The 112352-nt window shown below is 42.6% G+C and overlaps 8 protein-coding genes across 11 annotated transcripts; 3 read left to right on the top strand and 5 right to left on the bottom strand.

The window, feature by feature from the left end:
* Positions 1–4799: 4799 nt before the first annotated feature.
* On the bottom strand, positions 4800–18965 carry wdr59 (WD repeat domain 59). 3 transcript variants are annotated; one of them, XM_036535182.1, is made up of 27 exons: positions 18684–18965; positions 17262–17311; positions 16805–16940; positions 16339–16424; positions 16090–16170; positions 15897–15934; positions 15656–15744; positions 15283–15399; positions 15086–15163; positions 14770–14926; positions 14428–14507; positions 14088–14226; positions 13565–13689; positions 13149–13313; positions 12722–12817; positions 12189–12345; positions 11920–11989; positions 11606–11759; positions 11157–11210; positions 9998–10131; positions 9653–9734; positions 9328–9440; positions 9078–9228; positions 6818–6902; positions 6550–6673; positions 6004–6146; positions 4800–5494 (listed from the first exon to the last, which is right to left on the bottom strand). In XM_036535182.1, exons 1-27 carry the CDS (start codon positions 18735–18737, stop codon positions 5259–5261), a joined length of 2994 nt encoding a protein of 997 aa, XP_036391075.1. In that variant the 5' UTR covers positions 18738–18965; the 3' UTR covers positions 4800–5258. The 3 variants fall into 3 exon arrangements, with proteins under 3 accessions (XP_036391075.1, XP_036391076.1, XP_036391074.1); XM_036535183.1 differs by having other exon boundaries at positions 6550–6670; XM_036535181.1 differs by lacking the exon at positions 11157–11210.
* A 35-nt stretch (positions 18966–19000) lies between these two features.
* Positions 19001–23031, top strand: nob1 (NIN1 (RPN12) binding protein 1 homolog). Its single transcript, XM_036535185.1, has 9 exons — positions 19001–19273; positions 19653–19785; positions 19947–20080; positions 20158–20229; positions 20543–20686; positions 21400–21720; positions 21882–21979; positions 22177–22321; positions 22618–23031. Exons 1-9 carry the CDS (start codon positions 19205–19207, stop codon positions 22885–22887), a joined length of 1386 nt encoding a protein of 461 aa, XP_036391078.1. The 5' UTR covers positions 19001–19204; the 3' UTR covers positions 22888–23031.
* Positions 23032–24318: 1287 nt separating this feature from the next.
* cog8 (component of oligomeric golgi complex 8) lies at positions 24319–27040 on the bottom strand. Its single transcript, XM_036535437.1, has 5 exons — positions 26698–27040; positions 26271–26478; positions 25156–25974; positions 24833–25001; positions 24319–24663 (listed from the first exon to the last, which is right to left on the bottom strand). The coding sequence occupies exons 1-5, from the start codon at positions 27024–27026 to the stop codon at positions 24335–24337; spliced, it is 1854 nt and encodes a 617-aa protein (XP_036391330.1). The 5' UTR covers positions 27027–27040; the 3' UTR covers positions 24319–24334.
* Positions 27041–27520: 480 nt separating this feature from the next.
* Positions 27521–29080, top strand: nip7 (NIP7 nucleolar pre-rRNA processing protein). The gene is made up of 5 exons (XM_036535708.1): positions 27521–27753; positions 27960–28046; positions 28297–28435; positions 28639–28779; positions 28909–29080. The coding sequence occupies exons 1-5, from the start codon at positions 27698–27700 to the stop codon at positions 29026–29028; spliced, it is 543 nt and encodes a 180-aa protein (XP_036391601.1). The 5' UTR covers positions 27521–27697; the 3' UTR covers positions 29029–29080.
* A 695-nt stretch (positions 29081–29775) lies between these two features.
* On the bottom strand, positions 29776–31898 carry tmed6 (transmembrane p24 trafficking protein 6). The gene is made up of 4 exons (XM_036535598.1): positions 31689–31898; positions 30653–30779; positions 30287–30438; positions 29776–29997 (listed from the first exon to the last, which is right to left on the bottom strand). Exons 1-4 carry the CDS (start codon positions 31896–31898, stop codon positions 29776–29778), a joined length of 711 nt encoding a protein of 236 aa, XP_036391491.1.
* A 2380-nt stretch (positions 31899–34278) lies between these two features.
* Positions 34279–62886, bottom strand: zdhhc7 (zinc finger DHHC-type palmitoyltransferase 7). Its single transcript, XM_036535538.1, has 8 exons — positions 62747–62886; positions 56711–56800; positions 47607–47915; positions 45870–45994; positions 44645–44741; positions 42256–42337; positions 41491–41621; positions 34279–37832 (listed from the first exon to the last, which is right to left on the bottom strand). Exons 3-8 carry the CDS (start codon positions 47907–47909, stop codon positions 37653–37655), a joined length of 918 nt encoding a protein of 305 aa, XP_036391431.1. The 5' UTR covers positions 47910–47915; positions 56711–56800; positions 62747–62886; the 3' UTR covers positions 34279–37652.
* A 3625-nt stretch (positions 62887–66511) lies between these two features.
* ankrd27 (ankyrin repeat domain 27 (VPS9 domain)) lies at positions 66512–103621 on the bottom strand. 2 transcript variants are annotated; one of them, XM_036535635.1, is made up of 29 exons: positions 103526–103621; positions 95254–95376; positions 90473–90583; positions 89235–89391; positions 88894–89048; positions 87493–87552; positions 87333–87386; positions 86357–86422; positions 86194–86270; positions 85749–85870; positions 84504–84582; positions 84265–84397; positions 82277–82369; positions 81421–81545; positions 80406–80488; positions 80161–80276; positions 79951–80043; positions 79394–79591; positions 79016–79075; positions 78295–78435; positions 76817–76861; positions 74772–74891; positions 73401–73598; positions 72321–72440; positions 72009–72182; positions 69845–69941; positions 69320–69398; positions 68657–68729; positions 66512–68211 (listed from the first exon to the last, which is right to left on the bottom strand). In XM_036535635.1, exons 2-29 carry the CDS (start codon positions 95353–95355, stop codon positions 67834–67836), a joined length of 3309 nt encoding a protein of 1102 aa, XP_036391528.1. In that variant the 5' UTR covers positions 95356–95376; positions 103526–103621; the 3' UTR covers positions 66512–67833. The 2 variants fall into 2 exon arrangements, with proteins under 2 accessions (XP_036391528.1, XP_036391529.1); XM_036535636.1 differs by having other exon boundaries at positions 73401–73595.
* A 534-nt stretch (positions 103622–104155) lies between these two features.
* LOC118782439 (regulator of G-protein signaling 9-binding protein) lies at positions 104156–105636 on the top strand. Its single transcript, XM_036535796.1, has one exon. It carries the CDS (start codon positions 104567–104569, stop codon positions 105293–105295), a length of 729 nt encoding a protein of 242 aa, XP_036391689.1. The 5' UTR covers positions 104156–104566; the 3' UTR covers positions 105296–105636.
* The last annotated feature ends 6716 nt before the right edge of the window (positions 105637–112352 follow it).

The following is a 112352-nucleotide window of genomic DNA, read 5'->3' as shown; positions in this document are numbered from 1 at the left end:
ATTTAAAAGCACAATTTAAAAAGCACAGCAATTTACGACAGCACTGATGGGCGGGGGGGGGGGGGGGGGGGGGGCAGCAATTGTGTGCTGGGTCAGTCCAGGTAGAGTCTGAAGAGGTGCGTCTTCAGGCCCCGTCTGAAGGACTGGGGTGAGGGAGCTGTCCGTAGCGAGACCGGGAGTTCGTTCCACCACTGGGGAGCGATGTAGGCGAAACGCCGATGTCTGGCAGAACGAGCACCTCCTGCCTTGACCATGCAGGGAGCAAGGCGTCCAGTTGCTGCTGAGCGTAGGGGTCGGGCAGGTGTGTAGGGCTGGATGAGGTCTTGGAGGTAGGCAGGGGCTGTCCTGTTGACTGCAGAGAAGGCGAGGGTCAGGGTCTTGAATCTGATCCTGGCAGCGACAGGAAGCCAGTGGAGGGATTTCAGCAGGGGAGTAACATGGGAGAATTTGGGGAGGTTGAAGATCAGTCGGGCAGCTGCATTCTGGATGAGCTGGAGAGGGTGGGTGGTGCATGCTGGGAGGCCTGCAAGGAGAGCGTTGCAGTAGTCCAGTCGAGGGAGAACTGTGGCCTGGATAAGGAGCTGCGTCGCGTATGTGGTTAGGAACGGGCGAATCCTCCTGATGTTGTGGAGGAGGAATCGGCAGGTCCGTGACGTGCGAGCAATGTACTCCTTGAAGTCCAGGTTACTGTCGAGGGTGATGCCCAAGCTCTTTGCTGTCCGAGAGGATGGTATTGTGGTGCCATCGAAGGTGATGGAAAGGTCATGCAGGGGGGAAGGGCCGGCTGGGATGAAGAGGAGATCCGTTTTACTGAGGTTCAGCTTCAGGTGGTGGGATGTCATCCATTTGGAGATGTCAGCCAGGCATGCAGAGATTCTTTCGTTGACCTGGGGGGTAGAGGGAGGGAAAGAGAAAAAGAGTTGGATGTCGTCAGCATAGCAGTGATAGGAGAAACCATGCGATTTGATAACTGAGCCAAGAGAGTTAATATAAATTGAGAAGAGTAGGGGTCCCAGTACTGAACCCTGTGGGACTCCTGTAGTGAGGGGGGTGGGTGCAGAGGTGGAGCCTTTCCAGTAGATCTGGGAAGATCTACCAGTCAGGTAGGACGTGAACCAGGAGCGAGGAGGAACGAGGAGGCGGGGCGCAGCGCCGCGGGATACTTGCGTCAGGAGAGAGAGCGGAAGAGGAGGGGGTGGGGGGGAACCGAGACGCAGGCGATCCAGGCTCTACACGCCCAGTGCGCCGCACGTAACACCCCCACCCATAAGAACAAACTTGCCCCGCAAGCAAATAGAGCACACCAAGTCAGGGCTCCGCACTAAAGAAACGCATTATGTTCGAGACAACGCGTCCGCCAAAACGTTCTCGCAACCCTTTTTGTAGCGGATCTCGAGTCTGGTGCTTACGGTCAGGCATCCGAATTACATAGTCCGAGTTTACGGTCCACCACATAAATTTGCTGTTTGAAGGTGTATCGTATTAGTTGCCCTATAGGCTGTAATTGTACAAATGTGATAGTACTGTGTCCTCAAACAGACCTTGCTCTCAGCTGAGAACTGTCTCATAGTGGAACTGTACACATCCTGTCCCCGTACTGTCGCTATACTTACTGTATGCACTTTTGTAAGTCGCTTTGGATAAAAGCTTCTGCTAAATAAATAAATGTTAATGTATAAGGGCCAGAAAACGGGCTTGCAAAGCCGAACCAGGGATTGGCAACAATACCAGCACTCGATCCGCAGGGCCGAAACACCGTGGCACCGCTCTCTGGTCGTAGCGAGCTTTCATGGCTGCCTGCGACGAGGACAAGGATTTATTAGCGTAGGCGCAGGCAGAGTGAAGCCGCTCCCTAAACTCGCTAACGTAGTCCAGTATGTTGGACGTGGGCTTCGAGGTGTCACCCAACAGTTGTTCTTTGAGGATCTTAAGAGGACCTCTTACTGTATGCCCAAATACTAATTCAGCGGGGCTAAACCCTAGAGATTCCTGCATGGTTTCCTGAACAGCAAACAACACAAACAGGATGCCAGTGTCCCACTCTTTTTCATGTTCTACGCAGTACGCCCGTAGCATGGACTTCAGGGTCTGATGAAACCGCTCTAAAGCTCCCTGTGACTTTGGATGATACGCACTCGAAACCTTATGGTTGACGGAGAGCGTTTGCATAACCTGCGCAAACACCTAGGACAAAAAGTTCGTGCCTTGATCAGTTTGCACTGTCTTAGGCAAGCCAGAGGTAGAGAAGAACTGCATAACTACGACGGGGGCCATAATCTTACGGAGAGGAAAAGCCTCAGGGTATCGGGTAGCAGCACACATTACTGTCAACAAGTACTGATTACTGGACTTGGTTTTAGGTAGGGGGCCCACGCAATCAACCAACACCCGCTCGAATGGTTCTCCTATCACCGGTATAGGGTATAGCGGTGCAGGGGTAATAGTCTGATTCGGTTTTCCCACAACCTGGCAAACAGGGCAGGTTCTACAGTAGGCAACCACCGCAGTGTTGTAGCATACGGCGGTAAGTCGTAGTCACTCCTAAGTGTCCCGCAAGAGGGTGATCATGCGCTAACTGTAGCACATACTGTCGGTACTCTGCCGGTACCACAATCTGAAAAACAATGTTCCACCGTGAGTCATCAGATACGGGGACCACCTGCGCATAAGTAACCCCTTCTCCACAAAATAAGCACTCGGTCTGCCCCGGATAGACTCAGTCTCCCCAGCCGCAGACAGACACGAAGCGAGAGAAGGATCAGCACGTTGGGACGCTAGGAGCTGCTCACGGGTGACCGGCAGCTTAAACCCTTCGTCCCCTCTGGTATCGGACTCGGCATTGACTGGACGTTTCGTTGCGGAGTCCGCAACTGGTGATGCCGCCGAAGCTGTGTCTTGGTCAGAGGAGGCGAGAAATGAATCGGACAGATCCACAGCGTCTCCATACCTACACAGGCAGGAAACACGGAAGGAAATGATCACAACAATACATTAGTCCACGGCGGGGGAGGCAGCAGGAGTGGACTGCGCAACAGGAGCCGCGGCAATCTTCATTGCCTCTAGCTTGAGCTGCCGTATCTTAATCTCCTTCTCTACCTCCAAATCCATCCGGCGAACCTCTAGCCGCCAGTTAAGCTCCGCTTGGAGGGCATGCTTCTTTTCCTCCGGTTTGTGCTGCAGACGCGCCAAACGCACTCGTAGCCGAGGATCGCATCCACCGGACAGGGAGCCTTCTCTCTCGGACACAGTGGACACGAAGGGTGGCAGCGTAACTTTGGCCTCGGCCTCCGCAGCAGCCCCAGTCTGCACTACTCCCCAAACCTCAGACTTCCCAGCTGCGGGAACATCTCCCACAGCAGGCGTACCCAGCACAAACACTCCCCGCTCCACCAGACCTTCAAACACAGCCAGCTTAATGACTTTCTTCAGTGCCTGCCTCCCAACCACGATGCCAAAATGCTCCGCCAGCAACAAGAGGTCATCCTTCTGACACGCATCCAGCCGTTCCACAGTAGGGTTACTAAGGAACTCCCCAACGCTAAACTGGGCCATTGCTCCCCCTACTACACACCGTCCACAAGACCCAAACACAGAAAAAACAAGGAGACACAAACAGTCCCAGAAAAAAAATATCCCGGACCAGCCCCCAATTTATGTTACGTCCCAGATGGGTAATGGCATCCGGGGTATGTATGCGGGACGCAACACAAAAGGAAATAACCAGTCCCCGCTGTCTTGGACAGTGCAGGGGGGCTAAGAAAGCACAGACGCGGGAGCACGGGGGTAGCAATGTAGGGGAGCATGATATATTTACAGTATTTACAAGACGATATACAATGGGGGCTCGTCCGGGATATTGAACCTGGGAAAGAAAGCATGACATCATGTTTTTTTATAATGCCTGCATAGTGTTGCTGCTGACCATGCTTAGCATCATAGTGCATATAGTTATAGCAACTATCCCGTCTCCATATGTTGATCTTGTTCTGAAAATTGAAAAACAGCAATGATTTGTGGGTAGGCCAGCTCTCAGTGTCCAGTTAGTCTGAGACATACACAGTCGATCACAGTTGCCGTGAGTCTGAAAAACACAAACTAAAACTGCAGCGAGTACAGTGGCCTTTGTAATAAAAGAGCTGAATGCTGTAATAAGAGTCTGAACTACAGGTGAGTACATATAAGGCTTGAAAAGGATGAGTCAGCTGTATCCATTGGACTGAATGACAACTGTACTATGGTTCACTTGCAATTTTATCATTATCATCTTTAATGTGGTGACTGTGTACCTTGGATCTGCGCCAGGATTTTAGAAATCTGATCATTATTCTTCTTGAACCACTTAATGCCGAATGGAGCAAAGCTCATCCACAGGTTTTCACTTCTTTACACTGTATTGGTAGAACTTTCAGCTGTCTACAGGAGCTCATTTCCCATCTTTATCTCAGCTGTGTGATGCGGGACCTTCCTGTTTTTCTTCTTCCCTGTGGGTTTCACTATGACAAACCCTGGAACATGGCTTCTGTATGAGATGACCTGGCCAGGTGCTTTGTATGTCCTTTTTTTAGGTCTCCTTGGTCTTAACCTGCTTTCCCCAACAGGTTTGAAAAATACCTCTCACTGTTTTTCAGAATCCACATGCATGTTGGGGAAGATAACCATATAAAAAGAGATGTCATGGAAGCGATGTTTGATTTTTTTCTGTAGTTATTTCTGATATACATTGTATTTTTTCCATAACACACTCAGCTCTATAAAAGAGATGCATTAATCAAATGAATTTATTTCTTTACATATGGCACACTATGTATACAATTTTGTCTGTTCACATTGAATTCAATTTTCATAAAAATAACAAATACAAAGAGGAAGCATTAGTCCTTAAAAAGATTCTCTTACTCAATAACTGAACATTACTGATGGAAGTAGTAGGCTATTCTCCCATTATACTAGATGATTCTTCCAGGATAATGGTGTCAATTTTACTTCAAGTCTTCATGTAAAGGCCTAGCAGAAAGGCTCCTTATCAAGACAAACTGCATTCATTAACAAATAAAACACAAATGGAAGATGGAAAAAAATAAATAGGTAAGCTTTTTTCCCCTTGACTCATGGTCTATCACCTGTAAGTGAGGGAAAATGTCAGAAAGATACAACCTTGAAGTGCTCTCCTTCACATGTAACATTCATTACCTCCAAGTGAAGACTTATGCCTAGGTTAAGTGTCAGGATATCAGCTCTATCCTAGAATACTGCACTGATCAGAACGTGCTTTGCAGGAGGCAGTGGCAGCCACAGCCAGCTGGGCACACCTCCTGGGCACGGAACCACTCCATCATGTGGCTGGTGTGCCCGCCGTGGCCACAGCTCAAGCAGAAGTTGGAAGAGCCACGCACAGCCACATGGCAGATGGCACACTGGAAGGTGAGGCGCTTGCACACAGCGCACTGAGTTCCCCGCACTTCACTACGGCAGTGACTGCAATACACTCCGAACTCTGTGGAAAAAAGAGGCAGGCGGCAAGTAAACACACAGCTGAGTCAAGATAGGAATTTGCTGGGAGAAAAATACGGTAAATACATACAACCATTGTATCAAATAATCAGTTCATCACAAAGTATAATATTAACCAGTATCCATGGATCCATTTTAAGGTCTGCATTTTGAAAATACTGACTTATACTCAGTTATGTAGCCCAGCGTTTCTCAAACCTCTCCTGGAGGACCCCTTGTCCTGCATGTTTTAAATCTCTCCATGGTCCAACACAGCTGATTCAAATGATCAACTTGCTAGGAACTCCTGAAGCTGCTTAATAACAAACTGATCATTTAAACCTCTCCTCCAGGAGAGGTTTGAGAAACACTGATGTAGCCTACTAAAGTCAATTTTCAGCAATTATGAAAAAGCTCCCTTCAGAAGAGATATCTTTGTGAGAGAGGAATCTAATTCCCAGTGTTTCCAATATAACAACTTGCTCTGATAGCAGAGCAAACTATATGGCTTACCAACACCCTTGTGTGGCTCTGGAGGACAGGAGGCAAACTTCAGCACCTCAGCCCGCTTCTCTCGCAGCCCCCAGCGGTGCAAAATCTCACCGTAGCACTTCTTAAAGTCATCGAACTGCAGGATATTTGCAGGGTCAAGCAGCCTGGAATCAATACCCACGAGACATCATGAGACATGAGAGTTAGGGCAGCAGCAGGGAGAAAAGAGAGTGACAATGAGATGAGGAGGAGCAGCCACTCTTTAACCAAGTTTCAAATGGAAGGTAGCAGTCTCTTACCTACAGAACATGGAAGGTTTGCCCCTTTTTAATGCTCTGACCTCTACAGCAAGCTCCTGTTTTGTGCAAACCTCCAGTACAGTTTTTATATGGACTCATGGAAATAACAGTAATTCCCATTGGGAAGTGCCAGGTTAATTTAGTTTAAGAGGCAGATGCAGGAACTTTTAATCACTTGAAAACTTGTTTAAAGATTATTTACCACCAGAATCTGCTGGATTGTTATTTCTTTCAAGGACTTCAAAGTATATGACAAGGACAATATTACCGTTTATTCATGTCATGCTGCTCCTTCTCCCGCTCTCGGGGGTCTGTGTATACTTGGTTTCCATAGCGGTAATCATCTGGAGAAGACTCTCCCCAGGGGGCATTGTGGTCAGGGTCCCGACCTACTGACACATCCAGAAGAGAAAGGAATCCAAGTTTCAATTGGTCGCTTAAGTGGGAAATATATTTTATTCATATATGTGTATATTTAGTTATATATATGCATCCCCTTGTCTAAGCAGTTAATGTTCAGACAAGCCTTTTCTTACCAATGCTCCAGGCAGTTGTGTTTGCTCCGGAGTCTGAGGTGCTGGAACAGGAGCCAGACGTGACGGAACCAGAGGTGTAGCTGGGCTGAGATGGGGGTGAAATGAGAGAAATGTAAAAGGCAGTGAGGGAAAAGAGCAAGTCCACACTGAAAGTCCACACTTTTTTTTATTAACTTTGGTCCAAGGACAGTGCTATACATCTCATCAACATATGACTGGTAGGATTCGGAATACACCCACATCTCACACCTCACACCTACACTGATGGGTTTGTTTATCTTTTGTTTCTTTGAGTTGGCATGCACTGCTCATGTTATTACACAGCAAGACAGACCCACCCTCTCAAGTGAAAAAATGGGGCCTTCCACCAAGACAGGAAAGGAGAAAGTGTGCTACTATGTTTTGGGATGCCTTTTGGTTCTGATGAATTAGAGTGCATTTGGGAACAAGGCCATTCGGAAACAGAGTGGGTGCTGAACCCAGCTGCATGTCGTTTGAGAACTTGTCAGGTTAAAGTGGCCTCGCAGTGGGTAAGGCAAGCCCAGCTGCACCTCTCCTACCTTCTTCATACAGACACTATGTGTTAATGTGCTGTAATTTCTTGCTTTTTTTTTTAAATCCATGAGATTGGCCAAGAAGCCCATGCTGGCTCCAGCTACCAGGTGCAGTCCCATGTGTCAGACTGGTGAGTCACCTGTTTGAGTGGGGGGGGGGGGGGGTCCTGTCTTCGGAGACGTACCATTTTTCTTTTGGGCTTTTTCCAAATTTGCATTGCACATATGTTGGTATTATGAGGCATGGCAATTTATTGAATCCTATGTATGTATATATATATATATATATATATATACACACAATATACAATATAAGTGCGTTGTTACAGCACTGTTGGCCTAAAATTACAAGAGTAATTACTCTTTCAAGTCAAATTAATACAGCTAAAATATTAACATTCATTTTCTAACATTACTATTAAACAATCAAATAACAACCAATCAAAAAGTAGTCACAAAAATTAATTTAAATTTACAATGCATGTAAATATTCACACAGCTCAGATGAAAACAGAATTCAATAGAAAAACTGTAATATTCATTAACAATACTACTGAGAAGCTGTTAAGGTCATATGACTGAAGGATAACCATGATGACGGTGCCTAACTTTTAACAGGACGTTCTCTGTTAGTCTTTCTGGGTAACCATGGAAATGCCCGCTAACTAATTTAGTTCATTTACATCGCCGGCTAGCTTGGCTAGCTATGGACATTCTGAATACAATAAAATGATTCATTGTTGTTACTGTCATTGTGAGAAAGACGACTGAGAAGGTTCTGTGTCTGAAGTATATATAAAATGTATACATACAGAACATCACAGAACAATCTCTGTAGTGCAGAGTAGTTCATTTTACACTACCAGGCGCTAGCTTGCAATCTACAGTAATTTAGCCAAATGGCTATTAGCTAGCTAACGTAGCCAATGCTAGCTAGACTCCAGGCAGTTATTTAATTAACTATATGTGAAGGCAATTGTTGGAAAATGAATGAGTGTTTATTGTTTTTTTTATAAAGAAAACGAGTGACATATTTTCTTATATGTTGTAACTAGCAAACTAAGATAACTGATGGAATTATTCCTGTCAGAGCTAGCCAGTGTTTCCATGCCTAAACTACACTGGAGCGCCATCTACTGGCCTTGGCTCTTGCCATAGATAATTTATGATAATTTATAATTTAATTATTGCAGGGACTGCAGATGAATAAAGTTCTTTACCCCTAAAGTTTTTAGGGGTGCCTTATTTGCAGATCCCACACATACAACACACATGAAGGCTAGGACTTTTACCTCTACAACCAGCTCACTGGTTATGTTCCCAAGGTTGTATAGAGTCCTGGTACACACAGTGAGGTAAGGGTCTTAAAATGATAAAACTATAAATCACACTAAGTCATGCTGTCATTCTTTGTTAGGGCTAAGACGGTCATCAGCAATGAAGTCAAGTTAAAGTGTTTGGAAGATCTTTAAATTTTATCACCTGAGTCACACTTTATATTTTTCTTGTAAAACTAGCTATAGTCTAGTTAAAATGAACCTGGAGGGTCTTCTTTTGGCCTTACTGGTGCAGCAATGCTTACGGTGTTAAAAGGAAACTGGCATGAAAAGCTGTGATGAAATCTACAGCCAGAGAGCCACATGTGGTAGAGGACATGCTGAGGTTGGTGGTGTGGATAGACAAGAACGAGAGCAGTGAGCACTTACAAAGCGAGAGTGGTGTGGGGTGAAGACAGTGGATCGGTGAGGGTGGTGTCCGAACAGAGAGAAATAGTCCTGGGGGCTGCACTGGGCCTCAAAAATGCTGCACAACATGGCTAACGTCTGAATGTCACTCATCTTACTGTAGTGATCCAGCCTAGGAAAAAGCAGAGTGTTCAGAATGGAGACATGGTCAGAGTGCAAAAATGTTTCCTTATTAGATCTCTGAAAAAAGTGGTGAAGAACCTGTACTCACAGTGTCTCCAGAAGGTGTCTACCAAAAGGGTGTCTGGCCCAGGGAGTGCCAGCGTCAGGGTCAGAGTTGGGGCTCAGGTCGCAGCCTGTGGCAGCAGAAGCCAATGCCCATACCTACAGGGAAAACGGCAATATTTGCATAAACTACCTGAAATGTGGAACCGGTTGAACCAACAGTGGCATTCTGAGTGAGACTGTGGTCCATGTCCATGTGAATTACTGCATGAATGGTACCCCTTGCTGTGTGGTGACCAAATGTATGTAAGGCAGCCATCTGCAAGTCAGCTGAGGCAGACAGGCTGTGTTTGGTCTGTGTCTGTGACTACCTTGGCCAAGTCCCTGCGGCCCACAGCGAGTGCTGCGGTTGCGTTTCTTTGACACGTGTCCTGGATGTCATTCACATTCAGGCTGAAACAAGGAAAGAAGCTTGAGAGGCAAACACACAATCTCCACAAAACTAAAGGCTTGACATCACCTAAAAATGAACTGCAACCCATTCTTCACTTCAGGACACCTGAAATATAGTCTTCTGTTTTTCCTAGCTGAGAAAACAAAAATAGTGGCTGTAGCCACGATACTAAAGGAACAGTACTGTGAACAGTGATGTATGGTCTGGTATTATCTAATATGGACCAGAAAATGTATCAAAAGCTTTGGTGAAAGGCACGCACATGTAGGTCTCCCCCAGAATTTTGTGAACAGGCAGCAGGCAGGAGATCTCCTGGATGATCACTTTGCCTGCCAGCTTGATCGGCCGGTTACTGGAGTCACTTCCTTCACGCTTGCCCTTCCAGCGACGCGATTTCTGATGTAGACACAGGAAGCAGAAAGAAAAACCAAAGGTACAGCAGTCCATCAATTTTGCATCAGACTTTAATTTCTTTGACAACTTGGAACCAATATTGGGTCTGAGCAAAAAAAGCACACAATTTTCAGCCTTCAGCAATATCTTTCACTAATGCCTTGTCTCCTACAAGTAACAAAAGAGAAATGAGATTTGAAACACAGTAAACAAAAAAGATCTGACTGATTACAAACTTTCATTGAATGATGGGAAAAAGCAGTTGGCAAACAGCCTTTTTCTGTCAAAAGAATCTGTACTGTACTGTTATGGGAACCATATTACCATAGCTTCATCTCTCTGAAACATAGGGACAAGGCATTTTGATCAGACATAAAAGGATAGTACAACTGTCCTTGATCTGAGCAATTCTGAAAGCTATTTGGTACTACATTGACATGGGAGGTTTTAACAGACAATCACCAGTTACTGGAAGGCATCCCCATTACCTTGCCGGCATACAGTAACTGAGAAGCTCATATCAAGGAACAGAGAGCTGAGAAAGGAGCAGCCTGATCATTCTGCAGAGAGGGGTGTCTGAAATGCATTACTCAGCTCTTCCTGATTAAAAGGGAAGACTGCCCTGTGGGCAAGTCAGTACGTGGCCTCTGTTGAATTCAAGGTATGACACTGAATAATAGAAGTACAACCTGCCACCATCATTTATTGCTTTTCCCAGTTTTTAGGTTAAGCACAGGTTGTTAAAAATGTTAAAATAACACGGGCAAAAAATGGGATTGTTAAAAATGTTAAAATAACAAGGGCAAAAAATGGGATATAAGTGATCACAGACATTTGTGATAAATGATAAAGTGCTACAATGTTGTATCTGAACATTGAGAGATTTGTGCATGCTCAATGCATCCATCAGTAAGGTTTAGTGGAAGGCAGAGAGCAGCTGGAGCAGTAGGTGCGTTAGAAGGCAGTGCTGCACTACACTGCAGACAGCTCAGGTGGGTGAGAGGTGAGGAGGAGAGGGGACTTGGTACCGGGCAGTCGTGAATGGTCTGAACGGACCAGCGGCGGGAGCCAGACAGTGGATGCTTCCGATTGGAAGAGAACAGACCACAGCAACGAGTGGGGGGAGACCCACACCCCGAACACAAAGAGAGAGAGCCGGTACAGAGCCACAACAGAAGCGTGGGGGCAGCACAGAAAACAGGCACAAAAAAGCAACACAAGTTAATACATAAAGGAAGTAACTGACCACAAGATCACAAGGCCCATCAAGCACTGAAATAAAACTTCCATACACATAGGTCAGGATAGACATGCACAACACTGAGCTCATCTATCAATAACAACAAAAGAAGATTATCATCTTCTTCTATGTAAAAAAAAAACTGAAACTACACAGAGAAATGAAGGAGGAAAAAAGTATATCATGACAAAGGTCGTGCTAAGCCCAAGTCCCTCCCCCACCCTGTCCCAGTCCTACCCGCTCCTTGTAGTAGAAGGAGGAGATGGAAACTTGCTCCTTGTCTGTGCGTGTGGGGCTGCCGCTGTACAGCCGGAGAGTGCTCTGAGACTCACTGCGCATCTTCATTGGGGTCATCACCCCACTGTGGTAGGCAGACAGTGCTGAGAGCGACCTGAAGGGATGCAGGGGTCATTTCACACACCCAGCTGACATACAAGCACAGTTATCATGCACAGAGATGCAAGGTTTTAGGAGTGAAGGATGTGTAAAGTGAGTATCATTCATAAAGGTTATGACTGGTACATGGTGTTGTGTGGGACAGCCAGATTTACCTGGGAGTAGGCTCAGTAGGGGAAACGGAGCGATGCATGGTGACGGGCCGGGTGAAATACACCAGGCAGCCTATAGATCACCAACACAAGCACTCATCACTAAGCATCAAGAGCAAACTCTCACAGCAATGCCCTGCTGGCAAGCAGAGGCTTCCCTTATTCTGTCATTGTTGGTGGTTGGTGATTTTCATCAATTCATGTGAAGAAACAACCACTGAATATAAGTTTTTGCCAAGTCCCATAACTGGGTGTTGCTGATATGAACTCACCAGTCCCACAAAACCGCGCTCCTGAGGTGCGTGGGAAGGGGATGTTGGCGTCCTGGTAAGAGCCGTATGTGTTGGTGACACGGGGGAAGGCTGGCAGAGTTGGAGTCACTGGGTTTGATAAAACGTAAGGACTGGCAGCAGCACTGTCCTCCTGAGTCTGTGCATGACAGATACAAGGAGGGGAGATTCAGTGATAATTCATACAGGGCTATCTGAAAGGAGGAGCTAGTAAATTAAGACACTAAGGTGAAGGAAGAAGTGGAGTAGAGTCTAGATGGATGCAAATGTGAGTGTCAAGTGTTTGTGTGTGTGTGTGTGTGTGTGTGTACCAGAAGTGACTCTGTGTGCAGAAGGTGACAAGGTGAATGTGCGTGTGTGTACGTACCTGAGGTGAATGTATGCAAAGGAGGAGAATGTGTGTGTGTGTGTGCGTGTATGTGTGTGTGTGATGTGCAATGAGGAGGAGAATGTGCGTGTGTGTAGTAGAGGTGAGCATGTTTGCAGGTAAATGTACAAAACATGCAGGCCTTCACCATGCAGGACTCCAGACAGGACACCAGCTGCCTCACACATGGCTCCAGACAGTTCTGATTCCTTTTCACTTTCTGCAGAGATGTGTCAGTCAGGATCTGAAACACAGTAACAGATTTACCATACTGACCTACAAATCAATATGCTGTCATACAGAAACCCAGTCAACACACACAAAGGCAATTATGTGAAAATGCTAAATTAATATCAGCAAAATGTCAGTTAGAAAGTTGTATTCTTTCCACTTCTGGCTCTACAGTTTCTTACAGTGACATGACTGGAAAGTGTCTATTAAGATAGGGGAAAAGTTCATTTGATCAAAAGCCTTCACACAGTAAAAGTCTACAGAAGATCAAAAAATGTGTAACATTTTCTGAAAGTGTTTTTTAGTTATACACTGTGCATGTCTTCTGCATTACTGGTCTTTACCTTCTGAATCTTGGTCTTCATGGAGGACTGGATGGTGGTAGGGCTAACAAACTGGAAGGAGGGTGCGGCATTGTTGGGGTACTGTGCTGGGAACTTGACCACTAGCCGGACCCGGTTGGTACCACAGTGAGCGGACACAAAACAACTTCGGTTCACAGCATCCATCTGTACACAGAATTCCCCATCAGTCCAACACACTCCATTACCAGAATGATGCAAAGACAGTCATAGCACACAGTACTTTCCTAGTTTAACATATGTTTCAGCTACATGTTAAGATCATTTTGAGATACCAAAAAGTCCAGTAATCTTTATCAAAAGAGACTGTTTTCAACAAGCATCAAACATGTCCCTTGCTGTTCATAAAACAGGATGAAGGTTTCTGAGTGACACAGAACAGGGACCACGAGGCTCACCTCAACATTAACATTGCGGATCTGCAGGTTGACCAAGGAGAACTCCTGCTGCAAGGTCTGGGGGAGACCTGTAGGCTCCTGTTTGCTGCTGGAAATCAGGCCAGACTGTTGGTCTTCTTGTTGATCTGTGACAGAAGGAAACAAACTAGTCAGCAGCAAAGCTCAGTGCACGTGTGAGTACAGGGCTGGAGATGCAGCACCAGGACAGAAGGGGAGATCTTCCTCTTTACCTAGCCATAATAACTTATGGAGAAAAGCAGATGCAGGCATAATGCAGTTTTAGCTGGAAAAGAAATCCACAGGGCTCTCGTATATTGAAGGTGATCATGGCACTTTACCGCCTGTCAAGGACAGGAAGCTGAACACAGTATTTACAGTCTGGCATTCTGAATAGCAACAGTCATTACCATCCGGTGTTTCAGGATCACTCCTGATAACACAATCACTACTACTTTTTCCTCAGTCAACAACATCTTACATTCTCTTTTTCACTTCTGTCACTCCACAACCACCTGCTTCTCACCTTCGGGGTCTTCCGCAGTGAATCCTGGGGCCTGCTGGGGTTCCGGGTCTTGGGAGTGCAGGGTCTTCTCTGAATCTGGGGTCAGGGTCATCCCCTCTATCAGCTCTTCCACCCCCTCCACAATGTCATTGGCACATAGCTTCAAGACACATTGAGTGACTGATTACTACTGCGCAAACACAGACCCGATAGAAAGGTTGCTTACAAAACATTCAGTCACATTATTATATGCAATATCAGTTCCAACAGTGTTAATTTTAGACAGCCCTGATGAATAGACTCTTAATAAATCAAACGTCTCAACTGAAAAGTACAAATATATTGTCCACATAGAGCTTGCCTTCTGTAGCTGTGGATCCACACGCCATATTCTCAGTGTCTGATCCCTGGACCAGGTAACCAGTTGGTAGTCCTTGGAACCTAAATGAAAGAGCACCAGCTAGAGCACCAGCTGCCCATGAGAGCGGCCACATGCAATGAAAGATTTTTAGATACCGTGGACAACCAAGTTTCAGTTTATAACGTGTTTCCATCTGTGAGCTGAGCTGTATACCAATGGCACAAAATAAGTTTATGTTTTCCACAACTGGTTGTCTGCACTGAATGCTACCTCACAGCGTTAAGTGGAGGAACACGGAGCATGGCCTAAGAAGGCCTCTTGCTTTGTGAGGGTGGGACTGACCCTCCTTCTGCCGGCGCCACTGGAACTCCAGCACAACGTCGTCGTGGCCCACGAAGGCATGGACTGGATTGTTGAGGTCCAGGGCACTCCAAAGCAGCAGGGAGTTCTCTCGCCGCAACTGGGGTACCATGACTGTCACCAGTCCATTGGAGAAGGGCTGCAGGAGAGATGAGCACAGAATAACTCTGGCATATTTACACGATCTCTACATAGCAAGCTAGTGCACCACACACAGTCTCATGTAAAGAGATGCCCTGTGTGAGGAACATAACCCAGCATCTAGATGTTAAACATACTGCTGTTGGAAGAAACTCACAGTGTATCGTGCCTTCCACACTGGGACCTGGCAGGACAGAATGTTCAGGTATTTCCGTGGTTGTCTGTAGTCCCAGAACTGCACAGACAGATGAACAGCTGATGCATTGCAACAATAAAATACAAACAAGCAGTAAAAAAGTGCACTAAAGCAATGCAAATTTAAGCTAATGATTCAGGGTACATGTGCGTGCTCACCCGCACTGAGTTGTCCTGGCTGGAAGTAGCCAGGATGAACTCATTGTCAGGATGCCAGTCCAGGCCATGTATTTTAGACAGATGCGCTGCCACATATTCCACAGCTGTGTTGGGTTTCTGAGCACAGAATGACAATACATCAAAGACACACAACTCTGAGCATTTTCTGGAATGTACAAATTTTGAACATCTAGGTGCTTAAAGAAAAGCCAAGTCTTTACTTTTGTTTGTTTTCATCAGTGAAGCACTTTCTGAACCATGGCTACTGGAACAATGGCTCATAGTGGGACATTATAAGTTGACACTATTCTGGCTAACATGCAGATAATTAAGCTCAGCTGTGGAAAGAGACAGATCCCCAGGCCCTGCTCACCCTCTTGTCCCAGATGCGCACATCTCCATCATGACTGGAGGCCAGACAATATTGGTTTCGCTTGTTCCACTTCACCTGGGAGGCCCCCGCTTTACACCATAGGATAGCAGTACAGAGAGAGGGAGAGAAAAAGAAGAAAGGAGAGAGAGATAGGGGAAACGAGAAAGGCACAGAGGAAATGTGAGTCCGAGGGAGAGCGTATTACCATAAGATTCATAAACAGAGAAATACAATCACTCACCCACAGCAGACAGGGCAACTGTAGGCTTCCGTGTATCTCTGAAAAGACAGATTGAATTGAGTTGCTTTCTTATCTGTATCATAACTCTGTAGATGTGGAGAAAAGTCTTATATCATTCAAATATATAACAGATTAATGAATATTTTTAAATAAATATTTTTCCCCTCAGTAGTTTCTTAGTGGCAATTGTTACCTGGTATCCCAGATATAAATGTATGTGTCTACAGAGCTGGTGACAAGAAACTCTGGCTCAAACCAGGACCAGTCCAAGTCACTGTGTGGTAAAAGAAATGAAAAAGCACCTTAAAAGGATGACACTTGAGTCAGCAGATTATTATTTTCTTACGTTAAAACTTTACAGTTTGTATTTTATCTTGTGAAGCCCCTCAATTTGATAGCAAACAGTTAAACCTGTGGCTTTGTTCAGATGATCCTGCATTACCTGATGACCCGTGTGTGCCCTTGCAGGGACGTGTGAATCTCCCCGGCACCGTCACACCACTTGTACAGGTCCACACGCTGGTTACTCTAGAGAGACAACAACAACTGCTCAAACACAGCTCTGCTGAAAGCTTTCAGCTGCCTTGCTAGCCCTGCTTATCAGTGTTCTTGCAGGCCTGGAATTATGTAAGATTGACTAAACAAAGCATGATGTATGATTGATATGTGTAACTGCTGCTTTCTCAGTTAATGCTGCTAGACACCATAGAAGCACAATACATGTATCCAGATTACACATACAGCAGTCTGTAAATAACACTACTTCAGCCTGTATTATTGTGTAGTGGGATGTACTTTGTTTCTTTTTTTCTCCTCAAATAGATGTTTTCCCAAATGATACATTACAAATGTGTTCTTCCTGATGGAACCCACTATACATATTTTCTTACTGTTTCCCAGAAACTCACAGAGGCAGCAAAGAGGTAAGCCCCTGACTCATGGGGGTTCCACTGCACTGTCCCCACATCCCACTTGCTCTGGCGCCCTATCTTCCGGGGGGCCTCCGAGGGGGTTTCAAGGTTCACTACATACAAAAAGCGCCGCCTAGAACACATGAAACACCAATAAAATGCTATAAGCCTAGGTTGGTCAAATTTCTTTTTAACCAAATGCCTGTCACACTCTACAAAAGTCTAAATCCTTAACCTCACTATGTACAACCCTGATCTATGGTTACTTACTTAACTGTATTTACTGTTTTTTGTATTGTGTCTAGTGTGGTAGTTTTCTGAGCCAAATCATACAATAATAATAAAAACAATAAACTCTACGGCAAAAGAATTGATACTGCAATAAACAGTGACACACCACAGCTCTGGCAATTAAAAAAAAAATTACAAGATGGTGTTGAATTGCACAGCTCACCCAGAGAGAACAGCATGGCGGCCAAGGCAGTCCACAGACATCGCGGTGGCCTGCAGAACAGATGGTGTTTACAAACAGAACAAAGATCATATCATGATCTGGTCTTCATAGTCCACATTTCAGTGGGTTATCTAACCTGAACAATTGTACTGCATCCAAAGGTATTTTGTCAGGTAAGAGTTCTCATTCTCAACAGTTCTCTATTCTCACTGAAGCTTATGGATTGCTGTGAACTTCCAACATCCTAAGCCATGGAAAAATAATGGTACCTCTTTTATAGTATGTTATGCATGGATGTCTTCCCTCCCCTCAACATTAAAAATCAAGAACTTTTTTTTAAATTTATTAATGGCAGCTATATAGAACACATGAACCATTTCACCAATAACTTCATGATCCCCAAAAAGAGACCACCAGAGAGGCCAGGTACAGGCAAGACAGACCCTTCCTTCTCACAGAGCTCCCTGGCCCCTGAGAGTGCAGAATTCAACAGCTTCCAGTTCTGGAGGAATCCTCTGCCCAGTATAGAGGCTGACTTGCTGGAGCTACTGGTGAGCAGGACTGGACCTACTGTAGGCCAGTATTCAATACCAGGGGCATTTATTTTTGCTCAAACCACCTTTTTGCAAAATTGCCAAAAATGTCACCTTGGTCTTGTGTTTGTCATTAATTGGTCTAATAAGCCATTTCTGTACAAGAGTTGTTTTAAGGCTATGCATGTGCTAAACAGAGGAAAGCATTGTACATCAGCGATGTGGAGTAGAATCACATTTCTCAAGTTCAATTCTTACTTTACACATAAGATGAATTTAGTCACAAACTAAGGCTGCTAAAGTTATTACCTTGCCAGTTAGCATATTTTATAAACAGTACTGTTTGCTATAAAACTTTGGAGGCATGAACAGCATGTTGTGAAATACAACAATTCAACAACAATGATACCTGTTACACAACTCCATGCTAATCTGTGTTTTAGCTGTCCTGGAAATGATTACTTAGCAGGAGATGTTCAGTTGTGATTGGAGATGGTTTTGACTAGCTAGCTTGAGTCCTAACCACAGTGTTTGTGCAGTAGCATTACATTACATTAGATTATCACCTTGCAGTTTCTCTTATCCAGAGTAACTTTCTCTGGTTTAATTTTTTACATGTTATCCATTTATACCACTGAACATTTACGGAGGCAATTTAGGGTTAAGTACATTGCCGAAGGGTGCACCTTACCACTATGCTGCCAGCTGCCATCTGACTTCTGTACTTGCTAAAGAGCAAGAACAGCGTACCTAGCGTTCATGGCATTTCTCGCAAATAGCTCCTCGAACTTTTCCTCAACTTTCCCCGGATAGGTTTATTTTCACGCAAGGCGCATAAGATGTCACTAAACATTTCATCACACTTCCCCCCCACTTGCCCCATGAGTACCTGAGAATCTCTGAACTCCACCACAACATTCTCACTGCTCCAGCGGGCCGCCATCTTCAATCCACCGGAACAACAACAAGGTGACGTCGTCACCAAGAAACGCGACCCTAACAAATATACACACAACACAGTTTTATAAATACTCGATCATACGCCCAGATACATTCATGTATAACTTCGAAGCAACATTTAAATACAGAAAGTTCAGACACAATGGTTAACATACGGAGCTCGTAACCTGTTTACAGCCACCGTGAAATTACGTAGACATGACGCTCACTACCAGAGACACACCTCTTAAAACATAAATTAAGTGATTAATTAATTAACGATCTATCCAAGTGTCGTTCATTCGCATTTGATGCAAGATGTTAAAAACGATGGCCAAGGGTACTGAATCCCATTAAGTCACAAAAATGCCGTTACTGAATGTTAACACTAAACCAGCGCGATGAACTGGGAGGCTACGATCATTTACATTCATTCTCTCTGATTGGGTCGGGTCAGAGACGTGTTCAAAGATGGCTGCTACCATGGTGGAACATGTTGTTGCTGATGCTGGAGCCTTTTTGAAAAAGGCACCATTGCAGGTAGGATTTCGAGGGGCAAGCTAATCTTATTATGTGTTTAAACATATATTTTAAGGAATAATGTTAGTTTCAATGTTTGCGGCACTTTGCCGCGTGTCTCCTTCTACGGACCAAGAGCAGCGCCATGCTGCCACATGATACTTGAATTCTCGTTGAGTAAACGTTCTGTTGCTGATTAAACATTAAAAATATTTCCCTTATTTGATGTTACTTTCTTAGAAATACAGTAAATTTAGATTTACCTTCTGCTAACTACAGAAATAACTGCGTAGTGTAATCGTACCAAACTTGCTAGCTAGTTTAGCAGCTTATTCAGTATGATTCTACAGTTGCCAGCTCAGTGGCTCGTTACATGTGCTTTAACTTTACTTATTTTCAGGAATTTGGAAAGAATATATACACCGTGAAGGAGGTTGTGGATGAAATCCGGGACAAACAGACAAGGAGGAGTCTAGCATTTCTACCGTTTAAGCTCAATTTCAAGGAGCCCTTCCCAGAGCACGTACGATTTGGTGGGTGATTTGCAATTGTATCTAGTTAAATAAAAGTGACACAAATGAAGTCACAACAAAGTCCGTTTTATTTTACAAAGTAAATAAATCTATTGAGTTTTAACTGTACACATTAACAAAGCATCGAACAGTCCGTTTTTATATTTCTGTGCTTCTTACAGTGACTGAGTTCTCCAAAAAGACAGGAGACTACCCCAGCCTGTCAGCCACAGACATAAAGGTCTTGGCTTTAACTTATCAGCTGGAAACAGAAAATGTGGGAACTGGTCACCTAAAGAAAGAGCCTGAGGTTAAAGTAAGGAAACATCAAATGCAGAATTGTATTTTGAACACAAGGATACTGTTTTTAAACTCCAATTTCCTTGATCCCAGGTCAACATTTGTAGCACACAGCGACATCCTGAGGCCCCAGTCAACGTTGCTGGGTTCCACCTGCCAACAAAGGTGAATCAGACACTACCCAGTAACTGACAAATAGTTCAGTTTGTTTGTATAGATATTTTAATACTTTAAATCTTAATAGGTTAGTCTCAGTAAGGACTAATGTCAGACACAATGTTGTGATGAGGACTGAAGCTCTCGTCTTTGTTTCTCAGAAGTATCAACTGTCACATTATCAGTAGTATTCCTTATGGTTATAGATGCATATAGAAAGACATAGAAATCTAATTATTCTGAATGTTGAATCTCCTTCTTTGAGCGCTCTAATGTGTGAACCATTTCGCCAGTATCACTTTACTTCCTGATCCCAAAAAAGAAACCACCAGAGAGGCCAGGTACAGGCAAGACAGACCCTTCCTTCTCACAGAGCTCCCTGGCCCCTGAGAGTGCAGAATTCAACAGCTTCCAGTTCTGGAGGAATCCTCTGCCCAGTATAGAGGCTGACTTGCTGGAACTATTGGTGAGCAGGACTTGACCTACTGTAGGCCAGTATTCAATACCAGGGGTTTCCCTGTCTGTCTAATCACTAGGTGGCTTATTTAGCCATTTATTTTTGCTCAAACCATCTTTTTGCAAAATTGTCAAAAATGCAACCTTGGTCTTGTGATTGTCATTAATTGGTCTAATAAGCCATTTCTGTACAAGAGTTGTTTTAAGGCTATGCATGTGCCTAAACAGAGGAATGCTGTGTACATCAGAGATTGCGCCCCAGGAGTAGAATCAAATTTCTCAAGTTTAATTCTTACTTTACACAGAAGCTGAACGTAGTGACATACTAAGGCTTCTAAAGTTATTACCTTGCCAGTTAGCATATTGTATACACAGTATTGTTTGCTGTAAAACTTTGGAGGCACAAACAGCATGTTGTGAAATACAACAATTCAACAGTGTTGCTTGTTACCTGTACAGGTTTCTATCATTGTACATCAGCCTGATAAAAACAGTCACCATGTCCTTGGTGCCCTTGGTGTTTGTAGAAAATTTTGTTTACAAAATTTGGTGGGTTGCCCTGCCATTTCGAGTTATATTGCCAGCCCCAACTGACTACCTAGTACACCATCTCCAAACCCAGTCATTCCCTCTGACCACTATTTTCTGAGAAAAACAAATGGTAAAACCAACTTGAAGAGTAAAAGTGCACTTCACCTGCATGACTGTATGGTTTATCCACAGAATGCAGAAACAGTCTCAACAACAGATAGTCCTGGTGAAGTGGCTGAAAAGCTACAGTCAGTTTGCCTCTCCATTGAGGGGAAAGATGGATCTTCTCAGCCAGCCAGAGACTCATGTGAGGATGGCAGTGCCTCAGATGAAGAGACAGGAGAGGAAGAAGAGGATGATGATGATGATGATGATGATGATGAAGATGAAGATGATGATGGTGGTGGCTGGATCACTCCCAGTAACATCAAACAGGTTCAGCTTGATGTGGGTAATTGGGAGTCTCCTGCCAATGTCAAAGTGGGCTGCCTGACCACAGACTTTGCTATGCAGGTATGACTGAAACCTTGGTACTGTATTACCTTTATTTATTCTTGGAGGGGGTGGGGGCAGAATTCTTCTCTATTTTGGCTGTCACTATACTGAAACAAATGCCCAAGGAAAATGTTTGCAGATGGTTGATTACATTAATATTACTCTTGTCTTTCTGACAGAATGTACTGATTCAGATAGGACTCCATGTCCTCTCGGTGAATGGAATGCTCATCAAGCAATCCAGGAACTATATTCTGCGTTGCCATGCCTGTTTTAAGTAAGTGCATTTGATGAGCAGCAGAGAATCACATGGACATCTCCAACCACCGTTTTAAATATTGGTGTCAATACTGTATTTAAAATGTAGCCAACATTTTTAAACAGGAAAGTGCTCAAGTCAAAAGCTTAAAATTTTTATATCTTTTGAATCCCTTTGCTGAAAAGGTGCTGTGTCTTTCCATCCCTTCATTTCAGGACCACTACAAACATGACCAAAGTGTTTTGCCCAAACTGTGGGAACAAGACACTGAAGAAGATCGCAGTGACCGTCAAAGAGGATGGCAGCCTGCAGATGCATTTCTCCAAGAACCCCAAAGTGCTGAACCCCAAAGGGATGAGGGTCAGTGACGGAAATGGGCAGAGACACATAGCAACCAACCAGCTACTTTTTGCATGCTATATGCAACTATGTTTGAAAGAAAGATGCTTGCTGACCCATTTTTAAGCCAAATTCTCAGGCATAACTCAAAAACCTATCTATGCACATTGACTGACCATGCTATTTGTGTACAATACATGTTATATAATACTCAGAACTGTTTGCCATTACACTATATTTAAACACATTTTTTGTCTTGATGTTCTGAGGCTATGATGGTGATGGCATTAAATGTGAAAAATGTGTTCCCATGGCAGTTCACCTTGCCCAAGCCACAGGGGGGCAAACATGGCAACAACCCGCACCTGGTGGAGGATCAGAGGTTCCCTCAGCAGCGACTGTCACGCAAAGCCAGACAGAAGACCGATGTCTTTAATCCAGACTACATCGCTGGCGGGTCTCCCTTTGTAGAGAATGACATCTACAGCAAAGCTGCCAGCTTGCAGTTGCGGGATACCCACATCGGTGGGGGCAGACGCCGTGCCAATCCCAACGCTGCCCGCAAGAAGTTTGTCAAGAGAAAATGAACCTCCATGCCGTGTTAGTGGATTCAGGTTACAGCCACATCAGTTGTGTAAGGAGTATATGAAACAGACAGGGATCATGAGGCAAGCACAATTTGCTATAAGCTCCAGTAAGACGCACTGATATGCAACTAACCTGAGGCTATATCCATGGAAATGTCATATATATATATATATATATATACCGACAATACTGGTATAGTAAAACGATCAACTATATTTTAAAGAGTTTAAAAAATACCAGGTTCTCTACAGGAAACCTATATCATCAAGTGCTTTTGGACAATATTTAAAGCTGCACGCTACTATACCTGCCCTCTGGAACCAAATCCTTTTGCAACCCCATATTAAAATTTGTTGAAGCAGCATTTTCTCATTGTGTCATAATTAAAGCATTACATTGGTTGTTCATCTATGTACAAGGGGTCCTCTGCAGGTCTGGAACATAAGGAAAAAAACATATAAAGAATATTTATATAAGGAAACCATTTGTGATTCCATACCAGTGCTACTCCCCAGATACTCCTTCAATAAGAATTCAGCATTTTTATTACTCTAGGATGGAAGTAACATGACTAGATTTATGGTTCTGTAGCAAATTAGTTGTATGGTGTAACCTAGGGCTTCTCAATGGGTCCACTTTGAGCTATAAAGCCCCCCCCCCTTTATATTCACATTCTGAATATCTAATGCAGCAAACAAGTTTAGCCATACCAGAAGAAGAAAAAGTGTCTAAATTTAGAAAACTTGAATTAAGAAAAAAAAATCATAAATCATAAAATAATGTGGGCCAAAGGGTATTGGTCCTAGCACACAACTCACAAACAACTTTCCATCAGAGCTGAGATCTCTTTTCAAGTTGCACATTTCCTTCAAAGACTTGAAGTCTAAGCTGCAAAAAACTCAACTGTATATTAATGGGAAATGTGCAAGAACCCTGTGTATGAATCCTTAATCATTTATAATTTATTCTCAAAATCATATTTGCACACACTGTTTGAGAATGAAGTAGCATACCTGTAAGTTGCTAGTGAACATTCACAACAGCACACCTTTACTTTTGGCATAGTGACTTAGAACTGAAAATATTTTTATTGATTAAATAAGATATTGCCCATGTTAACAGACACATAAATTATGACCCTAGACTTAATACAGCCCATGATTTAGTTACTGATTAGCAGACATCTGGTATAGTTGTCTTGACAATGGAGTTTTGAGAAGAGGTTTGAAAAAATACAATGAAGTCAAACACAAATCAAAGCAAAGTATTCAAGGCTTGACAGAAAACATGATAAACTGTAAAAAAGGTTTTGGATGAGAGTTCACATAGATTCCATAAAATAAAATCTTACTTGATGAGACCCCACTACCAACATATAATTTGTTACAGGAAATTCAAAAAATGTGAAGCCTCCCTTGAGCCAAACCCTCCACAAAGAAACAGCCCTCATTCTGAACTAGTGTTTACAGTCTGCGGTGATGTATCAGCCTCGTCCCCTTTGACCTCATCCTGGGGTGCTGTTCCTGCTCCTGTTCCTTTGTCCCCACTGGAGGGAGGAGCCAGAGGGGTCTCTAAGAGTTCCTTTTTTGGTAACGGCTCAGGTTCAAGTCCGACCGAGGGGTCGCTGGCTATAAGGCTCATCAGCTGAGCACTGGGATCCGCCTGTGGGTGGACTGTCTCCCTCTTGGGTAGCACAAAGTCCAGAGGCTCCAGCACTACATTCACATCAATGCAGCCCAGGCTCCCATACTTGTGGACTTGTGTTGGAGGAACACCTGGACAAACAATATGTCATCAGAATATCACATGCAGAAGACATGCCTATGTATAAAAAAGGATTATAGTACTACAAGTTATAAATACACATTGTTCACTGTGTTAACTTATCATACCATACCAAGAGTCAAATATATGCGTGCTAAGCATTGTGGTAAGAGTATTTACCCAGTATGACTGCGAGCTGAGCGGGGGGGAAGAGGACCTGCAGGCAGCGGTTAAGGAAAGGCACCATGTCCTCAGCGAAGGTGCAGCTGAACTGGACAAATAGTTCCCGCTCCCGGCTGCTAAACGCAGTCTCTTCAGCTCTGTGGAATGCTAGGATGAGCTTAGTCACCTGCAGGCAGAGGAACAAAGTCCTCAGCACCAGCAGGATAAATGCAGCATCACAGTGTTTACATAATATCCCCACAGGATCATATCACTGCATTACACAGTCACATTTACTGTCTTCCACACTAACAGTAATCATACCAGAAAACTTCCATTACCTTCATGAGGGCATCTTCCAGGCATTTGGCAACATCCTGGGCCAGGGCAATTGGGCAGCACAGCCGCAGGTCATTGAAGGCAGTCAGGATGTTGTTGAGGAAACAGGCTAGTGGGGGAAAGTCCAGGAGTGACATGGGGGGCTGGAGAGAGCCAGGCTGGGTGCTGGGTGCCACAGGCGGGAGGGTGCTGCCCAGCATGGTGGGAAGAGAGATGAGTGTGAAAAGATTCATGTCCTCCTGGAACTTGTCTACAGCTTCCTGTACTGCAGTGTGGAAAGTGGCCAAAGCAACCCGCTGGAACATGGGGGCCAGCTGTCCACGGAAGTCTGCCCCCACACGACTGAAAGACAGGCCAAAGTACATACACTGCCCCAGCAGGGAGTCCAGGCGGCCACCCACCCCACACTGCAGGTCTCTGTCTAGAGTCTCCAAGAACTCTGCCACCTTCTGTACCACCCAGCCATGGAAGATAGCGCTTTCATTCACAGTCTGTCCCCCAGGGGGAAGCAGGGGGTCCTCATCTGAGAAAATGGCACGGTACTGGGTGATCACATCAAACAGGTGCACCCGGCAGGCCTCGATGGTCTTGGTGATGTGGAGGTAGGGATCATCCTCCGGGATGGCAGCTAAGATTGAGCGCAGCCAGCTTCCCCGTGCCTGCAGGAACTTCACCCGCAGCTCAGCCTCCGTGAACACGTCCATTCTCCGCAGGTAGCCAATCACACGCAGGCATACTGGCAGCTGGGCATTGCTGCGAAGCTGCTGAAGCAGTTGGTTCAGCATGAGCTGTGCAGACTGGCGCACTTCATGTATGATACCCTGCAGGTGTAAGATACTGCAGGTCATATTCAGCGAACATATTCTATACCATGCCATACTTCAGACAATTTTGTTATTGCCATTACCACAGAGACAGGATGTTATTAGGATCATAAACTTCCAAACACTTCCGAACGTGACTTTTAACCGACACTTTACATTTTTAGCCAGTTACATTATATATTTAGTTATATTTAACCATTCTTTCATAGTCAACCTGTTATACCGTTCACATTTACGTGTGTCCACACCCCTTTGACAAAAGCTTTACAGGCTGGTTGCGGACGTAATATTACCTGGATGACAGGTATGGAGGAGTGCTTCTTCTCCAGCCTCTTGACGTAGGCTGCTAGCTCTAAAGCCTCTTCGTAGTAGCCGTTGCGGACACAGGTGTCCATGAGCTGGGGAATCTCCAGAATCTCCAGGATTTCGGTGTGGCGATTCAGCGTCAGGCTGTTCATGCGCCGACTGACGCCAATGTCCTCTGCCTTCTTCACAAAACCCCTGGAACGATCATTATGTTGGAACGATCATTACTGAAGACCAATAACACATGGCATTCTGGCCATACAGCTACAGGACACAGTCTCGTCTGTAGCTTGCTAGCGCGCCAACTTAACCATTGCACTTAGAACATAGCTAACCAGCAAGCTGCACACTATACACTTACTAAGTATCGGTAACTACGCAGTCTTGTAAGTGAAAAAGTTGTTATGCACGAACCTGCATTTTTCCCCGAAGCTAGGCAACTTGTCAAGTAATTTAGAAACGCTGCTCTCAACACGACCGAAATCTCGATATATCTCCTCAGTGCAGTCTGCTGTGCGGATGAAGGTTTTGTAGTTGGAGAAGGCCAGCTCCCGAGTCTGTTGCTGTATCTGAGCCCGCTCCTCCGCTAACTTCTCCGGCTCCCGATTCAGCTTCTCCACGCCATACGAGCTGAGTTCTGTCAAATAAGCTGCAAAGTCTGGGTTGTCTCTCCAATTGTCAGGGAAGCTGTCCTTGAAAATTGAAGCAAGAATGCTCTCATCTTCCACGTCCACCGCTGCCATCTTTGCTGTAAACACTCCTCCCGACGACAAGAACTGACGTGGAACAGGAAGTAGGTTGTAATGAGGACAGGCGACTGTTTCTGGCATGTTTAACCGGGCCGCTTGGCGAATCGAGTTCAAGTCGGAAGCAGAGGTCTTGCCCAAATATCAGGCAATTCCATTCAATCTAATGTAAAAAAAAAAAAAACACAATCTACATCCAAAATACACATTCATATTTTGATCCCTTTTAGTATAACATCATAATATTTCTTAGCAATATCAGAATATGAAAATATTTTTTTCATTCGCATGAATGGGAGAATGGCAATTACACTGGGAAAAATCTATTTTAGCTGAATGTTTAATATTGCTGTCAGACTACTAGAAATTTACAATTTCATTGGTTACCAATGTACCTTGTACAATTTACATTGGTTTTAATGGGAGGGTCCAACGTTTGGAGTGACATGCGCAGCGCAGACTTCCTCCGCTTTCTTTCTGGGCTTCAATTTCCGTGACACTGCCACATGGACGAGTTTCCTTTTCCTGCGCAGATCTTCCGCGTCGCTAGCTTGCAAAACACGTGTAGTCTTGAATACGGGGAGCTGCCGCTACCGTAGTGAACGAGATATAACTTACACGTATCTAACTTGCCGATTAATCCACACAAATTGTTTACATTTCACAAAATGCGGCCGTTAACAGACGATGAAACGAAGACCATGTTCGAAAAACTCTCAAAATAGTAAGTAGCTATTAATGATGGAATATGCATTGAACCTTATTCAACCTTATTCCACGGGGTGCTGTGGATAAGGTTGTTAGCAAACGAAATAGATGTAACAATAAATTTGTTCTTGTAATTTTGTAATTGTATTATTAATTGCACCGCTGAGCGCTAGCAACCTTTAAACACATATGTGATGACGAACATTACTTTGAATTTTACAGTATTGGAGAAAATATTAAGTTGTTGGTGGATCGGCCAGATGGGACGTACTGCTTCAGACTTCACAATGACCGTGTGTACTACATAAGGTAAGTAACACCGAGAGGCTGCAGTTTTCTTCTTTACTTAAGATAGCTAATTAGTTACCTGTCTATCAAGCCGCGTAAAACTGGAGGCCACTTACTGCTGTCTTGAGATTTACCTGGTGCAACATTCTCTATATCCTGTTGGCATATCAACTACCATTCACTGTGTGGTTTTTGCTGATGACTGAAAAACATGAAACATGATGAGTAGTTTCCCCTCCCCCCCCCCCCCCCCCCCCCATTTTTCCATCAGTGAGAGAATTTTGAAGCTGGCCACAAATATTTCTCGGGAGAAGCTGGTTTCTGTGGGTACATGTTTCGGAAAATTTACCAAGACTCAGAAGTTCCGCCTGCACATCACAGCACTGGACTATTTAGCTCCATATGCCAAGGTGAAGACCCTGAATGTCATGATGATGAATGACATAAATGATTTTAGATGTGTGCCCATGTGACAACTTGTACTTTTACAACTGAGAACCAATTAATGTGCTTCTGTATTTACAACCTCCTGTTAAAAATGCACATTTGAAATTTATGATGAGTTATAAACTGGACATTTATGATGCACCTATTTCTGAATGTGTGAATTCAGTTCAAGGTTTGGGTGAAGCCTGGAGCAGAACAGTCATTCCTGTATGGGAACCATGTTCTAAAGTCAGGTCTGGGCCGGATCACAGAGAACACAGTGCAGTACCAGGGTGTGGTGGTGTACTCCATGGCAGATGTACCCTTGGTAAGAGCCTCTCTCTCTTCACACACTGGCTGGCTATTGCTTTACATCAGCTGCTTTCCTTTGAGCATGTGTCAGTATGGTCTTTTTGTCAGTATTTACCTTTCCTAACCATCTCCTCTTTACCTGCAGGGTTTTGGAGTGGCTGCAAAATCCACGCAGGAGTGCCGCAGAGTGGACCCGATGTCCATTGTTGTGTTCCACCAAGCAGATATTGGGGAGTACATTCGGAGTGAAGACACTCTTACTTAAAGCTGAGCTGATTAAGACAGACTACTCCATCAATTGCCGCTGGGGGGGGGGGGGGGGGGGGGGGTCCGGTACTGTAATACTTACTTATTGGACAAGTGAACAAAGACTGTTCAGAGGGTCTTTTTCAGCAAGGAAACCTGAATAAGCAGGGCTGAAGACTAACAGCTTTCGCACTGTCCCCACCGTCTCCTGTCATGCTGATTCAGGGCATGACTGTTGACTCCTTGTACATCAAAACAGACATTTATAGAATGTTCCCTGAGATGAAATAAACTATGTTTTACAAACCAGATCCTTTTTCACTCTTGAAAACAGACCACCCGTGGTGCTTCTTTTGTTGGATAATATGCTTTATTGATGTTTGGGACATTGACTAAGTAATAGATAAATCAAAATGTATATTTACATTGCTAATTCAGAGAAGACATATCAAGTTAAAATTTAGAAGAATCTAGCTTCCATTCAGGTGATGGATTTTTATATTAATTATTAAAGTTAAATGTGCTATGTCAATGTTAATGCCCATCTGGCACTAATGTTTGCAGATTTAATGTTTAATGAAAATAATGTTGAATCGTCAAACTGTGTGCCAGGCAGGAAAGCCTACAGAAACTATGGACTCTCAGAAACTGGGTTTTCTAACTGTTCTGTAGAATTGCAGACTGTGAGAATCCTGTTTCCTTTTATGTCACGAGGAACCACAGTAGATACAGGTAGGATTGTCACATTAGGCCCCAGGAGGGCGGCTTAACAACGTGGTTTGTTGGTCTGTGTGTTGAAGAGCTTCTTGAGGAAGAACAGCTGTAGGTAGCCAGCTGTGATGATTACCACACTCTGAGCAGCAGACCACCAGTTCACATAATTGTAGTTGGAGAGAAGCAGATAATGGTCTGCACCTTTTCTCATGCGTGCAAAGTTGTAGTGCCGCCACATGTGGAAGATGTGACCCTGTAGTTTGTTGACACTGCCCTGCAAAGCAAGAGTGTTTCTTGATAGTTTATTGAAGAAATGTTGAGATGACATAGGCTGCCTCAAATCAGGGAAATTACCTGGCCAAGAGGCTACAAGACAGACATGCGGCACCACATGACAGAAAAACAGTTTTGTTTTTTTTTCAACATATGTGCAGTTTTTTTGTTAAGGCTAAACTGATCTCTTTACTGAAGTTGCTGTATAGAGTAATGAAAAAGGAACAATAAATGCTGGAAGTTTGTATGGGGATACTAGCGTCTTCTCTCAGAAGAGAAGCACCTCCTACCTCAATGGTGGACAGAGTATCGTTCAAGTATTTCCTCTCCTCTTTATTTTTCTGGACCTCCTCAAAGCCCTCATAGTACACTCCAAAGTTAAGAAAGACTTGCATGCCGCCAAAACGGTTGTGGAAGTTGCTCAAACACATCTGGTAAAAACCTGGATTCAGGAAGTTAAATACAGAATATTTTAATGTTGTAAATAGGAGTTTAAAAGGAATAATTAAGAGTTCAGCATACTGCTGTGTGCTTTGTGGGCACTACTGTAAATCAAATCTGATTAATACATGTAAGATAAAGAAATAGAACACAAGGACACAAGGTTCAACACTACTTCTACCACTCATGACATCAGCATGGTGCCAGCAGCTCACCTGTCTCCTCTGTCTCAAAGTTGATGTGACCCTTAGTGTCCTCTTCAACAGCCATTAGGAGCCCACGTGGAGAGCTGACAGTGACTGTCAGCTGCCTGTCATTGGTCATGCCTGTCACCCACTGGACCTGCACATAAATAACAGTGATCATTAGTGTCATCCACATCTAACCTGGAGTGTACGTAAATGCAAATGCAAGTCAAACTACCTGAGAATATATTAAGCTATTTTAAACCAGCCCTAAATGTTCCCATCCACAAGCATCACATTCTCCTCCTCTCAAAAGTTAAAGTCATGGAAAATATATTGTGTTGATTGGATAATAATGTAGAATTTACACAGAGTGAACTTGGACAAGTGATCACCCTACAAAGAATTTCAACATTTAAACAGAAAAACATGTTGGTTTGAATGAAAATGCTTTAATTTAGTAATGCGTTCACAGGATTTTTTGAAATATAAAGAGGTACAAAAGGTACTGTTTGAACAACACTATTTAATGGAAGGTCAAATCATATGTCACCAGAAAATTGCCAACTTCTGATAAGATCAAGGAGAGCCAGGTCACACATTTACACTGCTATGTGACTATAAGGCATATACTGTTTCTTGAACACAGTTAGGCTATCTTTATTCCATTGTCTGTTTAACCATATGAAAAGACACTTGTACATATGATTTTTAATTGTAATCTGAATCTCCCTCTATTATGTATATTATTCAAAATTCAGACCATTCACACATATATTTCACATAAGAGTGATTCAAACTTCTCTCTCAAAAAAAAAACTAACAACTGACAAAACAAGCTGTTAACCAGGTTTTGCAACAATATTCCAAGTGTTTTAACAACTGTCCAAAAACTAACAAATTACACACATTTATTTACAGCAAGTTCATTGGGAAAACCTTTGCATGTGGAGTGATGTAGAGTAAAGCAGAATTACTGTCTGTCTTGGCACAGCTCGACAAAACAAATAGTAAAGACAAACGAGGATCTTGACATCACACGTTGAAGAGATGCACAGTCACTCACCATGTAGGTCAAGTAGAAGCGCCCACTTTGGTGTGCAAAGTGCCAGAGGCAGTCCCTCCTAGAGGCAGGCAGCACAATGGCAAAGTCATACTGATCAAGTCCCCGGAACAGGTCCTGGCCCCCAAGGTCAACGTGGGGCTCTGTCTTCTGCCCCTGGCTCCACTTCCCTAGGAGAAACAACAGCAACGAGCAACACAGTGCACCTCGCATGGTCCGTGTTCACATACACATAGACACTATGTTGGGAGAGCAGAGGAGAGCAGACCTGGGCTCCCATTAAGGACTATGTGTTGAGATCTGGGAAATGATTAACTTAGGCCACACCAACCTTCCATTTGAAACGCGACTCCACTTGCCTGATAACAACTAATTATAATCTGTATTATCTTTTCAGTGTTAAAATTCAAAATGGACTGCTTGTGACCTGGAAAACATGGAAAGCATATAAAAAGTATTGTGCCAGTAGTGTAACGATATCAATGTGTTATTTTTCCAAAAACATACTATATAGCCCTTTCCCCCCTCCCTTCAGTATGATATCTCAAATATTTGTAAATTAACAGCTCTGCTCCAAAATGTTTATGCCAAAATTAATAGTAACCTCACAGCTGTTGTCACAATTAAAGACTATAGCCAGCTGAAACTGATGACGAGTTGTGCTTTATCTTATTGTATAAAACGAATAGCACAGAAATATCTAATCTTGAAACAATACAGCCCAAAATGTCTCACACAGACACTTCACACACTCTGATCAAGAATCACATACTGATGATTGTGCTGAGACCAGATTGCAATAGTTTATAATCCACAGCAGTGATATTTACCCCTGCCACATTTGTGAATTGAGTAGGGGATGGTCTGCTGAGGCTGAAGACAGGCACAAACGTGAAAGGAAAAGTAATTAGCATGTGGCTTGTCCTGGCCTCTCATGGCTCCTTTCAGAATGGCTGGAACAGGCTGTCTCTTGTGGACTGCTAGACAGGACTTGTGTTGCCCACCAAGGAGTACATCTTTCGTTGTCAGGATTTGTTTACTTTCACATCACAGAGCAACACAGCAATTACAAATGCTGCTAAGAAGGCCCTAGTCTGACAAAGAAATGCTTGTTTTTCACCAGTAGCTCCTCGAAATGGAGTTCCACATACCCATGGAGGCACATTATTGCTTCGAGTTACTTCAGCTTGGAGTTTTTATGTACAAGATGTACAACTGTGCAAGACGCCAATGGTCTCACTGGTTTGGTGACTCTCTGGGTTGCCGTGAGGTGGAAGGAATGAGAAAGAAGCTATAGATGAGACACAACCAATGAGGTTTGATCTATCACAAATACTGTACTTACCTGACTATTGGCAAAGCACTTTTTGAAAACCAGAATGGACTTCATTTTCTTTGTTGATCAATAAGAATATATGAGAGGTATGTCTGTGCCAGAGGTCGCTTCCACTTTTACTGGAATCTTATCAAAGACTGTAGAAATATTTTTCTTACCCTTCTACACCTTGCTGGATAGTTACAGTTATGTTCAACTGATGTAAATGCATACCAAACACAAAACATGAGCACTTACATCATCTTCATCTGGCAGTTATCCTAAAAAGATCATCAGGCCAAGGCCCTTATTCAACCAAATAATAGTGGTACCAATATGCACAGTAAGAAAATAGAATTTTCTCGCCCTATTCTCCAATTCAGTTTTGCTGACAGTAAATATAAATTTGAAGTCAGTCTGTGCAAAACAGCACCATTTTGCTTCGAAACATCTCAGTCAAATAAGCTAAAACATAGGACTTATGATACTTTCTTACTGAAACACAAACTGAAAAACTGACATCATGCAAACATTGGATGTGATCATTTCTACTGGCATAAAACATATGTAGGAAAATCATTTGTCAAATCAGCCCAACTTTGATAAATACTATACAGTATATGTAGTTTACGCCTTTAAACCTCATGCAAAGATTAGATGTTAAAGAAAGACCTTATTCAATGGATGACAACAGACACACAGCACTTTTAAAATGATATATTTTGAATTTTTAATGGCCAAGAGACCACAGATGCTTCATGATCTTAGAATACTGAGAAGGCTAAAACAAGTAATGTAAAAAAATGGAGAGATATATTTATAGCACAGTTTCAGAATCACAGCTATTCTACTCACCTTGTAATACCTTTTGTTGAGATTTATGTTTTAGTATAATATGGAAAGTATGTGATGTAAGTTGATGTAACACAGACAAATAAACAGCATACTTTAAAAATGGACAACCAGACATACAGTTGGTCAACTTCTGGCTTTTACTGTAGCTTCTGTCCTCCTGCATTATCTTGGTGAAAACACTAACAAGTAAGTGCAGTTATTTCTCCCTGCATGGATAATTAATGAAACAGTAGAGACAGAACTCACTGGTTCATTTAAGCATCACATATGCATACACAAATGTAAAGAATAAGAAATTCTGCCATGCAGTGTCTGCCATGCAAGCATTTTAAAATGGTTAAATCTCCAAAAAATAATGTTATGTGATATTGGAACTCTTAGGAACCAAGGTCAATCAGTTACTTTCTCTTCTCTATGTTCCGCTCAAGATGAAGAGAAAAAAAAAATGTAGTACACACAAAAGGCCAGTGGGGACGCAAAGACCAGCTTTCCTTTGCTGCATCTCTTTGCAGAGACATTTCATGGATACCAGATGCTGCTTCATGAAGACTAAAAATATGACATCCCTGTTATGTTAAAATCCAAGTAAACTAAAAACCTACAGTATGAGCTCATCCCCATGACTTTGCCCAAGGACTGAATACACTTCACACAAAGGTTACAGCTGTATCATTTCATAGAGGTAGAGACAGATTACCAACGACTTACAAAAAGATAAGAAAATCATCTAAAGGCAACACAGTGAGATAATCTCTAATGGTTTAATTCCCACAGCCTAGTGCGTCCAATTTCTTGATATTGGTGCAATGGTTGTGAAGCCTGGCAAGAGTGTTAATCTAGGGCAATACAGAGCAATACAGCACATTGACAGCAGTGGTAAGGTCCATGTTGTGTCTTGAAAGATGCAGGAGATGAAACCTCTCACTATCCATTCTTTTAAACCTTACAACTTTATTATGCAAAAGAACTACACATTAGAAAGACCATTTATAACACAGATATTTCATTTAAAAAAAATCTTCCAGTAATTCATATACTGTAGATAACGGATGTAACCTGCGTATGCTTTCCAGTTACAAAGCTTGATGTGTTGTATACATTGGTTATGTCATTATCAGGCAAATCTCATGGTTCTGCTCTGATTAATACACGTCCAGTTTGGCTCACATATGTTCACATATGTCCTGGCCTGTAAGAGTTTAATAATTCTTCCTGACATGGTTCAATGATCTGTTGTGAAGACAATAAACACAATTAGTTATATATCTATCTATGGATATAGATATAGATAATCTATATCTCTCAAAGAGCACTGTGCCTTTATCCTGCATTGAGGGCCTTCTTACTCTGGGGATATCAGCACCCTCTGACACAAAACGTTTTACAGCAATGCAAAGAACAGTGAAAGAGGAGACATAGAGTGAGTCAATACTTTTTTGTTTGTTAAGTGGAAAGCATATTAGGTTTTGTGTTCATAACATGATTGTATACATTGTGACAATTTCCCTGCATTTTTAACTACCATTGACAAGATTTCATAACATGCCATACATTCTCATTACAGTATTCAAATAAAAGGCCAGTTTCTTCTGATACATTCCCATGGAGATCCACCCTGTCCACCTTCTGATAGTAAAAGTTTTATTTTTATCCAAATAACCTAAAATAAATGAAAGAAAGAGTTCCAATATTTCAGTAATTGCAGTGCTTCATATGAGAAATGGAGATTTGTTCAAAGGCTATGCTATTAATGCGACTGAATGATTGTATCATTTCATAAAGTGATTTAGGCATCTATTTACTGAAAGACTGGCTACAAGTTTGGCATCGACAGCTCACGTTTCTTCAAAATAAACTGCATGCTCACATATTTTGAGGGACTTACAAGTTAGGTTTTAAATGTTTGGCCATAATTAGAATGGTGCAGGCAATGAACCCACCAGCTGCAAACTGTAGGCTAAAATCAGTGAAACAGAAGCAAAGAGTCAGACATCCCTTCTACCTGTTGTGAGATGAAAGTTCAAAGGGGAAAGGAGGCTGAGCTCAACATAAAGGGAATGGGAGAGTACAGAGCTTGCCACCCTTTGAGGCTGTTGGTGGGATTAGACTGGAACGATAATGTATTATTCGACACAGCTTCCCACAATGCTTTGGTTAGAAATGAGCCAATGCAACTGACTCTAGCAGACAATGTGTCTCAGACAGACACATTTCAATGGGAATGAGACACAGAAAACATCTCCCACATCCATACCTGTCAATGAAAGCTGGTCACATTGGATGCCATTAAGCATTGATGTACAAACTCAGATGGCACACAATGTGATTGAATTTACCGATCAAAACAAGCTCTATCTGCCTGAGGGGCCCCTATTGGCTAACAACATATCCCTCTCATGTCACCTTCCTGTAGAGCTGTCACAGACAGCACAAAGAGCTTGCTGTGAGAGATCTCATTCTGCTTCAATGGGCTGGGAGGGGCTTTTGTGCACCATTTCTTGAGCGTTTGTTTTTGACAACAATGTGGTAATTTTCCCACTTAAAGATTCCGGGCAGAGGACTTTCTCCGTCTGCGTAACTGGTGATCACCGGTTTGCCAAATGTTTGCATGATAAAACAAATGTCCTGTATTCAGCTGATCCTATTAGCAAGCCTTGAATTAAGTACACAGGACAGCCAAAGAGTCCTAGGAACCCCAGTCACTGTGTTCCTAAATTGAAACTGACTCCAACACTCCCATTTTTCAGAACTGGTCACCAGCCCTACTGCAGGTTGGTACCTCAGTCTCTACAACCCTGTGATATTGTCATGAGGATACTGTGAGAAGACAGCCAAAGGCAACCAAAAATCTGTTCTCTCCCCACTGCCTACCTGACTCCCCCAAAGTAAAGGTATGCAGGTATGGTATATACATCAGTCAGATAAAAAAAACACAATTAAGCAGGATGGTACAACAAAAATCAAGATTTCTTTTTCCCCAAAATACACCGCCATCATAGGTGATAATTTAAAGTGATTCTCCAGCAATAATGTTCTAAAAACTACTCTCCTTCACAGAGACTATCATGATATGGGAAACAGAAAAAAACAATAAAAAACAGCATCTTTAACAGCAGTTTCCTCTGGGGGGCTTGTAGTGGTTAGTCCATTCCTTTTTCCTGCAGGTCCCATGGTGAGACTGAGAGGGGCTGCCCTGCACTCTCACACAGCCCTGCTGCCACTCCTCCACACACTGCTGGTGTTGGTAGACAGAGCAGACCCAGAACTGATGTGAAAACTCAATGGATCTTGACGTCAAGGGGAATAAAAAGTGGGAGGAGCTAGCTCTCTGTTCTCCACAGTTTCTTTGTTCTTCCCTTGACGAGTGATGCCCCTTCTCCCACCTTGATTTAAATAAAAAGGCTTGATGTAGTGTTTAATGCCATATGCCTTTTACACTTCCACATCCGCTCTTCTGAGTCTCTGATGAGTACTTCCTTGTTCCTTTCCTTGTTCCGTTCCATACTGTCGGCTTATTTAAAAAGCAAAACACAAAAAAAGTTTACAGCGTAAGAGAATGTGTATTAATATGTGTGAATATATACGTATATATTAATGTATACACCTGGAGGTACTGCAATACGTGCAGGCTGGCTTGTGCCAGACAAGGGCAGTCCCAGCTGAACATTCAACTGACAGCCACCCCCCGCCCCCCAGAGCATGCACCAGATGCCTGTCACTGGAGTGAGAGTGTGCGGGTGTGTTTGGGGAGGCAGCGGACTGGCGTGCCGCAGCGTTAGAAGAAGGATGGAACTCCATCAGACGGAGAACTCGGGCCCGCCCCTGCGTGTGCGTGTCATCAGTAGGCGCCGCAGACGCAGTCCAGCGAAGGGGTTGATCCATAGCAAGGAGGGCTGGCCACCGAACACGGTCTTCATCCCCTCCCAGCGCACACGGCGCTCCCATGTAGGCTTCTCATTCTTCAGCCGCTCGATCTCCTGCCAGAACAGACACATAGCCAGGTTCACACATGTTCCAAAATTATCATCACCTGCTGCTGGTCTCTACTGCATTTGGGACATCTAAATGTGAGCAAAACTGCATGCATGGATATTATCTAATTCTTACAATTTCCACATTTTAAAACTGCTGGTACGTAGTTAATATTTATCTCCCTTATGAAATTATGTCATGGTGAACTTTGCTATTTAATAACGCTCAACAAAAGCATATTCAGATGTAGCACAGTTTCTACACCAGGGGGCGCCGGACTCAATTGGAAGGTTATAGGATTCTGGCTTGTGTAATGACAAGTTGTTTAAATTTGTCCTGAGTAAATCTTATGAAGAAATTACAGCCATAAGGACCAATTGCAATCCTTACATGTTTTTCAAGCATCTGAAGATTTGCTTCATCACACAAATATTGCTGATGCTGTCAATGGCTACTATAGTATTTATATTCGTAAAGTCTAAGTTGTATTAACATGGATGTAAGTCTTTCAAGTATGATAATTTGTTATATTCAGTGTAACAAAAACTATTTAATTGTCAAATTTATTGAGCCAAATGGGCAGCACAACATAGCCAAATGAGCAGCGTGGCATGCCAAAATGGACAGCCCCAACACACCATAAGTGCCTGAACTGTTAATACAAAAAATTAAAAATAATAATAATCGAAAAAAAACAACCACTAAAGAACAATCTCCTTTTCCACCTTCATCGAGCGTGACAAACACTTGTTCACATAAGGAGGAGAAAAGGGTTTTTCTGCAGCACAATTATCCCTGGAGCTCTGCCCTCTCAGCGGCTTTCACCTCCGCCCTTCTGTCAGACACAGGGCCATCCCCACGGCGACGCAGGCAGACACGCTCTGGCTGACCCGAGTGGCCGGGCTGGTGGCACCAAGCCAGCCCTGCAGTGTCCCTCCTTAGGCTACACGCTGCCCGCCCCCAGTCCCACAGGAAATGCCCACTGCTGGGTGTGCTTACAAGTACGGACCGTGAATTCCTAACACAGCGGCAGGAGGAACCTGGGAGGCGTCACTGATTGCCTCCACCTCATATGCAACGCTGCTCGTGGTACAGATTTATTTTAATATATAAATTCCAATTAAGCGTGATTGCATTGATGGTTTATTTCCTTGCCTATCCTCAAACATGTTACTATTATTTAAGCTTGAGCAGCTGCTCCTATTTAGATTCATAAGCACAAGATTCAGCAAGAAATATATGTGGTGAAACAACACCATGACAAAACAGAGAGCAGCAAATTGCCAAATTGGGCCTTTGGATGACACTATGACCTATATTAGCAATTTTCTCTGCAAATGCCCACACAAAAAGGTCTGACCTTGAGATTACATTCAAATGCGTCCTTTGTTTTAAATTAATTTGTTTTGAAGCAGAGCCACAGTGGAAAGGAACAACACATTTCAACAGTTTTTTATCGGTTTTTCATATGGCTGTGCCATCGAACATCCACTAACAAGCCTGTTGATTTTTTTATTTGAATGATTAATACAATGAACATAAAAACTAATTTGTGAGTTCCGGCACAGATTACTCTGGGATACATATTAACATCATTGAAGTTCATCATTGGGTTCATGAGTGAAACCCAGCGGCTGTCTCTCATCTACGGTTTCCTTGTGGCACCGGACTGTCTGCTGTTAGACTGTATGTGCAGCAGTCCATTCAGACTCATCCTAACCTTTCTCTTTTGAACTGAAGCTTAACAGTCAATGTCTGCAACAGCGGAAGGGTGAAACCCTGCATCTAGAACAGTTAGAATGACTCATGCCTACGTGGTATACAGGCACTACTCGCCATCAACTCTCCAGCCTATTTACTATGCAGCATGGCTCAGCAAATTACCTGCATTGGCTTCTTACAGCTTCTCCTCCAAACACAGTATCTATTTCACCTGCATAGTGTGTGTTTAACAGGCCACTTACTCTTAAATCAGACACACACGTCAACTGGCAGCCTATCAGTGTATTTGACAACGTGTCTTTCAAGTGTTCCTACAATATAAGATTCCATCATTTGACAGTGTTTGCTACACTAAGTATGGCTTTCTCAAAATTTTGGAAATTAGGTGCATATTTCTAAGATGAGCTTTTGAACTTAAGCCTGATTGTTTCACTTCCTAGTTAGCTACCTTAAGATCTCTATCATGCAAAGGGCTTAAGAGAGAGTGGAGAGGACTGAACGATGATTCCCCACAGTACCATAGACAAGTGAGAAAGTACTGGCATAAAAGAATCAGGTCATCTTAATCCGGGAAATATCAGCATTTTCTTTACACAGATTAGTGTGCCACTTGAACATAAAAATAATAGAACAGATTCATTACTACTGCTTTTGGAGGCTGTGATGGGGTAGGATCTTTTTGCGTAGCCATGTATAACGGGGTCAGAATGCAAGTGAGAGCATTTTAGAACATCTATCTAATAATAACTAATGATATACAAGTAAGGCACGGCCACAATGTGAGCTTTGATGGATTAGTGAAAAAAGAAATGAGATGGCAATTTTTCCTTTTTGAGAGGTGCTCTTTAGGTGGGGCAAGCACAACTTTGTCTTGCTCTTTGTCAGATGCAGCACAGTTTTTCCTGTTTTTGTAGGTCAGGTGGCAGGCTATCAGACTTTAGAAAGCTACTAATTTACTCCTAGTCAAGTTGGTATGAGTCAAAGTAGCTGAACAGGTAGAAGCTAGATGAATTTACAGCCTAGCTAGCAAGCTACTGTTTCAGTTTTAGCCAAACTGTTGGGAGCCAGCGTTGCTGAAATGGCTGAAGTTTCATAGCTTTACTATCATATGAAATTATCAAGTTTCATAGCTTTACTATCTATATATGCAAATTGCAGCCACTACACATGTTCTTGTCCCATTTTTCAGATAAAAATCCTACATGTTCTTGACTTTCTTTAGTGTCCTCCTTCTGCCCTCTCTCAGTATCACTGAATGTGGCTATGTTTGCTATATCATCACATTACAGGCATATTTCTTCCAGTTAGCATCTATTTTCTGCATTGCATTTGCAATTATGAATTGTAATATTGAATAAAGTAAAACATTAATGTAGGATTTCCAAAGGTCTATGCCAGATAGTCTTTTTTAAAGATAAACTAAAAAACAAACATCAATTTAATTATGTAGTAGTAGGCTTGAAAGCAATCATCTTTATCATTTCTCTGTGAAATCTCTCTGAATACTGAGAAATACATGAATAAATAAATACACTTCTAGAGCCTAATGTCATTGATAACTGAGGATTTGTCTTTGCAATGATGATCTGGTTGAAGTTTCATTTGAACCAAGTCATTACAGAATCCATGATACAGCCAATCAATCAACTGGAGAACGTCACTGAGACCTGCTGGTCCAGGATCAGTTGTGTTTTCAGGCTCATAACTATTGCTCAACCAGAGTTTAGTATATCCCTCCTGGGAGTGAATGGCAGCACATTTAGAGAGAATTCAAGGCAGAGGGCATTAGCACCACTTAGGTGAGTGCCCGGTGTTATTTTCCTCTAATACCAAAAAATTCAGTTGGACATGAAGAGGAATGCAAGGCTCACTCCACACTAATTCTGGGCAGGGTTCAACCATATGGGGCTCCAGCACACATCCCCAGTCCTTAGCACTCACCGTCTCGTCGTTACAGATAGAATGGATCTGGGTGCCGAACATGACAGCGGTGAAGGTGAGGAAGAGCAGTCCCTCTAGGCACAGGAAAATCATGAGCATCACAGCGACCGGTGGGGAGAAGTCACTGCACTCTGGAGAGAGAGAGAAGGACACAGCGTCGGTGATCTCTGCTGCAGTGCCCTCATCAACCTGCTGCTGTTTGTCAAACCACGCTGCATCTTTAAGCCATTACTCACTCCTGTGACTCAGCCATGCCACTCTCAGCAGTTGTAAAACCATTTTACAACCTCAGGATTTGCAGAAATGAAATGTTCCAATGGGTATGAACAAAGCACAAGTAGGCATATATGAAACACAGAAACACTGTCCACTAAAGCCAAGTATTCTGGCAACAGAACAGATATTGCAATGACACCCTCTGGACTGTTCTTGTCCAGGCAAATGGGATAATCTGTGAAATTTGTACCTTTGTTTAGCATAATTACTAGAAATGTATTAACAGATTAAAACCCCTTCAGAGGAAGCACCTTATTTCTGAGGGGCTCCTGTGAAGACATCTCCAATGTGCAATATGTAGTGTCATTCAAATTGCAGCATCAAAATGCTTGCTTGTTTCAAATCCTGGTGCTGGGGCACTGCAACCCCAGATTTTAGTATCATTGCTCTGTAAAAGCATGCCAGGACCATGACATGCAGGGCACCTGCAAGACTGTATCTGCAAGGATCTCATACTGCCACTGTCAATCAAGGGTGACCGACACCTACCGCTCCACTGGACTTTGACACAGGTGAAAAACTGGAACCCACTCAGGATGAGAGCGTGGGTGGAAATCAGGGCTATATACATCTGCAAAGAAAAGGGGAAAAATCCGAGAAGAGAGAAAAGATGAATGCTTTCTGCTGTCATGGTGCGGTTGCTTAGCCTGACTTTGACCAATTAATGTTGGCATTTTTGTTCCTAGCGCTGTTATCATTCTTCTGTGCACAGCGCTCCCTTGGTCCCTCCAAGGACTCATTTGTCAATGTCAAAAAGACAAGGAGAATTACATTGGGGAATGAGAGAGTACACTGTACCCCAATTTGCTACACAGAATAAAGGCAATGACACCTAATGTTACCAGAAGTCTATAAGCCTTGTCAGCTGCTGCAGGTTATTGTGGAATTGCTTTCAGGGCTTGATTTTACATTTCCATATGAAAGGGATGATAGAACTACAGCATATATTCCATCACACCAGCTAATATTAAAATAAACCACACAAACTGCTTATTACAGCCTTACTCAACCCACAGGTGAATTCTTAGATTGAAGCTAAAATAAAGACAGAACAATCTTTCTGCAATTTTTTTATCCATTCATAACTGCACAAATCAAAAGCAAATCACTGACCAGAGGCAAACCAAATTTCAAAGCAAATCAACAATTTTTCCTCTGCTCAAAATGAAAATGTGGCACACAAATAGCAACATGTTAATCTTCATTTACACTGACTCACTGGCCAGCTGTTTACTGATGAGAGACTCACAAAATGTCATGCAAAGACAAACACACAATCTACCCTATTCAACACAATACTTAGATGGGTCCTAATTCTCCATGATCAGGGAAACACTCGAGTATTTACAATACTGACCTTTGGAAACAGAATTTCAGTTTTTGACAAGAACTGGTCATTTAAATATGGAGTGGCACATTTCAAAATGGAAGTTGTTTTTGCGATTGAGTAAATTATTGTTTGGCAACTTGAATAATATGATTTATATGTGGAACATTGTTCAATTGATTTAAAAGAAAAAAATAAAGGGGGAATATTAATTTAAATTTAGCTACACTATGCAGAAAGCACAAACTGATTAACTGTAAGGGCTGTACACTCTCCCATACATACTCTGTGCACTGACCTCACTGGCAAATCAAATAATACAGCATTATAGGACTCACTGTTCCTTTCATACTTTTTTGAAAGTGATCATGTTGTTCATACAGGTAACTCATCTACTGCCACCAGGAGGCAAGACATAAACATGCTGTGAAACAGTCGGAAGTAGAAGATGATTCAACACTTCCTTTTATTGTAGCTAGAGCAGATGAACTTTTGCAATTTTATTGCAACCTTAGAGTGGCCACTGGTACATGTGACCTGTGAACCTTTCACAGACAGAAGACAGGGAGCTGATTACCATGGATAATCTTTGACTGATCACTTCTTTTTGGGAGTACATCACAACAACAAGGTACTGCATCTCACAGCTGTTATACAATGTAGAATATTAAAAAAAACTGCACATTGGGGTCTTATATACTAAGTGCTGTGCATGATGACATCACAACACCCTTTTATTTACACCTGTGTTCCAAGACTTGTTGGAATGTGAATCAAATCTAACTTGCACAATCTGTATTAACGCTTCGTGCCAAAACTCTGCAATCACAGTGCTGTTCCACAAAAAATGCACAGTCACATGTGCTCTTTCATTTTACAAATAGCTGATAGGATGACGACAAGAAGTGGCTGGGCAATCATGAGACAGCGTCTCCGTTTCCTGAAAAAAGGTTTACACTCTGGAGAATGAAATAACATCATTAACTATTGCTCAATTTCCGCTTAACTGTAGTTGTTTCATTTAGCATTTTCTTATACCAAAAAGCCTCTGTGGATGAGACAAAAATGGAAAAATATAGAAAAGGAGGGAAAATACAATGGAAAAGATGTAACAAAAATGGATAAAGGATAATTGGCCATTTTCAAAAGCAGAATTTGCTTTTTGCAAGAATAAAAACGTAGGGGCCCATAAAAATGAAGTGTACTTATGTGCCTTTGCTTTTTTCCTTTTGGTATAAACATCCAGCAAGATTTCCAATAAATGGCTCCCAGCCAATTCTTTGCTGCTAGTTCTCCACACAGTTAAGCATTTCAATGCTGAGTACAAGTGAGTGAATATTACAAAAGGATAATGTCTTCAATTTTACTAAGCCTTGAAGACAAAAATGGGCACACAAACAACTAGCTTGTGCTTCCAGCCTCTCGCTGTGGTCTGCAGTTTTACTGGTTTCACAACCTTGCATGCTTTGCTCCAACATGCTTGTTTGAACCCTGTTGGTAAATGCACCTGACGGCCTGACTTTCCACATGACAAGGAGGAATTTCACTTACAGTGAATAGCACAAAGAACCTCTGGTTGTTCTCTCCCACACAGTTATTGACCCAGGGACAGTGGTGATCCATCTTGCGGATACATCTCTTACAAATACTGCGGGGGGAGAAACACAAGAAACAGTCCGTCTACTGCCATCAGAACAGAATGCATTAGACTTTCACATAAAGCAAACATCCTGGAGGTCACTGGAACCAAACAGCTACTCAAGGCACTGCTGCAGCTGAACTTTGCTGGGAGAGGATGACATTGACAAATCTGGGGTATTTGGAGAAACAGCTGGCAAGTTTTGCACTGGTGCCTTGTGGGAAAAATACCAACAGTACTGAGTTTTCACCTTATCAATGCTCTACACAGACAAAAAAGAATCATATGTTCCAATCAGTCTGCAAAGTAAGGACTTTCCAATAGTTTTCCAGGAAAAGTAGATAATTTATGAGGAACTATGTATAAATGCGGCAAGCTAGTTAAATAGTGAGCTGGAAAGTACTTCATATCAGGTAGTAAGCAAAAACTACATCTTTGGCTTTTGTGTGATGTTTGCCAGTTCATTACTGATAGCAAGCAAGCAAAAGCCCAGTGACGCAAAACCAGCTGTATCTATCATCGTCAAGTAATCACCCTACTTTCTAGCAATCCATTAGGCTGTTAGATAGTTGTGAAAGTTAACTAGCTCCTTCATGAACTAACCCATTCTCCTGAATAGTTGTAGCTGGTTTACATGATTGAGTTTACTTACCATTTTTAGCTACTAGATGGTATCCCTGGCTAGCTAGTTAAACAGCCAGAGATGCCATTAGTCTGGCATGTTTACAGGAAGGGAATGTCATAACCCCTGGCCAAGTGGTGAAGCTTGCAGTTTTTTTCAAGCATGTTATATAAAGTCAGCAAAACAAGCCTATTTCATATTTTTTCCTCACATTACAAGCAGGAGATGACTAATGTTGTGAGTGATAAAGTGGCTCAGTTTGCAAGCCATCCTTTTAATTTCGCTGGTCTAATTCAGTTCAAATTAAAGATGTTTTATCATCACACAGTAAAGCAGATATCAGGCAGTTAACCTGACAACAGACAGCAATGTCATCTGTCGGCTTGGAATGTACACTAACAACACAGAGACTATGTTTACTACATCACATATTGTACTGAAGCACACAGAATATCAACTAACCTGAGAGTGCCCTCAGACTAAATGTAGGTATTGATATGCTTTATCCGTCTTACCTGCAGTGGTGGGCTCTCTCTGGCTTGATGCTGCAGCACTTGGGACATTTGTAGATGACCTCCCCAGGCTTCAGTTGGAGGCTGTCCATGTACTCCTTGGTGGCATTGCCCTTGGGCACTGCTCCCTGTGAACATTCAGACGGACACAGTCAGCAGGAGGACGGTGGAGTAAAGAGACAGAGCACACGCTGAGAGAAAGGACAGAGAGAGGACCGAGACAGGATGGAGTGAAAGGACAGAGAGAGGACCGAGACAGGATGGAGAGAACAGACAGAGAGAGGATGGAAAGAAAGGATAGAGGGAGTAGACAGAGAATGGAGAGAAAAAGCAGGCAGAGGATGGAGCTGAGACATCCCACCTCCCCGGGCCCTCATATCTGAGCACGCACTACTGGGATTACCCATCAGCACCTCCTCTGTTGCAGGTGAGCTACATATTGTCCCCACACTGCAGCTTCTGATTTTATCTATTAAGATTTATGGGATCATTATTTCTTCCACACTGTTGTAAACAACACACTGCAGCCATCCAGCACTCACTCACTATATTGACACCTGTCTATTGGTCAAAAAATTCCTGCATGCTCCCCTAGAGCCAGTTTCTCTGGCACCAACAGCACTGCTGTGTAATCAATTCCACCAACCCCCAGGCAGACATGTACACATCCACCAACAGAAGACACAAAGACAGACAAACTGAGATGCACATATACACACAGGCAGACACACATACACACACACACACACATACACACACACACACACAGACACACACACACCACTTGCCCCGACCCTTCAGAATGTGCCTCCATGGCCCTGTATCTCAAAGTAGGGCTGACTCAGATGGGAATGTAATTACTGGTTCTTATGACAGCACAGCAGTATATATGGGCAGAATGGGTGAAGTAAGCACCTTGGATACCGAAGCAGGGTAACCATTTCCCTGAGCTGAGGGGCTTGGGGGATTTGGAAAGCATCTCATCAGCACAAAGACACAACAGAGAAAACTTAAACAGTCCAACATTCAGTTTAGTGTGGCGGATACCATAAGGTCATGACCATAAATCATCATCTCTCACGGGGGTGAGCGCTGACCAATGGTGCATTACATCCCAATGATCGATCAACAAGGATCCCAAGCTGCTACTCAAAAGGCACTTACCAAGCACAGCAATTCAAAAAAATGCTAACCTGTCCCAGGTGGCTCAGTCAGCAAGGCATTCACTTTGAGTGCAGGCTGAGCCCTATAGGCTGAATTTGACACTGGCATCGCCATTTGCCGACTATGACTGGGATCCCACAGCAGCAGAATAAACTGTTTTTCCTCTGCTGTGGGATATGGGTGGGTAGGTCAGCCAGGGTTTCCTTGCCTTGCCACTCTTGGGCACCCTGTGATTCATCAGATGCCTGTGAGCCTGAAAGAGCTCCTATCCTCCAATGACTACCCACTCCACTGAAGTGCACTGTTTGACTTGCAGTGCGGAAATTAGCCACTGGCTGCATGTGAGTGCATCAAAGGTTTGTGTCTATCTTACTTCAGCACTCCTATGTAAATGCAGAGGTTGCTGAGGTGAGACAATATACAATTGCTAATTCCAAACAGATTTGCATAAAGGGGAAATGACCTTAAAAATGCTAACCTGGGACAGTGAGGCAAACACAGCAATTCACCTCATATGACCTGCCACAGGTCCCTCTCCCAGCCCCAATCTCACTCCCACTGCCAGACCTCACTCACCGGGTCAGTCAGCATGGTGCGCAGGTGTGAGGTCAGTGCCAGAACGGCCAGGCAGTTGAAGGCAACGCCGTTGATCAGGGAGTACCAGAAGTTCTTGGACGGCAGCAGCATGACGAAGGTGACCACGAAGTCGGCGTACAGCACCAGGAACCAGGTCATGAAGGCACACACCATGCCACAGCCATCCTGGATGAACCACACGCGCTCGCCATCCCCGGGGGGCGTCCCCTCAAGTTCCTCCTCCCCGCCCAGCAGGGGGTGGTGTTGCTCTACATCACGCAGCCGGTGGGCTGAAGACTGCATTCTTCCCTAGGAGAGGAAGAAAGGAAGAAGAGAGGGGAAATGACAACTATGCACACCTGCTTCTTTAGGTCACCCTATTTAGAAGAGATTACATACACTCACTCTTACTCAGAGTGATGCACAAAGAGTAGACACATATAAAGTGTATAAAATAAGCCCACATGGACCAAAGTACATTCAGAAAAACATCCAACCACATGTGAAAAAAAGCTTTAATACACAGCACTGTGCTATAATTACGGGTGCCACACATTAAATAGAGACCAAGTCTTACAATAATCTAAACCTCAACAACTCTTGGCAATGTGTAAATGAGTGCAAGAATGATAATAAATTACAAAAGGAACAGCTTAAGTGTTACAATGACCAGGCAGGGAAAGATATCAAGGGCAAAGCTCTAGCAATCTGGACAGAAAGTGTGCTAATTTACTGCATTGATTGAGACACAAATATCAAGGTAACAGCTAGAGACCCCAAGGGTCTGTGCTACCTGGGAATGTTCAATTAGAGCGAGGGAACTTTAGGACAATATCATGAAGTCCTTGATTCAACACAGCAAATGTCAGAATTTCGGCACGTGTCACTTGGCACGGCTTGCTCTGGGACACTGATATATGGGCACTATTGGGTGTTTTGCAGCAGGACACAACACAAGCCAAGGGCAGGACAGCTACAAGGAATACACTGGAGTAATACTGATCTTCTCAATAATCAATGTTGTGCAACCTTCAGAACAAAGTATCTTAATGCAGAATTGATAAACATCTCCGTTATACCAGGAGAGACACTCTTAGCTTTTTTGACCTTAACAGCTATCTTATCAAATGCCAATTTCTACTGAAAGGACCATTCTTTCTGGCACGGAATGACAGCACATGTTTGTAGAAACCTCAGATGCATATTCAATACAAAACAGCCCTAAGAATCAAAAGCAAAGACCTACAGGAATGAATAAATTTTGCATGACTCATTCTGAAAATAATCAGAAAATTTTCCAACTGCCCTTAAATGATAAGCTAGAGAAAACAACTCTGAATATTTGTCCATTCATTAACAGCATATTTATTGCTACAATCCACTTATGTCACACCTGTAATTCAACTGTCAAACACACCCATATGAACTGCCTTAGCTGGAGAAAAGTTATTCCTGTATAAAATCAAAGGTGTTCCCCCAGTAAACTGACTTCAGAGCATGTTGTGCAACCCAAACAGTACAGCCTAGTCTTCACTCAAGTATGAAATGGGTGTGGCTTTCCTTTGATGTCATTATGACATATCCATCTACCCGCCAATGCTCAAAATACACATAATTTTACAAGGCAGTGGCTATAGGAACAACAATTTATCTAACAACACACTAACCATGTGAAGGGTATAAAATTCTCTGAGAGAAGCACAAGAGAACAGCTCATTTATATTTGGGCTGTGTCAGATAATAATGACTTGGACAAATCCACTTATGTTACGCATGCCAAAATATCAGACTGTCTGAGATGCGCACGGCTCCTGGGACAAGATAAAAAAAGAAACAGGTTTACAGAGGTAAACAAGTCTAATACATGACGTAGAAATACCCACAAAATCTGTAAGTGATATGATTCAAAGGACAGCATATTGAGTTATCCTCCAGCGTAATAAGTAGCCAGGATATTTAGAGCAGTGCTCTGCCAAGCAGCAAAATTTCTATTAGCTCAACTGGGAGCAGCAGACAACAGCACAGTCATTCAAATTCGATTTCTGCTTATGTTTTTATCGCTGTCCTAGCACTCATATGACACTGAACATAGCCACATTTAATGCTACTATGCCTGATGTACACATTAAGTCTTACTTTGAAAACCTTACATGCTTACATGCTAACCTTACTGGCTTTCTTCAGAGCCTTTTGAATGTGTCTGGTATTTTCTGTGTTCAGTATATCTCTGCTGGCTCCTCTGACAGATTGTTTATTATGCTTGCATGAGCCTTTTCTTTCTGCACTCTTCAGAGACAGTGATGAATTATGGAAACAAATGGAAGAAAGGGATAGTTTCACAAACTTAATTAAGTCAATGTAAAACCAATATTCCACTCTGGAACATCATTTCATCTAAAAAAAAAAAATTACAATACTAAAAAATAAGAAGAACAGACACTGAGTTTTTTTCTGTTTTCCAGCTTTTCCAGTAATACATGTCTCAAAGAGATAACCTGAAGTGTCACACTATATGAGATGTACGATTATACCTCAAAATAGAACAATATACATGATAGAATGGTGATATAAACTTTCTCAAATACTGATCCACATGTCATTGCGTGCCACTACAATAACAACAGCAGTTGATATTGCAAGCACCAGAAAGCCTTGAATTACAGTTAAGGAGAAGGGAAACTGTATGAAACTGTAAAGGCTCACTTCCACTAACCTGTGTCCAGGTGAAAGCAGCCAGGCTATTAAAGCCGCTTCCACTCACAGCCAGCTGCGGGTTGGGTGTGGCTCAAGTTACAGTTGGCAGCCTAGTGCTCAGTGTGGGCAGGGCTGTGGTAGTACTACGTTTGGCAGAAGTAGCCGAGCTTATGGAACCTTGTCATATGACAAAGGAGGAAGTAGCCTGGCACAATCAGATATAAATAGTGTAATCTCCATCAAATAGAGATTATTTTTGGTACTGAGACCTGAAAAGGACATCAAGGTAGACATTAAATGAGTCAAGCCCAACAGAGACATCGATCATCACGCTGGTGAAGGACAAGGTCACTGCGTTCGTGGTCATATGGGCAGAGAACTGCTGGAGCTACACATCCAGATAATGTAATGGAAGCACAACCTATTTTTTTAGATGGGCCTGTGTTTGCGCAGGGTGTCAAGCTGTACTTGAATGTGGTTAAGGGAAATGAACCAAAAGAAGGCAAACACTACAGCAGCTGGTGCATATGCAGATGCCACAGTAGTGGCAGTACTGGAAACACAGGAAATGCAAAACTGTTCTGAGCTGTGATTGGCAGCACTCACCAGTTTGTGATGCCTCATTTTACTCAACAGTGTACACATCATACAAACGTGTCCAATTCAACAGCTTAATGTACGTTGCCATGATCTGTGGCTTATAGCCAGCTTTACATTGCCAAGGATGTATTCTGAAAGCACACTTTAAAAAAAACTGGCAGGTGCCAGCTTGGCTGAGGCTGGACGCTTTTCATACTGAAGCTCAAGTGGCTTAGTTAGTGAGGCAATGCTGGCAATGAGTCAACAGAGTGAAAGAGACTCTGGTAGACAATACAATGAAAGGGGCAGTCAAAGCAGTCTAAAATAAAAAAAAAATACAAAAAACCTGTTTCTCCCAGTGTGCTTGGGAGTCCTTATTAATGCTGACCAAGACGTTGTTTTAAAGAATGAGTAACAATGTGATCTGAAAATGTAATTTGCTATAGTGTACAAGGACAGGAGCAGTAGACTCTCGGCTTTGATTGTTGAAAATTGGCTGAAATAGGTTTCAAAACCATGAAAGCAGTGATTTCAAAGTAGACTGCCTCGTGTGTTATTATACAAATTCAGTGCTTTTTTTGTTAAGATACACACCACAAACCCCCAGACAAATCATGATGTAGTCCAAGACTGATGTACGTTAATAGCTGCTATTGTAAGCTTGGCACTACAGAGTGGTGTGAGTGGATGGCCTGGGGTGAACACTGATTACAACCTTATGTGAGTGTATGCAAAAAAAAAAAAAAAAAAATCAAAAGAGCATGTTTAACAGAACAAGAGAGCTTCCAAGAACAGGGCGATTCATGGCATAAGCAGATTCAACTGGTCATTGAAAAAGGCCAAATGACCAAGAGCGAAAGCCATCCATGCGATGCATTTCTAAAATACAAATACTGGTCTCTGTGAACAATTCTTTCAGTTTCCAAGCTAACTGCTCACAAAACAGTGCTTTTCTTCTCTGCCAGCAGTTCATCAACTGGACATTGCCCCTGGTTTCTTCGAGCCTACCACTCTCAGTGCAGCCAACGGCACTGCTCTATTCCCCTAAGAGCATTACGATTTCCACACCCGACCGCTTTACATCACAAGCAGTGAGCTGACATCAAACAAAGACATGCATCTAACAGTGCATAGGGATTCATTCTAATCAATATCTAGATACAACAAACCTTGTGAAAATGAATACCTACTACATTAAAGTTAAGAAACAACTTGTTGTTTTTCTAGGGTTTGTTGCAATAGCTTATTTTAAAAACAAACAAAAGGAAGTGGACATTCTCTTGCGCAACTAACCGGACCCTCACTTGACCCTCTCCCCTGCCTATGAATCCTCTCCTGAACACTGCAATGACTAAGGCATGAAAGAGAACACCTTAGACATGCATGAAGGTTTGCAGCTGTGATTCAGGCGAAACTTCCTACTGTGATTAAAATGATACAGCCACAATCAAACTCCAAATAGCTCCTCCCACACAGGTTAACCCTATCTTATCTTATCTCGCCATTCCCGACAGCTGGTGAGGAACTGCCGATGGACAGTCTCACATTTACACTACATTTTTATTTTGTCTCTTAGGAGACATTCCTTTCCAGAGTGATCTACAAGATGACTGTATTTAACAATACATTTACATTGCTGACATCAGGTAAGACACTTGATAGACACCAGAGCAACTCCAGAGGTCAGGCACAAAGAGCATCAAGCTGACATAACTTTACACGAAAATGGCAAGGATCATCCAAATACAAACAAGATCCAGCATTAAACACACAAGGCTGAGACCATAAATGTGCACCCGGCTCAACACGCAAGTGCAACACAATATACCCGACAAGAGTGCACCACTCAAACACAATACCAACACATACCCAAGTGCCTCCCTGGGTTAATAATTCTTCAGTGCATATTTATCTCGAATAGTTCACGGTACATAATCGGAAGGCAGCAGACTCTTGATCATGATTGTGTTGCTTTCATAATTCTTACTACTATGATATCCACTTTCAAGGTCCAACTCTATCAGGTTTTACTTGGACAAGGAGCACTACTTGGCATTAGAAATGTAGACTTTAAGCCCCCTGCTTTCATGTGACTTTACTACATACAACACCCACCAACAGAGATAAGGCTAAGACTTCCTGGATCCTCTAACTTCTTTTTACTGCAACACAGGGTTGAGAGATAAAAGCCCCCAGTTTAGCGTGGGGCATACTCATAAACAGATAAAATGATGTCTGACAACAGGAAGGAAATACAGAGGGAGAGTTTAAGCAAGGGCTGCTCTGAAAAATCTACAGAGAGTAAAAGTGACATTTCAATCTCTGTTATTGGTTGGAATGACTGCTGACTACTTCCAGCTGGTGGCCAGGTGGAGAAGTAAACAGCCTGCCTTGCTGTGTAAGACCCGACTCCACATCTTGATCCACAACATCTGCATGACAAAACAACCCCACAGGAGTCGCCCCTGGGCTGGGCAGACCAAGAGGGAGGGGCCTGGACGGCCTCTTTCACGCAGTTCTAATTCTATGCGGGACATCAATAATGCATGAATTAACAACTGTCATCCTGACAGAAAGAACACAAAAACAGGAGGAAGAAAAGGAGCCCATCACAAGCGTCAGCCAGTGACGTCAAATGATCACGCAGTGGTTCTGCTTCGTAGTAACAAATAAATCAAGTCTGGTAGGAGAAATGCTCCAGAACATGAGCATCACTGAGGCAGACCGTCAGAGTGCGTCTGGCACATTTTAAATGCTTTTACAGTCCCCTTCACTCTATTTATACTCTTGGCATGCAACACACAAATTTCTCCCTTTGCCTATAGCCTTTCTCAGGGTTGGATCCGGGTCCATGCATAGATAATCAATTACAACTTTCACCAACAGATGTAACCCCTTGCAATTACCATGATAAACAGGTGCCACGTAACCAGCCAATGTTTGATTGAAACATCACATACCATTTTAATGTGAAGGCTGAAAGGGACAATGAAAGCAGGAGCAGAAAGAAATAAATATCACCATAAAATACAAAAGGCTCAATTCCAGCTCTGACCCACCATATATATTCTCTCAGGTACTGAACAGAGGCTTATTAGACTTCATAAAAACTGCCTCCACACAGCTGTGTGAAACGCAAGGCCCCATATCGGTGACATTCACGACATCTATGACACAGCTCTCCCAGAGCGTGTGTACCTCATCTTTATGTGAGCAGCTCTGTGGAATAAAGCTGCCAAGGAAAGCTGATGCACTTCCCTCGTTTAAATCAAAGGGGACATTTCCATTAACAGCAACGTGCCAATACAGACAGAACTGCCAATCAAACAATGGGCAACTAATAAAGATTCTTGGGCTTCGTGGTTGCTTTAAATTCAGTGAATTAACAATGCAGTATCCGCACAAAGACAATGACACAAAAAACAACTTATGAATCAGAAAAGCAAAGCCATTTATAATGTAGTTTTATAGACAAACAACTGTCCTGGAAAGAATAAATGAACAGGAAATTAACACAACTTGGTAAAATGTGTTACTCTTTATGTTGTGATGTGTTACTCAATTGGACATCATGAGTCTGCCCCTCCACACCGTGAGTCATGCTCAAAAGCTGCTTTCTCACTTGATCCACAAAGAGATGGCATGATCGAATGCTGGCTGAATGTAGCACATTATACCTGAATAGTCAACTGGACTCTTGGTTTCCCAATGTAGTTGGCAATGACTTAAGTGACCCTTTCCTCACTGGTGAGGATGATACATGTGTGAAAAATGCAATGAGCCAGAACCAACAGTCTAATTAGGAGGAGATCAGAAGACTCAGCTCAGACGTCAACACTTCTGCGGCGTAAGTACCATCGTGGGTTTTGGGAATCTGTTAGCAGGCAGAGGAGACAACTTATTCCTGCAGTCTTACAAGATGCCAGCAGAGTCTTGCATGATCCACATGCTAATTACATTTGTGCTCACACCTACGCATGCCTGCTGGATGCAGCAACATGGAATTTGCGTCAGTGTGAACAGGGGTAAACACGTCTGGTCTCTTGTCAGATGCACAGAGCCCTGAGGCGAGGTGCACTGTGTTTGGGGCCACCTGATCAGTTAGACCAGTATCAGCACAAGCTGAATTAAATGGTGGCATCACTTCAGATTTAGCAAGGCAGTTTCCTGCAGTTACATCAGACTGAATTGCGCAAGGGGCAGATTCATATGCATTCAGACACCCAAATGTGGCATGATTGCGAAACAGATAGAGTTCTTCCTGCTTTTCTGAATGTGACAGAGAGAGAGAGAGAGAGAGGGGGAGAAAAAATGTCTGAAGATCAACAAAACTGATATAGAGCTCAGATAATTTATTAAATTAAACTGAAGCTGTGTAAAATAATCTTTATAATAATCACTTTTGGTTTTCTTTGATGTGAATGTGAGACAGCAGCATGAGACTGCTGCATTCTAAGTATGATCTCAGAGAGGCTTAATCCCACTCCTAAACTACACAGGCATAATGGTGAAGCTCCCCGAAGCATGGCGGCACAGTATGAAGTATAATTAATCTTGCAACCGATGTTTTGCCTCGTGCTCCGGGGAAAGAGGCTTCAGCTCTCCCTGCCCTGCAGCTGCAAGAGTGCCCCTCCCCCATCAGGACAGCCCCTCCCTGCCCAAGCACAACTCAACCCTGTCCCACTCGCCTGACAAACTGGGTCAGCCCAGCCTGTTTGCAGGGGGGCATATCATCTCCTCCCTTTGTGTAACAGGGGGTGTCAATTGCCAGCTTAATTACCCAGAGCTGTCTCCAGCTTTCACAGCCTTGGCGGCAGTTCTCGTGGCCCACAGCCGATACAGGCTGAAGCCTGTTGAACCCCGACGCCGGGGGGAATATTCACACGCATCCCTCCGCAACACACCCGGGGAGCCAAAACCAGCGGGGTCCTGATTTATCACAGTGTAGATTGCAATATAATTAAACAAAGTCCAAAAACAAGAGGCTGTGTCACTAAAAATGAGGAGTCAGTTTGAGAGAAAATAAAGAACTGCAGAGACAATCTTGATCAGCTTATATTAACTCCCCTCTGAGGCACAACATTTGCATTCACTGTTAATCCATCTGCTTCTTCCCCAAGCTGGCACAGGCAGATGTCTGAGCGCAGAGCTGTCGCATCGCTATCTGAGAATATTTACAGCAGTCTTTACTAAAAACTGTGCACGCTGATCATGAGGAGGCGCAGAAGCCAAGCACCCCACCTCCCACCCCAATGCAACAGAACACATGGACCAGAGTCATGCAGTAGAGGTGTATTTAAGTCTAAAACAGGACATTCCGAGAATCAGATTTCCGTGTTTTTAACTGCCACTTTGTCAAAGCACGCGTGCCCAGAAAGCTTGCCTTTTAACGAAGTTTAAAATCCAGAGCCCGCCACTTATTGTATGCAAGAGCGAAACAATATTGATTTTTTCCCCCCTGTAAAAGAGCAGGCCCATTAAGGGCTGAGCAGCTGCCGTCTTGCTGAGCAGAGTGGGAGGACAGCAGGGAATGGATGTTGGGACTCTTCAGTGAGGCACCTGGGGGGGAAGTACTGGATTTCCCTCACAGAGCCTCAATTTACCCAAAAGGTCACCCAGGCAGCACACCGGGGCAGACTTTATCACTGATTAAACAATACTCAGAGAAGGGAGAAAAAACAAGGCACTTTCACAGCACATTCAGCAGTTAGGACAATATCATTCCGAATAATCTGACTCATACGATGAGCTGCATTCTGTACTAAATGGATGCATCTGATTGGATGGCTCTTCCGCTCCCCCACCCTCTTTCTGCAGTCTCTGGCACTCACCTCAGATTCCTTGCCTCACAGTGACATACCGTCTGCTCCTCAGGCCTGCGTCAGGGAGGAGGTGATGCAACAGCATCCAGATCGTGGCACCTGCAGACACAAAACCAAGGCAAGCTCTCACTCTGAGGGGGAAAGTGTGTCAGCAAAGCAGAGGACCTGCAGAGCTTTAGAGACTCAGTCACTGCCCATATCTTCTCACTGACCTCCTTACCCAGCTGTCTATTGCAGGCAGACACACTGTAACAAAGGGTGGCCGTTGATGATATACATATCACATAAGCACAGCTGGCTGTGGACTAGGATGTAGAGCTTTAATGTGGAAAGCCAGTATAAGAACTATTCTTTTGCATAAAAATGAAGGCACTGATAAAACCACTGAAATCCTTCCCACTCTGCACATAAATTTCTACTTCAGGTTACAGTACTCTGCTTGCATATTAAATTGTAAACTGTAAATGCTAGCAATTCTTAACTAGGTTAAAAAATAAGTAGGCACTTATTTGAAAAAAGTGCCTCTTCTAATTGCAAAGAACCTCTTTGCTGCCCAGTTGTACAAGATACATTACATTATATGAAGTACACAATACTATATAACACAGCACTATAACTATGCAAACAGAACATAACCAAAGCTGCTCTCAATAAATAGCATTTCAGGATAGTGTTTTGACTGTCATATGGAAACCCACAGACCAAAAAAATCAGTCTCCATATTCACAGCCAACCTCACCCTTGCTACTCATCACAATGAGAGGCACAGAGCAGTGCAGTGAAAAATAAGTCATACAAGATGATGCAGCGTTATCATTCTCTTATTTTTGAACGGCACAGAGAGTTCTTTTAGAATGCCCTGCACACAGTTACCCTGTCAGTGTCACTCATCAGTCATGGCAGTCACTGGAAAGAGAAGATCATGCGTGCTCCAAGGTCAAGCCATCAATAAAATAGCTCCCGGAAAGCTAACCTGAAACATGCAGAAATACAAATGTAGCTCACTGCACTGTTTAAACATAGCGGCGATGAGTGTGCCACTGACAGACACTGAGTAAAACTACAGCTTTAACAGAGCAAGCAATCTTTTTAAGGACTTTTAAAGAAACTTTTAAATAAATCTTGGCACATGGAAGGCCAGACTTAAAGGACTGCAATTTATTCTTTGTTCAATCAGATGCCCTTGCTTGGTCCAGATGGCATTTTACACATCCCTTCATACATCTGGTTAAAATCAACAAAGCTAGGCAATTTGACCCATGGTACATGGGTATTCCCTAACCACTACGTCACATTGCCACAGTAAATAGGGCAGTTTAAATAGGACAGATTGGATATAGCTGGGTATGATATCAGTGCAGCCATAACGAGATGCTATCTTCACAAATTATACTATTGTTATATAACATATATAGTATATAGTTCATGAACATACTATGATGTACACAATACTATATAATTATTTAAATTATTATTAAATGATCACTTCTGCAGTATGAAATATGAAAATTCACCCAAAAAATCAAATCTTGCAGCAGCACAAAATGCTGTTGGTGAAAATCAAAACCACTTGATAAAATCTTCAAGAGGTAGGTCAACTGGCCCTCTTTCACCCCAGACACAATTTCTTTATATTGCCTGCTTTTTCCACTTTTCCCCCAGGTGTAAATGAGGTGCATGGTGTAAATGCAGCTTTTTTTCTCACTAGAAGTTTTTGTTAGCATCAGACCTAGTCAAACTGAAAAAAATCAGTGGAGTGTGAACAGAGCAGGGTAAATGCTGGAATTTCTACAGCTAACACCTGCTGGCTGAGGACCACATTTAAATGAAGAACCTATACAGTTCTGTGTAAAACAGCTTTCATTTATTCTTATATTCAAAACAGTGCCTTTGAATATCCATAAAGCGACATCTAACAGCACTGGATTCTTCATAATCTTTTTAATTATAACGGTCATAACTGCCCAGTTTCCAAGCTATAATATACTATTAATTGTATCATTATAGTATATCATTTTGCCAATTTGTAATCATTTGGATTTGGTCAGAGCAGCATATCAAACACATGACTGCAGCCACAACAAGGAAAGAAAGCAAAAGGGTGAAGCATGATGGGTAATGGTAATTTATCATTTGTCACTTTATTATTTGAGTAACTGCATAATAATAATAACAATAATTATAATAATAGCGACAACAATAACACTAATGACAACAAATTGTAAAGTGTAGCGAAGGGTGAGAGCAGTCACCCCACCCGGCCTCGAACCCGGGGCTACGGGGTACCAAACATGCGACCTTGACCGCGACGCCAAAGAGCCAGGCTCGTTGGTATGGCAGTCAGAGCGCATACTCCACCATAGTGACAGCACTCTGTCACACTACCCTCCCCTTCGGGAAGCGCACCCATGCGCTTCACGCACCAAGGTGTCCCTCGCACATTCCCCCACTGCGCTTCTCAAATCCCAGGGCGCCCCACTCACTGGTGCTTCACCCATCTCTGGGGTCCCTCACACACCGGGGTCAACCGAACCTGGGGGTCCCTCATACAGCTCACACACTGGGCATGCCTCCGATGGCCTCGTGACAAGCCATCCCACTACTGATACCATATGCAGCGAATGGCGAGAGCAGTCACCCCACCCGGCCTCGAACCTGGGTTTATGGGGTACCAAACATGTGACTTTGAGCGCAACGCCAAAGGGCCAGGCTCGTTGGTATGGAAGTCAGAGTGCATACTCAACCATAGCGACGACACTCTGTCACATAAAGACACAATACAACCTCCTACATACTAAAAATAAATTTCTCACACTGAATCAGTAAACAGAGACAACCGCTTGTGGCAATATCATAGTTGCCTGGTATATGTGAAAGGCTGCCAACCAGCAATTTGATGGAATTCCTCCGTACCAGCTGGTAGCAGGAATGGAGTGTCAGTGAGTAATGCCAGGATCGCAATGCTGTTATTTTTCCATCATTGCTGATGAACACATCTCCTAAAACCTTGAGTACACAATGACATTTTAACCCAGTTCACATTAGTAGTAGCCACAAACAGCTTTATAGTTGAAATTCTGCATATGCACAATGAATCACCAAGTATAGCCTTCATCTTTTATCATGTCAGTGTGCTAATGAGGTAGATAAATTAAATTTCTCTTGCGAGTACCCATGAGCTGTTGGGCATTTTCTAGCAGGTCAGAAAATATTTGTCAGACTCTTTGTACTTGTAAGCCAAGCTTACAAGAAGACTTCCTAACAGCCAATAAGATGTGACCATTCCACAAAATGTGGCAGCAAGCTCAGGAAAAGAAAGGCACAGAACCATGCATTGGAACAAACTGGAATATGACGAGTTAGCTGAGCTGGTGCGAGAACATTAGTTGTTATTTGATCCATCTAGGGACACAGTTACCACGACAAACAACAGAGGTATGATAAAGAGAAAGAAATAGCAGTGGAGCCTGGTAGAGGAAGTAAGAGATTTTGTATAACCAGGAGTTACCAGAGTTATACTGCATAATTTACAACATCTACGCAACACAGCAAAAAAAGTGTAATTTTTTAATGATTTTTCCACTTCATGCAACCCTGTTCTGGCCAACCTTTTCAGACTTCACCTCAGCCAGCCTACCCAAGTGTGACGTTTCCCTGTCCTTATGTGTAATTTTGTGTGTGGAAGTTTTACTACAAGGTAGGACTACGTGGTAGCTTTTTCTGTTTTGAATGGTGTAGTCCTACCGTTGGGCGTTGGGTATACTGCGTTAAACATATGTGCTGAACAATGTATGCACTTTGTGATCTTAAAATTGTGTTTGGTATTGACGTATGTTCAAATTTAGTCAGTAGTGTCCTGTTTGGACAAATTTTCATGCCACTTTAGATGCACTTTGTAAACCGCACGTTGTAAGTCACTCAGGATAAGAGTCTGCTAAATGACTATAAAGTAATGTAAAACTGAGCATTAGGTTTGTCTCGCCACCATAACCTCCACAGTCAGAGCACTGAAGCAACAAACAAATGCAATCCTCTAATACACTAACGCAGCGCACCACAGTGAAGTGGGCACCAACTGGAGGAGCGCTTTCTTCCACTTCACACATTTCAGGTTGCACAGTGCTTTGGAATGCAGAAATTCTGCTGAGGATTCAAAGCAGCAAAATCAGAGGCACGACTGTCGAGCAAACCCTCATTGTGCGGCTCATCCTGTGTCAAGTTACACTTTCTTGAAATAAGCAAGCATTATTGATTTAGCTCTGACTTTGAACCCACCCAACAATGCCCATGTAAGTCATGCTCGAAATCTGCAAGTCTCCCTGGATAAAGGTAATTGCCAAATAATAATTTAAAAAACCCCATAAAAAGTACAATATGGCTTAGCCTTTCCATACAGACAAGTTCATTTTTAATGATTAAAAACAAGAAACAAAATTATTACTCAAAAATAATGTGTTATTCTCATGCTGCAGAATATAAATAAATAATATAGGCTATTTGAAAATAAATTCCCACACTTTCTAGTTATGTGTTGTAAGGTGTTGTTAAATACTATCATTACAGACCATATCCACCAAGGAATATCACTGCCTTCATACAGGTAAATAATTATGAACACATCACACCAGCACAAGTATTCACAGACCCTCGTTGTGAAAGTGACTTGAACTATAAGGCGTTTTAAACTTGTTTTCCAGGGGACAGCCCTATAAATCACCAACAAAGCCTGCTAAACCAGCTCTTTAAACAAATGTAAAAATCGTTAAGTCAGCTGTTTTCAGCATCTATTCTCAACATTCATCCTACAGGTATCCTCTCCATGATGTCCATGACAAGGGTATCAACAACCTAGCGCGGATAACCATGCGCAATCCATCCATGCCTTGAACTCGCATTCACTCTTCTGTTAACTCCGCTGTATTTTCCAATGGCCACGGTTACACACCACTATCTCAAGGTTAGCTAGCCTAGCGACCACAATGGGATTTCTATTACATTCTTCCTCTAAAAATACAGATATGCAAATCACATCCCCAATCAGTGCTTAGCGAATTTGATTTGCAAGACACTGTGGGTGCTTATGAAATACATACTGCAATTTTCAAGGGTATGCTATAAAAAACAGCACGTTAAGTTAAGAGCAACGTTTTATTAAAAAACGCACAATACAATACAATGCCTTGCACAGTAGTTTCAATGTCAAAACTGATTTCTAAAAATAGACGCAGCTGGAATAGCTACCTATGAAGGTGACGCTCATAACCAGACATCTTGGTGTGCATTTGACTCAGGATTTATGTCAATTACTCAAGGAGGTTTCAGCAACCAAACTAACACTGAAAAGTAAATTCATTTTGAAATCATGCTCAGTACAACATGCTATCGACACAATAATTACGTTAGCGACTCAACATAAGCTAGCTACAAACGGCGCTTGACATGTACTAGCTAGTTAGCAACTAGCCATTGTAGCATATAGCTAGCTAACCTACCTAAAACAATCGGTTTTCTAGGTAGGTATATGGGTAGCTAGCTATTCAAACTGGTATCTGTTTACAACCACGACGTAAAAACTACGAGCAGCATTGTTATTTAGCTCGCTAGCAGCTATTGACAGTTAAAGAAAACAGTTTTCTAATTTTTACTAGCTAAGTCGCTACCACTATACGGATGTTTCTTTTATAGGGGTGGAAAAAGGTGTGCGGTAGCTAATGATAACTGTCTGTCTGTGTAGCAAACTAGTTAAAATATCAAGTATTGTACCTTACTATCAAATTAATGATTATTATCGCTAGCTAGCAAACAAACCAAGCTCATTAAATAATGTGTAATTACAATAGCGGGAATAAGGCTGCCAGCCAACTGACTAATGAAATAAACCAAGCTCCAGAAGAGTCAGTGGAGCCAGCTAAGAGTTGACCGACATGTGTGAGTAGCTAGCTAGCTGAGCATTATCGCAGGGATCGTGCGGTAATCCAGCTATCTGGAGAGCGGGCTCAATCTGTACATTATTATCAATCGATTAAATTGGTTGGAATTTCTTACCATATATTCCCGGATCCAGGATTCCAGCCGCTGCTTAATAACCACTACTTCCAACTGAGTGAATAAGGATTTATTTGTCTCATTGTAGTAGACCCTACTCGTCCGACACACAATACATGAAAAATACTTCCGGGGTTTACTTCGTGTCTCCCCGGAATGCATTCGTTGATTTTCGTCAATAGTCGGCGTGTTCGGGTGTCGTCTTATGAACCTCATAAGGAGGCATTACTAACAACTGGAAAACCAAACAGTCTTTTGATGTCGAATAATTACATCCAAAACGACTTAGGACATGTAGGATAATGTAGCCATATTGTTTACCATTTTATTTAAACGTAGCTCTGCTTATCTTTTTCAGCGACTTGGCTGAAGTAAACATTTAAACAAAAATCCGAATGCAAAAATGTCCTGTTTTCAGGGTGAACAAAACAGGTATCGTTTAGGAAAAAATACAGAAATCTTAAATTGAGGCTTATGACTCCCTCTCAATAAAATATGGAGTAGGCCGACCTCAATATCAATTGTTTACGTACTTACGTAGGCTATTGTTTGCAAAATTGCAAAGGAATACCACTACACGACATCCATCCTTCTTCACCTAATACAAATCAGAATAATAATGGACACGTAGTCTATAACCGATAAAATACAGTATAACAAAAAGAGGCTTGGAAAAGATTACGTCAAATCGAATTCGTCGTTGTAATGCAATCCAATAGCGCCACCAAGTGGAAACAACAGAATTACAAGCCCTAGCGAGCCGAATTTTACGTTGAAATGTTATGCAATAGCGCCACCGTGTGGGAACATTATACAAACCTCATCGTTCCAAATTATACGTAGCAATGCTTATACAATAGTGCCATCTTGTGGAAACATTATGACACAAGCCCTGGCGTTCCTCCAACAGAACGTGTGAGTCGTATGATTTTTCACAACTGTGGACAAGACTGTCCACACCAAGAGTAGCCTGATAAAATATAATAGAAAAGACATTTAGAATAGGTGGTATCAAATCGAATTCTACCTCGTAATGCTTATACAATAGCGCCGCCCTGTGGAAACAATATGATATAAGCCCCAGCGTTCCTTCAACAGAACGAGTGAGATGGGTGATTTTTAACAGCTGTGGACAAGACTTCCTTCATCAAGGGCAGAACAATAAAATATGGTGGAGAAGAGGCTTGGAAAAGATGTCAACAGATCGTATGGTTATACCATATGTCGGAATGGTTATACAATAGCGCCACCTTGTGGAGACATGATATAAGCCCTAGCGATCCTTCACCAGAACGAATGAGTCAGAGTGATTTTTCACAGCTGCGGACAAGAGTGCCCTCATCAAGAGCAGTGTAGAAAAGGGCCACATGTGTATGTTTCTGTCTTTGTCGTTGTCTTTGTTTGCGCACCACCCCCACCTCTCACAGGCACTTGTTTACGACTCAGTTGAAACCTGGCCAAACCGGTCCTGCTGCTCCCCTTATCAGCAGGACCCCCACAGGGAACTTGAGGCACAGACACACCCCCAAGGACGGCCCCCAGGTCACCATTTGCCCTCGGACCTGCCCGTATCCTTTGGCCACCAATCAGGGCCTCAATAGGGCCGGGGATACGGGACAAGATAAAGGTGGTAGTGACCTCCCCCACCTCAGTACCACAACAATATCTGGGAGGTGAAGAACTGGGGAGACCAAGCCTTTGGGGACCAAACATTGTGCTGTTGTTGTGTGCGTCTGTGCCAAAGTAAGTAGTATGCCTAACTTCAACTGGTTGTAATATAATTGCCTGTAGAGAGGGAGGGGTGTGCATGTTAATTAAGATAGTGTGTCCTTAATGTATACATGTTTTCATAGCCATTCCTGCAGTTTAAGTCTGTATGCCTCAATGCCTGTATGTATATTTTTACATTTAATGGACCCAACAATACTGAACATTCTCCCTGCTTACTCCTTGCAGGGAACCACACACACATGCACCACAAACCCTCGCATCCATCCGTTCAAAATCCCCAATAAACACCTGAACCCGGAACCTGACTCCTGTGTCCTGACCGACACCCCACTGTGATAGCAAAGTAGCCTGAACCTAGTACGGGTGAAACTGCCCCCTCAGTTTCAAGCAGGATGCAGTGGTGACAGAATGCTGGACATTATTCTTTCAGCAAAAACTGCCACGGGTTCTAATTTTTATTCAGGAGGGAGGAAATATCTTACAAATCCATCGGATGCACGGTAAACTGACATAAATGCATCACATTCGGCAAAGATTAGGCCTAAAATTCATGGCATCATGAATAAAAAATGGTTTTCATCCTCTGATGTACAACATGATCTTCAAAAAGTATTGGAGCAGCAATAGAAAGTACAAGCAAAATTACATACTGCATATTATCTTATATTACCCCCCAAAACACAGGTTGTGTGAAGACTCAATAAGCACATCGCCCATACATCCCACGAGCGACCTCACCACATCCAGTTGGATTATTACTTAGTGCACCTTCAACAGAAGTTACAAACCATTTTTGGGATACTTTTCTTTTTATTTTTTACAAAAATCATGTGCATCCCCTCAACCTTTTAATTCAGAGAGCTAACCTAAGAAGTTGGTTTTGGTCTGCATTATCTTGTCATAACACAGACAAATGTTCTTGAAGTCACCTTCAAGCCCCTACTATGTATATTACACAGCTGCTAGTTCAGGCCCTGGTCTTTTCACACCTTGAGTACTGTAACTCCCTCTTTGTCTTCCTGCCCGTTTCATCAAACCCCTACAACTAATGCAGAATGTAGTTGCATGGCTTGTTTACAATTCTCCCCAAATGTAGTCAAGTTACTCTCCTCCTCACCTCACTTCACTGGCTTCCTGTTATCACTTGTATCAAGTTCAAAACCCTGGTGCTGGCATTGGACAGCCCCCCCCCCATACCTATAATCAGTCTTCAAACTGTATTGCTCAGACCACTACACTCTGCAACCATGGGGCAACAGACTGTCCCACCCTGATGGAGTTGCTCCTCTCACACACAATGACTGCCTGTACTGGTCCCCCAGTGGTGGAATTAACTTACAACAGGGATCAGGACAGAGGAATCGCTGGCCATCTTCCAACACAGACTGAAGACCCACCTCTTCAGACTGCATCTCGGTTCCACCTCAATCCCTATCCCCTAATTACCCCTACTTGTATTACTTGCTGTTTATTTCACATGTAGTATCGCAGTATGTTTTGGATTCTATGATTTAGTGACTGTGATGTATGGTAGTGTGTGTACTTCGCTTATCATACTTTCTCGGCTGTCTAGTAAGGTTACACAAGTTAACATGCGGTAGGGATTGAATGGTGTTATGACCACACTCACTGGTCTGGCAGTGTTGTGAGCCTGGTTTGACACTATTGCTCATTTACCTTGGATGGATAAACTCCGGTTCTCTTGTACTGGAAGTTGCTCTGGATAAGAGAGTTTACTAAATGCATGTAATGTAATGTAATGTAATGTAATGTCACCCAAGTTAAAAGAAAATGACCACTGCTGTTGTTCTTACTTATGGATTTATTATGGGTTATTTTGGCACAAATTAAATAGGGCACATTCACTGCATTTCTAACATAAGACAAAAAGGATAACTAAACACAACTGTATAAAAATAACACGTCTTCTAATCTGACTGATGTAAAATAACCAAAAATAACCACATTTTAATCAAATTACAGCTGAAAAGAAAATCACTCATGTAGCACTTTTCTGCAAAGCTGAACCTCTGGTATTTAAAAAAAAATGGCAAAATGATGCACTGTTTTCCTCTGAACACAAAATAACTGTCTCAAGAGATATGTTGCACCATTTCATAGCATCAGAATGGCCTTCATACTAGAGAAAAATAAGCTTGACTGTAAAGTGCCTGGCTTAGCTGCATAGCTTGCTGAAGGCAGGAATAAGATGAAGAGTGACAGACTCAATCAGAAGAGGAAGACATATGCTTGGTTCCTCTTTCATTTGTAATACATAATGGAGAAACATTAAGACAAAGCTGCCACCCTGTGAATTCACTGAGAACACAGTGGCTGTGTCAAATCAGCCTTCAGCATGAACCCTGTCCACCTTGTCTCTTCTTTCTGGTGTCTACCTACCCAGCCATTTAGCATCACTCTGGAATACTACATCACTGAGCACAGTTGTTTTTCTGTGGTGTGTTCTGAATTGATGCTCATTATAATATAGTATTTTGTATGGTACTTCAGAAGCACTACCGTGGCTCTAAAAATTAAATAGCCAGTTCAAGGCAGAATTAAACTAAAATGGACTAGGCAGCCACGATTTTAAATGTTGATGTTCTGGTCTGACAAGTTGCTACATATAAAAAAGGTTACTGTAATACATTGATTGTGTGTTCTCACAGCCTTAACTGCATACTGTGCAGGACTGCAGAGTTCAGCAATGGACAATGGCCCTATGTGCCAATGCTAGAGAAATTATTACAACATTTATACCCTGTTACAATTTCTCATTGTAATTTCCTATTAGTTCCTAGGTTTCTTTGCTGGGTGAGGGTGGAGGGCATTCAAAGCTGCTGAAGGGCCACACATGCAGCACATAGTACTACTGTTGCTAGTATTTCTTTGAAGTCATACCCTGAGGTCTTCTTGGAATGCTTCTCTAATTGAAAGACCTTTTAAAAAACTAAATAACTATATCTGCAAATTAAGACCGTTAAGTCCCTACATTAGGTAAAGGTGTGAGAGTAGGCTCACAGAGTGTTCAAATGTCATCACCACACACACACACACACACACACACATATATGCACGCTCACACATATATGCACGCTCACACACAATCACACACCCCTCTCTGTTTCTGCTATGGGGAGAAAATCATCAACAAAACCATACTGAAAACACCAGAGGTCAGAAAGAGCTGAAGTCCCACATCCCTTTTTTTGTAAAGGCCAGATATGATATACGTGAAAGAAAGTGCTTAGAAAAAGGCAAATAATACTAAGTCCTTCTGAACAGCTTTGAGAGCTGGGCATTAGACCAAACCTGCCCTGAAATGCTGCTTCTCACACCTCACCTTTACGCAACTCTCACAATGTTTTTGACACTAGATCTGCCATTTCCTGGGTTATGACTTCTATACTGCTGCTCTTGGCCTGGCTGTCCTGTTCTGAATAGAATTGGTGGGTGTTTTCCCCATTGTCTCCGTTGAGTTGGTGGGAGTCTGACAGGTCGGTAGGGTTTGTGCTGTCTGCTTTTCCTGGGCAGTCCTCCTGGACCGTCCCCTGCTTTGTTGGGGAGCCATCCACAACGACCGTGTGGCGGCGGTTCAGGGTCTTGTTGCGAGGGCCTGATCTCTCCTTTGTCTTGGGCCCGTCCACCAGGTCTTGGGGTGGAGCAAAGGGGCCGCTCCTTTCCAGCGTCTCCCCTCGCCTCAGTTTTCCTCGCTCAGGCCTACTGACAGGGGACTAGGGAACAACTAAGGAGTTAGAATCATTGGATAGAAAAACACAGTGAGTTTTAGCAGCATGACCACATGGACCAAAGGCAAGCACTTCACAAGCATGCAAGACTGAACTGCTTTCAAATAAAAGGAGAGGAAACACAACTTTATTTTTAAGGCTTCTCATAAAGTGCAAAATGTAAAATCTCTTCACATCACATTTGTATATGCTTAGGACAACCTTTCACTGATGACCTACAATACTGGCAATGACACATCTTATACGTAGTACAACTAAATTCTTCAGCTGCTATGAATTATGGCAAGTCAAGTAAGTTAAGTCAAGCAAATCTAGTGTGTAAACAATCCGTCTTATTCATACATAGTTGATAGAAGATTAAGGGAGGCCTTATGTTATCTTATATAGTCACACTGTCATTTATGTTATAAATGTTTGAGAGAAACAGTACCTGGCTGAGATTCACAGAGTCAAAGGAAGACACAGTCATGTCCCTCGGTATGGCCTTCTTGAACTGTTGGACTCTGAAAAAAGTTATACACAATTTGCCTGCATGTCAGATATCAGATATTTCAACACACATTACCAAGCACTTAATGGAGACTTTTAAGCAAGAGTGTCAAACTACACCTTCAAAAATTAAGGTTTCTAAAAAAAAAAAATCATTCAAAATACACTGCTTTCATAATTCAGTGTATTGGTTCATAAATGATACCTAACATTTATAAGCATTTACAAAATAAAAGTGCTGCTTGTATTTTGCATCTGTTGCATCTATTTCTATTATAATGACAAGAACTACTTTCTTCACCACAGGAGGGTGCTATGGAGCAATCATATATCATGTTCAACTACTAAGAAGACTACTCTGATGTTATACTCAGGGTGAATAAGTCCTGATAGATCCAGCCAATAAGCCATTTTCAATTTTCCAATCAGTCCATTTAAAGAAGGCTTTTTAATCTTTCTGTGTGTGGGATTTCTGCCATTATCATTAATCCTAACCATTACCCATTTCCTGTCATGATGCTCTTAGGAACTCGGATGACACCTTCTCAGATGCAACCTTCCACTGCCCTAGTGATCCTCTCGATCCAACAGACTGCGCTCTTACCGGTGAATGGGCTGGGCCAGCTCCCGTCGTCTGCTGTGAGGATCATCCAGGGCTTTCAGCCTCTGCACAAATGATTGCCCTGAGACAGAGGGTACACTTTAGGATGGAGACTCGTAATAGAGGTTTAAAATATAAAGCTCGCAGGAGAGTTCTGCCCTTTAAAAACATCAGAATTGCGCTCCACAAAGTGTCTGAGTTTGCACCTATACACTTACGTTCTTATGTTATCCCATACCCAAAAAACCATTTCAAAACAGAGCCCAGCAGAGCCCAGCTGCACCTGTCACTCATTTTCAAATCAGAATGTCGTTGTGTCCAGATATTGGTAAAACAATGCAATCATGCTCTGAGAAATAGAACACAATCAAACTCCTCTTGGTAATGTCTTACAGACAGGCTAAAGAACATTAAACATGCTTGCCTATTTTGCTGTATTTGGGGGAGATATTGTTCAAGGCAGGGCCAGGTGTTGTCATTTCAAAGTCCTCAGCTGAGGAGAGAAAAGACTATGGCAAGGACACTCACTCTTCAGAGCTTCCCTCGGTGCAGAGAGCAGTGCCACAGGGCTGCTCTCCGGACAAAGGCCTGATGCTTTCTGAAGAATCCTCACAATCTCTGCATTCTGAAACAAACATATTTCACAATACACGTATTTCAGACATCCCATCTCCTGGCCTTCATTTACCAATCCTGTTCACTACCAAGCATGCAAAAAGAGCACACGTGCCTGTGTCTGTGATGCCTCCACCATAGGAGTATCAGAGCCACAAGGAGGGATTCCTTGCGTGCCACCCTAGGATTTACCTGGGATAATCTGTGGTGGCACCCCACCCTCTAGCCGCAGCTTCAGAATGTGACAGCTCTGACCTGATTCCCGGCCAATTCCAGCCTCCTGCTTTAGAAACTGCACCAGCTAAAGTCCGCTAAAGCAGATTAAAGGCTGAAGGGAGAAAAGGGGCATTTCCATTCCCCTCACTGCCACTCTCAATTACAGAACGCACACCCAACTGTGCCTCAGCAGATAGGGGCCGCCAAGCAAGAACACTATTACAGGCTTGACAGCGTCCCATTAAAACGAGTAGAGCGCAATTTAATCCTCCAGTACAAAAACAACATATGATCATTTAAGGACATTAATGTTTTGGACAATAACATCCAAAACTATCAATGGGAGAAAAGGTTTGACACCTCATATGCATCAAGACAGAAATACCACCTTCCTCAGGCAGAAATCCCAGTGGTTAAGACACGTTTGGAGCACAGTGGAGTACAAGTGCTAATGACCCTCTGATCTGGTCATAGCAGGCTGAGCAGTCAGCAGTAATTGCCTGCTACAGCTCAGATGAAAGTGTTTCAGATGTGTATTTGATGACTACCTTTCTTATATACTATTAGCTGTCAACACAAAAAAAAATTGCTGTGTTCAAAAACCTATCGAATAACGTTTGGCTCATTTCATACTCCACTTCAAAAGCCTTACATCTTATTGGCCTACATGAAGGAAGGATCACGACTAATTAAAATGATGTTGCATTTCTGTTAAAAGACCAAGCAATATACAAAGGAAATCATTAGAGTAATGGGTAATGTTCATTTAAATGTACCTTGCCTCATAAATACATGAAATATTTGTGTCTATTCAAACTGCACAAAATCAAACTTCACATGATTTTACAAACAATCTGAAAGTCAAATTATCCCACTGATTCTAACCCTTAAATTACTGTTACCAAGCTATGAACTGCATTTGTGTAGTGCCTTACATCACTTTCAAGGACCTCAAATCGCTTTACATACTGAAGGGGTGTAACTCACTAGGAGCGCACTATGGGCACAACACTTTTGCATCGGTACGGTCACTGTCTGTCAGCTGTGGTGGTGAATCATGGACTCAATTATTCAATTAAACAGGGGGATTGAGAGAGCCAGATTAAGAATCTGACCAAGACACAGGGGACCACCGCTTACTTTTTAAAATAACAGCCAATTAAATGACTACAGTGAGTCAGACCCTCAGTTTGTCCAAAAATTACAGCTCATCCAAAAGATGTTATCTTCTGAAACACTGTCTTGCATCACAGTCAGAAACAAGCAGTAGTTGATTTAGATCTGGAATCAAAATGATTCTTTTCAGGGTATGATGTATGGTGTAATGCACACAAACGCAAAGGCAAGGAGTCAGAGCTCTGATTCATTCACTTACAAGCAGACCCTGACTTGCTTTCCACACAGACGGCTTTCTGCTCCAGACAGATTTAACGAGCAGTCCCCTGAGAATAGGCCAGACTTACTTCTTCTGTCCCTTGTAGTATAGCTGTGTGGAGTGCATTAAAGTGGGACAGGGAGGTGGTATTAGAAAATGATTTCAGAGAACAGAGGGGCGCCATGCGGAATGATGAACTCAGGCAGCAGCATCATTACACCGTGCCCAGCCACTGAAGAGGGTTTATCACTGACAGCTCTCCACACAGGTGACATGAGAGCGCAGACTCTGTCCAAGCAGAACAGACTGAAGCCGGCTTTGACAACACTTTGTTGTCGAGTGTGTGCTGTGCCTTGTTCTGTCAATGGAACAGTGAGTCATGATGAGTCAGCCCAGCTAACAACACCACACTGCCACAGGGGTGAAGTCCTAGATAGGCAGAGATACCACTCTTCATGGTTGCTCCTCCTGCTGCTCTGGACGTACCTTCCCCCCCATCTCCTGAGCGCAGTCCAGGGCTGTCCTCTGCCTCTTGTTCCTCAGGTGAACCAAGGCCCCAGCCTGTAGCAGCAGCTCCACCAAGGCCTGGTGACCCCCCCTCACTGCCTCATGCAGGGCCGTGTTGCCCTGGTTGTTGGCAATGTTGACAGAGGCACTGCTCTGAGGGGCACAGACATGAGCAAGCATTCAACTGTGTGAACGTGAATTTCACCATTCAGTCACCAGTATACGTGGAACATTGTTATTTGATCGTAACACCTGGTGTAACACCTGGTGTACCACCGTGAATGAAGTTACCTTGAGTAGGACGGCAGCTGTGTCCAGGTGTCCTCTAAGACAGGCGTGGATTAGGGGAGTGTTGCCATACTGGTCCTTCTTATTTAGTTTAGCATTGCACTCCAGTAATGATGTCACCACCTGTAACATTCATGGCCCGAGTTACATTCTCTCCTTATTGTGTGTATCAAGAAAAGGAAGTTCAGGTGGAGCACTACTGGATAAGATAAAACAGTTCAGCATCACTTGAGGATAATTATAAAAAATGTATATTATAAAAAATGTTTCAGCTAAAACCCTTCATCAGGGCAACCTCTATATTACACAACAAAGATAGTAAAACACAGCAGTAGAATCTCTTAGTATATTATAACAACCAATGGGAGTGCACACATGTTATAAGACAGGCATTCTTTGTTACTCAGTGACACGTACTGCAGAGAAAATTAAGAGTTATTTGAATGATTTGAATGGTCCAATGCACTGCCTTCAGTGTGGATCAGCAAAGTGGTGATACATATTGGAGAGTTAATTGTTCAGATGAGAACAATTGATCAGATGAGAACACCACAAGCATAGATATTTGGAACAGCAAACCTCACAGTGAGATAAATACATGACTAACACACTACACACAAAACGACAGTCTTTGATATGTATAAAAAATCTTTGTCCTTAATATCTTTAAACATTTAATCTTCACACTAACATTTTGCAATGGAAAATCCAGAAGACCTCCCTCTGCTTTCTGAAATAATTGTTGTCACCCCCTCTTGGACCCAGAGACACCTTCCTTATACCATTGACAGCTATTTCTCTATAGGAAGTGCTCTGATGAAGACTTTTGGCTGAAATGCATTTTATTTTGATTTCGACCACTCCCCAAGTGGTGTACCTGCCTTTGAGGCAATACTGGATAACAGAATTAACGAGGTCACCAGTTTTTTCCACATCACAGCCATGTTTAATACTGAAGGAAATTAGACTATAGAACTGAATCACATTAGAAACAAAAGACTTACACAAAAAAAATCTGTATGCAGCAGGTACTGCACGGGAACATTTGCGAGAGCAGTGGGGAGTTGGCCCAGACGACCTCACCTGTACGTGGCTGTTTTGGCAGGCCAGGTGCAGCGGAGTGGCGCTCTGGCTGTTGCGAGCATTGATGCTGGCCCCATGGCGGATGAGAAGGGAGACCAGGGCTGAGTGTCCATGCAGGGCTGCCACGTGCAGCGGGGTGAAGCCATCCGCAGAGCTGCTGTTCACACTCAGCCCACTTGTCTGCGAGCTGGCCAGCTTCTGCGCGCACACAGACACACACAGGCAAACACACAGACACACACAGACACATACACAGACACACACAGACACATACATACAGAGACACATACACAGACACACACAGGCAAACGCACACACACACATACATACAGAGACACACACATACACACATACACATACACATACACACACACACACACACACACACACATACATACATACAGACAAACACAGACACACACACAACCAAAAATAAGAGATTACAGCTTGCCTGACACAGGGCCTAAAGAACAAAGACTCCAACTACAGACCTGTACAACTTGGCAACATTTGTTTTTACATTGCTGTGGGATCATTCTGCTCTAACGCATAATAAAGAAAGCAGTTCATTACTCATCCACATTCATTGTGTTATTCATTGTGTAAGGATATAACCTGGGTCTTGCATCTTTGCTGTTACGGTGCATACTGAAAGCATATAACTGAAAGAGTGATTAATAGCCTCCTACTGTTTTTCTGCACATCTTAAATTTTCAGAATATTCACTGAGTCAAAGTATATTGATTTGAACACTTCACTTGATGGAAATGTAGAACAGCTCCTCTGTTAAGAGGAAGGTTCAGTGTCCATATCCTGAATGGATTCATTTTTGAGGAGTAAATCCTTGTGTAACTCCTTGCTACTGCCACAATTCATTTATTTATCTGGGCCAAGGCAACAAATGTTATCTTGATGGGCACACAGCTGTAACGAAATGAAATGGCCGGGCACAGGCACGTGTATCACACACACAGACACACACACACACACAGACTGTGCCTCACCTACCAAGCATGCTGTGGCCTCCTGGCATCACTGAACTACTCTCAGCACCATAAACACTCATCAATAATGCATTCTAAATAAATGCATTCATGACAGGGGCTTATACATGGGTGACTGAGTTATTCTAAATGTTAAACCACTTGCCACAAATACAAAGCAGGTAAAAGTAAATCATATTTTACAGTATTCTACTGTCCTGCGGAGTACATCTGCTTTGTTTTTAAGGCATTACATAAGTAACTAAAGCAGCTGCATGCTTGACACATTACAAAATCCCCTCCGAGTGCATCAGTGTTTTGCAAGAGAGCACTTAGCAGACCCTTCAGCTGTGTGGTTGGATCCTCTCTATTCAGTACATGTTCACACCTTCTGCATGGGCTCACAGCGCGGACACTGGCACAGTGGGTGACAGAACTCTGTCTGCAGCGGGGGCCCCGCCTCCTCATCCTCGGGCTCCTCATCCAGCCATTCCAGCAGGTAGCGCACCTGCAGGGAGGGACACACAGACAGCACTGAGGGCATCCCTGGAACTCACACCACCTCACATCACCCACATGCAGATCACCTGTCTCATTTCACACTGTGACACTGTGACAGGGACAACAGGTCGCATCAAACAGCAGCAGTGGAGCTGAGGTGGACTTAACACACATCACATCACATTTGCTCTTATCCAGAACAACTTAATAGGGCTACTAACTAATCATCATATGCACTTATACCACACTGTTGCCCACTTCAAGACATACTATGTCATTCCTCAGTGTTTTTTCAGTTGCTTAAAAAAATGGCAAACCAATAAATGTAGGACACAGGACAGGGGGATCAGAATTTCAGTGACAATGCGAATTTGCTAAAAAAAAAAAAAAAAAAAAAAAAGTCTCCAGAAGCAGCTGAAAGTAGCTATCAGCAATAAGCCCTCCTGACCATAGCTTACCTGGTGCCTACCTGAAATAATCAGAGTTCAGGGTCAAAGGAACAGAGGTTCTAAATCACAATATGATAAATGATTCATGACCTCCTGCAGTCTAACTCTATCTTCCACTCCCCTTCCACAAATCCAGCCTTGAGCCTTTTAGAATGGGATTTTCTCAGAAAGGTGGGAGGTCAAGCCAGCAGCTTTGCTGGCTGGAGAAAGGTGGAGCCCTGGAGAGTTCTGCATTCCTGCCTACAACCCTCCCTCCACTTATATTTCCTTCCAAAGAGAAGAGCACAGGGAACTATATGATTTAGCCTGGACTATCATGTTCTCTGATAAACCACAACGTCGGGGAGTAAACACTGCATCCCCCATGGTTCTGGTTGCTAAAGTCAAAATGTTAACGCTCCTACTTCCTGGACGACAGTGACGCAGAACACTAATGAGGGGCAGGGAAGGATCTCTGCTGAAGTCCTCAGGTCTTTACGGAGACCGAAACGTGATAGGATTAACGCTAAGCCCGGTCCTAGCAGATGCCCTGGCTACTTTTAGATTATCTCAGTTTAGCATGGAAAGCTTATAACTTCACTGAAGAGGCTTATTTTTTAAAAGGGTGAGGGGTTCTAACCAAGGACACAAAATGGAGAACCAAGTGTAAGAGCAAGCATAACAGAGATGACATCACGCTAGTCCCTTTAAGAGCAATGATGGCTTCACCTTCACACAGCTCTCTCATTTCCCGTCCAGTGAGAATGGCTCTAGCCGAGACTGATGCAGGGTTTATGTTTGGAAGAACTGCTCTCCTCCTTTCTCCCGAGGGTGACTCGCACAGACCCTGTGCACCTGCGGCTGCTACGCACCATCGCAGTCGTGGTGGAGGCAGGTTATTAAAAGTGAGGTGGTGTGAATCATGGTTTAACAGGCACTATGAGGTGTTTGGTGTGAGGAGGCACAGACTGCACAGTGGATGGAGGGCATCAATAATTCAAACTGACTTCATCTCATTCTTGCTCCTGCTGTGCAGTCACCGAATTACACCCTCACTCCCTCCACATGTCACGCAACTTCCTCTAAATCTAGAATACAACACAAAAACCAGGCAGGCTTTTTATGAAAAAAAAAAAAAAAAAAAAAACAAGACATCCCATCCACTGCCATTTGTCAGATAAGTGAATGTTCATGGCTGCGTAATCCTATTTCCAGCACTAGTGAAAGATCAGTCCAGTGAGATGTCTGACACTAAAGCCAGAGTGTGGACGCACTAATCTGCGACCAGAATAGTGCTGCAAATGGCCTCACGTTTGAGTGGGGCAGTTTCTGGGGAGTGGGATTACATGCCTGCAGCAGTCTGCAAACTGGGATATCAGCAAAACCTCTTACTGCATGCACATTACAGACTGCTGTGCATACTGTGTTCAGACAGGCTTCTTCTGTGAGGGTGCTCGGAGGGTCACAGGCAGAGGTGGCTCCTTGACAGAGGTGGCTCACTCACCATTTCCACATCACCATCTGCGACAGCACGCAGCAGCTTCTCCACCTGACCACCAGAAAGAAGAGAAGAGAAAGGTTGCCTCCATTAAAAGGAGAATTACTGGGCATTATAGTGCTAATCCCAGAGCCTTTCGTAACGTGATAATCTGGATTACAGAGGGTGGAGATCATCCCAGGGGTGGAAGCAGGCGACCCGCTGCACCAGTCTGCACTTTAGAGCCTGTACCCCTCAGCCCAGAAGAAGGCAGGACTTTGCAACTCTGTGTACCCTTCTAAATTGCTGGGATGGCCTACCTCATCCAGGCAGCTGTTTCATTAATATTTAAGGCGCTTTTAGTGTTTGGGTTCCCAGAACCGCTCGTAAACATATCCTTATTGTGACCCCAGAGATAGGGAGACCTGACCATCTTCTCCCATGCTCTGCAGCTCAGGCGCCCGTTGGACCAACTCAGACAGACACACTGCAGTGTGCCTCTTACTGCTCCTCTCCTTTCCCTCAGCCAAGGGAGGCATCAAAACCTAATGTGCCTGTTCTTACTTTTTAGAAATGCGTGACATTCCTACATTTCTTTATTAGACAATAAGAAATAATGCCTCAAAATGCATTCTGTCTAAATGTCGCTCATATTTTTTAAAGTCCATACGAACCAGTTTGGACAGGCTCATATTGTGTTTCATTGTTAGCACAGGGACAATACTGTAATACTTTTCAGGATGACATTCAACAATCCAAACTCAAATACAAATGCAAAGACAACAGTCAATATATTTCTGATGATTTCTGTTGGCGGCAATGACAAGCAATATCCAAGCATCCCCCCTACTTTGGGGATGATAAATCATTCAGGTGATTGCTCTCATTTACAGCATCACAAAAATTCAGTATTTTCATTACCCTCTCAGGACATGTTTCACTGTATTCATTCTTTCACAATACATCGTTTCAGTAGTCCTCTTGACAGCCATTAGAGAAATCAGTCAACTCCCATGTCAGGATTAAAACAGTCTCCTAAATAAAAAGTGTCTCACGCAACCTGCTCAAATCACTCAGAAACCCAGATAAGTGTTCAATACATAAAAAGCTAAAATTGAGTGTACCCTGCAGACACAAGGTCTTTTTTTGATTTTATATGTATGCAAATATGTCTGAAGAGGAATACCGCATATGACTGAAATACCTAGGCATCTCTGAAACAGTCTACAAAATATGTTGAGTGGGGACTGAGTGCATGTCCCTTTCAAGTCAGATCAGATGGACAAAGACAAGGTACTCCATAAAGAGATACTTGAGAAGTAAAGATGGACCGCTAACGAGGACAGGTCATAATATGGATGAAAGGACTGCACTGTTTGTGTTATTTCTCATTATCAAAAGACCATGAACAAACACTGGCATAAAGCGTTTGGTGGGCTGCATGGGAAGTTGTGGTATGTGGGTATCTCATCAGAAAGGGAGAGGGTCAGCCCCGAAGTGCTCACCTCTTTGTGGCGCACCCTGTCGCTCTCGGGCCTCACGTCAGTGTTCAGGGAGGAAGTGCTGGACACGGAGGAGCGGCGGCTATTGGAGTCACCTGAAGGCTGGGGGGACCTGCCTGGGGGCTGGGGAGACCTGCTTGGAGACTGGGGGGGCGGGGGCGGGGGGACGGACTGTAAACATAAAGCCACCTCTCAAAGTTTTCCAGCCTTATCATCTCATATTACCGCTATAAACATTACATTTATTTACACTGACATTTATTCATTTGGCAGATGCTTTCATCCAAAGCAATGCACAACTGAAGAGGAGTAACTGAACACAAGCAAAGAGCCATATTAAGAGTCAGCAGTGCTGCATGATCAGGTTTCAGGAGTCGGCCAAACAAGGTTTCAATAGTTGGTCACTGTTGGACAAATATTTTCATACTATCACTATTATCACTAAGATTTCTAGAATGCTGGTACTCTCAGTTCTTTTGGTCTCCTCCTGCCCACCACCATTCATTAAAAACAGATCCACAAAGACAGCTTCCATGCTTGAATCTTGTCTTCAGAGGCTCTGTGTAATCTCCCAGTGAAGGAAAAAAAAATGATCATGTACTATTTGAGGGCAATGGCCTTCAGCCATCAGCACGCTCAGAGAATCAAAGATCAATTCCTGACACTCTACACACTCAGATCCTCTCCCCCAGGGACCCAGAAACAGGAAGCGGAAAGGCCCTACCTCCCCAGGGCTTCCTCGCCTGTGGGAACCGTTGTGTGTCAGCTCCAGCAGGGCTAGAATCTGCAACACAAACAAACCGCTTACACATAGAGCTGCGTCTGAATGACATAGTCTGTTTCAGACACAAGTGACCTAACACTGGACTCTCAGCAGGGCAGCTATTCAACACACTCTGCCCTCTGTTTATAAGAATCATGAGCAAAAGAATTGCTTAAAATGATTGACACCTCTTAAATAAACTAACCTGTTGTTTAAATTGTTGAAATGATACATTTTTAAGAATCAGCTAAATTCAGCAAACATAATGTGGAAAACCTGCTTCTTCATGAATGGAATCCTACAGTTTTGTCATATGCATTTATCTGCAGTGAGACTTACTTTGGAGTTGAGGGCACATTGGAGAGGTGTGTCTTTGGCCCTGTTGTGAAGCGTGGTGCTTGCCCCATTCTCCAGCAGCACCTCGATGATGCCTTCATAGCCCCAGCGGGCTGCAATGTGCAATGGTGTGTCCCCCTTGTCATTCTGGATGTCCAGACGGCAAGAATGCAAGTCATAGTACACCAGGGCCTTCACACACTGGGGCACAAAGTAAAGACATAATTACCCATCAGTGCTGACTCACATCACCCCACACATAATTACACAGCTCCAGCAGCATACAAAGGGTAAGTACTGGGCAAAATACAAATACAGCATGAATTTAATCCTTCACAAACAGCACAGAGGGCTTGGAAAAATAATGACAAGTTCAGGAGCAGATGATTTCACACTTTTGTATGTATAAAATAAAAAAAAAATAAAAAACATATAAAAGGCCTGCCAGCGTCAGGGAAAAAAATGGCAATGCTCAAACTGTCAGTGCATATCATTTGTCAAAAAGAAGAAAATCTCATCCCAGATTCAGGGTGGGCGATGACGTGCGGGCACAGACTCACATCTTCATGTCCGTACATGCATGCCAGGTGCAGGGGGGTGTTCCCGTTGTTGTCCTGCATCTCTGTGCTCGCCTGGTAGTGCAGGAGCAACAGCTGGAGTCAGGGGCAGAGAAGAGGAGACACAGAAAGATGAGCAACGGCACATGAATGTATCCGCTCCCTGGCCACAGAGACTGCTCATGTAACACTCCAGAGAAACAACGGCCTTACCGTGACACCCTGATATCCCTTCTGGCAGGAGAGGTGCAGGGGTGTGAAGGCATGGTAGTCAGTGGCGTTAACCAGAGCTCCCTTAGAGACTAGCAGATCGATCAACAGGGACTGACCTTTGGTGGCAGAATCGACAGCAAAGTATGCATCAGTAATCAATAGCTGTCAGAATACTCAGGACTCTAACAATGCCTGCTGCAGAATTTAGACAGGCAGTATTCTGTTGAATGGAAGAAAATGCTTACCACAGAGAGCAGCAACATGGAGCGGTGTGTAGCCCCTGTCATCTCGGGAGAAGGGAGTGACTATGGAGGGGTCATTCAGCTTCCTGACAAGCGAAAAAGGAGTATAATGATGTTTGGAAACGAGAAATTAAGCTAGTGCAGAAATGGTGGCAAAGAGAGTGTACAAAACAAGCATAAACCCAACACAAATATGAAATAGTTCATATAAGCTTTGAGTGGCGTGTTTTCTGGACAGATCTCATGACAGCAATTAAGAATAATGATTGGCTGTCCAAACTGGTTCCCGGTTCAGCATTTCAACACTGTTTGCTTCCCTTCATCTTGAAAATAAGAGATGTTGAGATGGCAAGCTTTCAAAAATCTGTAGAGGAAATAAATGTCAGACAAAAATAAAATACCCAAAACCTTTTTTTTAGTTTGAAGAAAAGAGGTTTAATTTCTCTGTTCATCCTTATGGGTACTGTATCCAGACCTCCTACAGGGCAGACTGCCTCAGGTCTTTCACTGCAGTCTGCGCCACACACAAATGCTGCTGCATTAGGGTAAAGGGAGGGAAAAGTGACCGAGATTTTGCACTTGCTTCTGCACCTGAGGTAATGGACCCTGAAGCTAATGGCCTGCTTCCCTAAAAGAGTCAGACAGCTGCGGCTCAACTGGCAGACAAAAGGAGCTGGGGGCTGGACTATCCACTTCATCGGCCACACTCTGGAGGGCACCAAGCATCCAAACCTTTTTATTAAATGAAAAACTTACATAACCACTTTTTCTGCACATCTGGTAAATAAGGAAGTATTTAGGATTCAAACCAGACTGTTGTAGAATTTGAGTTCAAGCTGAAAAACAAGCCCACAGAAAGTATGCGTGACAGAAAGCACGCAGGGAGTGAACAGAGACACAGGACAGACAGAATGGGAGTGAGCACACAGACAGACAGCCAGCACAGACAAACAGGCCAGGAGGCCAGGAGAACACTCCAGACAGCAGTGACAGGGGGCAGTCTGGGGGGGGGGCTTACCCAGACAGGCGGCGCTCGCAGTGGTCACAGGAGCACAGCGGGTGGCACATCTTGGCCGCATCCTCCTCACTCTCACCTTCACTCAGCAGGCGCCGCACCTCAGCCTCGCTCCCATTGGCAATGTGCTGCCATTATAAAAGCACAAATTAATACACATGCACCTACAGAGGCACACATAAATACTCATATAAATGCACATAGACATATACACGCACAAATACACATACATGCGCACATTTATACAGATGCACCTATACAAGCACACATAGGTATTCACTCAGACATGTATACACTCAGAACATTAGAACATTCAGATGGCATTTACTTTTTAAATAGCTGGAAATACATATGATCACTGTAATGCCATGGTGCAGTGACATGTTCAATTTAAGGCTCATTACATATCAGTTCTTCAAAAAAAAAAAAACTAAGCTTGAAGCATTCATTTTATCTGCAGTAATTCTGCTCACGCAATGCATACAGGCATGCCAGAGGAGCATGACATTTTAGAGCACTAATCATTAAAAACCAAATGAACACAACTTTCAGCTCAAACCATTTTTTGTCAAGGGAAAGGGAAAACAATGAAAGCAGCAGACTATATCAAAGCTAGAGTCCATGCGATGGCCAAGTCACATAGTCACTCTAGTGCTAAACGTGGTTTTGTTTTGCGGTAGGTCCAATGGCTGTTGAGCTTTGACTACAATGTGACGCAAGTGTGAAGCTAATACGGTAATCCCTGGAGAGTACAGGGGCTAAAGGATGTACTGTGGGGGGATTGGGTTGCGCTGGTACTGCGTGTGACACATCCTTGCAGTGAGAAGCTGTTTTGTGCCAGACAGGAGTCAGAGCTCACCTCGAACAGACAGTCAATAGGGGTAGCAGCATTCTGTGAGAGCAGGTTCATCTTCTGTCTGAGAAACACCTTGTCATTCAGTTCGCCGGTCCCCTGAAAACCACACAGTCACCACCTTGCACTATAAGATGTAAGCTTGTGTCTGCTTGTAAAAACCTTGTATGAAGCAGAGCACTGTAAGCATTTATTTTCTGAAAATAATAAGCAACACAAAATGCCTGAAAAAGAGGGAGAGCGATGAGCTCGCTCTCAGAGGGCACAGCTCAGAAAGATGTCGTGATCAAGACCATTCCAACACAGAGACACAAGCTGCTTTAGACACTCCATCACAGGACTTGTCACACTGTTTCAAACCGTGCGGGGATGGCCACTGCTTAATGGCCATCCCCTGCAGGCACAGTGAGAAATAGGTTAGCAGGGCTGGCAGATGGCCGCCTGGCCCAGGCTCACCCTCAGGTCTGCTGGCAGAGCCTGGCACTGGCAGGGGTTCAGTTTCACAGCCCGCCACAGGGACAGAGCCTTCCCAGAGCTCAGGACAGAGTCTACCACTCTCGCTATGCCACAGATCATCACGCTCCTGAGGCTGTTACTGGGAAATTAGGACAGTTCCAACAATCCCCCTGTGAAATCACAGCACTTTTGGAATCCTACAGTACAAACTCAATCTGATTAGAGCTGAAAATATAGCGCCCCTGTCTAGGAATAATACTGGGGGTTAAAGGATGCACTTATATCAATAGTTCACAGAACATTACAAGAGAGCAAGACATTTGAGTCTCAGCCCAGTTATTGCCTCTCTTGGCTCAAAGCATTACGTGAAATTTGGCTTCATGGAACAAGAATATTGGCACTTGGATCCTGCATCTGAGAGCAGGATCATTCAATATGCATAAAAGAGGAAGTAGTTTTGCAAGGCATTCAGTTAAGACTAGGCTTTGGATGAGGGAGTTCAACATCTGTCCTCCGTGGCAAAAGGCATCCCAGCTGCATTAGGAGAGAGATCCAGCAGAGTGAACAGGGCCACCCATTTAAAGTCAGAATTGACAGTATGTCATGAAAAATTCAGAGACAGACGCAGGTTGTACAATTTAGACTGGTGCCACAGTGCATAGTCTTCGAGCTGCGTGTCAAGTGAAGGCAGATAAGACTTGTGAGGCCCCCTGGCTGAGTCCACATCAATGACTGGTAGACAACTGGCCATGGCACTCACACAGTCTCACAGCGACTTCACAGGACTGCAGGGACCACCTTACATGCTGCTTTAACAAATACAGTTAAACACACAGACACAGGTTATGTATTCAGAACTATTTTTAATGCTTTACCCTTTATGCAACCCTGTTTTAGAGTCACCAATTGTATACCATGCTTGCCTCACTCCAACATCCTCTGGACTGACATGGGAGCACTGAGGCAATGAAAGCAATCTGCTGATTGCCTGCAACAGCTATTTTTTGCACTGCAAGTCAAACCGTGCACTACAGTGAAGTGGGCTCTCATTGGAGGATAAGCACTACTCAACTGGCGTCATCCGAGCAATTTACAGGGACCTGACAGGTCACTGGGTGCCTAACTGTGGTGACGAGGAAATCTCTTCTGACCTACCCATCCCTACCCCCAATTTAACGGATCCAATTTGCTCTACCACAGTGGGCTCCCAGTCACAGTCTGCCAATGATACAGCAGGGATTGATCCCAGTCTGTACAGCTCATCTTACGCTCCAGGCAAGCACCTTAATCACGGAGATTATTGGGACCCCCCTGAGGGACTATTTTACCAACAATGCTACAGGCTATGCACCTAACCAGACAAAACTCCGAGGTGTAATTCAGAACAAGGCTTAATGATGTCCACTATTGAACTGGCCCATCAACACTGACAGTGTGCTCTCTAACATGTCACTACATTGCATTCATCTGTGTTCATTAGTTCTCTTAAATGTTCTGAAGGAACCCACTGACAGACACATTGGCCAATCAGCTCTCACCGTTGGGTCCTGGCTGAGATTGCCCTGGCTGATGTATTCCACAGCTGCCTCAAAAGACGTCAGACAGTAGCTGAGTTCATCCTTGGCAGAGTGGCAGAAGTGGAAGTTCTTTATGTAGCTCAGATTGGCCATCCTTCAAGATGGAAAAATGAGGGAAAACGGAAATATGCCTTCAGTAACTACAGCTAGTACGTGGTATTGTAAACTTTAATTTGTCAACAGTCAAGTATTCTACTCACCAATTTGGTATTTCGGTTTTCACCAGCAAATACAAGAGGACAGAGAGAAGATCATCAGCACACATGGCCTCTATGTTCACTGGAGAAAGAAATACAGGTGGAATTTAATATTTCTCCACTATAATAAACAGTTACCTGGCTGGAAAATGCTAAAATGTGTGGTACAGGAACACACAAATGCATAACACATGAGACAGTGGAGAAAAGATGTCAACAGAGTAATGGAAGGAATCTGGCTAAATGTCAGCGGAGTTACGGTAATCACAAACAGCAAGCCCAGTCTGTTCAACCTCTCGGACTCTAAGACACTCGCTCTGTCCCCTTTGTTAGGCTCAAATTGGGAAATTGCCTGTTTGGCAAACACAGATTAGGAGAAGGTCGACTTTTTCCCCCACACACAGAGGAATTCTGTTAAAGTGCCAATGAGTTTGGATTTCAAAAACAAACTGGACAAACACACTTTGTAAAACAGTCAGGAGATTGTTGTCTATGTGCACAAGAGATAATGTGATTAGAGGGTAGCATCTCACACACCAGCTTCAGACAACACTCCTGTGCAAAGTGAATTGTCACTGGCGGATCACAGCACTGTCACAAAAGGTCTACAGTTCAAATACTATGAAATATTGTAGACAACTGCTGTCAGCCAATGACTAACAAGCCGACCTGTGTGCTTAACAAGAGCAGCTCGGACATTTTGACTACTGGTTCATTAGCGTGACCCTTCAAGATTTTCATTAAGGCTGGCACATAGATTAATAATGCAAAGATTTCAAAAATGGCCAAAATGTGGAACCCATATTATAAGTATTTTATGAGAAATTGTTAATTGAATTCGTTTTTTGCCATTATTGTGTCTATCAAAGAACGCTGTAAATTATTGTAGTTTTTAAACTACAAAATATGCTATTTAACTTTTGTTAAAGGTCACTTACACATTTACGGCCTTTTAGGTTTGTTAAGAATTGACATTTGAAAAAATTTATATTAATTCATATTTTTACAGTACCTTTGATTTTGTTGCCATTTTTTTGTATGATATTCTACAGCCTTTATCGCTTGAGCACAGGAAATTTCAGAGTGGGATTTATTGCAGTTTCAGACACACTGCTCAGATGTGTTCATACCACCATGTGACAAATGTATGTGCAGACTCGGAAAGACAAACAGAAAAGTGTGATGATGTGAGACACAGAAACAGAGAGTGGTGATCCCTGATGAGGGGACAGGGACAGCGGGACACACCTGTGCGGCTGGGGGACTGCATGATGGTGAGCGCTACCTTGCGCAGGCACAGCAGCTTGTGCTGGGGGGAGGTGCAGCGGTTCAGCTGGCTGAGCTCCCTCTTCGCCCTCGGGATGTTGATGCTGCCCAGTGCAGGGACATGGACAGGGGACAGAGGGGCAGGTTATTAGGGCCTCTGAACACAAACACACAAGCATGAGCAAAGACATGTGCACACATTCTCAAACATACAAATGCACACACGCACACGAACACACACAAAAGCGTATGAGAACACATGCAGGCACACACATACAAACAGCAGCACACAGATGCACACAGACATGCACACAGGCACGCAGACAAAAAGCTTGAGAACAAACACAAGGAAATGAATAAACAGTAGTGACGGAGTACAGAGTAAAAACAGCTTTTACTAGTGATGCTCCTGTTACCACAAACTGACCTGAATTCTGATTTAACACCCAAGTCCTTCTGCTGCAGATCCTGCAGACTTCTTGTGATTTTATTGAAAGTTGCATCCTGTAAAGAATCAGACATTTCTTAAAAAGGTACTTCCTCATCAAAAGCAAGTAAAATATATCAAGTGATACGGAAGCACTTCGTACCTGACTTGCTTCAATAGTTCCCACGTACTTAAAGAGGAAATCATGGATACCATGATGTATGTACATCTAAGGGAGGCAAAGAAGAAAAAAACTGTTTACATTATAGAATGTCCACATTCTTCGAGTGAAGTGTGCATGACAGTTTTGTAAGGAGCATTCCAGGGTAAATGTTCCCTCTCTAAAGTAGTATTACCCTCTACTAAATAACATCTAAATGAATCAGCAGTCAGCCTGATATAGATGTTCTCTGGGCTGCAAACGGTTCAACATCATTGCATAACCTGGAGGAAAATGTATATATGACACGTCACTGTATTATCCTGAGGATATTTACAGTGAAATGCCCTGTAGCCACGTGACACCAGAGCTATTTTTATGCTTTAAGATGTACGATGATGGATTAAACTGTACAGTGCTGAATAAGTGAATAAAAATGAAAATCATGGTACTGATCTATAATCAAGTGCAATAATTTCCTCTGAATGGTAAAGGTCAAGCAGAAAGAAATGATGCAATAACAACTCGTTTACATATGAAACAGTCATTAGTCTTTTACCTTCACCAATTCTGAGCCATATGTGAACATTCAACAGCAGTATGATACGGGTGGCAATGCAGACGGCAGCTTCAGTTTACACAGAAGGTTTTCACTTAGACTCTGGGCTCTGCATAAAGGGCAGGAGGTGCTCACCCCCAACCCATATGCACCTGACTGTTGAAGCCTGTCTGATCTTCCTTAGGCAGAAATCTATGTTCTTGTTTATAGGCACATGTTCATGGAGTGACCACCACACAGAAACACACTTATGTTGTTTGGGGGGGTTGGGTTTGGGGAATTTACAGGTGAAAAATTGTTGCTTTGTGGCAACTCATAATCGTAATATATACAACCATTTTGATTAAATGTGAACAGAACCTAAAGGAACAGAAGAACAGAATACTTAACACTGCAAAGACAAAATCAGTTGACTCTCACCTCCACAGCTTGCTTGAGAAGAGTCATCTGTAACTCCTGCTTGGCCAGTACTTTCTGAAAACACAAACACAGTACATTCCCATCCAATGCCAACCAGAACAGAGAAATGACAGCATACCACCCATGACACACAGAACTGAGGGCTGAGAGCAGGACTCACCAGGCGTGAATCTCTCAGTAAGCACTGAAGACATTTTGTGTAAAGTGCATTCACAGAGTCCTGTGGAGAAAATGTCAAAATCAAAACGGAAGTCAAGAAATGAACAGAATTACCATCACAGTGACCACTTCCACTGAGTAAGCACTTGTCCCAAGTAAAGCCTACAATAAACCTATTATTTAGGCCTTTAATGAAATGACAAATTGGTGAGTGATTTGATTCACTGAAGTAAGCTCTTCGGGAGAAAGAATCCACCTGAAGATGACACTAAGCCAAGAGAAAGTGACAGTACCCTAGACTGAATCTCTGTGTTGATGGAATGTAATTTCAGGTTTCTTCAGGTCTGCTGTCCCCACCTTACCTACCACAGGGGGCCCTGCACTTCCACCCCCTTCCTCTTCACACAGCAGGATTGGTCTGGGCTCTGTGCCCACATAAGAACCAATTATCCATGTTAATCTGGGCACAGAATAGGCTGGCTCCTATAAATGACTTCAAGTAATCACTTTAAAGTATGTTTATTGTCTTGGCTAGTTAAACATGTATGAAATAGAAAATATCTCAACATTTAGTAATTCCTGGAGAGCTGCAGAGGGCTCCAACTTGGATTCCACCTATAATTTGTCTGATGACTAAGCACTTAATGAAAGAACGGTTTTCCCCAGTCTGTAAACTGCTCATAATTTAGTACAGTAAAACTTCTTGGATAAAAGCTCTCTAAATCCACACCTCTGAATAACTGAGATCAGACTACTGTCACTGTAGAAAGCTAAAAATAAATGGATATATCCTAATCTGAAGGGACATGCTCCAAATCATTTCCATTCCATTCAACTGACTCTGGTCCTTTTAAGGTTGTCACTGAGACTGACACATTGAGGATGTTGTTGTATGGCCAGAATGGACAGTGACAAAGCACTGTGGCAAGATGTGTGGACGTCAATAACAAAAGGATGAGATGGCTCGTAGGACGATGAAGCTCAAAGTGCAACAAGTCATTTCTTATATGGAAACCAATTATTTTACTACAATTGTAGCTGTACTATTGAGTTAATGGAAAAATACATGAGGTGACATACATTTAGAAGCTTACATTTGGTACTCATAGATATCTGATTCCTCTCTGCAGTGTGTGCATACATGTATGTGGTTAAAACCTGCATACACCTGCTTGCATTTGTGTGCATGTAGGCCTATGCATACATAAAACGACAAGTTTGTGTGTTTTCACTCTCGTGTGTGTGTGCATGCGCGTGCATATGTGCATGTGTGTTCACGCTTTTTCATTCTAGTGTGTGTGTGAAGGTTTACATGTATGTACTTTCTCATCTGTTTACACACAAGTTTGTGTGTCTGTGCATATGTTTGTGTACGTTTGTGTGTATATGTAAGGGCCCTTACAATGTGGTGCCGGAGTCCCTTCCTTTCCTGCTCTTTAAAGGAGTGACAGAAGGCGGTAATGAACTTGTCCAGTTTTTCGGCATGGCGGCCCAGGAACTCCTTGGCATCCTCCACATTCTTTAGGCAATATGGCACAGGTGTGGGGGCCACCTCCACTGAGAGACACAAAAGCATCAATGACTCTTGGTGACTCTGATCCACCATGCAAAAGGTAACAGCAAGCACACACAATACATCCCTCGCCTCACCTCCGAAACAGAAATTTCACAGCAAAATAAAAGCCTCAAAAGCCACACAGACAAACAGAACAAACTGCATAAAAGCTTTCTCAGTGGCCTTACCCAGGCTTTGGTCGGTTTCAATGGGGCGAGCAATACAGAGGATGCTGTAGCTCTGCTCCTTCTCATTGTAGAAGGTTTCCTCAAACAGAATGGGCACAGTGGCAGGAGACTGGAACCCTGTCCCCAATTTCACTAGGCTGTCTTGAATGACTATCTCCTGCAAAAAAAAAAAACACAGATACAGTCTATATGTCAACATTTTTTTCCTCTTTAAATCATTCAAACTATAAAAAGGACTCAACGGGAGGGAATAGAAACATTGAACTTGGATTACTGAGAGCTGTTTGAAGCAACAAATTTATTACCAATACTTCAAAAACAGCAATTAAGTAGGAGATTTCTGTCAATTTGATGCAGCTTTGAACAATTAAAAAAACACTGAGACATGCAAAGACATTTTAGCTGTGCGATATAGATAGAAATAATCCTAAATTCCTGTGGAAAACTTCCATGTTCACAGACAGAGGTGGCTACTATGTAAACAGCAGGCTTGGAACTGACACTGAAATGGGTTCCTTGTACAGTTAATTCTTACCCACAGTATTAAGATTCTGGAAAGCTGCTCTTAAATTAGACTGGCTTCCTTAAGTTCTATTAAGCTATGATCCGAGATGACACAGGTCCATATGTCAATGGTGCTACTTTTGTGCTGTGCTGGCACAGTCACTTTTCCAATACCTTTTTGGTGGAATACCAGGCCTGATGAAGCCTGGTTGTGTAACTATACAGGCAGCCAGACAGACAGGCATTTAATTGGCTGCAGTAACATGCAGTATTTCTGTCCCTTGTCACTGCCACCCTGGTTTCTCATGACTGTGCTCTACTACTGAGTACTGTTAAAATATACGTCTTTACAAAAAAAAAATTCTACGACATGATACTATCCCGACTGAGAGCAAAAATATATTCGAGAACACAGCAGGTTTAGAGCTGCTGCTTTTTAGACACAGAAAACCAGTTTTCTTTTGTCTTACAAATTTTTAAATTTGATTAAAGGCCACAGTGTTTTACATTCACAGCTTGGTTTTATTCCTTCTCTCCAGTAAATACCAGTCTTTTGGGTAATCTGTGCAATTCTTTACACCCAGCATCAACCAAATGAATTCCTTAGAAATACATAATATAGGATGATGAATTAAACTTGCAAGAGGAACGAAAATGTATCACCTGTCCATGTTGCAACTCTTAACAAAGGTGAGGAGACGCACAGTGCCGCACTGCCACTGCTGTGGCCTTACCTTTCCATCCAGGGTTTGATATCCCCCTTCCACTGGCTGCAGTACGTAGCCATCAAACTGGGCTGGGGAATAGGCACTGATGGGCAGACTTGCCTGGCATGGTACCAGCACCTGCGGCAGCACATGGGGGTAAAGGGTAGACTGGATATTTAACATACTACATGATTCTAAACCCATATGATGGCCGTACAATGGTGTGGAGGGATGCCAGCTCTGTATACTTTGCTGCCATGATCAATATCTGCCTTTTCTTCCATTCAGACTGGACCAAACCAACCCAATGGGTGAGCACTGATGTGGAAGCCACTTGTAAAAACACACCTTTGTTTGATCTTGAATAGACTCTTTGTAATCCACTGTGAATTACTCTGTAGCTCTAACCAGTGCGGAGAACCAACTATTCAACATTTATGAATGTAAACCTCTATGAACAAGTTTTCTATCTCTGTAAATGTGTATGTCCACCCAAAAGTAGGGAGCAGAGGCATGCCCTGCACAGACTACAGCGCCTGCCACACTGCTCCTCAGTAGGAAATGACTTTGACACACATTTTGACCCCAGATTAACCGCTCTCACACAAAAAGGAAATGGATCATTTGCCTTGCTTGTTGCCTCACATGCTGTGCTCATGGAACCAATGATTAAACACGTTCATGTTAAATTCATAGATGAGCTTCCTAAAGGCCTATTAAAAGAAAAGAAATCCAGAATATTTTTTGACATTTACAAAAGAAATGGAACAACTATAGGCTTTTTTCACCCCCTAGGCCAAAATGCACTGAGAATCATTCAGAACCTAACACTACTCAGCTAAATCTGATGATGAATTTAATCCATGGAGCTTCACATCCTTATCTCAGATATTTATAGTGTGCTTTATAGAGCGTTTTAATGACATCACAATTCATTGATCACTGGCAAACACATAAACCAAGAATAGCACTGGAATAGTAATACAATAAACCTTGGGAGGCACAGCAGACCTGTGGGCCCAGGGCCTCTAGAACCCAGGTGAGCGTGGAGGAGAATGATTCAGATCTGCTTTGACAGTCTATAGAGATACCCCTACAAAACATACTTTCAGAGCATGAAAACGGAAAGTTATTAATACATGTTAAATACTTATCCTCCATAAGTGAGTTACACACTTGAAAAAATAGGTCTGCCATTCAAATTACTCATATCAAAATGAAGCCAAGTTACACAAAACAATTTTGGTGACATTACCTCAGCAAAACTGGATAAGCACCATTCCAAATCTAATGCCTAGTTTTTAACTTTGACTACCTGATTAAAGTTGACATTCAAAGCAATGTTTTAAAACTGGTTATTATAAGGAATGCATGGAAATGTCTTGGGGCCTATAGAGATTATATTGGTATATTTGTGTTACTATTATTATTTTTAGTATGGAACTTAGTCGGCCAACTAGCTAGTTTTCATCCACTCTCAAGATGGCAGACATCTATTTTCTGGAAAGGCCAGAGACTTTCAGTTGGCTACAAGGAACAGATGTGGCAACTGGCTAAATATGAGGACACAAAATGGTGACTTAAACATTAGATGATGTAACACTCCATTACAATTCAGATGGAGAAAAAGAAGAATATGAGGAAGGAAAATGGTTGAAGTTTGGCTATTCATTTTGTGGCCGTATGTGAATGTGTCCAAACTTTGTATGTTTACATAAGGTCAGATGGCACAGAAGTTAATGTTTATTATGTGTCAGACCTCAGTGTCATTGTGGATATTATTGTATGAATCCCCAAAACTGGCCTGACTTTTGGTTCTGTACAGATGCGAGGTATGCCATATCAACCTGTAACTTGGTGTATGGCATACTCATTTCTGGATCATCTGCTGATGGCACACAGAGCCAGTTTATGCCTCAGAGAGGTAGCCAGGGTGACAGACTTCACAGTATAAGGAGCAAGCTGAACTCCAGGAATGGAGAGGGTGCAGATGGGGGCTGTTTACCCACTAGGCTGTGCATGAGGCAAAATTGAATTAAGATCAATAAGGCTCAATTTCAAGTGGAAGAAAACCGACTAGAGGCAATGGAAACAAGCTGAGACAAACAAAATCCTAATTGGCAATTAGTGTAGCTTGGGGACATTAGTGAATGGACGACATAAGAGAGGAAGAAGATCATGAGGGTGAGCCAGGCTGGATTTAGCAGTTTGAAATTAGGGTGACAGTGCCCCATCACTCATCTCCTTCAAACCCCGAGACTCAACCAGCACCGTTTCAGAATGTCTGATGCCCAGACTAGAAGCCAGCGAACAAATCACTACCTTTGTTTCTCTAACCACAAACTCACAGGGGCAGCCCTTGGATTAAAGAGGACAATATTACAGAGACCCCCCTTGATCAATCAGCACAGTCTGAGTTTAATGCTGCAATTCTGAAAACTTGAATATCAGTTGACATGAAATGGATTTGGATGCTCTCTGTACCAACTGGTGTAAGCTAGTAAGCATTTCTTTCAGAGGCAAACCTCAGAAATTGGAAGGTTCTGACTGTTTAATAAACAAGTCAGGACTGACATGCATCTGCAAATCAGTAATGCCTATTTCAACGTATTTAGCCAAAACTAAGCATATTCCAACACTCATCCACAGAATGGTGTTGATTCATGCAAAGACAATCAAACATCTGGTGTCATCATTACCTGACTGAAAGATACAAATTAACATGTACCTGTTGACTGTGCTCTTTATATGCTCAAAGATGGAAACATAATACTGCAGGTAGCACATGCCTGTCTTGCACTGTTTCAAACTGGCATCTGACAGAAATTTTAGATTGGATAATCCCTTGAAAAACTAGGTACTAAGAATCCTTTCACTTCTCTAAATGACATCACGTTTGCCTTTCAGAATGCAGAAGAGGCACATCATCAAGCTGCACGGGGGAACCATCGGTAAAAAACATTCTCCTGAAAAAGATGACAGAATCATCACAGACAGTGGAAATGGCGCACACACACACATAGCAGCTGTTTGAAAGTAGTCAGATTATCTAAATGCAGGCAGGAGCCAGTCCTAGTTTTCCCACCACCAGCAGGTTGCTGTGCAGCCTCAGTCTGCCCCAAACCATCTACCTTTCCCCTGCTTCTACTGGGTCAGAGAACAGAACTTGCTTTTGCATTTGAACCTTGACAGCAGAAAGAAGTATTTAATTGTTGAACTTTTGTGTTGACAAGAAAAGACAAAATACAATCTGTATACCAACACACAGGCGTACTAAGCACTACAGCATATACACGTGTATGTCGGCTGCAATGACAAAAGCCATATTTTGTTATGTACAGATAATTTATCTCTATGGCAAGGAACCAGGCTCTATCCTATATAGGAAAATAGGCCTGTTGTTCTACTTATGAAACTAAAAAAAGAGGTATCTAAAATAGGAACAGTGACTAAGCTTCTTCATAAACACCAGACTACAGACAAATTAGGAACTGCAAGTATAGGGTGTAGCATCTTTCAAAAACATGCGTATTTACAGCAAGGACGAAAACCAAAATGCCACTGATAAACTCTTTTAGCCATATGGCATCATAATTAGCCCAGGGAGGGGAAGTATGTGGAGCTGCACATTGTGTCTTAAAGGTTAGATGCAGGAGGGCCCCGAGCAGCGTGGTGCGCTGTGCTCTTAGGCTCTCAGCTTAATGATGTTCTGAGAGCTCATTAATCTGCTGCTGAAGAACAGAGTGCAGGCTGTGCTCTCTCTCTCCCTCTCCTTCAGCAGCGAGAGGGAAAAGTAAACAAGACGCGGCAGGAATTCACAGCCCGACAGGACACACCTGCCAGCTGCTGCCATTGCTCGCCCTCTCGCAGGGAACAGCACGCCTCGCCACGAAAGGCTCCAACTGGCTCTGACCCCGGCACAAGCTCCGATAACAAAACTGCACAAGAAAGCAACAGCTCAACATTGAAGTGTAGCAGGTGGTTCTTTGGTGCATAGTAAAAGCAGCTCATGTGACTTTTATGGCCAAGGACAGGACAGCAACAGATATGCATGCTTCTCCGCTTGTCTGATACATCACAGAAGAATCTGATGGCACCGCTGTTTCTGCCTCAATATTAAATTCAGTGTAAGGAACACACTGAAGTAAGCAGTCAAGCCACACCCTCTCTGATTGGTTCAAGGGTCACCAAGATTTTACTTGCAGAATTGGTAGGAAAAGGCTCCAGAGTTTGTCCTTTCACAGATAACTTGTGAGCCAGATTTGGAGGATCCTGGCTGACCAACCTTTTCACCTAAGCCCCTTTCAGGCATGCACTGCAACCCTGAACTTATGTAGACATTACCCGGAGGAGCGAAAATACTACAAATGTAATCATTAATGTTCGCATACTGGGTACTACACTGAAAAATAGCATGCAGTATACAGTATATACTTGTGTAGTACGCATTACACAGTATGCAGTAGGCAGTTTTCAATACAGCCACTGTGATTTCTGCAGCATACTTTTTTGCGTCACGTCCTGCCTCCTGCACACTCTCCCCAAGCGCTGCCCCTCGCCTAAACCAAACGGAGTATTTCCAGTAGGTGAGAACATGTCTGACACGGACAATCTCCTGTTGTGTGCTACATGTGTGAAAGGGCAACTCCAGACAATGTCTGGACATTGTCCGGAGTTCATATGTGAAAATGGCTCCAGAGTCAGCTTTGTTAGTGCCAGCCTTCAGACTGTTTCATCTCGATCGTAAACATTGCTGTGCTAGCAAATGGCCCCTGCAATAATTTGTGGATGGGGATGGGAAAACTTACAATGCCATGGAATTCTGCGACTCTGCTGCACAGGTCCGGCCGCTGCTTCTCCAGAGCAAGGTAGAAAGGGTTCTTCAGGATGTTCTCATCATACACAGCCATAGGGAACGGGGACTCTGGCTCCTGCAAAAAGGACAGGAGGACCCAGGTGAATTCAGAAGATGGAAAAGACATAAACACCAATGCCTAATAGGTTAAGAGCACATTTCTTGCTGCTAGAGACATAGATGCAGATTGAATTCTATCCCAAAAATGTACAAAAACACACATACATATGTCCTCTACACTCACACACATTTCAAACAACAGGAACACTGTACCGATATCTGTCGCAGAGGTGAGGAGAGAAGCCAGGGAGGTCACTTGCTCTGAGAAACCATAGCTAAATCTCTTGTTTTCCTGTATAATCTGAATCGGAGTCAAACAACAGGGCTCTTGTTTCCGTTTCTGCTTTGCAGTTGCCTCAGCCAGCTGCTTCTCAGCTGAGCCAATTAACTTCCCAGGACATGAAATTACAAGAGTTGGTTCACTACACTATTGGAGCCAAAGATCTGAACTCTTCAAATACACTCAATAACCATCACAAACATGGCACAGATCAGCAACCTCTCCCTCAGACATGGATGCAATTCAACACACGGGAAGATTTCTTTGATGAGACAGTACAGTAAATCATCTCTAATGGCCACCTAGGCTCAATTCACTGCTTTACTACTTTACCTTGTTATCAACATGTTTAATTAAACTTCAAAACTTAATGATTTATATGTAGTTCATCAATAACTTTTTGAAATCTGAACCCAGGAAAATGGTTGGAATCACAGTGCCAAGCAAACATATTACAGATGGCTTCAGGCTGCCTGATAAATACAAGGTATGTCCAACTAAACATTTTTTCAAAATGTATATCCCATTTAACAGACAGGTGAGGAGCTGAAGCTGAGAAAGGGTGTTTAGTCCTTGGACAATAAGTCAGCTGAATGCCAGCTTTTAGGACAGTGGAAAGAAAGCGGGTCAACCTCAGAAAGACTCATACATATCTTCTCAAGAAACACACTATACTTAGCCCCTGGCTCCTTCCTAGTAGTGCTTGGAATAATGAGAGAAGAAACACACAGACAAACTGTTTGTGCAATGTGGAAATACCTTCACAGCTCCTTTTGACTTTGACTACAGAGGACTGTCAATGAGGCAACAGAATGCATCTCTGGGTATGGTATGCTCCTCTCCATCTCCTGCTTACATTGCTGCCACACTTAAGTAAAAACACAGAAGAGCACTGGGAATTGTCAATTCAGTCATCCTACCACTGGAAATTCTTGCTGCTAGTTTGTTAAGTCAAACCTGTCCTGGTTTAGCCAATGGCATGATAATGAGCTATAATAATTATACCCCTGTTGAAGACAACGGCTTCTGTAGTGCATGGTACTGCAGCTCCATGATATAACATCACATACTGTATGCAAGGGATATGCTTTGATAATATTCTATAACATCACATATTGTATGCAAGGGAAACACAAACTACAGTAACACCACAATGTCAAATTAGCCAATATTCCAGCCTTTGCCATCCCCACATCATTGAACTCAGCAAAGGTAACCTCACCACTGTTTGCTTCTAAAAGTAGAAACAGCTATACTTGTAAAAAGTGGCATGCTGTCACTTTCACAGTGGCTTCATCTGTTGATTGATTACAATAACTTGGAAAACTGCCGGTCAACTAAGACTCAGAACCACACTATGGAACAACCTGGTCTTACTCTCCTTATCCAGTGGCATCAATGCTTGGCATTCAAACACTGAGACACATTAAAACACACACACACACACACACACACACACACACACACACACACACACACACATCTTATTCCTAAATATGTATTTCATTTTGATTGCCCTAAAACCATTTGCTGGTTGCTCTCAGGACCATACATGCAGGCTCTCCTGCGTTTTTATTGTGATGTTTTCATTTTGTAATATTTGCAACTTTATGTTCTTGTTCATGTATACACGTTGTATGGTCATTCACTGTTCAAATATGCCTAAATCAAACAGCTGAAGATTATGTGCACTGCTTGTAATATGTATGAAAATGGACAGGATGAAGCAAAATGTTGTTACCACATATTCATGAATGAGCATTATCATGAAAGTGCCAAACACACAGACAACAAAATTGCACTAGTTAAATGTGAAAGGTAATGGCACATCTGAGGAAGCCTAGTCAGGACTGTGATCAGTGATGAGGGGCCTGTTTCAGGGAGTCTCACCTGCTCAGTTCCCTGAGCAGTACATTAGAGCAGCAATAGGCAACAGCATGGGCTATTGCCAATGATGAGACACCACTCTCATTAGCATTCATCAATGCCTTTAACTAGCCCACAGCAATGTCCTTCATTTTTCTGAATGAACATGCAAGAGGAAAATCTCTCCTCTCAACACTACCTTTCTCTTTTAAGTATGGTCATTTTTCAACTTCCCATGGTCTTTCAAAGCCAAAAGCTATACATCTGTAGAGAGCAACATGCTTTGAATGATGACACTCGCTAAAAAGAGGGCACAGATAAAAGATTCAGAATACAACCACAAAAGGATGGTTTCATTTTTCTGTAAGTAATCTTTTAGCAACCCTTAATTAAAGAAAGGTATGGGTGAAAATAAACCTTCATACAGACTTCATATAGACTACACATGAGCTTATATTTTGCCCCATTTAATACAACAGATGCAGAAAAACTGTAAAACGGTAAAAATGCTTTTTATCTTCTTAAATGAGATTTTCCACTTGCATATAGCAGATTTTGATTATTGTACCACCATTTGACTTATAGAAGTTAAGTGTTTTATGGACACACTGAACTTCCAGTAAGTAATGAGCTCCATCAGTTAGTTAATGGGGAGGTATGCAGTGTGAGCAGTAGGAAAAAGAGAGATGTTCCCATCAGGCTGTGGAGTATAATGAAATCAACAGAGGTCTGGAAAATCCTGCAGCAGGGGATGCTTTAAAAAAAATATTTTTTTCAGAGACCTCTTGTTAGCTAGAGCCCATTAGCAAAGCACTTCAGGTGCTAGGTCATTAGGCTCCATCCGCTTCAATAATGCAAAAAGAGCAATCAAACAAACACTGCAGTCTGATGTCTGCTTTCTACCGCTCTGCACAGCAGGAGCCAGGCGAATAAAAACATAATGCTCATCAGCAGGTATACTGTCACTGTATACAAACACAAACACAAACACAAACACAAACAAACAAACGAACACACACACACACACACACACACTCACACACACACTCAGTTCAGATACACACACACACACACAACACATTCATACACAAACCCAACACATATGGATGAGCACTCACATACACACAACACAGATGCCAGTACACAGACACACACAGACAATGCAGATGCACACACATGCACATACAGAGAACATATGTCAAGGAGCCATCCATAAGAGATTTCACAGAGCACTGACATTTTAACTGCTGGCACGTAATTGCTTTTTCAAGCTGAATACTCCACACATTTAAAGCTCATGTGGGCATGAAGGCCTCAGCAGAGCACGAAGACAACAAAGCATGAATGGAATATTCAGTGACATGCTCAGGGCAATACGCAGCTTTTTCAAACAGCCAACTGTTTTTCTGACAGATGTCCCATTTTGTCTTTCAGAGACCTGAATACCTGCTCAATACAGGGAGTGTGATTCTGCTTTTCACCTGCAGCTAGCATCACTTCCGCATGCCATGTGATGTAATATTTTCCAGATGTCTAGCATCATGCTGTACAGGATAACTTATATCTCTGAAACAGCACAGTTCTTCTTGTCTAAAGCTTCCTGTCAACAGCACGGGATAGAAGAAAAAGACATGACTTTTCATATTACATCCACATTAGACAAACATGATGGTCACAGAATAAACCACAAATTTAACCTATACCAATTAACTTTATTTTTACACAGATGACTCTGAAGATCTCCCTACATGAATGTAAACATTCAGTTTGTATCTCATAGTTGACATGAAACCAGGATGTAATACAGACTTTTAAAAAGTTTACTCACTTGTCGGTGCCGTTTGAAGAAGACTTGTAAACCCCATAAGAATCTCATCTTATCAAATTTAAAAAGACAAATCAAAAAAGACACAGCCATTGATACAGCTAAAGTTGAATAATCTTATACAGTTGGGGCACAGCTACAAAATGTAACCTAGGAGTACAGAAGAGTTTTGGTTTGCCAGTGCACCCCTTTACCCTCGTCTCTTCCGTATCATATGGGTGTTTGCCTGGAACCCTGAGGAATGTGTCATGTGACCCCTGACCAGGCCTGACCAGCCCCAGTTGCAGGGAACGCTGCACTCATGACTAGTGCCGCGGGGAGTAATGAGCTCCCAGCAAAGCTCTAGGGAATGGCCCATTTCCATTCCAGCTGTTGATGAGACAAAGGCAACAATCCACAAGAGCATTCAGAGCAGAATCAATTACTGAAGTGGTCTACTGGGTCATGCTTTCCACGTCATCACAAATAATGAACTTTATGTAATTCCTCTATTTTCCCATAATGCTTTTTCACCTCTTCTGACTTTTTCAGCTGTTATACAATTTGCTGAACAGTTGCAGGGCTCCACTTTCGGTACATGATGAAGTTAAACAAAAAAATTTATCCTGGGTTTTTCGCCCCACTTTGCAGTTGGTTATACCTTTCAAAAAAGAACCCTCTTCACCTTCTACTGGTAAAGTTGAGTTATTTACTTGTAAATGAAATTTACTGCACAAGGGAAAGACTAAAGATCATTATCCAGCTGTATAAATGGAGAAAACTGTAACTTACACAAGTCTGACTGTATAAGAGTGCCTGCTAAATGACAGAAATGTAATGTAAAGTCTGTCAGCAGAAAGAGGGGCAGTAAACTGTTAGCATCTTGATGATCAATATGGTTGTGATTAAAGCAGTGGATCTAGGCAATGTAACCCACTTAGCACATTTTCACTAATGATTGCATAGTCCTTGTGATGAGCACGCGACTAATAATAGAAAAAGCGACAGAAACAGGAGCAATTTCTCTCATAATAGCTCCCCTTCGATGGGACTGAATATTCATATTGGATTAGCAGATGCAATTGTCCCATTTTCTTTCTAAGAAGTGCAAATGAGCCAGCGCTCACAAACAAAAAGGGCTCTAAATTCCCTATTTCTAACCACTGAAAACACTTGAAGCCAAAACTGAACGAGTGTTCATCCATTATCACCTTCTTCAGACACCTAGAATAACAAGTGCAATTCACAGTGGGGGGAACAGAAATCGGGCTTCAATGCATACCCAACTGCACAAAACAAGTAAACTTCGACATAACATACAACCTCAGAGAACAGAAGACATTCTGACGTCAACTTTAATACGTCACTCTAATAACCAGTGAAGTAGAAAATGAACACAGAATTTAGCTGCGTTCTCCATCAGCTTGGGGTGTTCAATTCGGGCAAACCTGTTCTCTGCACATTCACAGTGGTCCTCCTGATGTTGTTATCGCTCTCTCCTGCCTGCTAAGAGAAGGACCGCAGAGCAGTGTGTTAAAGGTGAAGCCAGGAAGCTGTGGGCGAATTAAGTGTGCTGTCTGTTATTAGAATAGGTTTTCTCACAGTACATCAAAACGGAGAGGCAGATGCAGTTGTGACTTGCCCCTGCACACAGCAGCACCATCAACCTCACACGCCAACATCTGGCCCTCCTCCACCTTCATCATTACTGATCCTCAGAGGTGTCATTTCATAACCACTCCTGGTGCAACCCTTGTCACAACACTCTAACTGCTAACAAAGCAGCAATGAATCAACTTACATCTCTTAACTTACAGCTCTTACATCTCCTGCACTGATGTGTCCATGTGTAGAAGGTAAATTCCAGGGACTGGAGGCGAAGAGCAGCATTTCTGAGGACAACACTGTGTGTTGCAACTGAAATTTTACTTCATAATCACATTCCCACCCCCAAAGCCACCCAAACACACTTTAAGGGCTCATTTTTGAGATTGTAAAGCATACTGAAGTCTGCACTCAATGCTTACTTCCTGTGACGTGCCAACACTTTGTGGCTACAAACAGAGGACTCAGTAGTAGAGCCATCTTGCACCTGAGATGATTTAATGGATGTAGTTTTTCACTTCAATTTGCTTTGCAGAGTAGGTGCCAAAGCTCTGTCATGTTGGAAAAAGCACTTTGGATAAACTCCTTCAGTTAGACCCAGGATGACGGGTCACAGAAAATTTCCGCAGAGCAAACAACACATGTGATCACAGAGTTCAGGAGGAAAGACAAGTATTCAGCAATTTAATGAAGTGACCGCCCTTATCAAGAGAGACTTACTTATTTTACATTTAACTTTTTACATGTTATCCATTCAATGCAGGATATTTACTGGAGCAGTTAAGGCTAACGATTTACAGGCTACGAAGGCCCTGGCCTACATAGGAAATTATCAGATGGAATTATACTTCAATACACTACTGTTTAAACCGTGTTTTAATGCTGACATTTCAGCTAAAAGCTGTAACAATATAAGAACAAATGCCTCAATGAAGTAGCCCTATACACATTCACGAGTTTCAACTGGTTATCACAAATCTAATTAAAAGGGTTTTTTTTTTTTTTTTTTGCTCCTTCTTAAGGTGTTCGTCTAATCCACCATGATGTAGCTCCTAAGGATGCAAGTAAACATGAGCCAGACCTGGTGATGCAAGTGCATGCCCACATTGTCACAACACACGAAAGCACCGACAGCACTCCCCTCAGAGCTGTGTCATGTGTTCATCTGAGCAATAATCTGATTACTACTATTGTTTTTATGACTTTTTAAAATACAGTACAACCATTGCATCAGCATCCCATGTGCCAGAAAACTCAAGTCTCCATCTGCCAAATTGAATACACTGGAGTTAGAGTACCATTTTAATAACTGAGATCAGGCTGCCAATTTTCTTAGATAAACATCTTTATGGCTTCCACTACATTTTTAAGATAAAATTCGGGCAAGGGCATGGCCACAGGGAAAGAGGGGACATTTGGACCAATGATCACTTTTAGTTCCACAGACACATCTGCTCAGTTAGCTCAAAACTGAAATGCATGACAGCTACATACAAAATAAGGCCTTTGTATGGATCCAAGATATGGGGACTAACAAGCCTGCCCAAACACTTGAAGAAACTACACTGCACACTTTTACAACAATCAGCCGATTAGAGTGAAAATATTTCGGATTGGCCCATTTAAATTGCCCTGGTCTGGAGGATCAAAGCTCGCTAGAGTCAAATCATGCTGGATACACGTGACGCTACAGTACGTCGGGAGCTGTATGGTAATAGTACATACATTGCAAACCCAATTATATAAACTATAAATATAGAAATGGTAATACCAAAATGTAAGTTGATAATGGATCTTCAACAACGATATACTAGTGTCGCCCAAGTCCAACAGGTAAATCAACTTCGACAAACGCTGTGTAGAGTATTTAAGTTACTAAAAACATTTAACTGGAATAATGTAAACTTAACGCTCGCTTAACCAACGACTGCATGAATGAAACCACAAGCAGAAATGACCAGCTGTATGTGAGCTACCTTGCTGGACATTACTCAACTAGAACAGCTCGCTAGCTAATTGAGCTAGCTAGCAAGCTACGCATGAGCAGGCGTTGATGTGGAACCTGTATTTTTCTGAGATACAGCTATCTAAGTGTTTGCAATCAACCTTGCCAGTTCATTCGTAACAAAAAACCAAAGCCTTTTACACTCCTCGTATATAAAAGTAATGTTAAGCTAGCTGATGTTAGGTCGAGTTAACTAACGTTACAACACCTCCGTCACAGTTATCCGGACAACAGTTGCCAAGTTGACGTTAGCTGGGTAGCTAGCAGGCTACTGTTAAGTAGCTAACCAGAACTGTACAGCAATGCATGATGATTTTACGTGACCTGCGTTAGCAAGAAAGCTAACTAGGTAGACAAAAAATATGCATACCCATTCCAATGCAACTGTAATTTGGTATCACTTTCAACTCTACCGCTGACACATGATAACGTTACTTCAGACAGAGTCAGTCCTAACAATCGCTAAGGTAGCGAGCAAGCTAGCTAGAATTTGCTACCCTGCAAGATAGTTGCCACAGGTCGAAGCAAACAAAGTAACAGCAAATATGAACAGGACCACAACCTCGAATCCAACAACAGCTAGTATATGCAACACTAGGACTTACCTATTTAACTATATGCGCCAGGTACACATTTCTAATTTTTCACTTCTTAAACTGAACTCAGACAAACACTACCTCTAATCCTTCGTCAGCACTACCGGTCTGTCTAACCTGATTTAGAGAAGGACTGGGACTTTTTTGAGTGAAATGTTTGTAGCCAATCGCACTAAACATTACACTCTAAATGGGCGAGGTAAACCAATCAGGATATATCTGAGCCGGTCCTCGCGATATCAAAGGTACAATTTCAGCCTGTAGCTGAGTGGTTCTTTCCTGTTATGTGTGCATGTGACCACACTGGGCGCTCAATGGTATTTAAACCCCGACGGCGATGCTGCTGAAGTGGACAGCTCCCTTGCTGGGAATTTTCTGAGGCAGACGGCAGTATTGCTCTCATCATTCGAGCGTGATTCGTTTGACAGTCTGCGGATGACTAATCCTGCTTTGTTATACATTGGATGGAGACTAGATTTTAATAATTGAGAACTGGACTCTTATTTCCTATCCAAAGGGATTTGTCGTCATTCACTTCTGTGAAACTAGAGCACCTATCTAGCTCACTTGCTGGCTAACATGCCATTCTGTTCTACTGTAGCCTGAGTTTGGAAAAGATTGGTGTAAACACCTGTTACTAAATCTCATGTAACTAGCTGATGCCTATTCAAATAACAGAGGAAATCGATATTTAACAGGATTGAGAAGCTATCATAATTTCACGTTGCATTTAAATAATTTGTTTGAGAGGGACTTCTGATGCTGATTAATCTCGGCCACGAAAGAGCAAAAATAAAGCCGTTTACGGAGCCATTACTAAGCCGTGCTGCTCTCTGCTGAATATACAGGCAACATGGATGGAAAGGAATTTGCTCTGACGAGATCGTTGAGTGAGTCTGAATGGCTGTACTGCTCCCGTGGAATCTAGATCAAAACTAGCAAACAAACGCTGCAGTTTCTAAGACATTTGGTGGTTCTAGTTTTTCTTTTATACTGTATTTCTGCCCTTTCAGTAATTGGCACAAGGAAGACTCGGTTTTTTTTTAAAAAATGGGGAAGGATGAATGCAAAACCATGCTGGATGCTCTGAACAGAGTAACCGCTTGCTATAGACATTTGGTCATCACTCTCGGGAGCACTTCAGATTCTCAGAACCTGAGGGAAGAGCTGAAGAAGACTCGCAAAAAAGCCCAGGAGCTGGCCGTGGCCAACAGGACGAAACTGACGGCTCTGCTTAAAGACAAGACGATAAGCAAGGAGGATCGAACCGAATACGAGCGGCTATGGGTGTTGTTTTCAAGCAGCATGGAGCTACTGGACGTGGACATGAAAAGGTCTTTGGAAATTGGACAGGATTTTCCATTAAAGGTCCCCACAAGGCATCTCATTCAGACAGGGATGAGTGGCAGCACCACCACCGTGGCCGCCAGAGCCATGAGTGTACAGAATATGAAGTACGAGGCTGACAGCAACATCGACACGGCGGATCTGAAGGAGCTAGAAACCGAGATCACCCAGGTTGGTCAGATGATGGAGGAAATGGAGATGAAGGTCCAAGTGGCACCCTGGGCAGTAGAAGCTAAGCAGGAGGCGGGGGCTGAGCTGAAGTCCACAGTTAGTGTTGGAAACTCCTCAGTCGGGGTCATTTCCATTTGCGAAGAGGAGCCCAAAGAGGTAGATGGTGAGCCTGGCCTCATGAAAGTTTTCGCAGGGATAATTTTCACTGCTATCGTGCTCATTGCGGGTATCCTAGCATATTGTGTCATTAACCTGTCTTGAACTGTGTCAACACGTGCGTTCCATCTAAAGTTTGTCTCGGTGGGACCACTAGTAAATGCATGTGTTCCCGGAGATCATTTCTGAAGAAAAGGCATGAAAAACAGCCTCCGTTACATCTGTGTGGTCAAGATTGCTCAATAATTGACTCATGCCGGCGTTATTCGGCCTCCAACAGGATAATTGTTGAATGTCTTTGGATTGTTTTACTAGATGAGGCTAGAAATACGAGACAGTGGAAGAGACAATAAGGAAGCATAGGATGTATTGCACATACGATAACTTTTATGCCGATGGTATTGCATTTGTAGTGTAATTTTGTGTGTCAAAGTGATGCCATTATAACGAGGAAAACTTGAAGTGTTGTGAGAGGCCACTGTTAATGGCGAAAACAACGTAAAAATTTAGAGCATTATTTGAAGAGATTATACCAAATATCTATATTGTTTTTTTTTTCCTGTACAAAATATTCCACTATAGACTGCGTTGTGCAGGCTCGTGTATAGTACACGCGGTCTCGTGCAAGTGGAAGATAGTATTATCACTTGCTAGGTAACCGTATGTGTTAGGAGTAGCCTGTCAAAAAAGAAATGGCTATCATGCATTGTTGCATTATTGCAACTATTTCTTTGTCACGGTAATAACGATAAATTAGGCTAAAAACTAGACTCATTAATGACAACTGTTACCCATTACTAACTTAACAAAGTTATTATCATTATTCTATTAGTTCAATTTGACAGTTTCCAAGTATTACAAGGAGGTTTTTTTTCATAGTTTTTTAGGTTTTTAAAACCTCTTTGATTACGTTACCTGTTGGCAGCCTTTGTGTCCTCCCACCCTCTTGAGTGCATGTGTAGTATTGATATGGAAGTTGTACACAATGTTTGTTTTCATGAATGGTGAGAGATATGTAGAGGATTTATACACAATATACAATACATTCCTGTTTTCATAGTGTATATATAATTAATTATATTTATTATAATAAACAAATGTTTCATGACAAATTGAAGCATTCATATTTTTAAATTTTTGTTGTTGGTCTAACCATGAACTTTGGGAATGTCACTATTAATGGGAAGCTGTGGTACTGCAATGACAATTCTGATTTAAGTGCTTACCCTAGCCACATTGCTGAATTAGATCTTTTTTCAGTGTTGACATATTCTTCACATAGTGAATCTATTGAAAAAGTCAAGACAAATACTATGTGTTTGTGTGCTAGGTTTCTAAGTGAAGCATTTATGGGGCATGCAACGTAAAAAGGTTAATGGGTACAAAATACTTAGTGTAAGTATGTATCTTTTCATGACTATGAAAAGATGTGTTCTGCAAATCTGTATTTGTTCTGCTCACTTCCCAAGTTGCACCATTCCAAACTTCACTATTAGGTGTGACTTGATGAACAACCTGAGACCAATAGGCTTTGGACTGCAGCCCTGTAGACCCTTACCATTTGAAAAATATATTTTTATGCTTTGGTACAGTTGGATTCAGATTTGCAGTTTAACTAGGGTGCCAGTAAGAATGCATCACGACAAGTAAACTGGGGTTCTGAAGCCACAAAATGCCTTGTGTCCAAATGTGATTATGTGCCAGTCTTTTAATACTGACTCAGATATGATAGGTTAAAATGGCCTGTCGAAAGGGACTTTACAGAAGGGAGGCAGGGTGGGTTGACTAAGCCAGTTGGTCAGTGAGGAGAAAGTGAGATGACAAGATGATGGAGACAAGAGAGATGTGAAACAAAAACCCAGGATCCAAAAGGTCATGAGGTTTCTTACTGAACACTAATCAGATGGTCTCTTTCAAAAACCCAAGAGATGAACTGAGGCAAATCTGCACAGACATTAAAGGTTTGACAGGTTTAGTTTCAGCTAATTGGCAATAGACCTCTTGCATTACCTTAAAATCTCAAATATCAACTCTGTAGAAGTCTTCAACAATTCTTGATGCGTTTCCCAGTCTCAGACAATTACATTACACTATATGCATTTAGCAGACACTCTTATCCACAGTGACTTCCAGCACAATAGGACACTTTATCAATTCAGTGAAATGAGCAACAATAATGGTTCAGGTGGTAAATTCCTAAACAGAGTATTCTGTGCACCACAAAATTTCACTTTGATACTGGCTTTATCACATTCACTATTTCCATTTTTCCACCCAGTGAGGATGTACATACAGAGATGATATAAGTTGATGATTGAGTATAACTTGTAGCATGTTGCATCATACAGTGGGAGACTGTGTGATGATTTTCTGTGTACTAGGTTGTCCCGACATGAATACTAAACTGCACTCTGCCACTACACACTGTGTCTTTATATGCATAAGATCTGCGCATCGATGTACAACTTTGTAATTTATGTATGATTAATTAATTAGTTCCCAGCAGCCTTTTGCAGTCCTTAAGATCCACCCCGCGGGTCATTCACTGATCAGGTCCCCTTCTGAGAGTGGTCTCCTTAGAGGATTTTTCGTTAAATAGATGTTAACTGAAATCAATGTCATATGTATGTCTGATCGCACCACTGACTATAGCAATATCAGACTTCAAAGACTGCTTTGTAAAGTGCTAATATAAATTGTTTCTGTGAAATAGCCCCTGCAGGAATAAGCTATATTTTGCATCAGTAGGATGGCAACATTCTTGTATATCCTAAAGTAAAGCATGAAGAGTTCAGCAGCAGTCGCATATTTTGCCTTTCATAGTACTGTTATCACATTGTTTTCCTCTTTTTTTATCTTGTTTTAGACAGTGGCTTTTAGGCACAAAGTTAATGTCCATGTCTGGTAGCTATAGGGACTTAGCATTCCTGAGAAGTTCAGGAATGTTTGAAGTAAATCATGTGTCATAGAGTGTCACCTCCTTGAGTCTAGACTAGAGAAGCACACAGGGCACAGAGCTGTTATCATATTTCACACTCACTCTCACAGAAGCACAGCCATTGATTGTGACTATCACATCCAACACCCCCCCTCCCCCCCACACACACACACACACCCTCCATGTATGAAACACAAGGAAGACTAGGAACCTATGTCCTACTGATGTTTTTCGTTGCCTCTTTGTGGACATTATTGCCTCTGTGCTTCTTAAAAGGCAGGTTTCGATGCTGCTCTAAGAGAGGCTGTGGAGATGTCCAGGAACATTAAATATCAGCAACAGTAAAGCATCATACTCAGCATCAACTCAGCTGCAGCTGAACACACGGGGCAGAATCACTGTGCAATCAAAAAGTGGTAGTTTTACATTCTTCTCACATCAGAAATTACCAGCTTTCTGATTTGGAATGAGGAGCAATCACCCTCTGGGCGCTATAAGTAGGTTCCTTTTTAAACACTGATTTCTGTCCACTGTTCTACAAATAAGCATCTACATGGAAAAAGAAATAGAGGACTCTTTCTGACTTCTTCTAGAATGTTTCATTCAAAAATAGATATAAATGTTCAGAAGTGTTCTTTTCATGCCTTGTTTCATTTCATGATACATCATGCAGCAATGTGTAGATCACAAACTCTAAACTAGGATTTATTTTTGATTTATTACACCCAACCTATTGTACATTAGGCTCGTCTCACTGTGATCACCTCTGCATTCACGCAGGCTGTGGCAAATGTAGTCTTCTGATACACACATGTGAATGTGATTATTATAAATACCACAGCACACCAGGAAGCTGATGCCATTTGAAGGATAGGCACGTCCCCCTGACAATCTAAGCACCCCTTAGACACAAAGAAAATTTTTTTTCTACTGCAGGCTCAAAGTCATTGTCAGCAGGTGAGACACCTAGTTTTAAACTTGGGCCATAAGCCTCAGTCTATCTTTGGATCAAACTGTATGAACCACTCAGGAACCCTCAAAGGTTTAAAGGTTTGAAACAGTAAAAAGGTTTGAAACAGTAAAGGTACACAAAATGTTTGGAAACACATGCACACACACACGGAGAGGGGCTCAAAAGTCACATCCATTAGGGATTTTAATAATTACAAGAAAATACACAAATGTATCAATTCTTGCAATAATCTCTTCGCAATAATTTTGTGAATGTTTCTTTTCAATAAATACATGATGGCTACACACAGGTTTGTATCAGGTAATCACAATTTCCACAAGTAATTAGTCTTTATCCCCACCCAAGCAATTATTTTTTCCATAGTTTTGTGGCCTTCTTAGATTTTGTTCATCAAATTCCACAGTAAAAGATTGATCTGAAGTACCTCTTGTTCCATAATTCACAGTATGGAAGACAAAAAACGTCACTATCTTTTGATCATAGGTTAATTTTACAGCCATCACATGCCTGGGGGAGAAAATACATCATTACAGTTAATCATTCAGAATATCTGTGGGGTGCAACTTTTTGGCCACTGTGTACATGTAGCTGCCGATTCCTCTGTATCATTTATAACATGAGGGAGGAGAAAATGGTTACCAAGGAGAATGTCTCTACTGTTTGCATTACGCACACAGACTGACGGTTAAGGGCTACAAAGACCTTGCCTCATTATGCCATTTCTCACAACTAGCCAGTAAATGTGGCAGACGTGGCAACATGTTAATCACTCACTCGGTCCTCTACCCAGTCTGGCTGACCAATGCGATCACCGTTTCCCAAACTGCAGGACTGCTGAGGAGACTGCAGCAGTCACATCTGGCTTCACATCTGAATCTGAAGTGGGAATTTGGTGTGAAAATAAAAAGGGCACGCATGGAATGTTGAAGGAAGATACAGAGGTAAGATCAGTTGTACCAAGGGAGCAAATTCATTTTGATCAGTTTCTCAGTCATTTGGCAGCAAGTGGATGCCTCCATGTTGTAGGAATATTGTACACCTTTAGATACTGAACAGTGTATTATGTGAAATATATGACTTACATTTACAAGCAGGTATTTAACTATAACCAAAAGCTGATAATGTAGTCATTCTTTAAACAGCCAATTAAAGGGTAACTTATTAAAATAACTAATAACTAAAATGTGATTATAAACCTATAAAATCATTCTGTGTAGTTCTCATTCTTCCCATTCCACTGAGAAAAAAAAAATCATTTCAGATGAGAAGACTGTTTGCATGTGAAGTCAGGGAGTCTGCTGGTCTTTTGGTCCACAAATTTCTTTATAATTTGATAATCCTTTCAATGGGGATGAACACAGTGATAGCATTTGTGCACAGTACAAGGGGAGTAAGGTGATTCCATTACCCATTGCTCTCTGGTCCTACTCTAGGGTGTGCCTGTATACGGTATATGTGATCCTTTTGTAGTCCACTTGGAGTGCCCGCAGTGGTACACTAAATGAGCTTTGCATGAAGAGGCTCAAAATACATATAGCCAGTCCTACTGTGTCCTCAGCTCTTATTCCACTTAAGACCTGAGGAGCCCTGTTACAAAACACTTGTTTTTAAAAAAATAGATAAATGAACCCTCTGAGTGGTTTCTATTTGTTACTCAGTGCCCAATAATCTGATCTAAACCCTAATTATAAATATGGTGATAATACCTTCCACCCTATGCATGGATAACGAGAAATTTTGTTCCCAGGTAATCCATACATAGAAAGTCATGAAAATCTAGCACCTCATTGGCTGGAAGGAAACACATACTGCAGCATGTTTAAGAATGACTAATGTGTATTAACATGATTTGCAATACACCTAATACTCATCCTTGCTGTTCTCATGTTACTGTTATTCAGTTCCATACAGTGTGTCCATGTTTCAATGAAATTTGCTTGAAAATTCAACTTCTCTGTATGTCTTTACCATTAATAATTTCCTCCAGCACTCCCTCTTGTCTGCTGGGATCGTCCATAGACAGACCTTGGTTCTTCCATTTCTAGGTCTCTGTATTTCCCCACAAAAGCTACCCAGTAGTGAAATGACCTGCAGACTGATGCTACCTTTCATCCTCTAAATAGTGCACCTGCATTCCCCTTGCTTTCAAATTTCTCCACTATTTTATCCATGTTTAAGTCTCTTTGTTTGGATTTTTCTCATCTCCCTCAGTAACTCATATTTTCATCGACAACCTGTCACTTCTATTGCAGACACTGTTCCATGACTTGTTTTCAGCTTGAATTACAATAAATCTAAAAGTCATACAGTACATCACTTATATTTTCAGAATTTGCTTGATACTGTGGGTTTCTGCAGTCTTACACAGTTGTACTGCATCAGGGCATCTGTAAAATCATAAAAAATGGCAAAATGATCAAGATCACAATCCCTGCACAGCATCGAGTATGAACCACAATAATGTCTAGTATCATAAATACTCTCATAGATATACATAGAGCCTACATATCGGTCAAAGAGTAGGTTGCTCTGAGTACTCAAGTGGGCACAACAGGTGATGTATTTTCAACCTCGTTGCCATGACTACCATCCACAGCCTCAGCAGAAAAGACCAGTTGTGATTCAGAGCAATTTCTCCCCTCTCGTAGCTGAGAGTGAGCAGGGAATAGTGGTACAACATAGCAGACAGCAGAACACATCCATCTAAAGAGTCCCTAAAGCACAGGTAGATATACATGATTTACCAGATTATTATTTGCATTCTACTGTAAAACCCAGTCTATAAAAAACACAAGTTGTTTATGTAATTCATGCACATTCACATCACCACATATAGCCACATATACTTATAATCCTTTATAATCCTTATTACAGTAAAATCTCCCTGGGCCAAAAAGGAGAAAGCTGCCCGTAGGGAGACCAACTGCTTTCTCAACAATTAATCCACAGACATTACCACACAAGTCTTCTGTGGCTACTGGACTCATTTAGAAAAATGTGAGTGGCAATATATTTGTTGGTTTTTGTTTTTTCTTGATGAAAAATGCCTTATTTACAGATCAGTAAAAGTTCCAAAAGGTGCTGTCACACTGCTGGTGTGTACAAATACATGAATACATGCTGAGAAGAAATGCAGAATCAAGGTGCACAGTGGTGGTGGGCAACCTGTCTTCTACAGCTGCATCAGTCTGATAGTCCATCCACACACATAAACATTTAACATGACTGTGCATTCCAAATCCCTATCAATT

This window comes from Megalops cyprinoides, chromosome 8 (assembly GCF_013368585.1).
Source record: "Megalops cyprinoides isolate fMegCyp1 chromosome 8, fMegCyp1.pri, whole genome shotgun sequence".
In the NCBI taxonomy this organism is placed as follows: domain Eukaryota; kingdom Metazoa; phylum Chordata; class Actinopteri; order Elopiformes; family Megalopidae; genus Megalops; species Megalops cyprinoides.
This window is presented reverse-complemented; position numbering and strand designations above follow the sequence as displayed.

What these genes read in the sequence shown, in the direction of transcription:
- nip7 (XM_036535708.1), top strand. Translation starts at nt 27,698, where the DNA reads ATGCGGCCGTTAACAGACGATGAAACGAAGACCATGTTCGAAAAACTC. An exon ending in TTCGAAAAACTCTCAAAATA is followed by an intron (nt 27,754 to 27,959) that starts GTAAGTAGCTAT and finishes TGAATTTTACAG; the next exon opens with TATTGGAGAAAATATTAAGT. An exon ending in ATTTAGCTCCATATGCCAAG is followed by an intron (nt 28,436 to 28,638) that starts GTGAAGACCCTG and finishes GTGTGAATTCAG; the next exon opens with TTCAAGGTTTGGGTGAAGCC.
- ankrd27 (XM_036535635.1), bottom strand. Translation starts at nt 95,355, where the DNA reads ATGGCTGTGTATGATGAGAACATCCTGAAGAACCCTTTCTACCTTGCT. An exon ending in GGTGTTAAATCAGAATTCAG is followed by an intron (nt 85,871 to 86,193) that starts GTCAGTTTGTGG and finishes TGCACTGGGCAG; the next exon opens with CATCAACATCCCGAGGGCGA. An exon ending in AGGGATATCAGGGTGTCACG is followed by an intron (nt 80,044 to 80,160) that starts GTAAGGCCGTTG and finishes CCCTGACTCCAG; the next exon opens with CTGTTGCTCCTGCACTACCA.
- LOC118782439 (XM_036535796.1), top strand. Translation starts at nt 104,567, where the DNA reads ATGGGGAAGGATGAATGCAAAACCATGCTGGATGCTCTGAACAGAGTA.
- wdr59 (XM_036535182.1), bottom strand. Translation starts at nt 18,737, where the DNA reads ATGGCGGCCCGCTGGAGCAGTGAGAATGTTGTGGTGGAGTTCAGAGAT. An exon ending in TGGAGTTCAGAGATTCTCAG is followed by an intron (nt 17,312 to 18,683) that starts GTACTCATGGGG and finishes TCTGTTCTGCAG; the next exon opens with GCCACCGCGATGTCTGTGGA. An exon ending in AGTTGCCCTGTCTGCTGTGG is followed by an intron (nt 15,745 to 15,896) that starts GTGAGTGATTGT and finishes TATGGTGTAAAG; the next exon opens with CGGGGGCCTCCCAGGTGAAG.
- cog8 (XM_036535437.1), bottom strand. Translation starts at nt 27,026, where the DNA reads ATGGCAGCGGTGGACGTGGAAGATGAGAGCATTCTTGCTTCAATTTTC. An exon ending in CCTCCATACCTGTCATCCAG is followed by an intron (nt 25,975 to 26,270) that starts GTAATATTACGT and finishes TTACACCTGCAG; the next exon opens with GGTATCATACATGAAGTGCG. An exon ending in TCAGCTCGCAGTCATACTGG is followed by an intron (nt 24,664 to 24,832) that starts GTAAATACTCTT and finishes TTGTTTGTCCAG; the next exon opens with GTGTTCCTCCAACACAAGTC.
- tmed6 (XM_036535598.1), bottom strand. Translation starts at nt 31,898, where the DNA reads ATGCGAGGTGCACTGTGTTGCTCGTTGCTGTTGTTTCTCCTAGGGAAG. An exon ending in CTTTGAGACAGAGGAGACAG is followed by an intron (nt 30,439 to 30,652) that starts GTGAGCTGCTGG and finishes TCCTGAATCCAG; the next exon opens with GTTTTTACCAGATGTGTTTG. An exon ending in ATACTCTGTCCACCATTGAG is followed by an intron (nt 29,998 to 30,286) that starts GTAGGAGGTGCT and finishes CTTGCTTTGCAG; the next exon opens with GGCAGTGTCAACAAACTACA.
- zdhhc7 (XM_036535538.1), bottom strand. Translation starts at nt 47,909, where the DNA reads ATGCAGTCTTCAGCCCACCGGCTGCGTGATGTAGAGCAACACCACCCC. An exon ending in GCACCATGCTGACTGACCCG is followed by an intron (nt 45,995 to 47,606) that starts GTGAGTGAGGTC and finishes GAATGTTCACAG; the next exon opens with GGAGCAGTGCCCAAGGGCAA. An exon ending in TGTCAAAGTCCAGTGGAGCG is followed by an intron (nt 41,622 to 42,255) that starts GTAGGTGTCGGT and finishes CTCTCTCTCCAG; the next exon opens with AGTGCAGTGACTTCTCCCCA.
- nob1 (XM_036535185.1), top strand. Translation starts at nt 19,205, where the DNA reads ATGGCTGCTACCATGGTGGAACATGTTGTTGCTGATGCTGGAGCCTTT. An exon ending in CCCAGAGCACGTACGATTTG is followed by an intron (nt 19,786 to 19,946) that starts GTGGGTGATTTG and finishes TGCTTCTTACAG; the next exon opens with TGACTGAGTTCTCCAAAAAG. An exon ending in GGTTCCACCTGCCAACAAAG is followed by an intron (nt 20,230 to 20,542) that starts GTGAATCAGACA and finishes ATCCCAAAAAAG; the next exon opens with AAACCACCAGAGAGGCCAGG.